We start from the raw sequence: 125,543 nt of genomic DNA on the forward strand, positions 1-125,543 counted from the left end.
AAATATTTGAGAGTGAAATTTTTAGCAAGGTACCTGTTGTATTACAAACTTTCAGCAAATGTTCCCTATAAACCAGTAAGTGTTATGACTTGCTGAAGATGTGCAATTTTTCAACTTTATTCATTTATTTTGAGAGAGAGAGAGAGAGAGAGAGAGAGAGAGAGAGAGAAAGTGAGAATTCCAAGCAGGCTCCATGCTGTCAGCAAAGAAGAGCCCACCATGGGGGTCAATCCCACGAACCATGAGATCCTGACCTGAGCCAAAACCAAGAGCTGGACACTCAACCGACTGAGCCACCCAGGCATCCCTGAAGATGTGCAATTAGACCTCAGCATTGCTCTGGGGGCAGAGGGGAACAGGGACATTCTGGGTGGGCGCGACTGCGTGGACCGACCTTGGCTGTCCAGGGGGCCAGCAGGGAGGCAGGCTGGTGGCAGCAGGGACGATGGGCTCCTCGGAAGTCAGATAGAGGAGCTGGATGTGGGAGGACCAGGACCCAGGGCTCTTCCGAGCATGAGGCTCGGTGGGCAGTGGCGGGCCCTCCACTGTCAGTGTCACCGAGCCATCACCACGAGCCTGGATGTGACCGTCCTGGCCAGCACACGGAGACAGTCTGGGCGCACGGACAGAAACAGGAGTGAATGCTCACTGCAGAGACGAAACGAAGCCCCTTTCTCCAGCTCTCTGCAGAATGTACCCCTGGCCGGCAGGTTTATGGAGCGCTCGCTCTGAGTCGGGCTGTGTCAGGCGGGGCCTTTGCACCTGCTGACCTACTGAGTTCTCTGACCCGCGAGGCCACCGTCGTCCCCCCTTGTACAGGAGGGGTGTGAGGCACAGAGGTTCGGGGCACATATCAACCTCCATGTTCGAATCAGCCATGGTGACCATTTAAACCGCCCGCCTGGCCATGCCAGCCCCCCGGTTCCCCATTACCCTCAACCACGTGTCCTAAGGCAAGAACTTAGAACTTTATTCCCGGGAGATGCTGTCTGCAAAAGTTCTTTCGAGCAAAAGTACTGCAGCTCAAATACATCTGGCGAGGGCAGCACACCGCCTGCTCCTCCCGGGACCCGCGGAGCAGGCGAGCGCGTTCAAGGCTCTGAAGCGGCCCGCTGCTCCCCCCTCACCTCCTTCCCCTTCTGTGTCCATACAACCCCTCCAAGCAACCCCTCACACCCCCTAACTCCACGAGATCTTCCTCCGATCCTGCCGACTGAGCCCAGCGCTTGGCCCGGGGGGATCAACAGCTTATCACGTACTCCCATCCAACCAGACGGGAGAGAGACTTTGACGCAAAACCAACGTTCATGCCCTTCATCCCGTTTCTCCTTTTCAGCCAGGCAGCAGCTGAAAACAAAACTGTGACCCTAAAAGTGTCTCCCTTCTCATGGGCATGACCTCTGTAGACTGACCTTCAGTCTAAGTTAAAATGCATGGACACCCTCCAAACTCATTCTAGAAGCATCACCAACTGTCACGACCATCAGCCTGCAAGTGTGATATGTTCCGTAGAATACTTTCAAGAAACAAGATCTCCATTTGATTTAAAAATACGTGGGGCGCCTGGGTGGCTCAGTCGGTTGAGCGTCCGACTTCGGCTCAGGTCATGAGCTCGCGGTCCGTGTGTCCGAGCCCCGCGTCGGGCTCTGGGCTGACAGCTGGGAGCCCAGAGCCTGCTTTGGATTCTGTGTCTCCCTCTCTCTCTCTCTGCCCCTCCCCTGCTTATGCTCTGTCTCTCTCTGTCTCTCAAACACAAATAAACATTAAAGAAAATTCAAAAATGCATGCTGTTTATCCCTTGGCTGTTTCCAAGGGTTTCAAAGGAACTATTTTCAAAAACATATCATCATAATCACCCTGAAGTGAAGGGCTGGGATTTTAGGGCCACCCCAGAGACAGAGCTGCCCGCCAGTCGCCTCACAGCCTTCTTGCGCTCCAGCCCGGGGGACACACGTGCTGCCCTTTCTTTTCCTGCAGGTCCTGGCTCAGGCGGGAGCCCACTCGGCCGTGAGCCCTGACTGACCAAGGACGACCGTGTCCCCAGCACAAGGCTCTGAGTCACAGGGACATGCCGGTCTGGACGAGGCGGGGGGAGGCTCGAGGAAGGGGAGCTGGCTGCAGAAGGACTGTTTGCACGAGACTTACACCGTGCGATCCAGCATGCCAGAGGTGGACGGGGCCACTTCTGCTCATGCTCCCCACCCGCGGCTGCTGGCAAGGTCAGCAGGACAACTATAGACAAGCCCTGGGACATTTACAAAGCTTCTGGTCTACAAATACAACACACGACATGAAGAGTTCCTTCTAGAATCGACTTTCCTTTCTGTGTCGGTTTTCTGTGGCTGCGTAACAGATGACAACACATTCCGTAACCTGGGAACTAGAGCACATTCTTGTCACCCTCGTTCACAGCGGTGTTATTCACGATGGCCAGAAGGTGGGTAAACACCAGGGGGTCCGTCTGTAAAATGCAATATCGTCCAACCATAAAAAGGAAGAAAAATCTGACACGTGCTCCAACATGGGGAGAACCTTGAAGACATTATGCTGAATTAAGCCAAAAGAGGCAAATACTCCATAGATTCCAGTTAGAGGAGGGACCTAGAATAGTCAATTTCCTAGAGGCCGAAAGTAGAAAGGAGGTTGCTGGGAAAACAGGGCGTTAGGGTTTACTGGGAACAGTGTTTCAGTTTGGGAAGGTGAAACACTTCTGGAAATAGCTGCACCGAACTGTGAATGAATTGAATGCCACTGAATCGTATGCTTAAAATTGATTTAAGTGATACATTATATACATACATATATATATATACATATACACATATATACATATACACATATATACATATACATATATATGTGTGTGTGTGTGTGTGTGTGTGTGTATATATATATATATAACACAAATAAACCTAAACCAACAAACAAAAACCCACAAATGTATTATCTCACTGGTTTCCATGGAGTCTGACATGCATTAGCTGGGTCCCCTGCTCAGGGTCTCAGCCAACGACGTCCTTATCCGGAAGCTCAGCTGGGAAAGGACCCACTGCCAGCGTCTGTCCCTCAGGTTGTTGGTAGGACGGATTTCCTTGTGGTCATAGTACTGAGGTCCCCGTCGTCTTGTGAGCTGTCTCTAGGTCACCCTCAGGTTCTTGCCACGTGGTCCTCCCTCCATAAGCCTTTCAAACTTCCAAGCTCTCCCTCCAGGAAGGGCCCAGTCCCTGGTGAGGCTCACCTGATTAGGCCAGGCCCGCCCACCAGGACTGGCTCCCTTTTGATTAATTCAAAGTCAACGGACTAGTAACCTACTCACAGGCATGATATATCCCATCATAGTTGTCAGTTCTGCCTGCAATCCAGGGAGAGGGGACGCTTAAAGGGCATACCCCCCAGGGGACAGGGATCATGGGGTCATCCCAGAATTGTGTCGTGGAAATCCCACTAAATCTGATTTAACCTACAATTACCAGGTGATGACAGGTGCCCGCTGAGGTTCTCTGCATGGCCTGTAGCACCTCTACTGAGGGACGCAGAAGGCATAAAAATGAGCCTTTACCTTTCTGAAGGGCCCAGCCTGCTTTGAAGTCGTCAGGAGCATCAAATACAAGACTCAGACGGTGGGGCGGGCCCGTCGGAGCTGCTCATCTCCCCGGGAAAGAGCCCCTCGTGGGTTTCAATTAGCTGTGCCGGCTGGCTTCACAGCCTGGCTCCAGCTGTTGCCTGGGCTTGAAAATAAAATCCGAGCCAAACCGATGATTTCAGGCATCCCGAGCAATATTTCTGCTGGTCGGCGGGTCTGCGGCCCGGACGCTGTCACTGCTTGGAGAATGCGGGGACAGCGGTCTCCACCCAGGCCGCCCGGTGGATCCACTGAGGACCCTTGTGAAACCCCCGGCCTCTGCTCCGCGTGCCCAGACCCACAGTATCCGATTCTCTAGGGCGGTCTCGCGGCCGCTCAGGTGATTCTAATGGGCGGCCAGGGTGGAGAACCAGTAGGTTGGATAATCATTTGGGGAACGAGTCCTAATAAGATAAAAATTGGAATGCCAGCTGATTCCACTGAAGGGTGTTCAGCTTATTAGAGCAGGGAGCGAAGTCCTGCAGGGAGCAGTAATGCGGTCTGGGGAGAAATCGGGGAGGAAACGGCTTATTTCGGGACGTCCACAGTCATCCGATGAGGGTTTCCGGAGCTCTCCCAAGTGCAGGTGACGGAGACACAGACGACTGTGCACGAGATCGACACGGCCCCTCACGGAGCTGACGGTCTCCTGGGAATGTGCAGTGACAACACGGTGAGCCCGGAAGGCCGCCGCGATCCTGGCTGGCTTTTTTTAACTGGGGCACGACAGGATTCGACTCTACCCACCTTGCACTTTTTAGGTGAGCAAACGGTATCAGGGTGTGGCAAGAAAAAAAATGCGTCTGTTTCTCCTGGAAATTTGTGAATGAAACGATAGACCGTCTTGGGTTTGCTTTAAAATCACCTGGGGCAGGTGTGTGTGTACATGTGTTCGTCTCAGGAAGGAGGGTCTGTGTGCGGACATAACACGATGAGGCGAAATGTCACTTGTTGGGTTGTTGCGTGGGGGGGTGGGGGAGGTCACGGTACCGTCCTCCCCGCGTATGTATGCTCGAAATTTTCCATCACAAAAAGTCAACAAAAATTGGTGAATCGAGAGACAAAAGGCTAACGTATCAATTAAAATTTCCAGGTAAATGAAAAAGCAAAAGCTGAGTTCAGAGGGGGGCAGAGGATGAGTGTTGGGGACAAGGCCCTCGGCAACATGGGATTTTTAAACCACGCGCATCATTACTTGATGCAAACGTGCGGTCGCCACGCGGGGCTGGGAGCCCTGCCTCTCCCGGCTCTCTAGGTCAGACCTGCGGGGAGCCAGCCTGTGTCCCTAGTGACAACCCAGGAAGCTAATGGACAGCACTTGGGTAATAACTGACAGCTTCCATAAGGTTTTGGTTTTTCTTTTTTTTTTTTTCTTTTCTTTTCTTTTCTCTTTTTTGCTGTTTCCTACTTAGGACCAGCCAGAGAAAGCCGAATGTGCTCCCTGCTGTCGGCACGGAGCCTGCTTCGGATCCTCTCTCCCTCCCTCTCTCTCTCTCTCTCTGCCTCTCCCCTGCTCATGCTCGCTCTCTCTCTCTCTCCCTCTCAAAAAATAAACGTTAAAAAAAACAACAGAAAAAGCGTGCTGGGGCAGGGGCACGGGCCAGTGGTGGCCAATGGAGCCTGCAAGCTGGCACCTAACCAGAAGCTTGTCCACCGTGGTTTCCAGACTGAGTGCCCCCCCTCCCCGCCCCCCGCAGGCTGATTAGGAACCTGTGCTTCCTGACCTGTGCTCCTGGTGTGGTGCTGCCTCCTGGTCTGGAAAGCAGAGGGGCCAGGGCTCTCCTGGGATCAGTATTATGTCCCCCTGGGGACAAGCCATCCCCCACTCCCTCCCTGAACAACGAGGCAGGTGGACCGGGGGCCCTAAGCCTCAGCTACGGGGAGAGGCTATTTCAAACCTCCCCAAAGCAGAGTTATGTTGTTCCTCACAAGCATCAGTCAAAATGAAGAGCCCAGTGCTAACCCCAAAAGGCACTGTTTTTTCATAGATCTCAGCCATCGGACGTTAGAAAAGAAAGCGTCTTCTCAAACTAATCTCTTTCGCCCCCTTGGCCTTCAAGGGTCTCCTGTCGGTTTCTTTCTCTCCATTCAGTTGCTCCTCAATCTGCTTCAGATTCACAGAACCGTGAAAAGGAAAAACATTCCCCTTCCCCCTACTTCTCACCTCTGAAGGGATTCCAAAAGCAATCTGGAGGGGAAAACCTATCAGAAATAAACAGGATGGATGCTGCATTACAAATGAAAATTGAATGGTCAGGGTTTGGGAGGGCAGCCTGTCACCCAGGCTTCCTGCAGACAGACAGGGGAAGAAAACCAGCAGAACATCGACAGAGGGGCAGAGGGAGGGGAGGGGGCGGGAGAGAAATTTAAAGGAACGGCTCCTGCGGTCGGTCGTGGGGCTGACACGTGTGGAAGCCGTGGGGCAGGCCGGCAGGAAGGGCGGGCTGGAGACCCTCGGCAGGGGCAGATGCAGCAGTCTTGAGACAGACTCTCTTCTTTCTCAGGGAAACCTCAGTTCTGCTCGTAAGGCCTTCAACTGATTGGATGAGACCCACCCACACCATGGAGGGCAATCTCCTTGACTACAAAACAGCGCCATGGCAATACCTAGATTTGGTGTGGTCCCTTGGCCAGGGTGTCACGTGAAACTGCCCATCGCAAACACAAATTGACGTTCCCAGCAGAGCAGACATCATTCCCGCCTTCGCGAGCTGCCTAGCATCAGGAGAGCTGGTGTGCAAGCTGCCCCCTGCACCGCAGACACACACAGCGGGCCCTCAGTCACCCTCTGAACGTGTGGGGGCAAGAGCCCCGTCTTCCAGCCTCCCGCCCTAAGTGCGAGACCACTGGGCGAGAAGTCACCGGAAGCTTTCAGCTCTCAGCCCCCGTAGCGCCGTGCGAGCCCTGCTGTTACAGACGAGAAACTGAGGCCGAGAGCCAGCCCGTATGACTGTCCGGGGCGCGCAGATACAGGACTGGACGCGATCCTAGCGAAGGAGTAACGGGGACCTCACACGCCGTCAGTTCCTCCTCATTCTGGGTGATGTGGAGGAGACAGGGCTGCCCAGGCAATTCCCCGCTTCCCCCACCGCAAATCCCGTCCACACCCAAGTGTAAGAAATACGATCAGCGAAGGGTTCCTCGTTTCGCGGAGCCGGGATATAGGTCTCAGGCAGGTGGGGATGTGTGATCCTAGGGGCGACGTTTCCATGTGTGGGGTGCACCGGCTGGTCGCCTGGGGGCCCCCTGACCTTGGGCACAGCACCCCCTCACTCAGAAGGCAGTGCTGCGTGGAAAGTGCCATTCCTGGGGGAGGACACCCGCATGTCCCCGGGCCCCTGCCCTGCTGTGTCCGGCTCTGTGACTTTGGATGAGAGCCCTTGTCTATCGGGAACACCATTTCCTTACCTACAGGCGGGGGCGGAGGGTGAAGCGGAGCTCTGAAATTCTGGGTCTTCGTGGATACGGATGTTCATTCCCTTCATTACTGACGTTTACTGTCGCCTCGCTTCTGTGTTCATGACACGTGTTTTGGTTTCAGCTATGATTGATTTGGTGCCGGGTCTTTGGTACAACAGGCACCCCCCAACCATTTCCTGCCGTATGTTATTCCTTTGGGAAAACACTGCCTGCCTTCCAAAGCAGTTTCTAGAAAGGCACTGCAGCAAAATGCGTGTGGTGGCTGTGCCTCGTCTCTCCTGGCCACCTGGGTGCTAGAGCGGCCACCGCGGCCAGCGGGGTCAGCCTGGGAGTTCTCTGCCATCAGTGACTCCAGGGGACTAGAAAAACACATTCCTGAAAGCTGGTCCTGGCCGTGGCTCTCCCCGGAAGAGTGAGACACGTAATGGTACAGGACGGAGAGCTCGGGAAGGAGGGGGCACACCTTGCACCCCCACCCGCAGCCCTCGGGGGGAGAGGGGGTGTGCAGAATGGAGGCACTGCAGCTCTTTTTGGCTCGTGAGGATTAATTGGTGCTTGTTTGCAGCTGAGTGGAATCCAGACCACCGGCCACCTAATTTGGTCTATGAGAAACCCCCGGGGGAGGCAGGTGGCTGGTGCCTGGTGTGCGACATGCCTTTGTCTAGAAGACGGAATCATTCGTTGTGCACCCCATGGCGACCATTCTCTTCCCAGTGCCCCTACATCACAGCAATGCTGTCGCAGCCTCTGCTGCCTGCCCTCAAATAGATCCGTGTGACCTTCTGCTTCACCCTGTAACTCACTGGGGCCAGGACTAGAGGGTGGGTCCAGGGCCCCCCTCTGGTTAAGGTAGCAAACCACCCCCCACACGCGGAGCTGGTTGCTATGAGCCAGGTCAGGGGACGTCAGGCGACGGAGGGAAGCCTGCTCAGCGCATCCCTGGTGCCGTTCCCACCAGGCAGAGTTGAAAATGGGATGGAAGGCTGGAGGTGAGGGGGTGGGGGGCACGCGGGGAAGGAGGACGGTCAGGGGCATTGTCACCCCCCCATTGGTCTGATCTTCGTATTCACGTTTATCGGGGGCCACACAAGAACATGTGGAAAGGCCACGTACCCGTGTGGCCTCCTAGGGCCGAGCTGGCCCCTACCAGCTCCCCATCCCCAGTGCCCAGGCCTTCCCCAGGGTGTCCCTGTGAGCGGAGCCCACGCTCCCAGGCTCCGGAGGCTCATCCCGCCCGGTCATCGGGAAGAAGCCACGGAATGCACCGCGATCCCGCGGCACAGGGACCCGGCCGGCTCCCACCACCCCCTCTGTCCTGGGCCAGCCGAGGGTCACCTGGCAGGTGAGTCCTTCCTCTGCCTCAGCCCACCCAGCCACCCTGCCGTCCCTCAGCTGACAGCCTAAGGGCCGCACACATGGGGACCAGAGCCAGACTGAAGTCCCGGCACGGGGTCCAGGGGCGCAGATGGTCTGCAGTCTACACTTCCTTCCGCAGCCGCTGGTATCGGTGCGTTTCTTCCTGATATTGGGGGTCTCTGGTCCCGCTGCACACGCACCCCGACTGAGGGCAGGCCAGTGAAGGTGGCAGTCCCAGCCACACCCCAGACCGCTCCACGGGACTCAGACGCCGGTGGCCGCAGTGCCCCCTCCAGATGACAAAGCGTGAGACAGGCATGGGTGCAGGAGCCCCCCACCCCAGGCCCAGCCCGGCCCCGCCGTCTGGCTCCAAGAACCCCTACTGTCCCTTTCAGAGGAGGCCTGGCCTGTGTCCCCTGCCCCAGCCCTGGAGGTTTGGCCCCTGAGGTTTGGAGGGGAGCCGCCCGGGGGTGGAAGGGGAATCATCTCCATCTCCTCCCCCTCTCCCTCCTCCTTTGCGACATTACCGGGAAAGAGACAGGTGTTCCCTGTCTGCTAGATTTGCAGCGGTTTTCTTTTAATAATTTATTTTTTAATTTACATCCAAGTTAGTATATAGTGCAACAATGATTCAGGAGTAGATTCCTTAATGCCCCTTACGCTTTTAGCCCATCCCCCCTCCCACACCCCTTCCAGTAACCCTCAGTTTGTTCTCCATGTTTATGAGTCTCTTCTGTTTTGTCCCCCTCCCTGTTTTTATATTATTTTTGTTTCCCTTGCCTTATGTTCATCTGTTTTGTCTCTTAAAGTCCTCATATGAGTGAAGTCACATGATTGTTGTCTTTCTCTGACTAATTTCAGTTAGCATAATACCCTCCGGTTCCATCCACGTAGTTGCAAATGGCAAGATTTCATTCTTTTTGATTGCCGAGTAATACTCCATTGTGTATATATACCACATCTTCTTTCTCCATTCATCCATCGATGGACATTTGGGCTCTTTCCGTACTTTGGCTACTGTTGATAGTGCTGCTGTAAACGTGGGGTTGCATGTGCCCCTTCAAAACAGCACACCTGTATCCCGTGGATAAATGCCTAGTAGTGCAATTGTTGGGTCGTAGGGTAGTTCTATTTTTAGTTCTTTGAGGAACCTCCATACTGTTTTCCAGAGTGGCTGTACCAGTTTGCATTCCCACCAACAATGGAAAAGAGATCCTCTCTCTCCACATCCTCGCCAACATCTGTTGTTGCCTGAGTTGTTAGTGTTAGACGTTCTGACAGGTGTGAGGTGTTATCTCATTGTGCTTTTGATTTATATTTGCCTGATGATGAGTGGTGTTGAGCAGTTTTTCATGTGTCGGTTGGCCATCTGGATGTCTTCTTTGGAAAAGTGTCTGTTCATGTCTTTTGTCCATTTCTCCACTGGATTGTTTGTTTTTGGGGTGTTGAGTTTGATAAGTTCTTTATAGGTTTTGGATACTAAGCCTTTATCTGGTATGTCATTTGCAAATATCTTTCCTATTCTGTCGGTTGCCTTTTAGTTTTGCTGATTGTTTCCTTCACTGTGTAGAAGATTTTATTTTGATGAGGTCCCAGTAGTTCATTTTTGCTTTTGTTTCCCTTGCCTCCAGAGACGTGTTAAGAAGTTGTTGCAGCCAAGATCAAAGAGGTTTTTGGCTGCTTTCTCCTCAAGGATTTCGATGGCTTCCTGTCTTACACTGAGGTCTTTCATCCATTTTGAGTTTATTTTTGGGTGTGGTGTAAGAAAGTGGTCCAAGTTCATTCTTCTGCATGTCACTGTCCAGTTTTCCCAGCACCACTTGCTGAAGAGACTGTCTTTATTCCATTGGATATTCTTTCCTGTCAAAGATGAGTTGGCCATACATTTGTGGGTCCATCTCTGGGTTCTCTATTCTGTTCCATTGATAGGAGTGTCTGTTCTTGTGCCAGTACCATACTGTCTTGATGATTACAGCTCTGTAGTATAGCTTAAAGCCCGGGATTGTGATGCCTCCAGCTTTGGTTTTCTTTTCCAAGATTGCTTTGGCTATTCGGGGTCTTTTCTGGTTCCACACACATTTTTGGATGCTTCTAGCTCTGTGAAGAATGCTGGTGTTACTTTGATAGGGATTGCATTAGAATATGTAGATTGCTTTGGGTAGTATCGACATTTTAACAATATTTGTTCTTCCTATCCAGGAGCATGGAATCTTTTTCCATTTTTTTGTGTCTTCTTCAGTTTCTTTCATCAGCTTTCTCTAGTTTTCAGTATATAGATTTTTCACCTCTTTGGTGAGATTTATTCCTAGGTATTTCATGGTTTTCGGTGCAAGAGGAAGTCTTCTACACAAGCCAAGAGGATTGTAATGAGCTTCATTTCCTGCAACTAATGTTTGTTTTTTTTAACATTTGGGTGTCATCTTCCAAATGTACGATTCATATTCATAAGCTGAATAAATAGGTTTTTTTCAACTACATGCCCAAAGGTCTCCAAAAGGAGTGTCTGTTCCCACTGTTGCCCTCGGGAGGCAGGAGACCACGCCCCTGGGGAGCTTCCTCATCCTGAACCGTGCCAGGTAACAGGGCCCACCTCCGAGCACGTTTCTCTGTTGAAATGAGGCGATGGGCACTCGGCACTTGCTGGCTAAGGAGACAAGCGGGGGATCCAGGTGGAGAATCACCGGCCAGGTACAAGCTTCACAAAGCACTGCCTGATTCAGGGCCAGCTCCTGCAGTGGAGGAGGACCTGGTGGCCCGGGGCAGGTGGCCTGGTGGCCTGAGACAAGCTCCGCCCCCTCCCTGAGTCTCGTGACAGGAGGCAGGCGAAGCAGAGACTGCCCCCACTTCCTCCCTTCCACACTGTACCCCTGAGGCTGAGACACCTCACCTGTCACCAGGACAGAGAACTCAGTGTCCCCCACGAGAGGCCGCCGTCGCACAGGGCACCTGCCGCTGGGTATTCATTCACCAACGTTCGCTCAGCAGAGGCTCGCAGACTGCCCCCTGGGCACCAGGCACTGTCTTCGTGGGGCTGGCTGTCTGGAGGGAGGGGGGCTGACGGGAAGCAAAACGAACTAGCCGATGGACAGCATGTCGACGAACAGGTGCAATGCTGCTCGCACAGGTCTGCAGTGAGCGGGCGCGGCCTCAGGAGTTCAGCTGGTCAAAGAGCGTGGGGACCTCTCCGCTCTCCGACTTTCGGGCGACACTGGAGAACAGCCATACGGCTTCTGCTTTGACCCTTTGCGTGTCTCACGCTAGTGAAGGACTCCACTGGGATTGTCACCTTCAAAGGTGTCACAGCCAGCAGGACGGAAACTAAATGAGCTCGGCCACAGATGAGCGAGCCCACAGATGAGCTCGGCCGCTGTTGGGCACTGTGAGAGGGACGAGGCTGCGGGGAGGAGGCTCCCCATCCATCCGACTCCTGGCTTTTGGCAGCTCCTGGGACCCAAGCCCCAGAGACAGCAACGGTGACCCACGTGCTCAGACGTTCACTTAACCCGACGGCACGACGGTGGCATCAGAAACGGCACCTCCCCTGAAGTGAAGCCAGGAGCACGGGGAAAGCCCACCTTCCAAACAGATGGTGATGAATGAAGCCGCCCACTTTCTCACACCATCATCATCACCGGATATTATTACTCCTTAAACTTTTGTCACTCTGATGAGTGAAAAGTGGAACCTATGCGCAGGGCTGTCTACTGTAGGTCTTCTGCAAATTACCTCTTCATATCCTTTGTCTGCTTGCAAACTGCTCATCTTATTGATTTGTGGAGGCTATTTACATATGGACACAATGTGTCATCTACTACGTGTATATACGTAGGTGGTGAATATTGTCTCCCCATGTGTCAATTTGTTAAAAACCTTGGTCTTTCATCTTCATTCAATTGCTAAACTAGTATGAGCTTGTATACCTTTCCTGTTTATTCTCTGGGGTTTTCACCCATGGGTAATGATCTGACCTGCACAGAACGGCAGCATTAGTCGCAGCTCTCTCCCTGCTACACCTGATCTCTTCTTGTAGTCCTCTTGCACTGACGGGCATTTCAGTGTGGACTAGCTGAGGTGAAGTGAGCAGTATGCGTTACCCGGTTCCTGTCTGTCGCTAATATTTTACTATTCGGTAGGTTGTATGACACAGGATTTCTGACAAATATCCTTCGTCGAGTTAAACAGGTTTCCCTTCCATTCTTAGCTTACTGTTGTTTTTCAAAATAAGGGATGAGTCTTGAATTTCATCAAACCGAGGTTTTAATTGTTCTCCTTTATCCTCTTAATATTTATAATTCCTATGTAATTGTGTTAAACCATGTAAGTTCATAGCTGATGCATTTTACAACATGGATGTATAATAAATACTATCTACGATATATGGAATAAGATAGGGCATCGTATAAAGTTTAGAAGTCCTCTTATTCCATGAATGATGAATCCATTTTGCAACTGCCTGCTCCTTCTGTTTAGCTAATATTCACTTAGTCTTACATGAGTGGTTTCGCAACAACGTTTCCTTTTCTGTATGGACCCTTGTCCGTGGGGGGCCTCCCAGGTATGCCAGCATGGAATAATGGGGGAAACGTTCTGACTTTTTCTATAAAATGAATTTAACATAGGAAAGAGGTGTTTTCCTGGAAATGTGGCAAAGCCGACCTCAAAAATCTCCCTGGGCCCGGTGTCCACGTTGGGGGTGGTGTGGATGTGGGCACATCTCCAGCTGACTGTTTCTTCTTTCTATGGTTATTATTCCTGCCGACATTTTTCTCTTCTTGAAATAATGCTGGTAACTTATGCTTTCCTGGGTGTTTTTATTTCAGCTGTTTTCAAACTGTTGGCACGAAAGGCAACGTGGTGTTCTTGTAAGCTTGAGAGTCTCTCCAGTGGTGTAATGGTCTTTTTCTTTCTTGAGTAGGTACCTGAGATTTGTCTATTTTATTGGTCTTTTCAAAAGCTTCCGAATTATTGATCACCTTAAGTATATTTTCTATTTCATTGCTTTGTGTTCACTCGCATTTGTTAACTGATACCCACATCCCTTTATCCTATTCTGTCAATTTCCGATTGATGCTGTTATTAAAATTTCTTGTTTTTAAAGAAAATTTTTAATGTTTATTTTTGAGAAAGAGACAGACAGAGAGTGAGCAGGGGAGGGGCAGAGAGAGGGAAACAGAATCGGAAGCAGGCTCCAGGCTCTGAGCTGTCAGCACAGAGCCTGACACGGGGCTCGAACCCACCAACCGTGAGATCATGACCTGAGCCAAGTCGGATGCTTAACCGAATGAACCACCCAGGCGCCCCCCAAATTTTCTTTTCCCCAAAATTTCTTAATATAAATGTAGACTTGCCAATTTCTTCTGTTGGTAACATTTGTTTTCAGTATTTTGCTTTAAGGTTAAAGTATGTCGTATGTTCTTACAAAATATGTTCTACAATTCATTGGTATAAAACCTATATTCGTGTTTTTCCCATTTAACATGTCTTGCTACAAACTCAATTTTATTTGATATTAATATTGATACACGTAATACCTATTACAATTAAAAACGCACATCCTCCTTGACCAACAAGTAGTACTTCCAGGAATTATCCTAGTCCACGTGCATGTGCAACATTGGAAATGAGACATACGGTTTATTCACTACAGATTTTTGGGTAGTAGCAAAACACTGGAACCACCCCCAGTGTCTGTTCACAGGGTCTGGTTAAAAGGACCCTCTGCACCTGGTAAAGGAATTGGAGCTCCTAGGGCATCTGAATGGCTCAGCAGGTTGAGCGTCCAACTCTTCATTTTGGCTCAGGTCATGATCCCCGGGTCCTGGGTTCAAGCCCCGTGGCGAACTCCTTGCTGACCACGGAGCCTGCTTAATATTCTTTCGGTCTCTCACTCTGCTCCTCCCCCACTCTTTCTCTCTCTCTCAAAATAAACTTTAAAAAATAGAAAAATAAGTTTTAAACAATGATTGGAGCTCCTGATGTACTGATAGGAAGTAATCTCCAAGCTCTATTATCAAATGAAAACAGATGGCAGCTGAACGTTCTGTACAGATGTCAGCATCTAATAGGGGGAACATTGACCCGTGTCTGTGCTGTGTGGGACACCTCCCTGGGAGGACAGTCTTCCTGCTGGTGGCCTCGGGGAGGAGGATAGGGCTGGAGGCGGCCCATTGACTGGAACCCCTCAAATACCAAGCCCTCTGCAAGTCGACCTCTTCAAAACACACAAAAAAACCAAAAAAACCTACCTGCACCTCTCATTAGTATAGTCAGTCCCGTTTCTGTTATTTTGAGCTATTTGCGTTTTGTTTATTATGTTTCCTCAATCTCTAACTTCTTCCCCTCCCCCCCACCTTAGTATAGTCAGTCCTGTTTCTGTTATTTTGATCTTTTTGCGTTTTCTGTTTATTATGTTTCCTCATCTCTAACTTCTTCCCCTCCCCCCCGTCCTTGGTTGGACTCATACAATTTTGTGACTCTTTCCTCCAGCCCTTGGGAAGGCACAGTGCCTCTGTCGGTCTTCCTGCCATGTTGGCAAGCGGGTCTCACTGGCGGAGCAGATGTGAGCCTGCACCTGTGTGTGTGTGACCCAACCCCAGGGGACGGAGCCAGACCTCCCGCATGCAACTCTCCAGCCCACGGTCTGTCTCCCAGGGAACCTGCGGAAACAAAAACACTGCTGAATCGGCCTTAATGCAAACTCCGGCCTCCCTCCCAGGCAGGCCGGTCCGGCTCACCTTGGCCTTCCCTCACCCACCCAGACTTGATGTCCCGGACATGCTGGGAGCAAAAGCCTGCATGGCCACGCATTGTATGTACTGTGTCTCTTCTGCACGGGTGGCTTGTCTAACAGTTCGAAGAGCCCCCCGCCCCAAAATGTAAATGGATCCAATGCTATCAGTGAGAGATGACTGATTATTAAAAAGCGTAGCCGTCCACAGGTACTGAACAGACCCCTCTGCTGTGCGCTCTGGCCTCTTGTGGTTGTCATTGTTTAAAACCGGTGGAACTACTTAGAAACTTTATTACCATTTTACTTTAAAAAGTGCAGTCCAGGAGCGCCTGGGTGGCTCAGTCGGTTGAGCGTCTGATTTCGGCTCAGGTCATGACCTCGCGGTCCATGAGTTCGTGTCGGGCTCATTGCTGACAGCTCGGAGCCTGGAGCCTCCTTCGGATTCTGTGTCTCCCTCTCTCTCTGCCCCTCCCCTGCTCATGCTCTGTCCACCCGCCCCCTTCAAACATAAACAAACATAAAAAGGTTTTTTTTTTAAAGTGCAGTCTTTCTCCAGACGCCAACAACGATCTTACAAAAAATCTAATCGGGACACAAATTTGCGTTATTTCCCAGGTGGTTGGATACTTTTAATGCGAGGCCAACGTTAACCAGTTTCTGCTAGTTTTTCATCCACTAGTTTAAAGCAATCTTCACTACTGCAGTTTGGCTCTGAGGGCGGGAGGGACAGGGACTGGGGCCGTATTTGCTGCTGCGGCCAGCTCCTGGGCTGTGCGTCCCTGGCCGTTTAGGAGATGCATCCTGAACGCCCCGCCCCCAAACCGAAGGAAGGAGAATGAGAGCACAGGAACCACGCACGGATGCTCGGTTGTAAGGGCCCCACCGTCGGGACCGACCGCACCACCGAGACTCAGCACCGTCCCAGGAGCAGACCGAGGGGGCAAAACCCACAATTTCAGCCGCTGCACACTTCACCCGCATGACCGGTCTCCCTTGATCAAAAGGTTTTACTCAATCCCAAAAGGAACCAAGGCCTGAGCCCAAAAGCCCAGGCTCCACCTTGAAAGGCTTGCTGGCCAGGGCTGTTTACACTCAGCATGTCTCACATGGTCACAAAGTCAGCGCTCAGCACCCCCGATCGGGAGGGTGCTATCGCTATGCTCATTTCACAGACGAGGAAATGGAGGTCTGGTGACATTAAGAAACTTGCCCAGGGTCACACAGTCAGTAACCTACTGTGTCTGTCGTCTACGGCCGCACGACGGTCACCCCAGCATCTGGGGGCTTGGGCCATCTCGTCTCAGATTCTGTGGGCCAGGAATCTGGGTGTGGCTCGCGTGGGGGGGGGGGGGGTCTGCAGCTTCAAGGCCTCTCCCGAGGCTGTGGGTCTCTCAAGGAGGGGCACAGACGGCGGTCACGCTTGCGGGGAGCATCGCACGACGAATAAACTTGTCACGTCACTACGTCATACACCTGAAACTAATGGAGAATTGCGTGTCAACTGTACTCAAATTTTTTAAAAAACTACAAAAAACAAAGACTCTGCTCGGGAAGGACCCACTTCCAAGCTCATGTACGTGGTTGTGGGCAGGATTCAGGCGCACAGGGCTGGAGGGACGGAAGGGCCTTCAGCGGTTCCTGTTCTCCACGTGGCGCTCACTCCATCGGTGACTGAGCCAGTGCGGGGAAGGGTCGGCACAGCAGGGCCGAAACCGCCATCCTCGGAAGGCGCCGGTACGAGGCCGGCCATTGGTCGGCATCTGGAAATGTGGATTTGGGGAGTGTCTCCCCACCCTAACGCATAAGGAGGGTTCGCTGTGCCTGAACCGCTCACGCTGAAGATACACAGGGCACCTGCTTTCCTGGTGGAGCTCTGGAGCTTTCCACGTGCCTGTGCGGCCCCGGTGTGGAGTCTCTCGTGAGCTTCCCCGGTAGACATTTCACACACGCCGTCCCGTCCTGCCGGGTGAGCCAAGAGTGTGCTGCGCGGCTCCCCTGGGCCGGGGCTCTAGCACCGTGGGGCCTGGTTTCTCCTGGAGGTCACCCCGCGCCCCCTTGCCTCTGAGTCTGCACTCCTTCCTGGTACGAATCAGGGCTGGGAGCCCAACCACAGTCTGAGTCCTGGGGAACCATGGAACCTAAGAATGGTCTTGGGACTCTGGACTCCGCCAGGGAGAGTTCTAGCAGGACAGAAGCCACCGCCTCTAAAACTCGATGTTAGAAGTACGTGTGCCATCTGTCCTGACTTGGAAGCCACTCACCAGGTCCAGCCTGAGCACACAGAGGGGGTGCCGGGGGCGGGATCACGGGGGGCAGTCTGGGAAGCGGTTACCCCCGGGGGTGGGCGGCGGAGACAGGATTCAATGTGAACGACTGCCTCCAGGGGCCCACCCTCCACGCCACGCCACTCACCACGTGCCACAGATACCCAGAAGGGCAGCTGGAGATGTGTTTCCCGAGAAGTGCTGACGACGTAATTGGATTTTCTGGTGTGAAACACGACCCACGGGGTCACAGGCGCCCTCTGGACTCATAGGCATGGCACCCTTTCTGCGCCACTTAAATTTATTGACAAAGAAACATTTTTAAATGTTTACTCTTGAAAGAGCGAGAGAGCGGGGAAGGGGCAGCGAGAGAGGGGGACACAGAATCCGAAGCAGGCTTCAGGCTCTGAGCTGTCAGCACAGAGCCTGACGCGGGGCTCGAACCGACAAACTGTGAGCTCATGACCTGAGCCGAACAAAGTCGGACACTCACTTAACTGAGCCACCCACTCGCCCCCTTAAATTCATTTTCTGAGTGTGTCCAACACTCCCATGGTTCAGTGTTCAAAATCTCCATCCTGACCTTGGGCCTCAGCCCACCTAGATCCCCTCCCACAAGGCAACCAGAACGGTCAACTTCTTCCGTACCCTTCCTGAGTCGGCTGACGCACTTTCCGAAGTTCGAGCGTGTGTAAGCATGTGTTTCTTCCTGCTCACACAAAGGGCGGCGGAGTAAACACACTTCGCGCACCCGGCCTTCGTCTCTTACGTTTCTTGGCGACCCCTTCATTTCTAGCACGTGCCCAGCGGTGGCTACGCCATGCTCATTTCACCAGAGCCCCTCGTGGAATCCAGGGTCTTCCTGGTTTTCTGCTACCGTAAACGACGTCGCAGCGAATGGCACTGGGGACGCATGTTGCACATCTGCCGCCCTTTTTTAGGAACTTTCTTTTATTCGTCTCAATAGGGATTCCAAAGTTCAAAGGGCACAGAAGGTCTTCAGTGAAAAATCTGTCCTCCGGCCCACCTGCAAGAACAGCGATCCCCTGGCCCGTGGGTCCATCCAGAGGCGTCCCAGGCCTGCGCAACCTGGCGGTCCATGGACGAGAGCCCTTCTTCAGCCACATCTGCCACCTGCCAATGCCTTCTTTCGGGAGAAGCCGTGCTGCCACATTGTCGATTAAAATTGGAGGAAAAACCTTCAGTGTAATTGTTCATGTCAGCAACACCTTTTTTTTTAAAGGGTCTCATCAGGCTTCGTCCAGCTTATTTTTCAGTAACAGGGATTTTAAATTAAAAAAAAAAATTTTTTAATGTTTATTTATATTAGAGAGAGTGAAAGAGAGAGAGAGCGAGAGAGAGAGAGAATGAGCAGGGGAGGGGCAGAGAGAGAGGGAGACACAGAATCCAGAGCAAGCTGCAGGCTCCAGGCTCCGAGCTGTCAGCACAGAGCCCGATGCGGGGCTTGAACTCATGAACCACGAGATCATAACCTGAGCTGAAGTCGGATGCTTAATTGACTGAGCCACCCAGGCGCCCCTAAGTAACAATGATTTTTAAAAACGTTCCTGCTCCCTGCACGTCTGTGCCTCTTCGTAGCTGCTTTTCCCTGTTTGCTCTGATCCCCGTATTCAGTGCCAGCAGCTGTTGCCAGGTGTCCCCGATCCCGGCCGTCTGGCCCTGATGAAGAGGGGGGCTCCGTGCCATCCGGGATGAGCAACACTGAGTTGGAACAACCCGTCCTCTCTGCGGGGATGTGACAGGCTGTACCTTGAGAGATGCGGCAGGGGGGCCACTATCTTTAGGTCTTTTCTCTGGAGCTGGACAGGTTCCAGAACAGCGTCTTCCAATGATGTCAGCTGGGAAAGCGAGGTTCTGGCTGCCCCAAGCATGCTGGGAGTCGAGGGAAGAGGGGCGTGCAGACAGCCGCTTGCCCCCAGGCCAGCAGCGCGGAGGAGGGACCCCCGGAACCGGCCGCTCGCAAACCCGGCCGGGTCTGACACTTAGAACTCTGTGGGACGCAGGGACCGCCTCTCCGGGGTTCTGCCCTTGCTTCTGCGGAACCACCTGCCCATCTGCTTGCCAGCTTCCCGAACCGCACTGTGCCGCACTCCCCTTCCCTGCGTTTAATTCCGTTCGTGTAGTTGTCCTCGGGTTTGGGAAGCAGCAAAATTGTACGTGTGGATTCAATTCACATCTGAACCCAGACAGACCCTAATTATTCTGTGCTTTGATGAAAGTGAAGTTTACATGCGACCCAAAAAAACTTAGAGATTTTAAATAGCCTTAATTAAAAAACAAAACAAAACCATACACATATAAATACGACACTTGTCCCTCTGCAGATTCCTTCATTTCTGGCAATTTCGAAAAGCGGCTAAAATCTTGAAAGTCACGACAGCGTGGCTGCTGCACTGCGGACGGCCCGTTAAAAGGGATGTAATTCAAGGCAGAGACCCCCACGTACAGACCCAACTGGCTCTACTTCTGCTGGTCAAGACTTCTTTAAAAATTGGACTCCTGTCTTTTGTCACTTCTCCTGTGACATTACTGCTTCAGTTTTCTTACCTGTAAGTAAGGTTAGTCACACCCCTCCACCTCTATTAGGTTGTTGGATTAAATGAGCCACGAATTAGTAATCACTTTGGGTCTCAGGGCTCTACGCCAGTCACTGCCCTCCATCCAAAGGTCTGCGCCCTTGAAATGCTCTTTGCCAGCTGGCTCCGCGCTGCAGTGGGTCTGTAGGGGGCACCAGAGAGATACCGCAGGAAGCTGGCCTTGTGTCTCTGGGCTGTGGTGCCCTGGGTCCCCGGGCGTCTCCACTGGGAGCGACACACTCAGACAGTAGAAGCCCGGGGGGGCGGGGAGGGGGGGGGCTGACATCTGCTGTACTGGTGTGACGTGTGTGTGTTTGTATGCGTGCAGGGCGTGTGTCCACAGACACATTTAATTCCTAGTTCTGTGTGGTTCGTAAGAAATGACCCCTCGTGGGGCACCTGGGAGGCTCTCCGTCGGTTGAGCATCTGACTCTGGCTCAGGTCACAGTCTGTGAGTTCAAGCCCCACATCAGGCTCTGTGCTGACGGCTCAGAACCTGGAGGCTGCTTCGGATTCCGTCTTCCCCTCTCTCTGCTCCTCTCCCTCTCGCTCTCTCTCAAAAACAAGTAAACATATAAAAAAAAAATTTTTTTTAAATAAAAAAGAAATGACGCCTCAGTAGCTATGCACACACCTACCTCCAGATCTTGGTTTCCAACCACCGTGCTCCATGAAAGCGGGGGCTCCCCAGGGGTGACTCCAGGACCTGGCATCTCACCGTATGAGAAAGCAGCATGACGGGTGCGTGTGCAAGGCCAGGGGGACCAAGTGGAAGCGGCTCCCAGCAGCCATTTCGGGGACAAGGTGGGCAACAACATCAGGGATATACATAAATGAACGTGAAGTGACCGGAGGAGGAGGAGGAGGAACAGGGAATGTTGAGGACAAACCAGTAACGTGGCAGAGCGGTGGGGGACGGACCGCCCGGAGACGCTGCAGCGGGAAGCCTGGTACGGAACAGGTGCACGCAGTCCTGCGGCGTCTCCCGGCAGAGTGCGGGACCTTCTCGTGGAGACACGAGGCCAGCACACGCCACGCGAACCACGGGAAACCACGGGAAACCACGTGAAACCCACCAGGAGGCGGACAAGTCCACGAGGGCCTCGTCCCACGTCCCAGTGAGCGAGCGGAGCTCCTCTGCAGTATTCTTGCCGAACACAGGACACAGACCAAAGCCGAAGCAGTCCACAAGGTAACTGACCTGTGACCCCCGAAAATGTCACCATCACGGAGGACAGACAGCCGCTCCGCATCGGAAGGGACCCGAAAGGCGGGACAGCTGGACCGGGCCGACAGGCGGGACGGGGGCCCAGGACTGAGGGTCATCTGACATCAACGTCAACGCGAACGTTTATGCTGCAACCACCTACCAGGTGCCGCAGGAGGACACGGGGTCATTTGCCACAAAGAAAAAAGGTCCTCGTCTTGGAGTTGTGATTCAAAGAGGTGGGTGGGGGAGGGGAATCAGCAGGGGCTCTGATAAACTAAGATGGTAACAACTGGGCCAGCGAGGGGGCAGGGACCTGACGGTTCTCCACACTGCACTCTCCTTTCTCACAACCATCACACTTCTGGAAAACCCTCGCCACCAGCCCCAGGACCTTGCCTGGCACGTGGCAGGAACTCAGGAAGCGACTGAGGGAAAGGGTCCCCTGCAGCGCCTGCCTGAAGTGTATCACCTGCAGGCTGGGAACCACGGTGCCCCAGGGGCCCAGGTGAGCCCCCGGCCAAGCCCACACCTCCTGTGACCCGACTGACTGGACCCTCTGGCACAAGGAGGGCGAAGCCCACAGGAACGCTTTGTGACACCTTCATGCTACAAGTCCTTTGACCAGCTAAGAGTGCGTGAATTCTACCATTTCCATTTGCCCAAAAGGAAGTTTACTCCTTCCGCCTCCTGAAGACTGAAATGGGTCATTCGCACATACACATCGTCATCAACGATTTATTTAAACGTTCCAAGGATCCCAACCCCATTTAAAGACTAAAACCACAACATGCCCCATTCAATAAAAGCACACAAAACTCTCATAGTACCACAGCCCACGAGACAGCTCTTCCTCTGAGAAAAGTTTATTTGACTTTTATTACGAAGGCACACAAGTCATCTGAGGCTTCAGATATTAGCCCACCGCATGTGAACGTCACACTGTTAACGTGCAACTTCACAGCTATTAAGGTTTACAAAACGGTCTTCCAACGATTCAGGAGTTAGATTCTTTCTATAAATAATAATTAAAACAATAATTAAGCCCAATAGAGGCGTAACAAAAGGGACCTGAAAATTCCTTCAAGGGCAGTTTTGTTTCTCGATAGAAGTTTAAGACCTTAACGGTGAGAGTCTACGACCGCCTGAAACACGCACCATGGACCAGCTTTGCCAAAGAAACCGTAAACGGGCTAAAAAAGTATCATGAAAGCAGCACTGAGGTCATTTACAGACTGTTCTATCATTTCCACCAGTTTTCAAAAGTATGCACTTTGTGGGTCAGAAGCTCCGGGTTTGGCTCTGGGCACCCAGGTGGAGGCCTCCTCACCGGGGCAGGGCGCCCTCGGCCGGGTCGGGGCCCAGGGCCGCGTCCACGCTGGCGCTGGCGGCCGGCTCCACGTCGTGTTCGGCCCCGGCCTCCTCGGCCTCCGGCGGCCCCGAGCCACCCGCGCTCTCAGGCGCCAGGACGGCCCCTTCCTTCTTCTTCTCCGCCAGCACCTCCAGCCCCATCATCCTGAGATAATGAAGCCGTTCGTTCTTGGGCACAAAAGTCCGAATGGAGGCCTTTCCCCGCCATCCACATAACACGATGGGACACTGGAGGGTGTCCGGTTTCCTACGAACAAGATGGCTGTGCGTGAGCGTTAAGCGTCCTACCTTCATCTAGAGAGGGGAACACGCAGCCTCTCCAGAAACAACATGCCTAAACCCCGGGGGGGCATTTTAGTCTGTGATCCTACGGAAGGTTTTCTCAAAGGCCGATCAGCAACTTCCTCACGTCCTAAATATCCTCGACATCCTCGCGTTGGCCGGTTTTTCTTTCTACAAGCTCCCAGTGGAGTAAGCCCCAAATCCAGAGTTCACACACACTTCCGATGCCAGAATCTCTAGATTCTTCCAGCTGCTCAAATGCGAACACGGGTCACACCTCACACCACCGACAACAGGCACGGCTCCCTGGGGCCTCCCCGACCATCGTCGGAGACGAGGCTCCTTGCAGGTTGCAGAGCCGGGCCTGGAGCCCACAGCCCTTCCTCGCCACCCTCAGCGCTTCCCCTACCTCGGTCCAGGTGACCCCGAGTCTCCTTGGCCCCCCAACCCCGCAGAGCAGCGTGGGGCCCCCATGCACCCGCTGGCCTTTCCTCGGCTGACGTGGCAGTGACTGTCCCGCCCCCGTGTCCCTGACGAGCACTACGCAATCATCACTGCCTTTCAAACGAGACTCTGGTCTGGTTTTGTGGCTCCTAAAGCCCCGCTCCATTAACCCCACGTCCCACCGCCGTGTGACGCCAGGCATCAGTGACGTGGGCAGAGAGAGAAACACACTCTAGGTTAAAAAAGCAAACAGGAAGGCTCCCGGGTGGCTCGATCAGTTGAGCATCCAACTTCGGCTCAGGTCACGATCTCACCGTCCGTGAGTTCGAGCCCCGCGTCGGGCTCTGGGCTGACAGCTCAGAGCATGGAGCCTGTTTCAGATTCTGTGTCTCCCTCTCTCTCTCCCCCTCCCCTGCTCGCTCACTCTCTCTCTCTCTCAAAAATAAATATTGGGGCGCCTGGGTGGCTTAGTCGATTAAGCGTCCGACTTCGGCTCAGGTCATGATCTGACGGGTCCGTGAGTTTGAGCCCCGCGTCGGGCTCTGCGCTGACAGCTCAGAGCCTGGAGCCTGCTTCGGATTCTGTGTCTCCCTCCCTCTCTGCCCCTCCCCTGCTCGTGCTCTGTCTCTCAAAAATTAACATCGAAAAATAAATAAAAACAAACAAACAGAAAAAGGGGCTGAACCAACACGAGACACAAGCCACTACCAAGAGAGGGAAGGACACCCGTGTCCGTCTCTCCAGGGGGGTGGTGGGGGGCGGGGAAACGTGGACAGCACGTTGGTAAGAAGGATGAGAGGAATCGACCGGAATTCCCAAACTCCCACCTGCTTTTTCTGTACTTTCTCCCCAGTAATCCCCGCAGCTGTCTTTCCGCTCTTACAACAGGTCAGTACGGGAGAAGCACCTGGCGTCACTACTGCTAAAGACCACATCCGGGTCCTTGTCTGAGCGGTTCTGCGAAACCGCCCCCTATTCCTGACACCGCTGGCCCGCCCTTTTTCCTTTCCGTGGACCTTCCGGGGGTCCGGGAGCGGGCGAGGCGTCCCCCACCTAAACCACCTCCTGGCCCGGCTGCGCCAGGAAAGCCCGTCTCCGTCGTGCACAGAAGACACCTGGCAAGTGAGGTCGACACGGGCGCTCCGCGGCTCGGCGTGTGCCTGGGTCTCCTCTGTCCTGCTTCGTGCCTCTCCCTTTTGTCCCCGTTTCACAGATGCGGACCTCGGATGCTGGCCCAAGAGCCCGCGAACCCTGGTTCCCGTCTACACCGCCCCCCGGAGCTCTGGCACCGTGCTTGTGGCGGACGCGGCATCGACACGCTCGGGCCCCGAAGGTCCACACCTGGGACTCTGAGTCCCCTCGCTTCCCAAAGTGTGTGAGCGGCGGCCTGCCAGCGTCTCCAGCACCTTCCGACCCAGCAGATGAGCTCTGCCCTCGCTTCCCCCTTCATCAGACAACACCTGCCCCGTCAAAAGCCAGAAGCCAACCCACGAGCTCCCACGCCTTGGCCCCCACAACCCACCTTGTCCGCACCAGCCCCAGACGCACCAACCCTTGGTCCCCGGCACCCGCCTCCCACCTCCCCTGCTGCCCGATGCCGCACATGCTTGGGCCACCGTCTTCACAGCAGCCGGAGGCCGTGGAGACCATGCAGGGTGCTGGGGCCTGCCCCACCTCTGCAAGCTCCACCCAGGCTGCCTTCCGGCCTGTTCCATCCCCAGGACGGGTGCTTCTCGGCCTCGTCACCACCCAGAGTCAGGCCAAACACCACCTCCCCGAACACGGCCCGTGGCCCCACCTAAGCTCTCCTGCAAACCCCTCTCCAGCCCCGTGTTCTTCCTCCTCCTGGAAGAGGGGTTTTACTTGAGAAAGCGGCCCTGGGTGCAAATCCTCACTCCCCTCTACCTAGCGAGGCGCGTTGGCCACGCCCCCTGGGCTCCTCGCCCCGCTTCCAGCAAGTGCTGCCCACGGGACCTAGTGTCCATGGGCACCCGAGGGCCGCCAAGGAACAGCAGTCAGTGAGTGAGCTGTCTGTCTGCTTCAGCGAAACCCCACACCCTGCCTTCAAACAACGCTGCCTGACGTGTGACAAGAAACCCGCAGACACTGGCCGACCCCTCGGTAGAGACAGGACTTCACGTCTCCTGACTGTTCAACCTGTATGCTCCTTCTGCGGGAGACAGAAATCAGAGCTAGATTTCCCAGGCACAGGGAGAAAGTTCTATACGTTTAATTCTCTAGGTAGAAGCTGAACGTTCTAGGAGAAGATGACGTACCGGAACACTTGTCCTCAAGTTCCCACAAGGCCATCTTCAGGAGCACGTTCCCGACAGGCCCCACGGCCACCCACAGACCCCCCCACCCTCCGCTGACAGGAGCTCCCGCACTTACGTGGGGTCCGGCTCGTACTTCAGGACGATGCTCCCCTTGGCTGGAAAAGAGACAGACAAGTGTGGGCCAGGCTGCCGGTCAACGGACGCCGTCTGTATGTCTGGCTCTGTGGACGGCCAGCAACACACAGCCTGCACTCCTGGCCTCGAGGACCTCCGTGCGGAGAAGGGGACTCTTTGTACCCGGACACGCAGAGCCTTTGGCAAGCCCGGCACCGAGTGGGCGGTCCACGCAGCCTGGTGGAGGACGGGTGGGACCCTCAGGCATTTCCGGGAAGCCTCTCCGTCACTCTCAGCAGCAGGGGGATGGGGAAAACTACGGGTTAATCCTCAAAATTTGAGACGAAACACGTAACTGCTCCAACTTCCAGAAACAGCATGACACACGCGTGAAAACCGTCAACAACGAGACTGCCACCACCCCCCTGCAGGATGAAGACGAAGAAGAAAACAAGACGGTGCCCTCGTCCCTGCGATCGCGTCAACTTCAGGTGCGGCTCTCGCCCGAGACCACGGGCCATCGCGTCCACCCAGCACGTTTTACGCCCTTCCGTTCCGAACAGAAAACACAGAACCCCAGAACCACAGTAACTTCGTGGGTGCAGTGTGTGTGCAAACTGAGCCAGAAACAGTGAACACGTAATAAACAACAAGAATGAAAAGAAAAGTTAGCACCTCTGGTGGGATTATTTTTATTCTTAGGTGAAAACATCACCACAATAACTTGAAGTGGAAAGTTTATGAAATACCCAAACAACATGACCAACAACCCTTTTTGGCGGGCTAGGAAAGCAGCCTGCTTCGAGCTGGCTGATTCAATGCCAAACGAACCTGATGGCCTGTGCTGGTGAGTGCCCTGTGCCTCCGCACAGGACGGCCAGGCCCCAGCACCCACAGAGCGCCCTCCCTCCCCCCATGAAGGCCTGGGGAAGCAGGGCGATGTAACGGATGCCTCTGACCCTCGGGTGCTAAGACACCAATCCCATTTCCACAGAGCCCTCTGGAAAATGACAGTGAAAAGAAAGCCACACTGTATTAAACGTAAGACGGAAGAAGATCTAAGCAGCTTGAACACCGACATCCTCACTGTCTTTATAAGAGCAAATTATGCTTCTATGCAAGTTAAACTGCTTACCCAAGTCCTTGGCTTGGCTGTAGGTCTCACTGCTAAGTTTTCTAAAAAATGGGTTTTCCTGGGTTAACAGAATTTTAACATCTTCCATTGACACCGTGATAATTCTTGAATTAATAAATGGATACAACGTGTATATTCCCTGTGGGGAATAAAGAGACGCCACCATTATGAACGGTAACAATCACCCACCGTCCCCAGGGCCTTTCCACATGCCACGCCCAACCCTCCCCTCACCACAGCCCCTGGAGAAGGTGTAAGCGAACGCGCCCAGGGGAGTCAAAGAAGCCGGCAGGGCTCTATTCGCCCGGACCCATCGGACTAGCTCAGCAACAGCCGTCTGCCACAGAGCACGGCAGCTCAGCTCACGGCTGCTGCTACCCAAGCCTCTTTCCCAAATTACCTCCTGCGCTAACCGAAAAGCACAGTCAAACTCTTCGCCACTGTTATTCCGACACCAGACTTTTATCCCAGTGTTTATAACCTGTCGGTCAAGACACAAGACGAAACACGTATGACCAAAAGCCAAAGAGTCGATTAAAATACTCCCTTCCAGCACAAGGCAGAGCCGCGAGGACGTGCTGACAGAGCACGGCAAAGCTGTGGAAGTCGTGGGGTCGGAGCAGGGGTTCTCCTAGCCTGACGCTCTCAAATGGTGTTGCTTTTAGGTGGCTTAGATTGACTAACAATCACAACAGACATGAAAACCAGGAAAAGCTCTGAAAACGCAGGGACACGCACACACACATTCCATGGGCCGTCAAGAGCAAGGAGGCCGTCGCCCTGGAAAACACTAGGGGACACCCAAGCGAGCAGAGTAGAAGGGGCGGAAATGAGGTCTCAGCATTGGTTCGGAAACAATTTAGATGTCATGCACCTCCAGACCACACCTGGAGATCTGCCAGGGAGGAAGCAGTTGGGAAAAGAGCAGAGCAATGAAGGCAGGGCCTAGGGGCAGAGAAATGAAGGAGAACAGAAGGGCCCGTAACAGCAAGAGCGCCCAGGAGCAGCAGCCGGAGCTGTGGACGCCCCGTTCCGTCCCGAGGACACACCCACCGAGCGCAGCCCGCACCTGCTGGGCCGGGCTCAGGGCCCCTGTGCGAGCCACCCCGGAAGCGGACCCAGCGGGGCCGTCCGGCAGTCCCACGCACGGCGTACCTTCACCCTCTCGCTGTTATTCAGCAGGACGTTCCTCAGCTCCTTGGAGACCATGTAGAGTTGCCTTTTCTTCCCTTCTGTGGTTCGAGTCAACAAATTCATCTTTGGGAACGAAGGATCCAATGCATAAAATTTCCTACGCACAAGACAGAGCTGCTGACGAGTTCGGTTCAAGTGTGACAGACGGTCTCCAAGCAGGATGCTCTTCCCCGACAGAATTCGGTTTCAAGACCGTGGCTTACGGCACTCGCTCTGCTGTGCGGTCCCGTCTCCTAAGCTCGATCGAGTTCACCCAAAACCCCAGGCAAGTTTTACTTGCGGCACAACTAGGCCAGGGACGTGGGCAGACAAGTGCGAGGCCTCTCCGTCACCTGCTGCTCCAGTGACCAGGACCTGAGAGAACACCTCTGCTACTGGAGAAACGCCCTAAGGGGCAGACCCAAGAGGAGGACCGATCACCCACATGCAGCACAAGTGCCCACCGTGGGAAATGTATACTGACGGGAAGATGAACGGCGGGAGCTGTTTACCCTCAACCTTTCCTCTCTGTTCCGCTTGGAGGTTTCCAATCAGGGTCCCCAACCTCCCACCCAGACCCACTCTTCTCCCCTTCCCACACGGGGGCCCAGGCAGGCAGCCCCCCCCATCTGGAAGCCTAGCTGGGTCACGGACATTCGGGGCCCACAGTGCCCCCCGACCCCCGGCCCCGGGCACTTCTCGGTCGCCAGCCGCTTACACTGAAGTGCGTAGTGAACACTCCCTAGGATTTCACCCGGCTCTAGCGTGCGGTTACGTGGAAGGAGATACTACACACGACTAAAGAAAAGGCACGATGAAATGCGATCAGTTACACATTTATGATGAGAATTTAGAAGCCTGAATTAATTCTTACTGGATCGGTGGAAATAACGGGTCATCTTCAGGAATAAACACGAACGGGTCTTCTTTAAACCCAAACAACTTCATCTTCTTGGACGGAGGAGGGCTGAAGACAGAGGCAGGAGAAACACCACCCAGGTCGGAGGGGAGCATCGGACGCCAGCCGCCCACTCTCCACCCCCCGCCCAGCCCTCCTCCTCGGCCTGCGCAGCACGGGCCCCCCGCACACAGGCTCTGCAGGGACCCGCACCCCGTCAAGCACAGCGGAGCCCACACTGCACCACCTCCAGGAGGCCACGTGAGCCAAGGGGCCGGGAAGACACGAGGACGTCAGGGACCAGACGGATGCCCTCTTTCTTACCCACACACTCCGTCTTTCTTACTTCCGTTGTTCTCTACGTTCTCAGCTCTTTCCGTGATCTCTGTGTCGTCAATTCCACCGACCGGTTTACTCTCCAGCTCGGCGGGGTCCGTGGGGCCCGACCGCACGGGCTCTCTGGGGTCGCCCTGCAGCTGCAACGGGAACAAGTGTGTTTACACTCCGAGGGCAAGCCACTCTGCACTGCCACAGGAAAACTAAGACTCGGCACCCGAGGTGCATCCTGTTTTTCTACAGCATTTTATATGTGAAAGACAAGAGAATTTTTTGCAACTATCTGAAATCTATTTGCTATGATGAACAGAATTCACGGGCATGGTTTCTTTCGAAGTTCTGACTTGGGCTCAGGTCGTGATCTCATGGTTTGTGGGTTCAAACCCTGCATCAGGCTCTGTGCTGACACTGGGGAGCCTGGAGCCTGCTTCGTATTGTGTCTCCCTCTCTCTGTCCCTCCTCTGCTCGCACTCTCTCTTGCTGTCTCTCAAAAATAAACAAAAACATTAAAAAAAATAAAATAATTTAAAAAACATGCCCCCCAAATTCACGAAGCTCTAAAGCAGACGAGCTGGTGGGACTCATGCTGTGCAACACTGCCTCCCAGAAAAATGTTTAATTTAAAAGTAAAAAACAAGGGTGCCCGGATAGCTCAGTCGGTTAAGCATCTGACTTCAGCTCAGGTCATTATCTCACAGTTCGTGGGTTCAAGCCCCGCGTCAGGTTCTGTGCTGACAGCCCAGAGCCTGGAGCCTGCTTCGGATTCTGTGTCTCCCTCTCTCTCTGCCCCTCCCCAACTCATGCTCTGTCTCTCTCTGTCAAAAATAAATAAACGTTAAAAAAAAATAAAAAATAAAGAAAGTAAAAAAACAGCCACCCAAACCCCCTGCCCAGGCTGCCTATGCCCTGCCCACCCCTGTTGGGCTCCTGGAAACGCGGCCCTGCCCTTCACAGCCTGTCTCAAGTGCCCCTTCCCCACGGGCCACCTCTGCATACTGTCAACGCTCGAGTCGAGCCTCACTTGGCCAGCACACCTGCCCTGGCTGGGATTCCAGCCGTGTTTACGGGCCTCACTTCTACACCGGGGCGCCTGAGGACGAGGCACCGGCGTCCTCAGCACGGCCCCAGCAGCGCTGAGCTGTGCTCGTGTGCAGGGCAGGTGAACGAAACACAGCGACTCAATGAAAAGGAAGAAGGAACTGAAAAAACAACAGAAAAGGAAAACAGCAGTAACGCTAAACGAGCAAGTGACGCCACGCCGGAGCAGGCGGAATGGAGGCGAGTTCGACGCCCATCCACGTAGGCTGCGCCGGCACAAGAGTGTCCACGCGGCACGTGGCGAGGCCACGTACCGTGTCACACGACAGGCCCTGCACCTGCACAGCGCCGTGGCCGTGGGCCACGCGCACTTTCGCACCACTTCAGAGGTGACCAGGGCAGGGAAGAGGCATCTCAGAGTGTAAGTTCACACGGTTTTAAAAACCGCACAAAAGCATGTAAAATAATTCATTCATAGTTTGTTGTATGATTACCACAGAATAAACCTTTACGCTGGGATAAATAAAATATTACTAAAATCAATTTCGCTTTGGTTTTTGCACGTCCCAAAGCGGCTGCAAGAATGTGGAAGTTACACGTGTAGCTGGCGCTCCAGGTCTGAGAGGGCAGTGCTCAGAGCTCCCGCCCCGGGACTCGGGGGGCCTGGAGTCCAGAAGACGAGCTCCACGAGCATTGCCCTCGAGCCTCTAACTCGGGCAGCACAGTGGTGCCCAGAGGTGCGGGCTCCCCGCTGTGCCGGGCTCTACGTGCACACGGTCATCTGGATCAGCCACGACCCAGGGACGGTCTCCTCTCCGCTTCTCCGAAGGCTAAGCATCATTTGTCCACGTCCGTAAGCTCTGATCTGAAGGAAATGCTGACCTTCAGACTGTGATTCCCGCTACATTCTGACACGACGCAGGCTGAGGTACGCACTAACAAAGAGAGGTCACGTCGATACAGAGAAGAGTGGACACCACGCAGCAAGACTCGAAAGGCCGCCCTCTCACCGACCTCCCTGTTTCGGGGCCTCCTACAGCATCTAGGAGGCAGGGGACTCAGGAAGACAGGCCGGGCCTACTCGATCTCCTTTTCAGCCAGGCCTGGACAAAGTCTCATGGCCACCGTTGAAGACAGGCCGCCTTGAGGCTGGCAGAGCTCTATCAACCTGCGACAGGCCGAATGGAAGCAACCTCTGGGGACACAGCACCGCAGCCAGCTCGGGGGGCTCGGATTCTCGGGGGACACTGCACCGCAGCCAGCTCGGGGGGCTCGCACTCTGAGCCACAGAGCAGTCATGGTGTCTTTTCGATCTGCATTTCAGATGCAGAAGGAGCGTATTTGCCCAACTCTGCCTCCTCCAGGGACCTATCCCTTTATGACGCTGCCGCTTTTTTGCAAAGTAAAAATTTAGATGAATCCCTGCGCCTGCCACACACACGCTCATGGACAGCTGCTCTCCACACCCAAAAACTATCCCAGTGACCATGGTCAGCGTCTGCCTTGAACACACGAAAAGAGCTCGTGATATGCTGCGTCACTTCAGAGGACACTTACCTTTGGTGGACGCTTATTCCATGGCATTGAAGACTTTTTCACCAATACTGCCACAAAGAACCCGCCAGTATTCTGATGATGTGGTAATATTCTAAGACTAAAAAAAAAAAAAAAAAAACACAGTGAAAACTTTTTAACTGAAAATACATTCTCTTAGGGGCACCTGAGTGGCTCAGTCGGTTGAGCGTCCGACTTCGGCTCAGGTCACAATCTCACAGTTTGTGAGTTCGAGCCCCACATCTGGCTCTGTGCTGACAGCTCGGAGCCTGAAGCCTGCTGCAGATTCTTTGTCTCCCTCTCTCTCTGCCCCTCCCCCACTCACGCTCTGTCTCTCAAAGACGAATAAATGTTAAAAAAAAAAAATTAAAAAAAGAAAATACATTCTTCTAGTACTAAGACAAAAGCTGCAAAGGTGATCTGTGACAGAGAAGTCACGTCTCCCTGCAAATATTCACACCCCCCTCACATGTGGAACGGCCAGCGTGTAACGTGTAGAAAGTTCGTGCGGTTTGTAGAGCACAACCGTGTAAGTTCTTTCCGCTTCCGTTATTTATAAATGCTCAATGCCAGCAGCCAACAGGAAATGAGAACTTCTCTCTTGCTGGGAAGTTCACATGCCTGGGGTCAGCCACGGGCACAGCCCAGGCCTCGCAGGAATGCCGGGGGCCCGAAGTCCCCCCCTCCCCAAGCCTCTGAGAGCCCCACAAACCCACCACCGCTCCAGATGCATCGCCTGTAACCTCTCCGGGTCCTTTGGTGGGAACATGGTGGGCCGGATCTGGGTGTGTCTGCCGTGAGGAACGGCCTCCCACTCTGAAAACCACTGTCCATCTTTTGTCATCACCTATGAACACGATGGCGGAATTCTGCATTACCAGCACTATCCAACAGTAAGAAATCACACGGTGCTGACGTAAATGCTGTCCACACGATAAATGGCGAGTCTCATTTCTCTCCGAGGCTGAGACTGTGTGTGCACGTAAAATTGTGATAATCTCGTCCGTAAAACACGATGATTTTATAAAACAGCATTTTCCGTGTAGATTTTTTTTTTTTTAACAAGCCTCAGAGTGTTTCTGGTTCAAAACTGAAAAGTGAATTGTTTCATATTGGAAATGAAGCTTGAACCCCAGCCAATGATAAAAATAAAGCACAGCTACACTTACAGGGATAAGAATAAATAGCTGATTTCTAACTGCAGAATAAAGACAGGGAAACTTTTCCACTGCCAGAGAAAAATACTTGTATAATCGTGTACCATTTGTCATTATATCTAGTTTTGAAGTTAATTCTACATCAAAACTGACCGCATAACTAAAAGCAGCGTTTATAGAAGTCACCCAAATACGGACGCTCTCAAAGCGCCTGCTTGCTCAGCGGTACGTGCTCCCACGACCAGGCTCCTCCCAGAAACATCACCTTCCACTGTGTGATTCCAGGCATCCATTTCAGTCCCGGCAGCTCGGAAGACACGTCAGCGAGCTCCAAGGCACCTGGGGACCAAAAATAAAACCTCTTCACCTTATACCCAAAGCAACCGGGTGCACGAGATCACACACCGTGTGATTTATTTCTACAAAATGCCCAGGGAGGGCAATTCCATACACACAGCACCTCAGTGCTCAGTGGGTCAGGGGTGTGGGCCGCACAGGCAGTGACCACACGCGGGCGGCTCTCCGTGGTGGGGGGGGGGCAGGGGACCGAAACGGCCGGGGACTGGACCGCGGGAGGACTATGCGCGTGTGAGGTCACTAGTCATACCCTTACAACGGGGGACGCTGAGGCGTGTGCGTCACAGCAAAACGGAGCTTCAGAAACGAGGCGGCGGCAGCGTCCCACCCGTGTCCCAGGGGAGCCCACGGCAACCGTGCCCGCTCCACCCCTGGCTTCTAGACACACACACGCCAGTTGGAGGACACGGTCTTCGTGCCCTCGTGTCTAACACACACCCCAGAACCAGAAAGCAACATATAAAGGGAACTGTGAACATCTGTAAACGTTCTGTGTCAGGCCCAAGCCAGTTTCCTAAAAATGCCCAGCAGGGCATCGGTCCAGCTTTGAGGACATCGTGTCTACGGTAACATTACAAGAGGCTGTAAGACGGGGCCATTCCGGGGATCCTTTCAAATAAACCTCCATCCACAGATCGTGGATACAGACTGGACAGCCTCACAGAAGGGGAACGTCCAACAAAGCTCCACGGAAGCTGTGAAAACGCACACGATCGTAAAAACGAAGCAAAAGAATCCTCAAGGCCGAGGTGGAACGGTACGGAACCCCCCACAAAAGCACGGCCCTGACTTCTACTACGCTATCTGAATATTCTCACTTTGTTAAAAGCAAACACTGAATTCTAGTGCAGGTTTGAGGAAACTAAACCCAACACAAAAATTCCAATCGAGAGGACTCCGAAGGGGTGAACAACTAAGGGCAGACCCCACGGCACGGGTCAACCAGGCACTGAGAACAAGGTAACTGGAAGCCTAGACAGTTGGCTTTCAGTCAGGTTTCAAGCTACTTCATACACGTGCATGTGGTAAGTTTGGAAGTGTCTTATTCTGGATCGTAGTTAGTTTGAAACTCCTCGTTATTTCCTTTAAGGACAAGATGACGGGAAAAGCTAACATTTCAGTAAAAGCTTACACAAAGGAAGAAATATTTTACGACAAAACGTTGTGAAAACTGGTTTAAAAACATTTTATGCACCTGTCCAGTTTGTCCGTATCCAGCAGTGTGGTAAGACCTCACACCCGTTAGGACGGCTACCGTCACAAACACAGAAAATAACAAGGGCTGGTGAGGACGTGGAGAAGTCGGGATCTGTGCACCGTCGGCGGGAATGCCCTCCAAAACTGAGCAGTGAACCACCATCATCCAGCAATTCCAGAAGATACTCACCAAGAAAACTGAAAGCAGGGTCCTGAGCGTGTACAGCCGGGGTCACAGACGCAGTGTTCCCAACAGCTAAACCGAGGAAGCAACTCGCGTCCATGGACAGATGAACGGGGTCAACAAAATGTGGTGTAGGCCTGACGTGGGAGATGTTCAGCCTTGAAGGCTGAAGGAAGGGAATTCTGTCACCTGCTACAGCGTGGATGAACCCTGAGGACAGTGTGCTGGGTGAGATACGCCAGTCACAGACACAGCATGATCCCACAGGGAGATCCCTAGCAATCCCTAGACAGACTCGAGACAGCAAACAGGAAAGTGGGGACTGGTCTCACGGGTCCATAATTCCAGTTTTGCAAGACCAAGAGCTCTGGAGACCGGCTACGCGACCACGTGTTCCTAATGCGACGGAAATGTAGGCTTTGAAACAGTTAAGGTGGTAAAACTTCAAGTTGCGAGCGTTTTACCACAACTACAATTCTTTCAAAAAAACCACCGTGGTAAGGACGGACATCATCTTTCAAACTCGAGAGGTAACGAAACACATGAACTGGACAATCCTCGAAATTCATTAACTACGACACATCCGCCACATAAGCGTGTTTTTAAGTCAGGGCACCTCACCGTAGGGTTTAGAGTGTAATTTAGCAAATGCCCACCCAGGGTACGGTCCACGAGAATATAGACTCTTACCTTCACTTTTCTCCAGCAAAGACGCTATGACCGCCTCGTCTTCGATGGGGTTCAGCGAGCACGTGGAGTATACCATGCGACCGCCCTCCACCAGCTGCTCAGCACCGCGCGTGGCGATCCGCAGCTGTAAGCTAAGGGTGGACACCAGGTCACCCTGGGACCGAACGTGTCCGTGCGGCCCACAGAGCACAGGCACCTACCACACCACGTGTTCGTTACACGTTGTCATGACAGACTTACGACAAATTACGAAACAACCCCCAGGAAAAGAACTCTTTAAGGCTGCAAATGAAGTTAGAGTAAACCCACAGGAGGTGGTTCGTGTTCACCAAATCAGCATGTGTCCGTATAAACAACACGTTTGCTATTCTGTTCACCTTTCCCAACATGCCAACGAGCAAAGCACGAAGCTAATGACTGAAAGCAACGTATCACGGGAGTTTCACTATGAAGAGGCCTCCGTACCTGTGCAGATATGCGACTTTTCTTTCTACGAACAACTCATGTCCCTTAGCACTTTCTAATCCTAATACCTACTTCAGAAAAGCGATAAAGTATTTAACAGAGAAAAACATCTCCCGCCGGCATTATTTACGGTGAATACTCATTAGGACACTGCACACCGCCCACAAGTCTACAATTACGAATGTGTAATTTTAATGTTAAAAGGAAAAAAAGACATAGTCCTGTAGACAATATAATCCAAACTGGTGTGGCTAACATCCCTACGCACAGAAAAACCACTGAAAGGCGTTAGACATTACAGAAGTTATCTTTGACTTATGAGATGTTCTTTTTCCTTCTACTTTTAAGGATTTTCCAAATTTTCTTTAAAGACAGTCAATGAACATTTGAGATCAGAATGTTAAGCAAAATAATTCAACACAAAAGAACAGAAAGCAGAGAGAAGATGAGTGAGACACTAAGGTAAAAGGTTATTTTGTGGAAAACAGAGGTTTGAAATGTTACAGGAAATGGTCCCAAAAAGCATTTTAAACAAATGTGTACCTGAAATGCATATGGTCTTCAGTTTACTACTCCGAAAATGTTCCAAAAACAACCGCTTCTGATACGTAAGCAAACTCTCTCAAAGATGACCATTAATTGGCCCTTAGAGTCCGGTGAACTCAAGATCCGGGCACCGAGTTACGAAACTGGGCGATAACCCTTCCCGACCCTGCCTGTGCGACGCCGGACTCACCCGTGCAGCTGCAAGCTGTTCAAGGTCGTCCACTTTTTCCAAACATCAATGTTTTTTCTCATAGTGCCATCCCCACTGGAAAGGAAGATATTTAAGAACTTACAGCTCTGTTCAGGTAGACGATTAGAATTTATCAATTATGTCCTACTCCAGCTAAATTACAAAACAGGTTATTGTTATTATAAACACCAACAGAACAGCTAAATAATATACAGTTATTATATATATAACTGTACATACATGTATATGCATATTTGTATATATATATGTACATGTATACATGTATGTATATGTATATCTATATAATAACAGCTAAATAATAAACAGTTATTATAAACACCAACAGAACAGCTCAACTCTCACAGACTACAATCAACTTTCTATTTCTGCTTTCGGGGCCACTCTAAATACATTAAACTTTTAAGTTATACTTGAATTTGCAATTAAGTTAGGAAACAACAGATATGAACAGAAAACCTCATTCAAAACTTAAAGAGGTAAACATACACTTCCGTGTGACAGAAATACTAGCAAAACTAATTTTGAGACCAGGACGTGGAACCGTGAATATACAGAAGACGTGTGGATCCTGTTACTTAACAATTCGGTGAATCAACGGTGGCATTTTAATCAGATTTACATGAGTAACAACAAACTTACACTCACAGGGATTTTCCACAGTGGATTCAATTAAGCCAATGGAACTTCTTTATTAAGAGCTTTCTGCGTAGCACTTAAATATTTTTGATTTTCTACTTTTATTTAATGGAAATTACTTCTATGTTAATTTTACAATACAGACCTGATGAATTAATCTTCCTGTCCACATCTAACTTTATCTACCCATTTTTTCCCAGGGTAATTCCTGGAGCTGCTGGCTTTCTGTGTAAAGTTGAATCTCCCTTGGACATCTAGGTATCTGTCTTGAGGGGAAGGGGCTGCGGGGAGAAAACATCCCGAGAGATCTAATGGCTTTCAAATGACATCCCTTGCCTGCACAGTGGTGGCTTCAAATTCTGCCGTAATGTTTAGAGATTTCTTCAACTTACGCCTCAGTGCTCAGGTTACCACGTTCTCCTAAGATGACATGAGACAGGAATTCTAGGTTTCTTTTCTTTCTTTCTTTTTTTAATGTTTATTATTAACAGACAGGGAGTGAACAGGGGAGGGGCAGAGAGAGAGGGAGACACAGAATCCGAAGCAGGCTCCAGGCTCCGTGCTGTCAGCACAGAGCCCGACGCGGGGCTCGAACTCAGAGACCGCAAGATCATGACCTGAGCCGAAGGTGGACGCTTAACTGACTGAGCCACCCAGGTGCCCCAAGGAATTCTAGGTGTCTGATCACAAGAGCACAGGGATGGGAAAACACTGACCCAAAGGAAAATCAGACAACTGTGGCTCGTGACCCATGTTAAATTTCCCTTCACAGGGGCATCCTTTCCGGGATTTGAAAGCGCACTCACACTCAGTATGTGCAACCACAGCTTTCACAACGAGCTCTGCCACAGGCAGGCAGTCTGCCGCGGTTTCAAGGAGAGAGTCTGAGATCGGCCATTGTACTCAAAACACTGTGTTCTGGGCCGACGGAGTTTTCCGACAGACAAATCCACGTGTTCAGAGTCTTAAACACCTACATCACTGCCTCTGGGAACTTAAAAGATGGCTTCAGTGCACAAACACAACTGTACACACGCAAAACAGTAGGTTCCTCCAAGGTGCCAACTCCCGAACTGCAGCGTGCCGAAGGACGTCACACTTGCCACGAAAACCCAACCTGATTAGGGGTGGCTCCTCAACGAACTGCTTTACGTAGTCACCGCTCGTGCGAAGAGGAGTGACGGGGTCAAACAAATCGTTCCTGACATCCACCACGGCGAGAGTTACCGCCGTCACTCTCTCGGGGAGTTTAACTCTTGCGGAGACGGTACAACCGTCCCGCCTTGTACCTCTTTGTTTGGGACCCTATCTCTGCTGTGCTTGTCCATCACTAAAACCGTGAGGATACGGTTCAGGGCCACAGAGTCTCCGTGCTCCTCCCAGCTGCCCCGAGAACGGCACCTACAGTTGTGTGTGTGTGCGCACGCGCGTGCAAGTTAATGTAGGCCACACCTCATGGGATCTCCTTAGTGGATTTCCGGCTTTCTGGCCTCTTAATAACACAAATACCTGCAAGGGACATCACACAGAATGCGATCATAGAAGAGAATCTCTTTCTTCCCGTTCACATCTATTGTGAGCCGAGGTATGCTGGACGCGTCGTGGTTCACCACCATGATGCAGGGGCTGCTCAGCCTTTTGGCCTGGTGCACGAGCAGATAGCAACGCTTGTTGTCCACATCATTCGCAATGACAAACCCCTCTGAGAACATGAAATGATAGCGTCAGGCGAAACGTAGCACCCGCAGGATAATTTTCTACAGTACTCAACCTCCTGGTTGGCCGGTGAGGAGCAGCAATCCACCAAAACGTAACACCCACGCTTAAGATTTGCCAGAATTATCTGAGCAGTCCAAAACGGTGGCTCAGCGTAGCTTTTTCCAGTCACCTTGGATTCCCAAACCGCAAGATTTATTTTTCCGCTTATTCAACAACTATTCGTTTTGTACCAGTTATCATGCCAAAAGCATCTTTTCCATTATCTTCGCTAACAACTAAAATGGAGGCTGAGGGGAGAGACAAAGCTGTGGAAAACAAAAGAATCACCTGACAACTGTTCAAAATACTGCACCTGTATGCTGGGTCCCCACTGCAGACCCTGTGAATCGGAAGCCCTTTTAGCAAAGCGATTAGTCAGAGAAGAGAACGCCTAGGACAAAGCTAAACAAGCAGGCCCACGAGAACAGAGCGGGAGCAGGGGGCTTGCACGAAAGGGGGAAGGCCGGGAGGGAGGGACGTAAAACGGCACGAGAGTAACAACAGCATTCTTCAGCCGCGGGGAAGGAGCCCCAGCAACGCTACAACGGCCTGAGCACTCCGAGGGCTCAGAACAGCCACGAGTCCGGGCCTGACGCCCACGTGACACGCGAGGGCTAACACTGTCACCTATGCCGCGGGGGGGCGGGAAGCTCGGGCAGCTGATAGCGGCTCCTAACTACGCCCTACGGCCTCTCGTGCGGCCGGGGAGTCATCACAAAACCCACCGAAACAAAAACCCAACGTGATAATGTTACCACCGGAAACTCAAACTGCAATCTACCTACTACTGAGTTATTGGAGAAACGCCACCTGCTTTCACAGAGGACACACAATTCTCAAGTGACGCCACCGTCCCACCCCCACATAAGAGCACGGTGGCTTGGGAACTGGTGCAAAATGTTTCAGAGACAGAAAGCCATCACCTTGTCACAGGAGGCTTCAGGACCCCACCCACAGGTGACGTCACCACTCTACCTCACCTACCCCAGCACAGGAGCACACTGACCCTGTGGGGCAGCCCAGCGCCTACCTGGGAAAGGGACGTTCATGTCGGCGTGTAACATCTCAATGAGCTGTGTGGTCTTTGATCCGGGCGCTGCACACATATCTAAGATCTATGAAAAAGCAAGAAATGGCTGACGTCTTTAAGATATCAAATACTCCACACTCATTTTAAAACCATCTTATGAGTCATTCTAGTATTTTAATTTCTAAGAGCTAAATATGTTTCTTTATCGAATGAATCTACAATGTGATATACTGAACCTCCGGGGATCACAGGCACAGAATAGCACTAGAAACCAGTGGGAGCAAAAAATTCAGGGGTGAACGGACAAGGCCACAAAGTGCAAGCAGCACTTCTGTTGACAGCCTGCTGAGGGACAGAACTACCCGGCCTCAAATCTCCGCCCGGCCCCTTCGGGCCCGGGACCCTGAGCTAATTGCTTCGGTTTTCCTTTGCCTCCTTCCCCTCATCTGGAAAAACAGGACAGTGACAGCATCTACCCTCACAGGGACGTGCAGATAACAAAATGAATTAATCCACAAGAAGAGCGCAGAGCAGCGCTTGGCCTGTAACAAGTTCTCAGTACGTGCGCATTACGATCTTCAAGCTGATGGACTCAGTCAAGGCCACTGAAGATAAACAGTGCAGTAAGTAAATGAGGGAGCAGATCTTAAAACAGGAGAAAAGTTATGGGTTGTAGATTTTAAATAAGACAAAAATGCAAAAACAGAACCTGAAACAAAATACACAGCATTCTCTATCAAAAGGAAACGGGAAAAAAGAATCTAAAGATTATATGAAGAAAAAAAAGCGTCAATAAACAAAGGCACTTTCTAACCCACAATACCTTATGGTGAGGGTGAGCATTAAGTAACAGCGGTGGAATCATGCTAACGGCTTCTTGACGACTGATATTTCCCTTAGAAAATTAAAAAAAAAAATCAGAATGTTTAAAAAGGCAGAAAAATTTCAATATTGGGCATTATTTCATACGCAACAGAAAAAGACCATTTATTCACCATACGTGAAACAAAACAGCTAATACTATGACACAGCACATGATGTAATTAGGACATATTTTCATACTAGTGGGTAAATGGTTGCTATTTCAAGGCCAAAGAAGGACCGTTTATGGCAAAACTTACCGTTAGGACATCAGAAAGGCAAGTGTAATACTCAATTTTATAAAGAATGAGGATTTAAGCTGACATGGTCCCAACACGCCATCAAGAATGGAAGCTGGGGGGAGCAACTCTCAAAGGTGGACAATGGCCCTAAGGCACCGGCAGCAACAGAGAGAGCGATCCCTGCGAGCACAGGACAGAGAGCCACCCAGCAGGGCCTTCCCTCTCAGCTAAACCTGCACCTTCCATTTTAGTCCTCATCTGGTTTTACGAACAGCCCGTGTCTACTTTCTACTCCTGAGAACTGCCCCTCAAAAACATGGACACACTGACCAGCACTCCCATCTCCCTGCCTCGAAGATACACAGGATGTACCATTCTCACGACGCCAACGGTCCTCTAGGTCTTTGCTGGTGGCTCAGGGGACCTGTGACGACCCCTCCACGTTCGGACAAACGTTCACGATGGAGTCCAGCCCTCGCCTCAATCACCACTCTATTTTAACAGCCTTAAGACTGAACGCCTCGAAGATAACAGTACTTTAAGAAGCCGTGAAACTTTGGCTGCCGGGAGACTTCGGCTCCATTACAACCTGGGTCTTCTGTACCGGAACAGCCATCCAGGCGGCCTTCACTTACCCCACACTTAGCATCTGTCCGAACCTCAATACAGACTCACATCCGAACCCGATCTTTTGGCCAGCAAGGGGTCTCTGAAGACGATCTGACTCCCCATCGACTCTCAAGACACGCGGACTCCTGGCTCCAGGTTATACGTACGATACTGATAAGCCTGCCCTGTCCTCATCCAAGTTTTCGTTCAAAGCATCTGAGTAGTATGGGGACACACAGTCCCCGACCAGACAGCCTGGCAGTCAGTCACTTCTTCCATACACGTTTGGAAGGGGTTTGCGGGCAGCTTTGAATACCCCAGCAGAATCTCACCCTACGGACTCCCGGCCCAAAATCTATACTGGGTCCGTACACGCCACCACACTCGACACCCACCTCCCCACAAACCCTCTGCTCTGCTGACGTTCACACTGGAACTGTTGAGTTTCTCCTCACCTGACATTCCACCTAGGTCAAAAGTAGAGCCAGAAGGTCCCTGCTTGTACCCACGCAAGGAAAGGGCCAACAGTGTGGCAGCACCCGTTTTTTTCCCTTACGGGGGTGGGGGGAAAGCCTGGCCAACACAAGCCTGGGCAGCGGGTTACCTCCTCGGACAGAGTGCCAGGGTGGCAGTTAAGAGCTACAGGTGGAGCAGAGGTCAGGACTGGGCAAGGTGAAGAGCTTCTAGACTGATCACGGCTTCAAGGGGAGACACGTGGGAAGCACAGGGGTCCTGCCAGTGTTCCCGGAAGCTCAGAATGAACAAAACTGAACATCATCTGGGGAAACACAGAGGGTTCCTTGGCTAGAGAAAGCAGACTAGAGGACAGGAAGGGGGGAACCCTGGTTTCAAACAGGAGAGTAAGGATTCCCAAAAACAAGATGGAAGCAGCTCGTCTTACAACAGCCAAACCCAGGGGTGTCTGTTTAATCACGTGGGGCAGGAGGGGCACAGCTACTTTGGGAGAGGAAGTCTGATGCTGAGGGTGAGTCCACACACTGACCCACAATCGAGGGACTCGGGATGGCAAAGAGACCGGGCGAGGGCACGGTATCACACAGGAGAACCTGAGTCGTCAAATTCAGGTCCTGTTTTTTGGGGCAAAGGTGGGGTACAGACAGGAGCAAGGAAGGAACAGAGACGATACACCGAGAGCAGACCGACAGCTGTCTCCAGAAGGACACCTTACTGCGCGGAGGGCCATGCTCCGTCCGCTTTGGTGGCAGCCAAAACCTTAGAGAGGCAGGAAGACAGGGCGCCCAGCGGACAAGCGTCCCTGACGTCCTCCCTAACGTCCTCCCTACGTTCCACCGTGACACGAGCCAAACCAGGGAGCAGCTGTGTGGATCACTGGAAACGAACGGCGACAAACACGCTTCTCCGTGTGCCCCATCTACCTCATCGCTCCCAGGAACGCGTGCGGAGAAAACATACCCGTGACAGTCACGTGCGGCTAAGGCTTTAAGGAAACCAACAGATGTAAAGAAATCTACTCACAGATTCGGTTTCGCTAACCAGGAACTGGTGAAACTTTTCCAACTGTGGAGACTTTCTCAAGATTTTTCGACTTAAGTTTGTGTGCCAGGCCAGTTCTTCTGGATACCTGACCAAACAAAAAGAAGGAAAAGCAAGCATTTACGGCTTAAATCTATCAAAGTGCTCTCTTGACAACCCCTTGCTCACACAGATCCTGCGACCAGAGACACCCAATTCTGCTCGGTTCCTCACTTCGGTGGTCTTCGCAGGCCGCCAGCGAGCACGGCACGGGGCCCCCTAGGCCATAGGGAGCCCGGCTCTAACCTTATCACGGCCCAGGCAGGAACAGCAGAGCTGACGGTTTTGAGAGAGACGTGTACAACATCACCATGGACCCATGATGACGAATGTGCAAGAGGAAACGACAAAGAGCTTCTCTGCTCTCTGTTGCCGACGTTAACGACGGTAGAGAGGCCGTCGGAAGAGACGTAACGAATTGAAGAAACGCACATCACACCGTTAAAGAATGCAGTTGAGGGGGGCGCCTGGGGGGCTCAGTCGGTTGGGCGTCCGACTTCAGCCAGGTCACGATCTCGCGGTCCGTGAGTTCGAGCCCCGCGTCAGGCTCTGGGCTGATGGCTCGGAGCCTGGAGCCCGCTTCCGATTCTGTGTCTCCCTCTCTCTCTGCCCCTCCCCCGCTCATGCTCTGCCTCTCTCTGTCTCAAAAATAAACATTAATAAAAAAATTAAAAAATAAATAAAAAATAAAATAAAAAATAAACAAAAGTCCTATGGGTCCTCAGTATTTAAAAGTGTAAAAGGAGGGGCGCCTGGGTGGTTCAGTCGGTTAAACGTAAGACTTCAGCTCAGGTCATGATCTCACAGTCCACGAGTTCCAGCCCCGCGTCGGGCTCTGGGCTGACGGCTCGGAGCCTGGAGCCCGCTTCCGATTCTGTGTCTCCCTCTCTCTCTGCCCCTCCCCCGTTCATGCTCTGTCTCTCTCTGTCTCAAAAATAAATAAACATTAAAAAAAATTAAAAAAAAAAAAAAAGAATGCAGGCCTGGCGAACACGTAATTGCAACCTTTCCCGCTGTATCTCTCGCCACGTCTAAAACAAAACAGCCCGATATCGTACTCAACTATCTTACACACCAGAAAACCTTAGCGCCACCGTGTTGACTAGCACGGCCAGCCTGTTATTTACACACACCTGAGAATGAAGAAACTTATCCTGCCGTTTCCATACACGCGTTTAAACTTTCTGTGATGATGACATCGCTGGTTAATAGGTCTCTTTTTTTTTTAACGTTTATTTTTTAGCGAGAGAGAGAGAGAGAGACACCGTGTGCGTGCATGCGATCGGGGGAGGGACAGAGAGGAGATATAGAATCCAAAGCAGACTCCAGGCTCTGAGCTGTCAGCACAGAGCCCAACGCGGGGCTTGAACCCACGAACTGAGAGATCACAACCTGAGCCGCAGTCAGACGCTTAACCGACTGGGCCACCCAGGCGCCCCAGGACACAGACCTCTTCAAACGTGGCTCAGCCCTGATCACTGAGCTCCAGCGGCTCCGGGAGGCACACTGCTGTGACACAGAGCCTTGCTCCAAGGACCCAGGCCCAAGCTATGCACAACATGGTACTCGGTGGTCTCACTGTGGTCTTAGTACATACAGCTCAGTCTCAAGGGAACAACCAGCTCAATTTAACAATCCAGGATGACAATATTTCCACGTGTCAGTTGCAGCTAAGGTGACAGCCATGAAAGTGAAATGAGAACACTGGCAAAACAATACATCTGACTCCCATGAAGCAGAGTGATTACTTGAAAGAAACTCAGGCCTTGAGATTTTAAGACACGACCCAACTGTCAGACTACGGGACGTGTCTTGAGAAGTACTTTCCACCAGGTAATGAAGATTAAGCTGGCTGAATCTCTCTGTGGCCACCCCCCAAATGTCTCAGCACCTTGTCTCTATTTCCTATGCCTGCTTCCTTCTTCAGGATTTAACCTGCTTCAAAAATCTAAAACCAAACACAATCATACTTACTCGGCAATTAAAGCGTTTAGTCTTAACTCTTCCCTTTGGCCTCCTTGGAGGTGAAGCGCGGAACACATTCAAATGTGCCTTCCCCTGCAGGGTCTGCAAAATCTGCTGTTCCAACGCAACCCTTCCAAAACTGGAGAGCCAGACACTTCGTTTCATATAATTCCTTGCAACCCTGAACTGCCTGCTATCAGCGACAGTGAATTTTGCAAGGGACCGCCGTAGCAAATCACCAACACATCATAAATTTGAATGCCACACGCCATAATTATTCGTCAATAGCTGAATTTTCATTTTCAAATATAGGTCAACAGTCCAGACATAGCCAGAGCAAACATTTCCTTACGTGCCTTTTAGACTGAATTTCTAATAGTTAAAAAACGTTAAGTTTACTAAGGTCAAAATTCTTCTCCAAGTGGTTAAGGTCGTGAAAGCTACTAATGTCACAAAAAAAATACTTAAGGGGCACCAGGGTGGCTCAGTCGGTTAAGCGTCTGACTTCGGCTCAGGTTATGATCTCACAGTTCATGGGTTCAAGCCCTGCATCCGGCTCTGTGCTGACAGCTTGGACCCTGGAGCTGCTTCGGATTCTCTGTCTCCCTCTCTCTCTGCAACCTCTCCCGCACACTATCAAAAACAAATAAAACCATTAAAAAAAAAACAAAAAACAAAAAACCTCTGTAGATTTTAACATAATAAAGTATCTTTAAAGAACTAATTAGTTTTTAGTTAACGCAATTTGACTGTAACTCCTCAGTCTTTAAAGTCCTATTTGGAAATTTGTTGTGTCTTCTGAAGATAAAGTAAAAGCAACACTGTCATCTTTATGCCTCGTGAATTCTTACGGGGGGAAAAGTAACATTTACGAGAAGTCATCTTCAATCCGGACACTGAAAAGGACACAAACAGAATGACAATAAGGTGTATTCTCAACAACTGATCATCAAAAAGAGGCTTTTATAAAAATACTTTGGGATAATTCCTTACAGTTCTGAGTCTACAAAAAGGTAAAAAAGATATCAGTCCGAGCTATGCGTCCTATACTTAATATTCCTTCAAGAAAAACATGGCTCCCTTGGGGTGCCTGGTGGTTCAGTTGGTCAAGCGTCCCGACTCTTGGGTTTCGGCTCAGGTCACGATCTCATGGTTTGTGAGTCCAAACCCTGAGTTGGGCTCTGCGCTGACGGTGTGGAGCCTGCTTGGGATTCTCTCCCTCCCTCTCTCTCTGACCCTCCTGTGTCTCTTTCTCTCTCAAATAAATTTGTTAATAAATCATTTAAAATATCATGGCTCCCCGGGGCACCTGGGTGGCTCAGTTGGTCGGGCGTCCGACTTCAGCTCAGGTCATGATCTCGTGGTCCATGACTTCGAGCCCTGCATCGGGCTCTGTGCTGACAGCTCAGAGCCTGGAGCCTGCTTCCGACTCTGTGTCTCCCTCTCTCTGACCCTCCCCTGCTCACTCTGTCTCACTCTTTGTCTCAAAAATAAATAAACATTAAAAAAATTTTTTTAATAAAAATAAAAAATAAAATATCATGACTCCCCAAAACGCTTTCCTAAATTTAATTCTACCATATACTGAAAAATTTAGAATATTTTACGACTTATTTGTTTTTCGAACCATACAGAAAACCACCAGAAGTGTCTTTGCTTGCTTGCTGAGAGATCTATGGGTAGCCTACACCTGACGAGTGACTGTGACTGAACGTCTGTACAGTACCACTTGTCATGTAACTGTCACAGATCATGGAAAAGCTGACCATAAAGAACCCAAATAGGGCAGTATTGGGGTTGTTTACACCCTTTAGCTGTGTGCTCAGATGAAAGTGGAGAATGACTGGTAGTTACTAGAGTCACGCCCATTCATCCTTCAACCAAACAACCCACAGGGCCTTTCTCAGATGTTGGAGAACTGCCTTTTCAGGTACCCATCGCCATTCTTCAACACTCAAGATGGAAAAGTGTCTGTCAAATGTTAAAAGGGCAGGGCGACTGGGGTGGCTCAGGACACGATCTCACGGTCTGTGAGTTTAAGCCTCGCATCGGGCTCTGTGCTGAGAGCTCAGAACCTGGGATCCTGTTTCAGATTCTGTGTCTCCCTCTCTCTCTGCCCCACTTCTGTTTGCACTCTGTCTCTCAAAAATGAGTATACGTTAAAAAAAAAAACGTTAAAAGGGCTAATCAAACAAAATTGTAACTGTAGTTTCCAGTGAACAATAAAAATAGCAAGACTAATTCTCATAGATCTTTTGGAACCTGCAGAAGAGAAGTCCCACAATGACCCACCCAGAAGCACTTCTTCCCTTACAGGATGCACGCTTTTCAGCTCCTCCTACGGGCCAGACTTGCTCTTCCAAAAAACTTCATTTCTAAATACAAGGCTGGGGGCGCCTGGGTGGCTCGGTGGGTTAAGCGTCAGACTTCGGCTCAGGTCATGATCTCGCGGTCCGTGAGTTCGAGCCCCGCATCGGGCTCTGTGCTGACAGCTCAGAGCCTGGAGCCTGTTTCAGATTCTGTGTCTCCCTCTCTCTGACCCTCCCGCGTTCACGCTCTGTCTCTGTCTCAAAAATAAATAACGTTAAAAAAAAAAAAAAAATTTAAATATAAGGCTGAAGGAACAAATGTTTTCAGGTGATTATGTGAAGCAGTCAACACATGCAGAACTATTAGAAACGTACACAAACACAACCTTAAACCCACTTCTGAAAGTATCAGATGGCCCCTGCTACAAACACCAGTAACATCAGTCCAATCTCCAAACCAAGGCACTGGGGGGAGTTAAGTCTGTAACCTGGTTACTAAGACAGCAGAGGAAGTTGGATTACGCGAAGGCGAGGTGACCTAGTAATGTCACAGGTACAGCAGTTGGAAAAACATTCCTTTTCTAATGACCTCCGTACAGGGGGCCATGCAACTCGTAACCACTCGAGTCATTTCCTGCATTAGAACATTTGAGCTTTTAAAATCTTCGTACACAATCCGTCACGGTATTTTTTTGGCTTAAAAGTGTAGATTTATTTTCATATCCGAGAAGTGCATTCTATAATGGCGTATGTGCTCTTGAGCCTGGCTGAATGCAGACTTAAACGTCTGGCCAGTCTGCATTCACTCCAGCTGTGTGTGCTGCACACATCTGGGATATGGCCACCGGAAAACCCGTATGACCCCTGCAAGAGAAAATTCAGCTTTTTACAGCAATCGTTTAAAATCGCTTTGGGAGGACTCACAATGCCTCAAGGTTGATAATCCGAAATGTGGAACTGTAACAATTCAATGACTTTTATGTTTACAGATTACCCTGGGCTTGGCACCTCTGGAGTCTGTGCGTGACTGCTCCAGGCGCCTTCCAAGACCTTTGGGACTGCCTTCACTTCACTGAGGCCTGAACTAGGCCATGAGGAGCAAATAACCCACAGGATACTTCCAGAACAAGTAAAGAAAGGGTCTGCACGGAGGGCAGGAGTCCCCACCAGCACTGGACACAGTGGAAATCCACAATCAGCTGGACTGGTCCGTGGCGACCCTGGTCAGATGGACCGTATCCTTCTGCTGAAGGTAGAAACCACACAGCAGCAGTTCTGACGTGAGAAAACAAGGGGTGCAGGTGAAAATAGGTAGAAGTGTCCATCATGGAAGGACAGAGGCTGATGCACTTGGAAAAATTAACTGAACTGAATGACTCCGGGACAGCTGCAAATCACGCGTGAAAAGCTATATACTCCAGTATAAAGTAACACGGATAAAAAGTACCGCGTAAAAAGAACATGAGGGTGTCTATAAAGTACATTCAGATTCTCGCACGCTCCTAACAAACACGTTGCCCAGAAAACACGCTGCCAAACGACAAAGACTAAAATCCCAAAGAAACATCCAACAGGATGAAGACTTGTTTCACCTACCAACTCAGGGGCTGGGGAACTTCAACTTTCTGACCGTCCACCTCCAGGTCCTCCAGTTCCTTGAAATACTTGTTCTTTAAGCAATGGAGAATCTCTTTTGCATGGCTATTTAAAAAAAAAAATAAAAAAATAAGTTTCAAACCCATCGGAAAGACTACTATGAATGAATCGAAGATGACAAGTGTTTTAAAACAAAAATCATCTTAGGTCCGAAGACATTCTTGCATCCTGCCCTTTTCCTCTTCCTTCAGAGTTTAAACAATCCGCGCTGCTCCTTGGCTAACCGATAAGCCAAAGGGACTATTACCTGCATTCCTTCCCTCCTAAACATTCCCACAGGTTCTCATTTGCTTGCAACTCCTCTCGGAAAGATGCAACGGACAGAGACGCGGAGTTTCACAGGAAACTCTGGAACGCCACTAACGTTCACGCGTTGCAAAGGGGGAGGCGTCCTCAGCTCGCGAATCCCTCTCGGATCGCACTTTCACGTCTGATCCTAGCCTCCCACCTTGCAACACCTCCTCGGCCTGCTCCGTCCGACCCTCGTGCTCCCTCCTCCGTGCTACGTTTGCAGACCCTCGGGTCCACAGCGCCGACGAGCAGCAGCTCTCCAGCACCGTAGCACTTATCGGGGTGACGGGGGCGCCCGCGTCTCTAGCCAGCCCCAACTCCCCCGGCACAGGAAGGCTGGGCGCGGCCCCTTACCTCTTGTAGCCAGTAATTCGTAGGGTGGCGGGGAGGGGCTCCCTGAGCGCTTCCATGAACTGGTCCCACTCTCCCTCGGGCACGATCTTGAGCTCCTGGTAGTAGTGCTCGAAGAGCTTGTTCTCCTTGACGATCTCGGGGTACCCGCCTTCCCAGCCCTGAGGAACGAAAGAGGGGTCTACCCAGGGCCGGAGGAACCGCCCCGCGCCGTCCCGCAGGCCTCGGGGGCCGGGCGGCGGACGGGGGACCCGGCCCGCCCTCGCCCCGACTCCTACCGCCTCACGGCGCTTCCCGCCGCCCTCGGCGCCGTCCTCCGCTCCCTGCGGCCGCTGCTGGAGCCGCCGGCCCCGCGCCCGCCGCCCCATGGCCCACGCGGCCGCGCACGCCGCCCGCACACAGCGCCCCGCCACCGTCGGCCGCGCGGACTTCCGGGCTGGCGCGCGAGGACCCCGGCTCCGCGCCTGCACCGCCCCCGGGCCTGCGGGGGCCTGCGGGGCCGAAGCGCAAAGCGCCGGGCCCCGGGTTCCCGGAGAGCCGCGAGCTAGGGGGAGGGGGAGGCGCCTCCGAACCGCAGCCCCCAGGGTGCCAGTCCCGGCTCCGGCAGCTCCGCGGACAGCCCGCGGTCGCGCGTGCGCAGAGCGGCGAGGGGCGGGGAGCCGGCCGCGGGGGCGGGGCCTTTCGGGCGCGGTGCGTCCAGTCCCACCTGCCGGAGCAGGGCGCCTGCCCTCCCGGCCGCGGGGCGCGGAGGTGGGGCTCGGCGCCCGGCGTCTGCGGCCCGCGCCGGCCTCAGGTAACCGCACCTCCCGCCCCCTCGCCGCCGCCCTATAAGTTGCCCGGCGCGGACGCCGGGCCATGGGGCGCGCCCGCTGTCCCCCGCGATGGAGCCGGCCGAGGGCTCCCACCTGGACGCGCTCGCCTACCTGGAGTGCGCGCTGGGCTTGCTGGGCTCCGTGCTGCTGAAGCTGGTGCGCTCGGCCTACGGGCGCTACGCGTCTCCGCGCCCCGCCTGCCGCGTGCCGGCGCGGGCCGCCTGGGCGCTGCAGGAGCTGCCCTCGCTGGCCGTGCCGCTCTGGGTGTGCGCCCGCACGGCTGCCGAGCGCCTCCGCCACGCGCCCAACCGCGTCCTCCTGGCCATGTTCCTCGTCCACTACGCGCAACGGTAACCGCCGGCCGGCCCGCGCCCCTCCGCCCGGCTCGCCGCCTGTGCCAGCCCCGGCGCCCTCTCCCGGGGTCCCCTCCTCACTGGTCCCCGTCCCTTCCTTCCTCCGCCCGGTGCCTCCTTCCCCGACCCTCCCTGCCGTACCTCTCCGCTCGCCCTCCCGTGCCGTCTCCCTGCTGTCCCCTCCCCGGTGTCCTCTCGGGCGCCTGGACCCCCTCTCCGTCCCTGCTGCCCTCGCCCTCTACCCCGCATCTTCCAGCTCCTTCCCCGGTGAGTGCGGACGGTTCCTTTAGCGCTGTTAGTCTGGGAGAGTGGGGGAGACGGGTAGAGAGGACTGGAAAGGGAAGAGGACTGGAAAGAAGAGAAGGGCTTTTTTGGTTTTGGTTTTGGTTTTGCAAAACTTTGGTCGAGAAATGGGTGTGTTACACGGTAAGACTGGTCCGTGTTCTCTTCTATGAAGACGAGATTCTCTGACCCAAAGGTGAACGCAGATGGCCTCAAATTATCTTAAGCAATGGTTTTTGGCTCCTTTTTGTGCTTTTTCCATTTTGGTCTCATTGTAGTGGGTGGAGCTGTTTTTATCTAGCCAAGTGATCACCTGCAAGCTGGAAGCCTAGTTTTCTAGAACTGCATGCTTGGTGATACCCCCTTTACCATACATGGACTGCATGCACTTGAAGCATCATGTGCAGAGACCTTCACCCCTACATTGTGCAAGGGGTCCCAAGACTGTGGGAGTAGCTTTCCAGCCAATGACCTTAAAGACATAAAATCTTTAAGGGGATTTCCAAATGTTTTGGTAATTTAAAATGGCTGTGCCTGAAATCTTCAGGTCTCCCAGTAAGTTGGGGCTCTTTCCAGCTCTTAAGTGTTGACTTTTACACAGCTAAAACAAATGGCTGAACAAAAGTTTCAACTCAAAATTTAAAATTTTTCATTCAGGGGCACCTGGGTGTCTCGGTTGAGCGTCCAACTTCGGCTCAGGTCATGATCACGGTCCATGAGTTCGAGCCCCACATTGGTGTCTGTGCTGACAGCTCAGAGCCTGGAGCCTGCTTCGGATTCCGTGTCTCCCCCTCTCCCTATCTGTCCCCTACTCGCGATCTCGCGATATCTCTCTCTCAAAAATAAACATTAATTTTTTTTTTTTTAATTTTCATTCAGACTTCAAACAGCTGCACAGTTTAAAAGGATGTTCTCGGCATCTGAGAGAGCTGGGTTCACTTACTCTGTAACTGGGGGCAGTTGACTTGACCTCTCTGATTTTGGGTCCCACCTCACAACACCCACTTGATAAATAGGAAAAAGGAAGCATCCGTATGTGCCCCTCTTCCGGACTATTCTCGCTTCAGGAGTCCCTGGTTCAGTGTGTTCCCCATCTGCGTTTATGCAGGTGCTTTAAACAGGCAGAGTCAAATGTTCAACAGAGGCTTTCTTAGTCCTGTGTTCCTGACTCTCCACGATTATTCCCGTAAGCAAAATTGTCGTCCGACTGCTAGTTTTCTTTTGTAACATGTTTGAGCATTATTGCAATTTGAACGTCGGTACAGTTCTCATGTCTGTCTACGTTTCTCCATAAACATGCTGGAACACGTGTCTGTCCATTTTTCTAATGGCCAAAAGCAAGTTCTGGGGTCAGACTGCTATGTGGTCGGGTCAAATCCCAACCACATCACCGGGGGACGTGGGATAAGTTACAAAGCTGTTCTGCACCAGGTTTCCCATCAATGAAATGGGCACCGTGATAGTGCCAGCCCGCGGGACCGGCGTGCATTTAAATAAAGACAACTCCATAAAATGCCTGCACAGTGCTGGCAAATCTAAATGCTCAGTAGACAGTTAGCAGCCCCGTTCCATATCCCTGTGCAGATGAGCACATGTACATATACTCCAGATATTGCTCGTGGATGCCTGCGGCCAGTCTCAAGTACCAACAAGAAGTTTCTGAAGACGTGACACTGAAAATGTGTAAAGGGAACACTTTACAGAACTTTGAAAGCCTGTGTTGAGCTTTTTAACTTAAAACGTTATGTTTAATTGTTTCTGAGCTCACTGTAGTGGGAGACTGGTTGAATGCAGCGTCCCCCGGGGCCAGAGTCACCTTGAGCATGACAGAGCTTGACTAGACCATTCAGATAGGGGAGGCCACTGAGACTCAGAATTCAGGTGTTTTACCGGAGGCTATTGGACAAGAGGGTGTTGAGACTAAGCCCTGATTCCAAAAACAGTGGTTTTAAAAACGACTCCAGAGAATTTGCTAGGTCAGGCATGGGTTTTTAACCGGCTGAGCTATTTCTTTTTCTTTTTTTTTTTCTTTTCTTTCTAAAGTTCATTTATTTTTGAGAGAAAGAGGCAGAGACAGAGCATGAACAGGGGAGGGGCAGAAAGAGAAGGAGACACGGAATCCTAAGCAGGCTCCAGGCTCTGAGCTGTCAGTAAAAGCCCAATGCGGGACTCGAACTCATGAGCAGTGAGATCATGACCTGAGCTGAAGTCAGATGCTTAACTGACTGAGCCTCCTGAGCACACCCCGACCCCCCGCCCCCAACTTTGTTTTTAAGTTTATTTGAGAGAGAGAGAGAGCACGAGAGAGAGCACGAGCCAGGGAAGGGCAGAGAGAGGGAGACACAGACTCTGAAGCAGGCTCCAGGCTCTGACCTGTCAGCACAGAGCCCATATTTTCAAGTCCTACATGTTATAGTACATCTATAACCTGTGGGTTTTGGGACATTTGTTTACAAATAGGGAAGATCAACATTTTCCATTCTACTCAAGCAACTAATTTATTAAACTGTCATTTGACCTAAGCGAGAGCTCCGAACAGAAACGCAAACAGCATTTAGCACTTGTTGTAAAGCATCCGGCCAACCCAGCCAGCATTTGTGCAACCCCGCCATTTGCACGGGGCCCTGCCCAGGACACAGGACTGAGGAAGACCAGACACTCTGTGAGCTGAGGAGGCCCTATGCTGAGCTCTGAGATCACCCAGGAGGGAGGCAGGGCCCTGCCCCAGGGAAGTTCTAGCCACTCGAAGGAGTGGGGAGGACCGAAGGCAGGTGCAGAGGCTTTCCCACTGTCAGTGGGAGAGGGGGTGTTTGCTTACAGGAGAGGGGCAGCCCATGTGTCTTCATGCATTTATTCGGCACACGTTTCTGAAGATTGATTAACATACCTGGCACTATACTCATTACTGGGGATGTAGAGACAAGATACTTCCTTAAGGAGTGCAGGAACGCAAGACAGAAGAATCTACAGGATCTTTTTGGCAGAAGAGTCAGAGAAGGAGGGGAAGAGGGGATAGGTGTGGGAAAGAACGTCCCGGGGCCCTGAGCACTTCCCCCATGGGCAGGAAAGGACATTTGTAGGCGCATTTTTAATCCATGGCAGACAGCACAGTCCCACAGCCCTGGATGGTTACAGTGTGCACCTGAATCCCGTCTGCACTGAGCTCCCACGCCGATCACAGGGCTTCTGGGTCCTTGAGGGCTTGGGTGGTATCTTCTCACACCACTGTGCGTGGAGCGGTGCCTGGGGTCCTGCAGGCAAGCACGTGCTGGCCATTGGCAGTGGTTCCCTGCGGTCACTCACCAAGCATCCGTGCGTCTGCAGAGTCCCTCGGTATGGCTCCCTAGACTGCCCTCGGCCCTCCTGTTCTGCTGCTCTCTCTCCTGCCAAGTAGGTTTTTTCAGTATTCACTGAGCTGAAGGCTGCCCTTGCTCATGAACTTCCGCTTCCCTTCTGCTTCCCACGAGGTAGTGAGTTAGTGAATGAGGGAGTTGCTGGATTCATTCATTCGCTTGCCCATTTAACTGTTGTCAGGAAGTCCCACTTGAGCACATGGCGCTGGTGACCACCGAGGCCCCAGTGACCACCTTTACCCTGAGGCAGAGGGAGAGAGCTGGATGGCCCCCGGAGGGCAGACTTCCAGATGCCCACAAGGCCCTCGTCATCCTAACACCCTCCCCCAAGGTCTGTGCCCAGCCAGACCTTGATTCTTTTGTTAACCCCTGATTGTGATCCCCAAAGAATCTCACCTACATCGACTCATCCTTTCTCCTGTTCTGTTCTGCTGGTGGCCCCTTGGGGAGAGCCAGGCCCTAGCCTCACTTTTAAATATGGCATATGGTGGGGCACCTGGGTGACTCAGTCGGTTAAGCATCCAGCTTTGGCTCAGGTCATGATCTTATGGTTTGTGGGTTCGAGCCCCGCGTCAGGCTCTGTGCTGACAGCTCAGAGCCTGGAGCCTGCTTCAGATTCTGTGTCTCTCTCTCTCCCTGCCCTCTCCAGCTGGCACTCTGTCTCTCTTTCTTTCTCAAAAATAAATACACATTTAAAAAATAAGTAAATAAATGTGGCATATGGTGTGTGTGATGTTAGAAGATGTCAGGAAACACTGGAGGTGGGGGAAACACCGAACCCCTGGCCCTTGCCTTGTGGACGCAAATAATTTGAGAGAAAAAAACCTTTTATACAAAAGTATAGAATTACAGGTAGTGAAATATTCATCGTGTCTGTAACCTTGCCTTAAAAGCGCACAGAGCTTAATTAAGTATGTGGCCTTATAGGGATCTGTGCAGTTTGTTGCAAAAGAGTGTTACAGAGGGGAGAAAAAAAAAAAAAAAAAACCCAAACAGGAACTGATCCACATCTTGGAGGTGCTGTAGAATTCAGTGACGTCAAATTGTTGAGAAAAAAAGTGGTGACAGCCTGTTATTAAAATTAACAACCATTCTCAGTCTAAAATGATTAAGTCGACCGTTACCTAAATGGCTGCCAAATCACCAAAAGGGGTGTTTTGTTGTACCTGGGACATGATGTCCAATTGCTTTTATTTCGAGTGTTAAATCAATCACTTGCTGGATGAACATGCTGTTTCTCTTTGCAAAAATAACTACATGTTGTTATTCCAGTTTGGTGGGAAAACATTTTAGGAGATAATTCTCATAGTTCAGTTTGTGAATTACGTGGTCCCACAGCTCATATCTGGATTCGGAAACCTGAAAATCAGGGGCATCCCGGTGGCTCCATCGGTTAAGCGTCTGACTCTTGATTTTGGCTCGGGTCATGCTCTCAAGTTTTGTGGGTTTGAGACCCCTGTCAGGCTCCCGGCTGGCAGCACGGAGTCTGCTTGGGATTCTCTCTCTCCAAATGAACAAATCAATAAAACTTTAAAACTATTAAAATAGTAAATAACTATGTCCTAAAAGAAACATTTAACATTTTAGAAACCTGAAAATCGTACCTTAAAAGTTTAAAGGATCGTGATTCCAAGTTGTTGCCCAAGTGTTGACGTCTGATGAGGGTGCTTCCCCTCAGGTATTTCTCCCTCCGAGCAGACCACACCTAGCACACGGGCGTGGAGTTACTGACCAGTGAGTTGGGTTTCGTACGGCCTCAGTCTCTCTGGCTCGTAGCCCAAGAAAACACTCCATGCAGCACAGGGCTTGAGAGGGCGAGGAGCACGGAGCTCTGGTCACCACTGTGCAGCAAGCACAGTGACACGGGCTAGCTTTGGTGACCTTTGTTCTTGTTGGTAATCCATTTCCCTTCCCAGGTGTTTACAGAATACTTTCTGTTTTCCTTAACATCCGGGAACTTGCCTGCAGACACCCTGCGTGTCTACTTGTAGTTAATTTTGCCCGATCCTCCCTGAGCTCTTCCGATGGCAATCACAGACCTTCAGCCTGGGAAGCCTTCTCTCCCTCTTACTCTTCTGGTCTGTTCCATACGTATGAGGGGCCGGGACTTGCAATCCATGCTGGTATCACATGCAAATAAACCTGTAGTCGAAGTATGTGCTCCTTGTAGAAGACTTAGAATCGAAGGAAGCGATTAAAAACCACGTGAAATTGCATCACTTAAAACGCTGACAGAATTCTAGTGTATCCTTTTCCCCCATCTGCCATTGTCTTTAGGAGGTTTGGGGTTGTCTTTTCAAAGCAGTAAGGATGTATACAGGCATAAACACACAATCTTGTTACCCCCTCCCTTTGTCAATCAGTATAATAACGGCAGTGTCCTTCTGGCTCAGTAGAAACACTTAATGAAAACAACCATGTCATGTGCCGCGGGGTGGCCAGGCAAGGACGGCCCTGGCACCCCAGTCCTGCTTCTCAGTGTGTCCTGTGGATGCAGCAGATAGAACACCTGGGAAGGTGACATTGCCTGAGTGGGTCTGTCACCGAAGTCACCGTGCTCCTCTGAGCCCCCCGGGTCCCGATCTGTTAAATAGGGTAATAGTAACAGGTTTGAAAAGTTAAAAAAAAAAAAAAGCACGTTGTATAGGTTGAGGAGTTACTAGGAACGTTTCACTGGGAACATTGAGAAACACGTACATCATGCTCTGTGCCCAAGCCTGTAAACTTGCCCAAGTGGGAGACAGACAGGAGCCCCACAGATTCTGAAAGCTCCCTGTCCAACCCCCTCGTCAGACGTGTCCCACAGCCCTGGTGGCCCGACAGCCACAGAGATGTGCACGTTTCCGGGGCTAAACACAACTTGATGGAAAGTAAGTACTGTTTTTTTACACGGGACAGAAAGAAAGAAGATAAATAGGATATTGTAACATGGTGGAGAACAAAGCATCAGATTCAGTCCCACACTCCATCTGACGAGTTGGAAAACAGAATCTCTTTGTAGCTCCCTGGGACCTTACCGTTTCATATCCTTTAGCTCATTATCAGAACCGAACGTGGATTTGTGTAACACATTACCGAAATAAAGTATTTTTAAGTCTGAGCACGTCACAGTTTGTCTTGCAGATGATTTCGGTGTTCGGGGATTTTCAATTTCTGACTTCACACCTCTTCTCGAAGAGGGGTAGTGTTCATTCCCCACGGTTCCTTGCGGAAGGGTGCTTGTGCGCGCAGATGAGACACCACGTGAGAAGGGCTATTGACGCGCGGGCCTGTCATCACCGAGGCGGCCTGGGCTCCAGAGCACCGGCTCGCGACAAGTGCCTCGGGTCCACTGCAACCCTTGGTTTGCCCTTGTCCCTCTAGAGACTAGATGAAGGTTCGGATAAAATTCATGCCCAGAAGCCCCCGCACCCACCCACCATTTTGGTTCCTAGTGGGCCCAGTTCAAAGAAACCCTTTAGGGGCCCCTGGGTGGCTCAGTCGGCTAAGGGTCTGACTTTGGCTCAGGTCATGATCTTGAGGTTCATGAGTTCGAGTCCCACATCGGACCCTGTGCTGACAGTGCAGAGCCTGCTTCAGATCCTCTGCTCCCCACTTCAAAAATGAATAAACGTTTATTTAAAACAAAAACTAAAACAAAGGAAACCCTTTCTGACATGCTGCATGGACTTCCAAGGCAAAAGAAGTAAAGCTGAAAGGAATAGCCTAAAAGGAGAAAGACAATCCAAAAACTACCAAGATTGAGCAGAGTGGTTCGCCTGGGAAGGTGTGTTGCATCTGAAGACCTCGGGGCCAGGAGCACTTGACCCACGCTGGTGCACGGAGCCTTTTGGAAGGTGGGGGGAGGGGGGAAGGAAGATGTTATCTCCCCGCCTGAGGTCTGAAAGCATAGGCCGCATCGCCTGAGCCAACGTGTTCTCCTGACCTCGGTGGTTTTATGGCCAGGCCTGTGGACGTCCGGGTCACTGCTGTTCCCTCAAGGGCAGAGATAAGAGAGAAACAGGAGAGGTCTGTGTCGACCTTTCTGAGGCCCTATTTCCAGTCCTTGCCACTTTTCTGAAATTCACCTTCTTTGAGACTAGAGAGAAGTGAATCCTCTCCCCGGGTCCTTTACGCACGTCCTTTCTGGGCTCCCCCAGGACACTCTCTGGAGCAGATCAGTGTGACTCTCTCTCCCATTGCGTAGCTGAGGACACAGGCGTGCTGTCCCCACCTCGTGGCCCAGACGGACCCCAGACCCAAGGGGCTGGCTGCCTGCAACCTGAGTCCTGGGGTGTGGAGGAAGCGAGCTTTCTGAGGAAGGCAAAGTGACGTTTCCAGAGTGTAACTCCTATTTTCATTTCAGTTGGAAGTCAAAACTGCTTTTGTGGAAAGGGCCAGATAGTGCTTTTTCTAAGCTTTATGGACCAAGGGACAAAGTAAGGGGTATTGAGAAAGAGATATTTCACAAGACGTATACTTATAAAATTCACGCTCTGTTACCTTAGTGTAATTTTTGTAACACAGGTGTGATGGGAAGCATGGAATTCTTTATTTGGTGGGGGGGGAGGGGTCACATTCCCTTTTTTGGCCTCAGAGTCAGTGTGCATGCTTCCCAATACCCACAGTAAGCATTCACCCCTTACTGCTGATGGGCAATGAGACTTTAGCTTTGAAAATGTCTTCACGTGTGTGGGTTCTACCAAATATTAATTTCAGTCCACAAGTTTCTCACTTTATTTATGTATTTATTTATTTAGAGAGTGAGTGCACACGAGCAGGGGGGAGAGGGGCATAGAGAGAGGGAGGGGGAGAATCTTAAGCAGGTTCCACGCTCAGCATGGAGCCCGACACGGGACTCGATCCCATGACCATGAGATCCTGACCTGAGACAAAATCAAGAGGTGAAATCACACTTACCTGACTGAGCCACCCAGGCGCCCCGACAAGTTTCTGATTTTAATTTAATGTATTCAGATTGCTTGAAAGGCATCTCCGGAATTCTAGACTCTTCTGCCGAGGGTTGTCCTTCCGAATTCTAGACTCTTCTGCCGAGGGTTGTCCTTCCGAATTCTAGACTCTTCTGCCGAGGGTTGTCCTTCCGAATTCTAGACTCTTCTGCCGAGGGTTGTTCTTCCGAATTCTAGACTCTTCTGCCGAGGGTTGTCCTTCCGAATTCTAGACTCTTCTGCCGAGGGTTGTCCTTCCGAATTCTAGATTCTTCTGCCGAGGTTTGCCCTTCCATGCGTCATTACATGGTAGATGAGTCTCTTCCACTTGGCTGGTGGCAGCTCCTCAATTATACAGTGAAATACGTTTTGAAATGTTCAAAACACACTGGATTTCTAAGCTCTGGTTTGAGCTGAGAAATCACATCCATTTCAAGTCTCTGTGAGAATGGAGATCTCACTGCCGGTTTTGATTCCAACGGCACAGAAAGTAGTCTGGCATGACCTGTGGTTCAGACAACGTCCGTGTTTGCTGAAGTGACTAACATAGCATAGGTTTTGCACAAAAGTGGTATTTTGCCTTATAATTTTAGGTCGAATTCCCTGAGGAACACTATCAACTCTGCAGCAAAAAAGGCTCATTTCCAGAGCCCTTCGAAACGCAGTAATAGTGGTCGAGGGCCATTTTTCTCATAAAGAAAACGTTCAGTCTTGGCTCTGAACTGAAAATGGTGGTTAGGTCCAGGGAGGGACCATCAGGTTCACTGCTGGCACTGTTAATTCAGTCACACGCAATAGATTTTGCCGGGAGGCAGGGGGGAGGCAAAGTACCTGCTGATCCAGAGGGTGGCTTTCAACACCTGACCTTGGCACGGGCTGTGTAAGTCTGCCAAGTTCATTTCCACCCCCAGCAGCTACAACACCCTAGCAGATCCCACCACGGGTTGTACCGAGTCAGTGTTTCCTCAATGGCGGAGGCACTGTCACCATCAGTCGCTGCTGAAGGACCATTTAGAGTCAACTCGGCCTCGGCCCCCACCGCTCAGCGGTGTGGGCGACACCCGGGACCAGGAAGACGGCTCGCTCAAACGTTGGCCTTGATTTTGGACAGTTTGCTGAACTTCACTCCTGGCGTCCAGACTCCTGGAGCAGCCGTCCTCACCGAAGGGCGATCCCACGCTGCACGCCGTTCTGCCATCTGAACGTGCTTCTTGGCCGCAGGCGGTGAGCTCGGGGCTGGCACGCGGCTTTCCTTGGCTAACCGAAGGGGCACCGGGCAGCTTCGGTGCTTCCGGCCTCATTTGCATTTCTTCTGTAAAATTGTGTCACGCGTTTCTGTTTCCAATTCTCCGTTTTTTTCTGACCGTCACTTTCCCGTGTGTCGGGGACAACGCGGCGGTGACCTCTTAGTCCCGTCGTGCCAACATCTGGTGTGGTCTCCCGGAGGAGCCCAGGTGTCATCGCGAACCACACACCGCTTTGCTGTCCAGAGCAGTAATAAACTTGGCCACCCTCCACCGTGCGTCCCGAGCACGAAGGGCCCGCTTCCCTGTCTGTGTGGGACACGTGCGCGCTGGTAAGAGAATAAGGTGTGCGGTACAGGGACACAGGCGGCACTCAGAATGCCGCCACACGGGGGTTTGCGGCGCTCCGGGCAGGGACACGGACAGGTGAGGCTCGAGACGCCGCACCACAGACCGCGTGCCCCCCCAGCCCCTCCCCCCGTCCCCGGGTCTGCAGGCCTAGCTGGTGAGCAGCCCCAGGCAGGACCCAAGCAAGTGACCATGGCCATGTTGTGGTTTGGTCAATTTTGAGGATTGTACACCGCGTGTAATCACCGCCACATTCAAGATACAGAACGGCTGCCTTCCCGTCAATGTCCCTGTGCCTTTCCGAAGCCATCCCCCTCCCCTGACTCCAGTTGTGCCTGTTAGAACTTCCTAACTCTGCTTCCGTTTCTTTCCTTAGAGATGGCTATTCAGCCTGTCGATTTCTCCTTGGGTCAGCTTTGGTCGCCTGTGCCTTTTAAGGATTTTGTGTACGCTGTCCAGATAGTCACATTTATTGGCATAAAGTTGTAGATGACAGTTCTTTACTATCCTCTTAAGGCCCGTGGGATGTGTAGTGACGGCCCCTTTCGGTGTATTACGTGTTGATGTTACAGAAGGAATTCACACTCCAGCATCGCCTCCTCTTTTCTTCACAAGGGTCACTTTCTTGTCCTTACGTTTTCTCTCCCTAAACTTTCAGTAGTGTGCTGGAACAGAGGAATGTGGCCTTTGAGTTACCTGGGTTTACACTTGAGCTCTGTGACCTTGGACCGATTGCTTAACCGCTGTGAGTCCGTTCTATCTCCCTACCCTCCCCCCCGCCCCCACCAAGAAGGTGTAATGGTGTTTCCTGTGCGGGTGTCTCTGAGTGCTGTGAGTGAGGTGGTGAGTGCTCAGTGAATACAGCCACTGTGCTGACTGATGACATGATGGTGTCCCCACACCCCACTGCTCAGACTAGAGCAAGGGAGGATCGTGCACATTCCGAGAGCCTCTGGAAGCCTTCGGTTCTCTCTCAGCGTGTCTGTTTCCCATCCTGTATCATTAGAATCCTGAGTTTGCACACCATGATGAGCATTACTGGAACATGGTGAATTCTTGATTGAGCAATTCTGCTTTGAACACAGTAAACGAGGACCAGTAGTACTGACGATGACTTGTGTACAAGGAAGGAAGCAAGATGAAAAACCCAAGACTTTAAAGAGTATTGCGGAAATGATGTTCTGGACCATCGGTCTGTGTTTTATTTAAATTTGTTTCTGTTTCATGTTTCCTAAGGTCCTTGATTTTCCCGCTTCTGATCCGAGGAGGAAAGCCGATGCCCCTGTACACGTGTACGTTGGCGTTCATGTTCTGTGTCTATAACGGCTACTTGCAGAGCAGATATTTGAGTCAGTATGCGGTGTATGCGGATGACTGGGTCACTGATCCCCGATTTCTACTAGGTGAGTGTCACCCCGGTGATGCACTCCGTGGTTCGAGTCATAACTCGGATTATAACGTCCCAGTGGTTCCTAGATAGAAAGCCCACACTTGTTGAGTGAGAGAAAAGTCTGTGACGGTCCATGACCTGGCGGCAGGAAGGCCGAGCGCCGGAGGGAGAGTCAGGCGGTCCCAGCAGCAGCATGTGACACAAATGCCTGGTACCATCGCCCTCTTGGCACTAAAAGCACAGATACCTGTCCCTAAAGTGAGCCTGAAAATAGCAGCGGGCAACAGGCTCCAGCAGAGAGAACAGCAGACTACGACTGTGGGGCGTGGACGCTAACTGGCCATGTCATCCAACAGAGTCGTCAAATCAAGCCTCCCACGGTTTCCTCCAGAACACGAGAAGTCAGACCGGGTCGCCTTCCAACGAGGCAGGAAGAGTTTTCTGATTATACTAACTTGAATAAACTCGTAGGTTTTCGAAGTTTTCAATTTTTTACCGTCCTTATCGGTGAATGTAAATTACCGTACGTTTTCAAGTCCTAATTATAACCTCATAAGTTCTGAGCCAAAAGGAAAATAGAACAGCAGCAGTCAAAAAGATTTGCAAGCGTGTGAAAGAATACGCCCTCTCGAGGCTCTTGTGTATAAGGAGATTGCTTCTAAGTTTCAGAGCGCCCCGTGGCTCCCGGCTCCAGCCCCGTGACACGGCCTTCCCCTGTCCGCTGGCCTCTGTCTGCGTGAATGTCTGATCATGGAGAGCCTCACGCTGGGGCGCTGCTTTGTTGATGACGAGGCCTGTTTATGTTTCTCGATCGTATTTTTTTCTGTGAGTTGAAATTCTCGCTCATCATGCCTGGGCATCATGGCCGTGGGCATGTGCCCACCCCCCCCACCCCCCCCCCCCAGATGAAGGATGGGCAAGAGAGTCCCCAAGGGGCTCGGCAGCTCCACAAGCCTGTGCCTCCACGAAATGCCAGACCCACGTTATGTTGTGGGTGCAGTGCCCCCAGATGCTTCCTTGCCTCACCTGCCATTTGACTACCTGATTTCCGTCTGCCCCAACCAGCAAGAGAAGGAGGAAGAATGGGGTGTGGTCGCTGTGGTCGCCCTGTGGAGAAGATCCTGCTCTCTGCCAGGGGCCACACACATGCTTCCTGCCACCCCACATTCCTGAAAGGGCAGAGATTAGGGTCCTTTCACACGCACAGGGACGATCCGATGGCTAAACACCTGCTCAAGATCTAAACTGAGTAAATAGCGGAGCCCGGGGTTCAACCATTTCACTGTCCTGGTGCCCCCAGAGCAGGCGGTGAGGGACAAGGGAAGGGAAGTTTTAACGAAGGGATACGGGCTTTAAACGTTTATTTGAGTTTTTCCCGCAAATCATTTCTGTGATGAGTTGTTTGGCTACTTTTGATGAACCACGGCAAAGCAAAGAATCCTCTTGGTATGTGAATTTCAGTGTCGTTTGCAATAGCAGGGCAGACAGACCCCATCACCTGCAGGTGTCGCCGAAGCTGGTCTAAAATTAAAGACTCCACTAAATTGTATGCAAACCTCTCAGCTTCTCTACCGTTGAACAGAAGGAATCAGAAATGAAAAAAATATATACCGGTTGGGAAACACAGGGCTACTTTTTTGGTGTTATATTTATTTCATAGAGTTTATAGTTTTTGTAAGGAGATAAACATGAAATGACGTGAATATTTAGCAGCATTTATGATTCTTACCATGAAGAACTAAGCAAATAGCAATAATAGTAATATCCTAACAGAAAGTTTTTCAGAGCAGTGAAAGTGGTTAACGTAAAAGATTACATACGAAGACTTCATGATTCCTAAAAGCAGAGTTAAATGTGTAGCTTAGATGAGCGCAAATACTAGCTTTCTTTACCAACCTGGGTGATAAAGGGAGCTTATCTCCGAGAAGAGAAATAAAGTCAAACATGGAATTGTGAGAACATAATTCTTTCTGGAACCACAGACTGCGGGACAGGTTACCTGGAGGTGACATACTGAAATGCAAGACAGGTATCGAATCGACTACAAATTTATGGATCTAGTAAGTGACTTATGATACATACTGCAAAATTTGGTATGAACTCTGTAGAAAAACCTGCCTACAATTGGTGAAATTGGAAGGAAGAAATTTTCCAGAAAATTCCAGAAATGTTCTGGTCCTGGCTGTGGACCAGAATGTGTCACGTGTCCCTGTTGTAACTGACAGATGATTCCATGCCACTGGGATGACTGGGGACTCATTACTGACCAGGCTACTCCAGTCGTATGTTTCCTTGACAATGACTTGAACTCCACCAATAAGCACCGTCCCACCTTTGCATTTCTCTAGTGTCAGAGGGTGATCAAACTAAGTCAAGTTATTCCTTTTCTAAAATTTTTTTTAACGTTTATTTTTGAGACAGAGAGAAACAGAGCATGAATGGGGGAGGGTCAGAGAGAGGGAGACACAGAATCCGAAGCAGGCTCCAGGCTCTGAGCTGTCAGCACAGAGCCCGACGCGGGGCTCGAACTCACGGACCGCAAGATCGTGACCTGAGCCGAAGTTGGCCGCTTAACCGACTGAGCCACCCAGGCGCCCCAAGTTATTCCTTTTCTAAAACACTATTGGGCATTTTACCTCTTCTTGTTGGAATGAAGACACGTGATACTAATAAATCTCCTTTTTTTTTAATTGTTTTTAATGTTTTTATTTTATTTTTGAGAGATAGAGAGAGACAGCATGAGTCAGGGAGGAGCAGAGAGAGAGGGACACGCAGAATCCAAAGCAGGCTCCGGGCTCCTAGCTGTCAGCACAGAGCCCGACGTGGGGCTTGAACCCACAGACCGCGAGATCATGACCTGAGCCGAACTCAGATGCCTAACCGACTGAGCCACCCAGGCGCCCCAATAAATCTCCTTTTTAAGTGATGAACAACCTCTGAAGGCTTTTCAGAGCCAGCGAGGAAACACCCAGGACGCTACTGGATGTCCAGGGAGAGCCGTGGAGGCAGCAGCAGAGGATGGTGTGGGGAGCTGGGGCACGTGAGGAGACCTGGGGGTGTGACTGGCGAGTGGGCAGGGGGGTGGCAGGCGAGGCCGTGGATGTGCAGGAACCTGTTCCAACAGGGCTATAGAGAAAGAAAAGCAGAGTGCTGGAAACGAGCTACAGGGAACCACCACCCCGGGAGCCCGTGTGCAGCTAGCCTGTCGGGGGGCAGGGGCAGCGTGTGCCACACGAGGAGGCCGGCCACACCGCGCGTGTTTTCCGCGAGGACCGAGTGAATCTTGTGGGCCGCCCCACAGATGGTGACGCTACCTCTCCCTGGAAAGGAGCCCTGTGCCGGGGTCCTAGGTCATGTCCAAGCATGCCAGCCCTTAGACGTGGGTCACGAGGTCCACGTGTTTAGGGCAGGTTCGATTACACAGTAGTGGTATTAGAAAAACAGAGCTCTAGGGGCACCTGGGTGGCTCCGTCGGTTGAGGGTCCGACCTCGGCTCAGGTCATGATCTCACAGTTCCTGAGTTCGAGCCCCGCGTCGGGCTCTGTGCTGGCAGCTCAGAGCCCGGAGTCTGCTTTGGATTCTGTGTCTCCCTCTCTCTCTGCCCCTTCCCAACTCTTGCTCTCTCTCTGTCTCTCACAAATAAATAAATGTTAAAAAAAAATTTTTAATGAAAAACGGAACTCTATTTAGCAGACCTAACAACAGTGCTGTATAAATTATTTTTCTAAATGAAACATCATATTAATTATAATGATTTTTACTGTCCTTTGTGGCTAACATGGTTTGCTAATAATGAATAGAACAGATTATAGTAACACCGTTCATTCAGGCTTGGGTTTGTGAATTTTGTAGTTTATTGGTCATAATACTCTTATGTATTTTCTTATCTTTAGGTTTCTGCTTATGGTTAATAGGCATGCTGATAAACATCCATTCCGACCATATCCTGAGGAATCTCCGGAAACCAGGGGAGACTGGATATAAAATACCAAGGGGTACGTACTGAAAAATGGAGAACTGATTCTCAAGTCATTTCACACAATGCCTTGCTGTTGCAGTTTTGTCAGGATCCAATAACTAAAGCATAGTATTGGCCGCAGGTTTTTGACATGAGTCACAATTATTGATAGCAATCACTGTGACCGTTGTTTTATCAGATTCCGGCTAACTGAATGGTTATTAAGGAAAAAGGAAACTAGTCCTATCTGTGCAACAGCATAGACTAGACAACCAGTCCTCTCTCCGCAAACAATTAAAATCATTGGGTAAAGGTGTTTTTTTTTCCATCTTTTAAAATGCATCCACGTGGTAGGATGATGGAAAGGAAGTAATAATCATCGAGAAGGTGAAACCTGGGTGAATGTTGGAGGCCAGGGCACGTCTCGTGAGAGTCCATAACCACCAGCGGCCCTCACGTAGGTTTGTGGCCCAAACGTGCACCTCAAGCCGTGAATTAGGACCCATGTGACCCTAGGGAGGTGGTGCCTCATGCACGTAGCCTGTACAAGCCCAGATCCCTGAGGGGACCTGCCTTTAACCCAGGCCTCAGGGAGCCCGATGGACCACATGCCACACAGTAAGGGCCACACTCAAAAGTGGCAGAACCCACGAGAACATGTGCTACCACGAGATCTTAGAGTTAATAGAAAAAGATCATAAAGTGATTACTTAATTGTTTAATAACTAAGAGGGATTGAAATTATGAGGAAAGGACTAATATACGATAGAACGAACTAAGTAGATACAAGACAGAAAGCAAGACAGCTTCTGAAACTGAGAAACGTTAAATACTCAGGAAGTAAAACTAAAATGCCAAGGGCCCATGACCAGGACTGTCTCCACCCCCAGTCTGACTTCTGGCCCCTCTCACCTGCTCTGGTCCTCCTCACGGCCCACCTCCCGCTGTATGCCACGCTTTCCTTGTGCATCACGTTGGGGTTTACTGTTCTAGAACAGGAGGCAGGGTCTTGTCCCGGTTCGCCCCGAGCACCTAGAGCAGGGCCTGGTCTGTGATGTAGACTGAAGGGTCTGTGAACATTGAGGAGGGAATGAACGAAGGACGGAAGGAAGGAATCTGCCCTTGAAAATTATTATTTTCTTCCACTTTTGGTCCAGGGCCCTGTACAGGTCCGTCTTCTTAAGCTTGTTCGTTAATTGTTATCCTATGTTCTCTGTGTTTACTTGGGTGTTACCAGTGTGATTCATGAACTAGTGAAGGGATTTTAAAAGGGTAGTTTTTTATATTCAGATAAATGCATAGCTATTCATACAGGTTTATGCCACCAGAAAGTGTGATATGAGACAGTAAAACTAGTAATGTTGGGTGTTTCATTCACTCAAATTCTCTGAGTTGTTTTTCCCAGAGTTGGATTTATGTTCTCCAGGTACGTATCCACTGCTGCCTCGTAGGTCAGTAACGTATCACGTTGTCGGAAACGCCCCACTTGCCTGTGTGTCTTTGCAGGAGGCTTATTTGAATACGTAACAGCAGCCAACTACTTTGGGGAGGTGGTCGAGTGGTGTGGCTACGCCCTGGCCAGCTGGTCCGTTCAAGGCGGGGCCTTCGCGGCCTTTACCTTCTGTATTTTAGTCTCCCGAGCACAGCAGCATCACCAGTAAGTTCTAAAACACTCTTGGCACATTGCGTCTGTTCTCGGGTCTCATTCTAACAATTTTCAGGTTCCATCTTTGAAATGTTAATGTGCATTTGAATTGCCAAAGCCTAGCGTATACCGTGGGTTAGCCGACCAAGCACAAAACCAGGCACACGTCCCAAGAGTAACCTGTTCCGAGGGACCGACAGGTACACGTCAGCATCATTATTTGCTCCACCCCTACTCTGAGCCTCCTTGAATTTTTGCCACTGGGCCTGATAGTCAAGTGAAATGTCAGGCAGGGGACCCGCGGTCTGACTGGGAACCCGCGGTTTACGGTGGAGAATGCTGACCGCCAGGGACAGGGCGCAGAGGAGTGCCGTGCTCAGGAAGCCTGACTTGGCCATGCACCCGGCTCCTTCACACAAGCGTCCTGTGCCCTGCAGCCCCATGGTCCCTGTCAGGCTCCCGGGCTCTGTGCACCCTCGAAATCACGTTGTTTTCCAAAGTGCAGGGCCATAACCTCTATCCAGTCCCCAGAAGGGCCTGTCACCATTTGACCAACAGGAACGCATATAAAACGGTCCAAGGCTGTTAAAGCTGACGTGGACTTAGGGAGCACCTTGTCCGTCCAACACGTGAAGAGATGAGGCTCCGTGAACGAAGCCTCAGGCTTCTTGGAAGGGAGACATCTCGGGGGGCGCCTGGTTGGCTCAGTTGGTTGAGCATCCGACTCTTGATGTCAGGTCAGGATCCCAGGGTCATGGGATTGAGCCCCATGTCCGGCTCTCCACTGAGTGTGGAGCCTGCTTGAGGTTCTTTCTCTCTCTCCCTCTCTCTCTCTCAACAAAACAAAACAAAAGATTAGAAGGGAGAGATCTCGGGCCTTCCCCTGATGCCACAGCGATGATGGAAATAGGCACAGGCACTCACCCTGGTGCCCACGTCGATCGCTCGTGCCCTCCGAGCTAGACAGGGCACTGCCCTGCTTCCCTGGCTTCATTCACCCAAAAACATTTCCTGGAGGCCTTTGATGCTGGCAGGCATCCGTAGAGATGCAATGTTGTCTTCCTTCATGGCGTTTGTCACCGCTTGGGAATGAGGAAGAAGGAAAAAGCCAACAGAAGAATAGATTGGTATCATGGCATAGTGGAAAACACACAGACTTTTTAGAGTCAGAATTCCCAGGTTTCTTTCCAGGCTCACCACGTATTTAAAGATGCAGAGGATTATTACCGGAGACACTGATGAGAACGGGCAGAACCGGACTGTCGGTTTAGCTAATATTTGTGGACATTACCCCAGAAGCATGCGAGTTGAGATCGTAGGAGCACTACCCCACGTGGCCAGGTGCTCCGTTGTGCCCCATACCGTCAGCAGGGACCTGGGCCCAGGACCCGTCTTCATCCAGAGCTGCTGAGAAGGACGAGGGCAGAGAAGAGCCCCCACCATGGAGGGCTCAGGAGGGGGACACACTGTGAAAAGTGGCCGAAAACAGGATGATTTTCTATGATGGCTTGAGCTGTGTGTCTCCCTCCCCAAAATAGGTTGCCATCCTAACCCCACGAGAGAGTGACCTTATTTGGCAATAGGGGTCGTCACAGATGTAATTCGTTAAGGGGAGGTGACACTGGAGTAGGACTGGTGACTTTACCAGGAGGGAAGTCAGGACACGCACACAAAGAGGTCACGTGAAGACACACGTGGACGGCCGTGGGAGGGTGCAGGCAGGGGATGCGCTGACTCCACGAACTGAGGCTGCCAGAAGCCGGAAGCTGGAAGAGGCAGAGCTTGGGAGGGAGGACAGTCCTGCCCACCGCTCCACCTCAGACTTCTGGCCTCCAGACCTGGGAGAGAATACATTCCTGTTGCTTGAAGCCCCCCCAGGGTGTGGTCCTTTGTTACAGAAGCCCCAGGAAATGGGACACCAGCCTTTCAGCCATTTAAAATCAATTGGGCCAGAACTGAAGGCAACACGTATGAGTTTTGAAGCCCTCCTTCCTCCTCTGCCGATGATGCCACACCAGGATACCTTCAGATCTCGTGCTGATGCAGAATGCGTCTTTCGTAGAAAAGCATCTCGTAGAAAAATAACAGTGACCACAACACTCAGTGGATCTTGGCCCAGCCTGATGGTCCTGTGTTGCTGGGGACCCCTCCTCCCCTCCTCCCCTCCTCCCCTCCTCCCCTCCTTGTTCCTCCTCTTCCCCCCTCCCCTCCTCCTTCCTCCTCCTCCCCTTCCTCCTCTTCCCTTCCTCCTCCTTTCCCTTCCTCCTCCTCTCCCTCCTTCTCTTCCTCCCCCCTCCTCCCCCCTCCTCCCCCCTCCTCCCCCCTCCTCCTCCCTCCTCCCCCCTCCTCCTCCCTCCTCCCCCCTCCTCCTCCCTCCTCCCAACCTTGCTCCCCCTCCCCTTCTCCTCCCCCTCCTCCTCCTCCCCCTCCCCTTCCTCCCCCTCCTCCTCCTCCCCCCCTCCTCCCCCTCCTCCCCTCCCTCCTTCTCCTCTGGCAGGGGCCCGAGACCACCTTCTCATGAGTAGCATCACCTCTGGAGGAAGATGCTATTCTCGAACGTTTGTTACATTAGACAGTAAGAAGCAAACATTGGCTAGTTTCTAATAGTAGAAGCACATGAGATAATACTGATATTTTAAGAAATTGGATCAGAGGAAGATTGAACAAAGAGCATGCCAAGTCAGTTGTAAAGATGTTTTCTCAAATGAAAACAGGAAAATCTCTCTTCAACATTTGAATAGGAAACATATAGAAACAGAAATAAATCATTTCATTTTCCAAATGAAAGTCTAGGGTACTAAAAACCCAAATGTATTCTTGGCGGAAAGCTTCATGAGTTGAAAGGGCTCTTTTTCATTCATTCGCTACTTACATTGATGTCAGTGCAAACCCGATTTTAATTGCTGAAAAACTAATGAATTCAGCTTAGTGGCAGTATGTTCAGAAATGTTGGATTTATAAGCTGAGGACAAAATAAAAGCTATCCTTTTTTTTTCCTTTAATAATCCAATGAACCCAGCTAATTAAACTAAAAGAAAACAATCCATGGGGCCCTTCCTAGCACTGTATTTGATTTATTATAATGTTCTCAAGGCAGTATTTTACTAAACGAATTTATTTCTATAATTAGATGTGAGGGATTTAAATTCACAGATAATTTACCGATAATTAAGCTCTAGGTCGGAAGCATCGGGTCAGCTGTGCCGAGTTGCTAGCAAACTGTTTTGAGGGCAGAATGTCAAGGAATTAGGAAGACGGCTGTTTTCATACCGTTCTCTTCCCCGCCAGCCCCTAGCAGCCGTGCTCATTAGTGGAGCGACGTTCTTGGTGCCCAAGCTTCTGCCGTGTCCCGCCAAGTGTGATAGCCTGTGTGCAGATGTTTGCTTGTTCACACCAAAGTCCTGCAAGTTGGAGGCCAGCCGTCGAGGGCAGCCTTGGAGAAGGGACTCTGTTGAAATAAAATAAGGAAATATGCAGTATTTCCCCAGTAAGTTTTTTTTTTTTTTTTAATGTTTATTTATTTTTGAGAGAGAGAGAGAGAGACTGCAAACAGGGGAGGGACAGAGAGAGAGGGAGGCACAGAATCCAAAGCAGGCTCCAGGCTCCGAGCTGTCAGCACAGAGCCCAACTCGGGGCTCGAACCCACGAGCTGTGAGATCATGACTGACCTGAGTCGAAGTTGGACTTTGAGCCGCCCAGGTGCCCTCATGCCATTAAATTTAATGTCACTTAGAAAAATGAAGTCAGCACGTCTTCAAGACACTATGACAGATGGCATAATGACCTAAACTTACAAGGACACACCAGAATATGTTTATGAAAGACTTCCTCCCTCTCACAGCTCCCATCACCAGACTTTAACAGAAGACATGACTTGTGAGCACTTGCAGGACGCTTGCTGTCTTGTCAGTGGCCTGTGTCCACCAGGGGAAGACTTCTTCGAGAGGAGCTTGGGGACACTTTGGCTGTTTGTGAGCCGGAAAAACAGTCAATGCTTTAAAGAATAACTTAGTAGACGCCAAATGTGATGCAGTGGGCATCCCTTCGTCAGGGGCACCTCACTTTTCACCCTAGTTCAGGCTCAGCGAGAATAAAATCAAGACAAAAAATTCATGTCAGTGTCACCTAAGCGACACCTTCGATTCTAGGGACAGAACAACAAGGGAGAAAAAGAGTAGAAATGGTGCTGCCCTCCCTTTAAAAAGACTGATACGTACGCACGTCTATATATCTTAAGATACAGTCTCTCGAGGTGGATTTAAGATCCCAGGGATGAACGCTGGGAGAGAAGCTGAATCATTTTAACAAAGTAAATTTTATTTCTATATGATGGTTTCTGTGAGATGAATTTAACACATTTGACAAACCCGTCCGTCCTCATCGGGGGAGAAAAGTCTGACGCAGTCCGACGTCCTACGGAGCTCAGCCGCTCATGCGACAATCCCGTGGGCGCGCGTGGGCCTCGCTGCCCTGGTTTCGCGGATTTTGAACGGCCCTTTGCTCCCGTGCGCAGCGCGTGGCGCTGCTGGAGGTCCCGGGTCCTGGCAGGCCTGGTCCATTCGGCTTCTAAATAACGTAGATTTCTCGCAGATCTAGAGGCCAGAGGCCTGGGGTCAGGGGCCAGGATGGTGCAGTTCTGGGTTGGCCACTCTGAGTGGCCTGGGAAGGCCACTCTGGGTTGCGGAGGGTACCGTCTCTCTGCGCCCTCACGTGATGGGGGTGGGGGGTGGGGGGGCTTTTTTATCCGACCGGAGCACAGGATCCCATTCCTGAAGGCTCCACCTCCCAAAGGCCCCACCCCCTAATACTGCCACGTATTAGGCACTAGGTGTTTAACATATGAATTTGAGGGGGCGGGGGACATGTGCAAACGGTGGCACAGGCCCGCATGAACCTCTGTAACCAGAGAGCATGTGGCACCTTTCCTCGTACTTGGCGTTGCAGTCGTGAGCGTCCCACGCTGAGAGGCAGGCGCCCTTGCCTCCAGGCAGGTCACTGATGTGGAAGAGAAGGGCTGTGACCGTGGCCTCACGACAGAAGTGACGCTTGCTCCAGAGTCCACCCACCAGCTTCCCATTCGGTGGCTTTCCGGCCGTTGAAAGCAAGCGCACCCAGCAGGCAGACACGCTGGGGCTCCCGTTTGCAGACGGAGTGTGAAACTTACCTGAAACGGGCAGATTGTGCCGATTCCCTGGCTGCTGGCTGTTGCCACCTGTTTCTGCCCTGTAAACAAATAGTCGCTTTCCACCGTGAGTTAATCTGCTGTGCTTACGGAAACTCCTTCTCTTCTGCCCATTTCTCCATCTCCTCAAGTTACTTGAAGTTTTCACTCCATCCACTTAGCCGCCACCCTCCCCAGCCAGCCAGTACCGCGGAACCAACGGGCGTCAGCCTGGCTGGTGTCATTCATATCAAAACTGAAAATACCTGTTTGTTCCGAGAGCAGGGTCCCGTTTCGTTCTCCCAGCTTTGTCTGAGAGCCCCCGGGCGCGTGGCTGGGTGCACATCTCCCCCACCCCGGTCTGGAGGAGGCACCGTCCTCTCCTGGGGAGACTTCCTGCGGGAAGCTGAGTCACCACAAGTGCCGGTCCTCTGCCCCAGTCTGCATGCTTCCGGGGTCTGCAGACCTTGCCCCCCCGCTGCGTTGATCGGCACCCTCACACGCCAGTAACCTTCGTGGCCAGCAAGAATCCTGCTTTCGTGACACAGGCAGAATCAAACTGTGTACCTGAAATGCCGAACTTTTTATTACTACTTTTAGAAATCTCTGTACTCCTGCATAATGAAAAGTGACAAAATCATTTCCTTTTCTTAGTGTGTTTTTTTTTTTTGTGTGTGTCTGATTTTAGGTGGTACCTTGAGAAATTTGAAGATTATCCAAAGTTCAGGAAAATTATAATCCCGTTTTTGTTGTAAATTTGTTGTCAGTGGATGGTCTCCGACTTGCCGCATCTCAGTGATGTTTCTCTAGGGATCGTGTAAATGAATTGCTTTCTGTCATTTTCCTGTTCCTTCATCTGTTTCAAGATTTGCTCTAGGAATGTGTTCCTGGTAAGTGCGTAAGCTGCCTAACACCAAGCTAATGAGACTGAAATGCAGGCTGGAGTAGTGGGCTGCATGCCGGCTCGAGAATCTGCAGCTCTGGGTCATTCCAGCTGACCATTTCTCGGATTTTGGAGTCTCCTCTTTTGGCTGCATACAGCTAAGTGGGCATAAGACCAGGATTACGAGCCATTTCTGACGGCCTCCGTGGACTGAAACATGTCACTGCCCCTGTACTACCCATTCCAACCATCAGTTCAAGGCCGGAGGTGATGTTGCCCCCTCCCCTGATAAAGGCAGAACTGTCTCCATGGTCCTGCTCACCCCGCTGGGTCAGCGAGGCCAGGGGGCAGACAGAGGAGACACGGGGCCAGCTGAGGCCTGGACAAGAGGCCTCTGGCACCTGCAGCATCCTGGCTCCCCGGGCAACTAGACTACAGGGCAGGGGACTGTGTGCACTCATGTAAGGGGTAAGGCGCTCTGTCCCCCACCGAGAGGACTTTTGGAGGCCCTGGTGGGAGCAGGGAGCCCCTTGTGCTGATCACCACAGGCACCAGCAGTCTCTGGTTTAAGATGATTTTTCTTCCTTCCAGGTAGAACTAGCAAGTTTTAAAGCACTTTTTTCTCAGTACCCTCAGTATCCCCAAAACAGTATCTTGAAACAGAATGTCTTACTCTAGATGCCCTTGAGAGGTCCGCGGAGGTAAATCATAGGAATAAAATGGACCACATACTGCCTGATATGTAAAAGATATCTCAGGAGGCTGAGAATCTGTAAAAGAAATCTAACAGAAGGCTACTAAATCTCTGGGCCACTCTGTGAAGCTCTGGTGGGACACGTGGCGGAGGTCCCCTCCTGGCTGTGGCAGCAGTGCCTCAGTGGCCACCGCGTCTGTGGAGCCAGAATCTGCAGGAGCAGGGGAGGAAAGGAGGAGACTGTTCACTCCGATCCGTTGACCTGCTAGGTGGGTGGCTGGGGGCGTCCAGAGCATGCGCGGCCCCAGAGCCCCCCACGGGCTCCCCGACCCCTCTCCTGGCTGACCTTCCCAGCCACGGTCTCGCCCCTCTCGAGGTTTTATGTAGAAGCCATGTTCTCGGTGTTAGTGATTTGCGGAGTCTTCGTTTGATTTCAGAATTACGCAGCCAACGTCTCCGATAGAACTATGCTTCATTGTAACTGGCGACAGAACGTTTTTGAAGAGAAATTTCGGTATTCACTGCACTTCGTTCCTTTTTCTGAGCCTTTTCCAATTACTTGAGAACACGAAGCAATAAATATTTTGGATCGCCTCGGGAAAACTCAAAAGTCCAAGCAAGTCACAATGGATTTGGGCCGCTGTGCTCTGGCAGGCGCACGCGGCCGGGAGGAGGATGCTAGTCTGAGAGCCAGAGAAGCTCGCTGTGATGTTTTCCTCCTTTTGTGAACGGCCCGAGGGAAGGAATGCTTGGGCTGACTCGGGCTTTGGTGTGTGGTTCATGCTTTCACCCGCCCGCACTGGGTGGACGGTTGATAGGAACAAACCTTCCATCGTGTCTCTCCGCCCTCCCTCCATTTCCTAAAAACTGCCACTTAGCAAATTGTCATCAACTTCTGTGTTAATCATAACAAGGAGATTCATAAAATTACTTCAAGCCCAGTCGTTTTGTGTTCAGGGTGACTCCAGTGTATCGGCACGCCTTCACTCCACAAACTCACGCCGTACCGTTGTGCTGAGCCCGGACACCTGCTTGTCCTCGATGTCCCCATTCCATCGTGTCAGACACGAAGACGCGTCTCCGGTCCTCGGCGGAGCTGAGGGACACTCTGTAAATGCCGTGCCTGCCTGTTCAGGTAGTTCTTCGGTATCTGACGGTTTGCTCGTTGTGGATGACAGTGCGTCCCCAAGCACGTTTTGTAACGAGGGTAAATGAGCACCATCGGTGTTCACGTGTTTGTCCTGCCAGCCCAGCCTCTGGGGGCATTTTGTGCATCCCTGCCATTCTGTCCGGTTAAGCTCCGGTTCTGGAGCGTCACCGTCCCACCATCCGCAAACCTGTCACGTTCTTGTTTAGGGGTACTTGAGGCTGCTGTTTCTGCTGTCGCTTGCTTCCTATAGTAACAAGAAATTCGAGAACAATGCTGAATAATAAAGGGGGTCGTCAGGATTCTTGTGCGATTTTAACAGCAGTGCCTTTCTGTGAGATTACGGTTTGGAACGTTTCTTTTATTTTCTTACTTGGTCATTGGTCTGTTTTCTACTGGAGCCAATGGAATTGTTTCTTTGCTTTAAAAAAAATCTGCAATATTTCTCTTGAGATTTTCAAGGGGACTGCATACACATCAGAAATGAGAAAGAGGGCTTTCCGTCAGGTGCAGAGGGGGAAGGCGAACTGAGAACACACCCACATGGGATGCTGATCTTGTGGGTTTTCTTCATTAAATGTTCTCTGCGTGTCCTTTATGATGGTGATTTCCTCTGTGTCTCCTGACTTCCTATTTGCTTATCTTCACTGCTCTAATTTAGGGGAAATCTTTTCATCGTGCTCGTAACTGCTCTGGAGGACTACCTCAGTCATCTGTTTGCCTAGCAGGTGTATTTGTAGCTTTTAAGGCTGTGTGTTTCTGCTACGTGACACTTCCTAAGGTTTTGCAGGGTTTTTTTTTTAACACATTAAATTACTTTTGAGAGAGAGAGACACACACACACAGAATCTGAAGCAGGCTCCACGTTCCGAGCTGTCAGCATAGAACCTGAGACGGGGCTCGAACTCACAAACGTGAGATCATGACTTGAGCCAAAGTGGTTTGCTTAACCCACTGAGCCCCCCAGGCGCCCCTGCACTTCCTAGAGTTTAATGACCTTCCTACAATTATGACCCTAAATAGTCTCCAGCTGTACTTGTTAGGTTTGTCTCAATCTCACTATTTCTAGGAAATTCATTTTGGTTTGAAAGGGTGCTTTTTTTCTTCTCAACCGTTTGAGAGATTTCATTGAAAGGTTTTTCTTCTTTTTGACACATGTGGACACAGTAGAGATCATTTTCTGTGAAATCTCTCCCGCGCAGATTTTGAGTTTTCCTTCTGTGGCCTCAAGCTCTTGATAACAAGGCCGTTCTCCAAAGCTGATGCTGTTTGTTCTGTCGTGTGTAAATTCAGAGATATTGACCCCATTGTTAAACTTGTCTGCAACCTTATTTCTCTCCCGTGTCAGATTTCCCTTGTGTGTCTAATAGTTTTTGCTTTGTGTTTTGCTGCCGGCATTCTGCAAAACTTTTCATCCACCCTGTTATCAATGTGAGATAATCTTCCCACTGAGTGCTGCTCTCCTGGGATCCGGCTTTGCTCCGAATACTGCCATGCTACGGCTTTCGTTGGCACATTCACCCGGCGTTTCCCGGCCCTTCTAAGCACTCAGATTTGTTTCATTTTCTTTAACAACACGAGAAACAGACTTGGCCGTGGAATAAGCTGGCTCAGATTCTCTCATTAACTGCGATACTGAAATGTCCTTTTATCGTGTTTTCTATTTTTAGTATTTGTAACTTCCTTTTTTAAAAAATTTTCTATAGTGACTTAGAGAAATATTTCCTTTAAAGAGGCACCCGTGTCTGACTCTTGATTTCGGCTCAGGTCACCATCTCACGGTTAACAAGTTCAAGTCTCGCATCAGGCTCCGCGCTGACAGTTCTGAGCCTGCTTGGGATTCTGTCTCTCTCCCTCACTCTCTGCCCCTCCCCCTGCTTGTGTGTGCACGTGCATTCTCTCTCTCTCTCTCTCTCTCTCTCAAATAAACTTTAAAAAAGGCAACATTAGGAATGGTTTTTATATTTTCAGGAGTACATTTAAACTCTCTCAATTCAAAATGATGAACTGAACACGTGCCTTTCCTCCCCCTCCCGGTCCTGAGCCGTTACAATCGCTGTGAAGGAATCTAAGGGCCCACGGCTGGGAGGGATAAAGCAGGGCAGGGGGCCGTGGCGCTGGAGAGCCCACGGTGTGCCCTGCTGAGATGGCAGGTCCTCTTGCCACGGCTGACAGAGGGGGAGGTGAGGTGTGCCCCTGGAAGTGAGGCCGTGCACCTGTGCATCTGGGCTCTGGACTCAGAGCCGACAACAGTGCCCTCTCCATTCTTGCTCCCCACAAACAGCACATAAGCCCCAGGAGCTCTGCACCCATTTCTGGGGCAAATGCAGTGGGAGCAGGGTCGGGGAAGGAGCTAAGTAAAAACTAGCTCTCTGGGTACAGCCAGAGTAAGCAGACGTTGGCATCCCAGAAAAAAATAAATCCACATTGTAGTTCTTAGGGACCCACCAGTGTGGTAGCCGGCCACCTTCTGCCTCAGGAGGCGTGGTCCCCGCAGTCACAGGCTCCCACTCAGCTCTTCTGGAACTTTTTCAGAAATGTGCACTGATGGTCAGGGATCGCCAGATACTTAGAAAAGGTTACATCGTGGAAGAAAAGCAAATGCCTCTGAAGAAAACATCATTCCAGAAGCAAAAGGGAAATGTTCTAGAAACAAGTTGTAACATCAGGGGAGACTGGGCCTCGGCAGGTGAGTGGCCAGAGGACGCGGTGCCCTGGAATGTGACCCAGCAATGTTCAGGAATGGACTGCTAGCGTGAGTGACAAATCGCGTGTCCGGTGAGAGTTCTGCATCCAAATACACAAAGAACTCTCAAATGTCAACAATAGAAACTTCAGAACAATCTTTACCGCAGGCAAAAGATTTGAACAGACTCTTCATCAAAGAATACATACAGACGGCGGGCCAGTAAGTAGGTGCAAAGACGCTTACCACCTCTAGTCATTAGGGAAACGCCAATCACACCACGCCCCCCGTCCCTTAGAATAACTGAAATCGAAGAAAACGACCAACGAAGGCTTGGTGAGGAAGCAGAGACTCTGAAACTGACACACACTCGCTGGTGGGAATGTGAGATGGTGAAAACACTCTGGCAGTTCCTTTAAAAGTTAGACATACACTTGCTATATGACCCAAATATTTCACTCCTAGGTAATTGCCCAAGAGAAATGAAAGCGTATAATGTATACAGAGACATTTACGTGAATGATCATAGCGGCTTTATTTGCAACAGCCCCAAACTGGAAACAGCCCAATTGTCCGTAGGCAGATGAATGACTGTCTTGTGGTATATCCATACGATGGAATACTACTGCGCAGGAAGAGAGGAAGAAACTATGAACAGTAGCAGGAAAATAACATCTCAGCGTCACCATGCTGACGGAAAAGGGCGAGACAAAAAAGAACACACCCTGTATTGGGTACGGGAAGCGTTTGCCTGCGGGTGGGGGCTCGGGTGGGGGCTTTACAAAAGGACCAGAGGACACATTCGGGGTTGATGCTCCTTATCTTGCTTGTGCGATGGTTTCACATCTGTATGCATCACGTTATACGCTTTATAAATACATGCGGTTCATTGAATGTCCATTACACCTCAATGAAGCTGTTTTTAAAAATCTAAGTTTATTATACCCACATTAACAACAGGCCGCCATGAAAGCAAAATTATCCAAGGACAGTGACTCTCGGAAATGAGAGAACAAAAATGTGGTAGAAGAGATAGAAGGTGAAATCAAGTCTATCCTAGAAAATAATCACAAAAGTCCAAGAAGCAAGAAACACGAGATGGTGTGGGAGCCCGACATGAGACCGGTGGGTGTCACAGAACAGCACCCTTCCCAGCATTTCTTTGGCCTGGTGATTTCGGACACGTCTCTCCACAAAAGCTCATCAGAGGTTTGCTTCGAGGTGACCCTCAAGACAGGGTGGGCTCACCAGAACCGAAGACCTTCAGTTGAAGGTCTGAAGTTGACCTTCAGGTGAAGGAAGGAAGGAAGCAAGAGGGAGAACAGTTCACTGGAGAATAATATAGGGTTTGCCATCGTGAGGAAACCCAAAGCAACACTACCAACACCACATGCAGAGAGCGAGTGTCGTAAAAGTATGAAAATATGGATTGGAGACTCATTAAGCCCATGACTGTGGTTGTCCTTGAAGATGAGGGGACTGAAGAGGGAATCTAGGCGATTGTCACGTTCTGTGATGGGCATTTCTTCTTGTTTGAGAAAACTGAAGCAAATAGATCAGATCTGGTTTTTTGGATGTTACTATTTATACTGGGTGGTTATGTTATACCTTGTAGTTTTATGTATTGTTTATTTCTTAACGAAAATAAAAAGAATATAGAGAAGGCCGTGGAGCCTAGACTGTGAGGAAAGTATGTAAATCGGAAGGGAGAAAATGTGTCGTGCATCAGGGTGGGGCCCTGGAGTGCCCCACGCAGGCACCTGTGGCTGCCACTGTGTCCTTAGGACCGAGAGTCTTACCATGTTCTCTCCTGTCATCAGCTGTTATTCTGGGGCTGGGGGTCACATAGGGAGTTCAGTCCAATGACAGTTCCTGCAGACTGGGTGGGGCAGTTTAACAGGATCGACACTATATCCCCCGAGCCCTGGTACCCAGGGGAGTAGCACAGGGGCAGGTCACCCGATACGTGGCCCACTGTGATCAGGCTCGCATCAGATGACAGAGGTCAAAGGCAGAACGCAGTTTTGTCCTCAGGAGACCTGCGGTCTAGTGTGGAGACAGACGTACCATGAGAATACAATGGGATGTTTGCGTTATGGAAAATTACGAGGGCAGAGGGACCTCCAGTCTGCTCAGAGAGTGTGGCTCCAGTATGACTCGAGGAGAAACAGTCTGGGTGGAAGTCATACCTGTAGGGGCCGAAAGTGTGGGAGAGCCCCTGCTCTTCCAAGGAGGCTTTCCCGGGGCTGCATTTAGGCTGATGTTGGTGAAAATAAAGTGAGAAGGGGGTAGGGGATGGGCGCCAGGGTGAAACGGACAGGGGAGCAGCAGATCGAGAAGGTGCCCACGTGGCAGCTGAAGGACGATGGAAAGACCCTGTCGCTCGGCACCCTCTGGCGATGCCTGCACGGGAGGACGTGAGCCCCACGCGTGGACGTGCTTCTTCTGGTAGCGTGGCGGGGGCGCAGTGCAGGTGGCCGGGCCGTGGCTGGGAGATGGGCAGGGAGTCTCCATAAGAGAAAATGAGGATCGGAACTAGAGAGTGTGGGAGGGGGTGAATATGAACCCCATTTGGGAGCTGGCAGTTGAAGGCTGTATTTTTAAATGAGCGTAACATTCGAACAGACGTTTCACTAAAGAAGATACACCTGCGACTGAGAAGTTCTGGAAACGACGTTTAACCTCTTTACTCACTAGGAAAACGCAAGTTAAAACCGTTACCATGTACCACACAGGTGGCAGAAGGGCTGAGATGAAGGGGCCAAGTGCTGGCGGGGGGGCCCCAGCCGCCCAAACCGTCACCTTGCATCACGGGGGGACGTGAGAGAGTGAGGCCACTCGAGGGAACTTCCAAATTCCGATTTCCTTCCCTTCTTTCCTCTTCTCTTGCCCTTCCTTTCATTTTTTCATTCTCTCTCCCTCTCACCTTTTTTTTTTTTTTTAATTTTCAGAATTTTAATGCTAATCAAAAGCCCAGTAATTCATGGCCTTACTTTTTACCACTATTTGGTCACAAACGGCAAACGCTATTGGTCTACAACATTATCATCTATCCATACACAAGAGCAGAACATTTTCTTAATGTTTTAACTCTGAGTTTCAAAGTTTAGCTGGATTTCTGTTGAAACTTAGGTTTTAGTCATAAACAATAATTGGATTAAAAAACATTTTTTTTGCATGTTCTTTGAAGGACATTCACGGTGTGAATTGAATTTAATAAACGCACCACTACCAATTTTAGAAATTACGTTTCTGACATTCATCATCCCTGGACTTAAAATTCCTGAAAGTTTTCTCCTTCAGTGTCAAAGATCTGCATGCAGTATTTATCCCGTGGCATACTGAATTAGAAGCCTGTCATTAGAGGATTTGGAAACGGTTTGTCACATGCTGAGCGTAGACTGTAATACGGTCAGATATTCCAGTTCCAGTCGACAGGCAAAACATCATTGAGACTTAGAGTTCTGTATTTAACAAGAAAGTAAAATTTCAGTTCGGATAAATAAAACTAATTTCACTTTCAAAGGCCCGACACTGTAAAGAATGCAATGTGCACACAAGAGTCATTACCACACCCTTGCCCCACTTCACTCTTTCGAGAAACTTGCAGCTGGTCAAGCAGGGAAGACGTTTGATGAGTCATAACCCGAGAGTTCACAGGCTCTTACAGTAGCTGGCTTTACATAGAGCTCTCAGATGGTAAAAGTTGAAATCTATAAAAATTTATTCTAAATATGCCAGTTACCAAAGTATGAACATTTTCCCAGTAACACAGGAACTATACTATGGATATAGCATGTATACGCTGTGTATATACTATAACTCATACTACTATACTCTGTGTGTATACTATAGTTATATATGCTATACTAAGTTACAATACTTCATTAAATATTTTTACATTTACATCACATAGTTTAAAAACTACAGGTTTGCTCAAAGTGAACCTTCACTGGTTGGACCAGAAAAAAAGGGAAATATTGTTGACAAAAAATATCAATTTTGATTAACAAAAATTTAAGCCTTTTTTTAAATTGAAAAAAAAAAAAACTAGTCCAGAAGTGGCCTCATCCCATAAAGATGGACCTTTGCCCAATCACGGTGAAAGAGACCTGAATAATTTCCTATCCTAGTTTCCACTCTGTGCCTTAGAATCCCTCACTCCGTCACCCTCTGACACACAGCACAGCATCTGCAGAAGATGTGACGGTAACGGGAGTGTATGGACCGTCAGACACACATTCAGCAGAACCAATAGGTCGATTGTCAACATGCTAAATTGTCCAGACGTTGAATGGTTGGTTCTACGCTAATTACTTACCTCGAACGTTGGCATTTTCTCAAGTTATTGCCTGAAGAGCGTGCTAGCGGCCATCCTAAGCAGTAAACCACCCAGAGTGTTCCCTTCACACGAGCTGGTCAGGGCCCCGGAGGCCGGCCGCCAAGGATCCGAGGCGAGCACTGCACGGCCTCCTCCGCGGTTACACCCACTGTCCGCCACCGACCACGAGAAGACCCGGTAGGGAACCTGGAATGATGGTCCGGGCTCAAAATTGTTAAACGAAGAGAACGACTTCCAGTTTGCCTCTCAGCTGGACGAGAGGGCCAAGGTCGAATAGCTCCACGCTTCAGGGAGAGCGGGGACATGGCAACAAAGCCTGAGACTCTGGGTCCCGAAGCGTCCCTCGGGGAGCTGGTGGCTTTCAGGAGGACAGTCTGCAACACTGTGCCGCTCTCTGCCTCTGGCTAAAGGCCATTCACGTCTGCTGCCACACACAACGGCCTGTGTATTTTCAGACCTATGACAGTCGTGGATGCCTATGGGGGTGGCTGTGGAAGTGTCCCGTCAGGGGGCCCTGTGGGGCAAAAGCAACTTCTAGAAGCTAAAGCCTCTCCCTAGGCCAGTTTGAGCCCCTACATCTGCCTCTCTCCTGTTACTTGACCTCCTTCTCAAAGCCCTCCCTCAGCCCCAACTGGCTTTGCCAAGGATGACATTTGCAGTTTCCTTGGGCTATAATGAAGTCCAAGATCACCAAAGAAATCATGACTTTAGAAGCTGTACTAAGTACGATTCAGTGGTTCCTGGCCCTGCGGCCTCCCACTCCCCCCGGGGAGGACCCACTGCCTCGTCAGTTCCCGTGTGGGAACACAGGTCCGCCACCCCACCGTGGGCCCCGCGCCCTGTCCCCCAGGGCCGGCTGGGCAGGAGGCTGCTCCGTAGGAAGACGGCCCTGCTGCTGGGGCTGCAGCCTCTCCTCAGGGACCTGTGTCCCAGCCTTACTTGTCAGGGTGGTGGCCCCCAGGCCTCCCTCTGGGAAGTGGGTGCATCCAAGAGCCCCACCCATCGCTCTGCTCCCTTTGGAGACACCCCCCTGAGTCTGGAGGCCCCTCTGAGCTCCTGTGTCCCCACACCTGCCTTCCTCTGCCAAAATTACTCTGCTGTGGCAGCACCTGGGGCTGGGGCGGAGGCAAAAGCACTTTCCCACCCGTTCTGACCCTCTTCCTGCTTCCGGCCGAGGTCTGGAGAGCCCCTCCTTCCACCCTTCGGTGTCCCCGGGGTTGGAGGAGGCAGGTTCCCCTGCTTGTCCTCTGCAACCCAGCTTCTCCGTGACGTCAGCCTTGTAGTTGGGATGTTGCACGGGCTGCAGGGCGGGGGGAGGGACTGGCCTGGCAGGAAGGGGTGGAAGTTGGAGGACATCCCAAGGTCGTCACCATCTACCAGTCACCAGTAGCATCTGCCTCCAGTGCCCTGAGGGCTCCGTTGCGAAGCTTCTCCCCACTGGGCTTTGCAGCATCTGGCGGGGACCGCCCTCCCACCTTTTACCTGCTTTTCACCCAAACCACGTGTCCTCGCTCCTCGCTCCTCGCTCAGCAAGGCCGCTGGGCAAGGTCACCTGCTCTCTGGGGATGTGCCGTGGGCTGCCTTCTAGGGAGGACTTCACCCACTGGCCATGTTGGTTGAAGTTGAACTGCAACGAGGCAGGGGACTCATTGGACCCGTGTCCTCCTCACGGGACGCTTCTCCAGGGCCAGGACTGCACTCAGCACTATTTACTGAACACAGACTACGTGCCAAGCGCCGTCAGAGATGCTCCGACGGATGGGCAGCTGAAGCAGTCCCCGCCCAGGTGCTATGAAACGCAAGAAACTAGTAAGTAGCTAAAATAATGACCGGTAGGAAAAAGTGACAGAAATAAACACGAGGCCAAGTGAGGGGCTTACGGTCCATCCCAGGCCATTGTGGTGGCCAAACCCTGATCAGTGCACTCCAGACCTCTCCCACTGTCGCCCTCCTGGGGACACACTTCCCTGTGTCCTGCTTGTAGCAAGCACAGGCTTCATCCCGGTGCATTCTTCCTCAAACCCTTCTAGGTCCTTCCATACTGACTGGATCCAGGGGCATCTCCTGCTCTGGGTTCTGGGACGCTGTCCCACGATTCCATCTCGAGAATCGCTGATCCTGGTGGGTAGGACCCTACATTACAGGAAGGGAAGTGCAGGAGGGGCCGCACGTCAGGGGCCAGCTCCTGAGGGGAAGCCTCGCCCTCCCCTAGCCAGCCTGGAGGGGAGCAGGAGGGGGTCCTGTGGACCAAGCCCACCCCCGAGGCACATTTGCACCCTGCGCTCTGAGATTTGCAGTCGCTGCTGGGAGTCAGGGAAAGCACTTTAGCTCTAAAAAACTCATTTGAGTCAAGGTGCCTGGGTGGTTAAGCGTCTGACTTCCGGCTCAGGTCATGATGTCACAGTTTGTGGGTTCGATCCCCACATTGGGCTCTGTGCCGTCAGCTTGGAGCCTGGAGCCTACTTTGGATTCTTTGTCTCTCTCTGCCCCTCCCCACTTGTACTCCGTGTCTGTCTTTCTCTGTCTCTCTCAAAAATAAATAAACATAAAAAAACCCACCTCCTTTGAATCAAGATTTTACAAAACTTAGATTCGAATCCCTTGTTCAGAAATCCATTGTTCAGAAACTGTTTAGAACAGTTGGGGGAAAAAAGACATCAGATACGATGCCACTAGATGGAGAATTCACAAGAGGGAAAGTCACATCTTGCTTCTTTTCTGGAGACGTGTGGTGGCTGCTTTGAGGACCCAGCTGTGCTGGCCGTCTGAGGCCTCACTCCTTGGAGACTTTCACCAAATTCGTCACAAGGGATGGTGCCAGGCCAGCCCACCCCGGCCACGAGTCGCTGCCCCCGCTGTGCCAGGCAGGCAGCACGAGGCCGCACACTGAATGCACCACCTGGTGTCCAGGTGTCTCGGGCCACCTGGTGCACTGTGGGTCCCAGCTTCTAGCACTGGTAGGACCTCGCTCAGGCTCAGCTGCCTCTCTCCCGGCCCTGATGCCAGGCCTCTTCCTCCCCCGGATCCCTGCCTCTTCCTTCCATCATGTCCCAACCTGCCCCGTGAGTGTGAGTTTTAGGGGCACGGATAACCTGTTCACTAGAGGACACGTGTCCCCGGGCCACGGGCTACCTCCACCTTAGTGTAGACCAGTTAGGACATGCAGAGCAGTTGAAAACACCGGGCTGAACCCTGGCTCCACAGTCTCCTACCCATGTGACCTGGAACAAATCATCCAAATCCTCTGCCTCCGTTTCCTTGTTTGCAAAAAAGGGTAATAGCATTGGCCACCTGGCACAGGCGTGAGCATTATGTAAAATAACACTTGGAAAGGGGCGCCTGGGGGGCTCAGTCGGTTGAGTGTCTGACTTCAGGTCAGGTCATGATCTCGCAGTTCGTGAGTTCGAGCCCCGCGTCGGGCTCTGTGCTGACAGCTCGGAGCCTGGAGCCTGCTTCGGATTCTGTCTCCCTCTCTCTCTCTGCCCCTCCCCTGCTCACACACTCTCTCTCTCTCTCAAAAATAAATAAACATTAAAAACTTAAAAAAAATAACATTTGGAAAGCTCTCAGACACTGTTGGGCACATGGACGTATTTAATAAATACTAAAAAAATAACGTCTGCATTGTTGGAGAATACCAATATGGAGCCTCCGACTCTGCACCCATATGCTGTTGAAATCACCCATTCGGGAGAAGGATCCTGTCCGCCTCTTGGTCTCAGCTAGATTCCTTCTTAGGACAGTGAGCACCTTCACCTCCTTGTCTCGTGCTCTGAAAATGACATTTCTCCCTGCAGAAGTACAGTATTTAATAGCTCTGTAAGATGTGTGGTTGTAGGATGCACCTACAGTCCCGCGGTCCCTCCCTCCTGCTAGGCTCATGTGACCAGGCTAGGCTAGGCTCACAGACGACTAGGATCATATGTATAGAACTTAGTATATGGAATTGGCTTACGCAATTACGAAGGCCGAGAAGTCATTCGCAGCCGACCAGCCATTCGCAGACCGGGACACAGGAAAGTCAGCGGTGGGTGTGGTTCCAAGTAGTTTGAATCCAAAGGCCTAAGAACCAGGAATGCCAACAGCATGAGGGCCAATGTCCCAGCTCGAAAAAGGCAGAGAGAAAGACATTCTCACTCTGTCTTTTGTTCTGCACAGGCCTCCACGGGACTGGATGAGGCCCCCCCCGCACTGGGGAGGACCGCCTGCTTTGCTCAGTCTATCAAAGCAAATACTGTCTCATCCAGACACACCTTCACAGACATGCCCAGAATCAAGCTGAACCAAATATCTGGGTACCCCTGTCCTCCTTGTCAAGATAACAGGGAACTAACTGTTACGTCTCCTCATGCAGTGGTGCTAGGAGGATTGTAATTACACATATGTGATTATGATACACAAGACTGTAACACCCGTCTTGTGAGGAGATGCCCCCCCCCCCAGCTGGCTTCTTCAAAGTCACTTTGGAAGCTGCCCCCCAGAGAAGGCCACACGGCCAGCAGACACCCAGCGGGAAACAGAAGCCCTCAGTCCCACAGCCACCGGCCTGGAAGTAGATCCTTTCCCAGACGAGTCTCTGATGAGACCCCAGCCCCACTGACACCTTGTCTACAGCCTGGAGAGGCCCTGGGCAGAGGACCCGGCTAAGCTGTGCCTAGACTCCCAAGCCTCAGATACTCTGAGGTCATGAATGTGTGTGGTTTGACCCCTCTACGTTTGTGGTGCCATCATTATGCCACAATAGACAACTAATACAATTACAACGCCCACGAACATAAGGGTTTGCTTTTTTTGAAAACCACAATTGTCCAGGGACGGGAAACTCAAAATGGCTGAGACGAATATCCATGTGTCAAGATATCAGTTTTCCCTTGCAAAGAACAGACCTTGATGGCCTTTGGTCTGTCTGTCTGTCCCAACCCCGCTGGCAGTAGAACATTCTGGTCATACTGTTCTGGCTGCTTTGGGTCATTTCAACACCCAGTTCGTAGAAAGAGAAAAAACGGAACTGCTAGGTAAGCAAACCAGTTTTCCTGGACTTTCAGGACCTCACCGTGGAGGAATGGGGTCTAAGTAACACTACCAATCGACTGAGAACCAGTTTGGAAACTGTTGGAAGGAGACGGCTTTCCCGGGCTTTATTTTTTAAATGACATTCTCCCCTTTCCCTGAAGACAATGGGGCCGGAAAGTCACATTTCTGTCACTGCTGACTAACGGAATCCAACGATAATATTTCAGAATGCTCACCTGTCATTTATAAAAAACCCCCACATCTCTGTCAAAGATGATACAAATGAACTATTACGTTGTCATTTCTTCAATGCCTGGTTCCACTAAGGCAATCAGTTTTTACTTAAAATGAATAGCTATCCGATAGGCAATATAAAAATCCCTCTGCATTTAGTGGTCTGTCTAGATATCTACTGGCAGATGGACAGTTATCTGTGGGGCGGAACATGAGGAGTTAGACACCTGCATTCTGAAAGAATGATGATCTCTTTCTCCCACTAAGCAGGAAACAAGACCTGGGCTGGAGCATAGATGGTTGAGGGAGGGTCTCAGAGGGACTGGGTGTCTTCACCTTTCGTGCAGCTAGTCCTGTGATGAGTGTTGTTTCTGCCTTGACTGGGAAGGGAACATGGAATTTATGTCCCCAGAAGGCAGATGCTGGCCTCCTGGTAGGACAGCCTTGTCCACAGTGTCCCTTTGCCAGGGGACCTCTCCAACTTTACACTTCCTTTAAGAAGATGCTGGAAACCAGGTGGCTTTATGGATTACACTGGAAAGATGGGTTCTTCGGCATCTACAGAAGAGCTGGTTAAGAAAGAATGACCAAGGGCCGCCTGGGTGGCTCAGTTGGTTAAGCGTCCGACTTCGGCTCAGGTCATGATCTCGCGGTTTGTGGGTTTGAGCCCCACATCAGGCTCTGTGCTGACAGCCCAGAGCCTGGAGCCTGCTTTGGACTCTGTGTCTCCCCCTCTCTCTCTCTCTGCCCCTCCTCCAATCACACTCCATCTCTTTCTCTCTCTCTCTGTCTCTCAAAAATAAATAACATTTAAAAAAAAGAAGAAGAAGAAGAAGAAAGAATGACCGGGATTGTTAAAACTCTGTGTGCTGGAGAGAATATGTGGGAAGGCTTTGTGTGATGCTCAGAGCTGACTGAAAACCACACTCAGTGAAGGGGCCTTGGCCCAGACCACAAACCCCAGATGATGTTACAAGACACGTCACTTCCCATCTTGCTCAGAGCGACGCTCCTCGGAGCGCGGCCAGGACGGGAACGAGCAGTTGGAAGCTCGTGGTCAGGCTGCACAAGTGTGGGTGAGTTTAGGAAGAGTCTGGCCTGGATACCCGGGAACAATGAATTAAAGAGACATTTCAGAAAGCGAAACGTTCATCAATTCCCAATGCTTAGGGAGAAAAAGCATCGAAGCCTCTAAGACCAGTGCTGCGTGCCCGCTGACTGTTGCAGGGTCCCGTTAAGTGTCATGGCCCACAGCCACCCAGCTGTCATGCAGCCCCACCTCCAGAGGTGGACCCGAGAGCAGACAGTGTCCAACTGGAGATTGCAATAGCTCAAGGGTCATGGTCAAACTGGACACCGAAACTCCTGGCCATCATATTCTTTTTTTTTTTTTTTAATTTATTTATTTAGACTGAAACAGAGAACGAGAGTTGGGGAGGGGCAGGGAGAGAGGGAGAGAGAATCCCAACCACACAGAGCCCAACGTGGAGCTTGAACTCACGAACCGTGAGATCATGACCGAGCCGAAACCAAGAGTCTGACGCTTAAGCGACTGAGCCCCCCTGGTGTCCTGGGCCGTCACGTTCTTATGTGTAGATGTTTGCTATCCCTGCTGATGACTGTATATTAATACTGTCTGCCCACGGCGCTGAAGACAGAGCCACCACTCTGTGCATCTCTCGCTGTCCTTGACTCGGTGGTCCTCGGTGTTACCGTCCTAACAATTAGTGGCTTAGGGAGAATTTGCTGGAGCAAGCACAGACACTGAACTTCTTCAGTTTGACAGCATTAAAAGCAAGCTGGTTCTGTCAGTGAGATGGTGATTTTCTTTCTCTCTTCAAATCCAGCTGGCCTGGCCTAACATACACATGTGAGAGGCAGGATTGTGGAAACACCTCGCATCTCTTAGTGTCTTACTCTTTGCAAAGCAGTCAGCAGTCTGGATTGGTTGCTTTCGCTCCATTGCAAAGCGGCAAAATCTGTTCTCAAAGGCTCCACGTGGCTGGGAAAACTTCATTCCCAGCTGGGACCCCCTAAGGAGGGGGTCTTATTTAGAGAGAGAGAGGCATATTTATTTTGAAAGAGAGAGAGAGAGAACGAGAGCAAGAGTATGAGTGGGGGAGGGGCAAAGAGAGAGGCAGAATCCCAAGCTGGCTCCACCCTCAGAGTAGAGCTTGACACTGGGCTCGATCTCAAGACCATGAGATCATGACCTGAGCTGATAATCAAGAGTCAGAAGCGTGACTGACTGAGCCACCCAGGGGCCCCTCTCCATCACTTTCGAAAGATGTGTTAAGAGAAGGTTTGGCCCAATTAGTCTAGAAACATATTTCTCTCATAATGATAAGCCAATTTATTCTGCTTACAAGAAGGAATATCTACATTAGGCCCATGAAGAAGAAGAAGAAGAAGAAAAAAACAATACCTGGGTAACAGGCATACGAACAAACACTCAATATCAAATTAAAACCACCCCAAGGTACCACTACATGCCTATTAGAATAGTCCACATCCAAGACCCTGACAACCCCAAATGCTGACGGGGTGTGGAGCACAAGGAACTCTCGCACATTACTGACGGGAATGGGGCACCCACTTCGGAAGACAGAACTGACCCCATTCTTACCAAATGATCCAGCGTGTCAACTCACCTGGTTGAGATGAGCTGAACATTTACATCCACCCCAAACCCTGCACATGAACGCTTCTAGCCGCTTTACTTACAACTGTCAAAGTTTAGATGCCTTCCAATAGGTGAGTGGATAAAGACACTGGTCCATCCAGATAGTGTGATATTTACAGAGATCAAAAGAAATGAGCTATGAAGCCACAAACAGGCAAGGAAGAAACTTGACCCATTTGCCGTGTGAAAGAAGCCAATATGGAAAGAGTTTATGCTGTATGACCCCAACTACATGACATCCTGGACGAGGCGGAACCACGGAGACGATAAAAAGACCAGTGGTTGCCAGGGGTTGGGGGTGGGGAGAGGGATGACGCGACAGAGCCCAGAGGATTGTTAGGACAGTGAAACTACTCTGTATGATACACTCCATTATGCATTTGTCCAAACCCACAGGGTGGACATCACCAAGGAGGCACGCTAACGGAGACCACAGACTTCGGTTCCTAATGATGATTATCATAATGTTATTTCATTATAGTTAGGTTTATCGCTTAAATTTTAATCTACTTTAGTTATTAAGTTTAAATGCTATTTATGTTTTCCTCCATTTGAGGAAATCACTACACTATTAATATCTCCAGCTGTTACAAATGTGCCACGCTAACGGAAGATGTCACTAACGAGGGAATCTGTGTCCAGGGAGAGCACAGTAAGAACGGTAAACGGGAACCCCGCTTCCCACCCAATTTCTGAGGCTCGGATTTTCACGGGGCTCTGCTCCAGCGCCCTCCTGCTCAAGGCGGCCAGGAAAGTGGACACTTGACTCTGAGCCGCTTCACAGAGCCCTTGTGCCAGACGGATTTCTCACAGGCAGGTGTGTGAACTCCCAACAGGGGCTGCCCTCCCAGGAGTCGATCCCAGGACCCACTGGCACAGCTGGTCCCTTCTGCAAACCAGAGCATCTGGAGGGACAGCTAAGGTGGGATGGGCCTGCCCCACGTGGTTGTATCTCAGGTGGCACTCTGGGGCACGTTATAAAAGGATGCCCTTCTTGGGGCGCCGGGCTGGCTCAGTCGATTAAGCATCTGACTTCGGCTCAGGTCATGATCTCTGGCTCGGTGAGTTTCGAGTGCCGTGTTGGGCTCTGTGCTGACAGCTCAGAGCCTGGAGCCTGCTTGGGATTCTGTGTCTCCCTCTCTCTCTGCCCTTCCCCGGCTCACACTCTGTCTCTCTCTCTCTCTCTCTCAAAAATAAATAAACATTAAAAAAATTAAAAAAAAAAAAAGTTACAAAAAATAAAAAGGTGCCCTTCCTCAAGACCCTTCACATCTATCTGTCAGAAAATTGTTGCAATGTTCTGATTATTTCAGAAGCAGACACTTCCATCCTGCTGTATTTCTGTTTAGAGAAACATAAACCTGTGCTGTTCACACCTCTGAGGGCGTGCCCGAGATGTGGTACCCCAATTCAGCCACCACCCATCAGCTCCTGGCACATCCCCAGCTCGTGATGGACTCCCTGGACGACAGACCAGGACCCAGAGAAGCTCCACACTCACACAGCCCAGCTTAGGACCCAGAGACATTTCAGATGATGGTCAGAATCCCTTTGTGCAACCTCATCAGGAGTCCTTTGTTTCTTAGATTAACAGGAAACAAACGGGCTATTGTTCCACATGTCTATGTGTTTCAATCGGTTGATTGGACTCAGTTCTGCCTGACCAGAAAGGGTTTCTATCTTGAGCCCTTTGGACAGAGAAGTCTTGGGACACAGTCCTAAATCTCCAGGGGACAGACTCCCCACACATCTCCCTCTGGTACTAAGTGGCAACTTGGGTCCTGAGAATGTCCGATGCCCACATCTTTGGGCTTTTTTTTTTTTCTATTATACGTAACAATTTAATATAGGAGAAGAGGTACTATTCAAAGAAATAGAAATAATAGCCCGTACTGAGAGCTTTCATTGCATGGAGACTAATCCATTGGGAAATGCAAAATTACCAAGTAGATGCCAAGAATGAGAAGGGGAAACAGTTTGCCCACTTGAATAAATTAAAGAGAGAAGGACGTTCCTTTCATTTTTATTAGAAAATATGTCTGATAACGACCCTTGATTTCCCCCTTCCTGATGGAGAAAACCCATCCTGCTCTACACAGAGGATAGCCTCTCAATATTTACTCCTAGCCTGGCCTCCCTCCCGTCTCGACCTTCTCTTGACAAACGCTCTCTCAGCACCCGCGTGTGCCAGGCCCGGCCAGAGCACCAGGCTCACGGGCTAGGAGACGTGTTCGGGACAGTTCCTAACCCCAAGGCCCTCATTACCCGGCGGGTCTACAGACAATAAAATAATTTGTTGCCATGTTGCAAGTTACGTACGAGACACAGCATACGTGGAGGGGAACTGCCTGATTCTGCAGAGAAATCAGGTGACTCTTCAGATTGGTCTTTGCAGCAGAAAGAATTCTAATTATTGTCAACCATTTAACTACCTTCCTGGTCACCCCAGAGGATGACATTTACCAGCCCCCGTGTACCTGATGGGGCCGTAAAACTAAGTCCGACTGATGGAGTGCAGGTAGATGTGACATCTGATACGTCCGGCCCCATAAACTGCCTCGTACCCCCGATCCTTTCCCTCCTTCTCCTGTGGCAAAACGGGAGCCACTTTTTGGAAATGGCAGCATCCCAGGATAGAAAGAGCCTGGATCACTGAGATGTTGTCTGAAGGAGGTGCCCTCACTGGAAAATCTTCAAAGGACATGGGGAAGACAGGAAGCACATTTATTTTGCTGTGCCTCTGCAACTTGGGAGCTGTTTCCAGCAACTAGCACGATTTATTTAATAGCATGGAGACTGGTATCTTGCAGGGGGTTGCTGCTAAGACAAAAAGATGTGGCCATTTTCGTAGCAATCGGGCAAGAGGTGAGGAAGACCTAGGCAAGCTGGAGGGCTGGACATCTATGGTACGTATTGACAAGACACGGCAAAACGGTTGTCCGCAGGGACTTGGAAGGCAGACCCATCACTGTAGGCTCCTGGGAGGAGTCACTGGAAAATGGAACATTGGAAATCTCTTTTAACTGGAAGTTGGCTCTGTTTGGAGAGGCAATGCCAGAAAGAGATGAGCTCAGGAAGTAACTGGCTGTTTTTAAGCAGAAAATGACAGGTAATAGATGGAGTCCAGAAATCCTTGGCCGTGTAGGGTTGCCAAAGGTAACCTGCTTCTAGTCCCCAAATGGTAAGTATGGGAAGGAAGAATAGTTTGAACTGATTGAGTGCCAGGGAACCGTCTCAGCTACATGAAGTGACGCGGAGCAGAGGTGTGGGTAAGCGCGTGGACGTCCCGCTCAGCCCTGGGGCCTCAGAGAGGCTGCCGTCGTGTTGAGGGACAGATTCAGAGGAGTGGAATCGATTCCAGAAGGACATCCAAGAAAGGACGTGGAGTTGTGGTACTGATACAAACAGATCAGAAGTCACTAAGTTTTTGAGATGATCACACCGCCAAGAAGACCACGCGTGTCTGGACCAAAAGAAAAAGAAAAAATCCTTTGATTGTTTGGGACTCGAAAACAATCTTTGAGTCCCCAGCCTCTCTTAAGCAGGAGGCGAGCTCCCAAAGCTGTATTGCCACAAGGGGACAAGGGGAGGACACCACCCGAAGTCCATGTGGCCCTGCAGAGAGTAAGGAGCACCAAGGAGCCCCCAGAGGGTGAAGTCGGGGGCCGGGACCATGGGGGGCCCGGCATCCCGAGCAGAGGAACTTCGGCACACCCGTCCTGCAGGACTGAAGCACGTCTCTGGGCCAGTGCTGGGGGGAGACGCCCCTACTTCCTCTCTCCAAGGGGGGAGGCCTCCATGCGGGTCCCCTGCCCTGATCCATCACTGCTGATTAGAAATCAGGGAAGCCAGGGGCAGATCAGTGATCTCTCAGGTCACAGGAGACCGGACCTCAGGGCTGTTCCTGCTTTTCACCAAGAGGCCGAATCCATTCAGAGATCCTGGATGGGTGTCTGCGTTCTCTGCCTTGGGCAGAGGGGGGCAAGTTGTATTATTATGTGAGAAGAAGAAGAAAGCAATTTGGTGACTCGACGGGTCCAGCGGCAGAGACGATTCTAGCTAGCACTTGATTAGGCTGCTTCACTTTCCTCCTGGGATCCAGTAAACGACGTTGCCCTTTCTCCTGACTGTGGGTATGACCTAGGATTCGTTCTGACCAGAACTGATGGGCAGAAATGATGCGAGCCTGTGTCGGCTTGTGCTATTTAAATAAACAACAGGGGCGCCTGGGTGGCTCCAGTCGGTTACACATCCGATTTTGGCTCAGGTCGTGATCTTGCGGTTTGTGGGTTCGAGTCCCACATCGGGCTCTGTGCTGACGGCTCGGAGCCTGGAGCCTGCTTCGGGTTCTGTGTCTCCCTCTCTCTCTGCTCTGCTCCTCCCTCACTCACACTCTGTCTCTCTCTCTCTCTCTCAAAAATAAATAAACATTAAAAAAATAAATAAAGAAACAACAAATGCTTCTGCACATCTTTCTGCTGCAGTGAGGACAGATGCTGAAGTGAGTTCACTGGAGGGGACCAGGATGGACGTCACCGAAGACAAGGACAGCCTGAGGATCTGTCACGGGCTGGAAGAGACTAAGGACACAACAAATTAGACCTGATGTGGAATCCTGGGCAATAAAAGGACATTTCTGGTAAAATTTCACAAGATCCTCAGGCACGTGGGTGGCTTAGTTGGTTAAGCGTCTGGCTCTTGGTTTTGGCTCAGGTCATGACCCCAAGGTCATGGGATCGAACATTGCTGTCAGTGCAGAGCCTGCTTGGGATTCTCCCTCCCCTCCCCCCACCTCTCCCCTGCTTATGCTCTCCCTCTCTCTCTCTCTCTTAAAAATAAATAAATAAACTTTAAAAAAAAAAGTCACGAGACCTGTAATTTAGTGTTGTTTTCCCAGTGCGATGACTGCATGAAGGGTGTAGTAGGTACTCTCTACCATTTTGCAACTTCTCTGTGTTCATCTAAGCCCATGACAAAGTGAAAGAATTAAAAAACACATTGCAGGACATGGTATCAGATTGAACAACGGAAGCAGGTATTCAGGAATTCTGTCAAAAAGGCCTCTGGCAAGAGGTGGGTGGGGGGAGGGGTGGGAAGGCCGGTAGGATAGCAAAGGTGGACAGAGGGGCAGGTGGAACCCTCTAGCCATCAAAGCCACGTACAGGTTATTCAGTCAAGGCCTCAGACTTGGACCCCAGCTGCCCGTGAACGTGGATGGGGCATGAGTCCTGACTCAAATGGATGTCAAGGGTGACTCAGTCTCAGAGATTGGACAGGTGCTTCTGCAGTCCTTTTTGTGTTCAGCCAAGATTTATCCTTGGAGCTGAGGCATGGGTAAGCCTGGACGTGGAGAGCGGCGAGGTGAGTTGGGAAAAGAGGCCGTCTCCAGCCAAAACAAGAGCCTATCTCCGGTTGAGAGATGGTCAAGATTCGGTATTCTACCGGCAAAACCCGAACTTTCCATTACGGACTAGATGCTACCTGACCCAGCCGGCTGGGCTGAGTGTGGCAACATTCACCATCAGGCGGGTGTTGGCGTCCACGTAACTGGCCTCCAGCAGGTACAGAAGGCCCCAGCGAGTTGCATGATCACGAGGTTCAGGGTCTGACACCTGTCCCTGCTACGCTGCCTCCTTTTCCTTGTGGGGAGCTCTGTATTCCAGTTGACCGGGGGAGGCCGTCCTGCGTGCGTTATGGATGGTCCTGCACGACGCAGAGGAGCCGACTGGAAGCGGTCTCCTGAAGCATGTCAACTGACTTTCCAGTCAGGAAAGTCCCAGGAAGACCATGCTGGAGGGAGAGCTCCCGAAAGGCGGGGCGTGAAGCAGTTCATCCGCTCGTCCACTTTGCCCGGACCGAGAACGACCGGGACGGATCTACACTCGTTTATGCGTGACTACTGATCTGTGTGGTCGCTCGGAGACTCAAAAGGCGAAGGATTGGGAGACTGGTAACGAGGAGACGGGAGGAGCAGGTATGTGCATGATTCTCTCGGAATTTTATGTGAAATCTCTGGAGTTTTTAGATGTAACTAATTCAGACATTTCAAAAACACTGCACAGGCCCAAAAATCCATGTCCTTGAGACACTTGTAAATTGTAAAAACACAATTAAACAAGCGCTGGAGACCTGACATGTGCCTGCACTTCTGGGACAAATTGGGACAAACAAAAAATCGAGACAAAAGGAGAAATGTGTAAGCTTCTTCATTTGGGGCTCTGAGGGTTGAGGTCGGGGATTCAGGTGAGCAGGGGCGCTGTGCAGTGGCCTCAGTTATCGTGGGAGAACGGCTACCACAGCTGACGACACCTAGGCCATGCTGCGCGTCGTATTTCTGCGACATTAGATACAGCCGGTTCCCGCCACCCTCTTTCCTTATGCCTGCGAAGCTGCCCCAAATGTCAAGTTGGCAAATCCTGAGCCACCGCTCCTTGAGAAGGTGCAGGGTTAGCGTCCCGTGAGCCTCCCGTCATGACATTTTCACCGACCAATCAATACAATATTTTGTTTCATTATTGATTAATTAATGAATTATTGAAGACGCCTTACCTGATACATATAATTGATCATTTCACATTGGATTCACTGTCAATAGTACACCAGCATATGCGTGAACCCGGGTTATCGGACGTGCAGATCTCCTCCGTGAGGTGCATCACAGCCCTCTTGCCCTTAGGGTCACTAGACAGCGCGGCAGCATGTGCCGGGGCCACTTTACACGGGGAAATCCACAAAAGGCCCCAAAGTGAGGAAAACGGGGTCCTACATACGCCACCTAAAGGACTCTCATTTACAGTGTGCAGTTGGGGGCAGGGAGACCAAGAAGGCAGAGTGTTGTTCTGTTCTCTCTCGGCAGGAGACGTGCACGTTGGGTGATTCTTTTTATCCTCGCTCTGTGCATGTCTGTGAATGGCCGCGGCAGTGCTGCAGGTGGTTGGCGGGGAGGGACTATCAATGTTAGCAAGTAGGTGAATTCATGGATATGGAATCCATGAGTACTGAGGGTTGACCCCATATGTGTGTGTCCACATATGTGAACATTACGTTTGTGTGTGTGTGTGTGTGATGGGGAGGGGTCAGGAGGCCAGCACAGACAGGTGCCAAGACAGCGGGGAGAGCTCCACAGCATCCGGGCCCCCGCCCACCCCCACGCCAGCTGCAGCACACCCATTACTGGGGCGTAGACTGCGGACAGGGCCGGGAGGGCACAGGGTGTCGCAGAAGTCGGGGAGAACGAATCTCGGAAGCTTCCATCCGGTGACGGATCTCAGGGGCTTCGTGTCCTGCGTAGAGCCCTCCCAGAGCACCCAGCCCCGGGGGAGCAGTGCCGGGGGACTGGAGAGTCTGCGGGCTGGAGGGCGGGGGCAGCAGGTGCACAGCCCTGCCAGCTCCCGCTCAGCGGTCCTACCACCTTTGCAACATTCCGGCGGGTTCCTACCACCAGATCTCCGGCTGCGAGGATTTTATTTCAAAGGTCAGATGGTGTTTTCATTTGTCAGTGGTCACTAAGACAGATGCTTTTACGCATAAAAGAAAATAACTAAGGAAGTTTTTTTTTTATCTCGTTTCAATTTTTTGAAAAGAACAAATCGATACCTTAAATTGATACAAAGCAGCGGAAAACAACCCCCACTCCCACCCGAGGGGAACAATTCAGAAAAAGTACAAATGTTCATGCAGCACACGTTTCTATTCATCATGACCAAAAATGAAAGTCCTCCGGGAATAAAATGCAGATTCTTGCCATTATATTGCCTGTTCGGTGAGTATAAGAAGATCGCTGACAAAACAGCCCGTGCATTTTAAGTACAATGTTCCTCGTTTAAGCCCAATTGAGAAGTCACCAGGAAGAAGCCGGGCTCCAGTTTTCTTTTGCCCTCCTGTTTGCCCCGCGTTTTATACGCTCTCTGGCGTGTGTGCTATGCTTGGAAGTCTGCCTTCAGCTTGTTCTTGAACATGTGCCTCTATATTTTGAACATAGAAACCTACCAGAACGGACACCTTAAGTAAATTTTCTTCTCTAGTCAAAACTCAGCAATATTTATATAACTGAGAACACTGTGTTTTAGATGTGATAATTAAATATTAAAATATGATGCATAATATTAAGACTATCTTAGGATGAGTCATTCATAATAATAGTGAGGGCTTTCTATGAAAACTAAATAAAAAGAGATGTTTGGAGTCATTACGATGAAAGAGGAAGATAAAGTAGAGGGAAAAGGCAAACCCTCTGACCGCCCGTGGCAGGGTTGGGCAAGCTTTATCTGAACGGCAAGACGGAAAATATTTTTGGCTTTGTGGGCCATAGCGTCTCAGTCACAATGAGTCAACTCTAATGTGAAAACACAAAAGCAGCCAGAAACTATATGGGCCAAACGGGCATGACTGTGTCCCAATAAAACTTTACTTATAAAGACAGAAGTCTAGAGCGGGCAAGGGCCATAGTTTTCGACCCGTGATCTATGGGAGACAGACTACGAAATTAATGATGAGTAAGATGAATCAGCGACCATCACAGACCCTCCGTAACTACACAGAGAATATTAAAAACCACTCGGGATTTGATAATATGCCCGGGGCATCCATCTGCTGTGAATTATTTCATACCTGCCCTTAAAGGGAAAGCTTACATTTACTTTTCATTTCTAGAAGGATTTTAAAGTACGCGGAAGATGTATTTTGTAACGAGATAAACTAGCATGGCACATACTCACAATAAATTAAACAGTGATTGTTCTCAGGGAGTAAGTGATTCTGTGTTTTCCAAAAGAAGTTGCTTTTGAATTTCTTTAATATGCATAGCCCATGTTGAATTTACTGCGTGGGATCTAGACTCCGGGATTTTCAATATGGGTAATTGGGGGGTAAGTGGGGGCGGGGGAAATTTCTAACCTGATGAAATATTGTAGCTAATTCATTTCAAAATAGTGAGAGGCCCGATCAGTGGGACGGGCTTGTGTGGCCCTTGAGTTGCTGTGTGTGCTTGTGTGCCTGGTTGCATGCAGGTCCTGTCTTTCTCCCTCTGGCACATGTACAGCTACCCTCCAAATGGCCACAGGCCACACCTGTCCTGCAGCAGGCCGCATGGTGGGCAAGGATGGCTGAGACAAAGACCCTTCGGGAGGGGCGGCCACCAGGTATAGGGTCTCTCCTCCAGGCCAGCTTCGAATCCCTGTCTCACTCTCCTGTCCTCCCCCCGGGGGCCTGCGTCGTGCTCCAGAAAGAGCTGGAGCTCTGGACGGGCCCCCAGCACCCCCCTCACCAACTGTGTGATTCTTCATGTCCCTAACTGCTCTAAGCCTCAGTTTGCCCATCTGCAAAGTGGGAACAATCGAACTTCCCTGGCAGAGTTCCTCTGATTAAATAAGACAGCGTTTGAGCTCCCAAGACGGGGACCCCAGGTGAGGCTGGCTCTTAGCCCAGTTCAAGGTCTGCTTAGCCCAGTTCAAGGTCTGCTTCCTGTATTCATTCAGCCTTCAGTGAACATGAGCTCTGGTCCGCGTGCCTTCTTTAACAGAACATCACAGACATACAGGCATGCTTGTTTCAATACCTACATTACGTTTAAATATGTACCTTTTCAGGGGCGCCTGGGTGGTTCAGTTGGTTAAACGTCAGACTTTGGCTCAGGTCACGATCTCAAAGTTCATTCTCTCTCTCTCTCTCTTGGGATTCTTTCTCTCTCTCACACACACACGTTCAATCTCTCTAAAAAAAAAAAAAAAACAGAAACAAAAACACTTTTAATACGTATCTTATGAATCAGAGTTTTCTAGAGAAATGGAACCAATTGAATGGATGGATGGATGATCAATTGATCAATCAATAGATAGAAATAGAGGGATCTATTTCAAGTAATTAGCTCGCATTTTTGTGGAGCTGGCAAGTCTAAAATCTGTAGGGCAGACCAGCAGGAAGGCAGGCTAGAGATTCAGGCAGGTTGATGTTTCCATCTTGAGGCAGAATTCCTTATTCTCTGAGAGACTCCAGTGTTTGCTCTAAGGTCTCCATCTGATTAGATGAGGCCCACCCATGGTATTACTTGTTCTCTCTGACTTAAAGTTGGTCGATTATAAATGTTAATAATACCTACAAAACATCTTTACAAGAACGCCCGCATTAGTGTTTGCCCAAACAACCGGGCACCGTGGCCTAGCCAGGTTAACACATAAAGCTAACCATCCCAGTAACATTTACAAGCCCATAGCCTATTCCTAAATTTTAATCAAGAGGGATCCCACTTAGGGGCGCCTGGGTGGCACAGTCCAGTAAGTGTCCGACTCTTGATTTCAGCTCAGGTCATGATCTCGTGGTTCGTGAGATCAAGCCCCGAGCTGGGCTCCATGCTGACAGCACAGAGCTTGCTTGGGGTTCTCTCTCTCTCTCTCTCTCTCTCTCTCTCTCTCCCTCTTTGTCCCTTCCTTGCTCTCTCTCACTCTCCCAAATAAATAAACTTAAAAAAAAAAAAGAGGGATCCACTGTAAGAGTTTATAACGCTGCGGGGCAGGCCTCGGCTGTTGGAAGCTGCCTGGGGAGGCAGGCACGCCTCCTCAAGCAGAGGGAAGTACAGAAGGCACACAGCCTGCTGCTCTGGGATCACCCCACAGCCCCCAGGGCTGCCATGAAGTCACACAGGCCTTCCTGGGCTCCCGCCTGCTGTGTGCTTGGGGTCAGATCCCTGGGGAGGTCCCAGGCTGGCAGGTTCCTGCCCTCAACCCTCCCCCCCACCACCTATGTTTACCCTTCCTTTCACAGTGGATTTATTCCCACCTTCATATTCATTGAGTATCTGCTGGCCCTGGAATGTGAGACCAGGAAGCCAGAAACCCAGAAGTCAGAAGGGGGTGGCCTCTAGGCTGACTGTGGGAGGGATAGGTTAGCTGTGGGTGGTCATGGGAGCTTGGGGTGAGGGGAGAGGGGAGGAAGGGGGGAGGGACATTCCTACATTTTGAGAAGGTCAGGGAAGGCTTCCTGGAAGAGGTGACCCCCAGCAGTCTTGAAAATCCTTTAGCCCTTTTGTAAAAACAAATAACCTGAGGCCATTTGTTAAGGTTCCAAATGATGGTGGGGAAATACGACATGTTAGGAAAGACTTCAGACTTTCTCTGTGACATGAATTATATAAACGGTCCGAGCTGAGTGTCACAAACTCCCATCTGCCTACTCTTCTCCTATTCCCCGTGCATCTGAATCAGGGTTCTCAGAAGTTATCTCTGGGAAATCTCATAAAAGTCTCTTCAAGACAACTTAGACTCATTTACACGCCATCTATAAGGCACCTCAAAACCCAGCAAGCTGGGGGGGAAATGACTAAAAACCCAACAAGCAACTCGAGCCTTTCCAAAAAGGTTGAAAATCCAGTATGGGCGTGAAGCAGGTTGGAGGCCACCTAAATTAGCCAAGTGCCTTTGAAAGATCCATCAAGGCAAGTTTAGGACCCAGCAAACTGACAAACCCAGGGGGACACCCGAGTGTACATTTACGGTGTGAGCCTTTCCGCTTGAGGGGGAGTTAATGAGTCATTACTACACCACAGTTCTTTATTGAAGGCCTTCTTCGCCGCAGTGGCCCCTATTCAGTGGCATTCTTGGAGGGGAAAGTGAGCGCAGAAACGAATGTGTGCTCAGAAGTTTAATTTATACGTGAATGAAACTCGGGGACTCAGCAAGAGGAACAGCATGGATGCCCGTGTGGCCGCCACACAGACAGGGCACAGAGATGTTAATCCACGTGGGGTCGGTGAGCGAACGGTCCAGAAAGAATTCTTGAGACGTCTTTGGTGCAAAAAAAGCTGTCTTTATTACAGCACGGGGACGGGACCCTGGGCAGGAAGAGCTGCTCTGGGATCACGGGACTGGCTGCTTCTATGCTTTTTAGTCGGTGGGGGTCAGGGGTAGCATGTCTCTAAGGAATTTGTGTCTGCTGAAAGTGAGGTTTACAGGACCTTAGAGGGCTGGCTATCATCAAGATAAGGTTACCGTTTATTATCTAGTAAAACATTACTCATGAGACCGCCTACGGATGCCATGTTCTATCTGTCTCAGACGTGCATCAGTGAGCCACGTGTAAGATGATTTTTTTTTTTTTTGGTTACATTTCCCTTGCTTTTCTTCTCCTCTGCATTCCCCTCCTGAACATTTTTGACTCTTCAATCTTTAAGGTTGCCGAGGGTGATAGGTCTCATCTTCTGTAACTTCTTTGTCTTGAACGAGGGGTGTAGAGACATCCCTTCCTAGAGGCCAACATTGGTCAGTATGTAGGGATTTCGAAAGGCAGGGGCTGCCGAATCCAAGGTGGACAACATGTAGGAGTCTCCTTGAGTAGAAAGGATCATCCGTCGGCTTCAAGTCACGGCAGTGAGAGAGACGTTGGAAAAAAAGATCAAAAGGTGATTAAAATCATTTTGAGAAAAAGAAGCCCGACTAAGAAATCTTTGATGATCACAATCCCCCTCCAGTCCAGGAGTTTAATTTTTTAAGAAGAGGAAGGGATCATTTCAAGCACCAATTTGAATATTCATATATTTTTTAGCCACGCCGTTACATTTTTGCAATCATCTGGAATATATACACAACATTCCATTTTAATAAAGGGTGCAAATACCTCCTTGTGCTCCTGTCAGAACCTCCAGTGCCGTTCTGTTTTATAGAATTTCTTTATGCAGGTGTGTGACTTCAGTATCTAATAGGGTCATGCTATTTTGGGAGTCATGTAGGGCTCTGACTGTGCGCTTACTAAGGATTTCCATGTGCCAAATGACATCTTCTAGTCCTAAATAGGGATCAAAGATGCATGTTAGGTGGTCATACCAATGAAACGTAGAACATGTCCACGGTTGTTTTGAACTTGGAAGGCTGGCTGCGTTGGGATGGTTTTAACAGCGTGTCCATTTTTTCACACAAAACCCAGAGTGCAGTGACCTCTGCAGCCTGGAAGAAGCCATGCCCATAGCTTAGAGTTGCACAGCCATTGGGTTCTATTAGGAACCAGCCACCTAATTCTGGGCCTCCTTCTCCAGTCAGTAGCAAACCCATCAGTGGCCTGAAGAATAATAATTTATGAACATATTTCTTAACCGTCGTGTGCTGTTTGCCCATGTATCATAAGTATGGTTTCTCTGTTCCCAGCATAGAATTGCTTTTTGACTTAACTGTCCAATTGTGGGGATGAGCCATATGCATTTGTCCCAGATTTGATACATGCCTTCCTGTGTATACCGATTAGTTGGGGTCTGTAATTTAGGCACTCTCTTGTGCCCATTCATTTGTGGACAACTGAAGTCAGTCAGAACCTTAAGGTTTGAGGGTATGAAGAGATCTGATTGGGGCCTGGGAGATTCCAGGTGGTACTGACGGTAGGCCAGAGGGCAACATTTTGTTTTGTGATAGAGCTATCACGAAATACAGTGGTCCTCGAGCCACGCGTCACATCTGAGACACAGGCATACAAGGAACGCCAATCTGTGTGCGGTAACGAGGAGACCCACCAAGGCTGACCGAATGTGCTCGATGCAGGCAGAATTCCACATATCTAGCCAACTGTTCGACTTTGAAGTTCGGCATAATGTTGTGTCCATTGTAAGAGGGAATCGTCAGTATAAACGGGGGGAAAGAGAATGAGAAAGACGAGCGCAACCTTTCTTGTCGTTTGAAGAGAAGTTCGAGGTCTTCTAGGCTTCGTGTGGCTTGCCTGGCTGCACGGTCTACTTGGTTATTTCCTCTAGATTCCATAGACATGTCCTTATGATGTCCCCTGGGGTGAACTACAGCCACCTTCTTAGGCATGTGTACCGCCTCTAAAAGGGCTATTAGTTCAGGTCCGTATTTAATGGGAGAGTTATGACGTGATAATAACCCTCTCTCTTTCCAAATTGCCCCGTGTGTGTGTAGGGCTAGGAAGGCATATTTACAGTCAGTATAGATATTAATCCTGAGGCCTTTTGCCAGTTGTAAAGCACGAACGAGGGATTTTCGCTCCGCTTTCTGGGCCGACGTATTTGCTGGGAGGGCTTTGACCTCAATAGTCTGGGTTAGACTGACTACAGCCTACCCTTCACCGTGAAACTGCTGCCATCAGTAAAGCAATTGTCATCTGCATCATCAATAGGAGAATCTTTTCAGGTCTGATCTGCTGGAATGAACAAGATCAAAAGCGTCTGGACAGTTATGTTCTGTCGACGTACTATGGTCAGGTCCCAGCATAAGGGAAGCCGGGTTTAAAGCCTGACAGGTCTTGAGGACCACTTCAGGTGTGTCTAAAAGCACAGCCTTCTTTTACAGTCTTGCCGCGAAGCAGTGGGTCATTTAGCACGTGGGTCATCCATTGGTGGCCTTGAGTTTCTAAAACACTTTGGACCAGACGTGACGTCATCACGGTCAGGGACCGTCCCATGGTCACTTTCGAGGCTTCCTCTTTCAGGAGGGCTGTGGCAGCCACCGCGCAAAGACAAGCCCGTCACCCTTGGGCTACACTGTCGAGGGACTTTGAGAAATAGTCCGCTGGTCTTTTTTCATTTCCTAATTTTTGGGTAAGAACTCCCAAAGCTTGACCCTGTTTCTCTGCTACATACAAAGTAAAAGGTTTTTTCTAAGTTTGGTAGGGCCACATCTGGTGTTGATAAAAGCTTAGCTTTTAATGTTTTGAAGGCTGTCTGATGGGCGTTAGTCCAGAATAAAGGCTCTTTATCAGGGCCTTTCACTGAATCATACAATGGCTTGGCTAAGAGCCCAAATCCAAAAATCCACAGGCGGCAAACGCCTGCCATGCCCAGGAAAGTGCGGAGTTGTGTCTTTGTAGTTGGGAGCTCAAGATCTAATATAGCTTTTTTCCGATTAGTCGATAGAGTATGGTGACCTGGTGTTAGTTTATATCCCAAATATTGTACTTTCTGTTTAGATATTTGAGCTTTTTTTTGGGGAGGGGGGACATGATACCTTCTGTCTGCCAAGAAATTAAGTAAGGTTAGAAAATTGTTACCAGACGCTTCCTTTGTGGGACTACACATTAAAATATTATCCACAAATTCAATTATATAGTCGCTCAAGGCAAGGCCACATCACGGAGGTCTTCACTAAGTGCAGCCCCGAATAAGTGAAGACTGTGTCTAAATCCCTGCCACGAGACTGTCCAAGTTCATTGAGCAGCCCGTGGACTTGAAGGTGAGGTCCATTCAAAGGCAAATAGTGGCTGCCTTCTCTCACTTAGAGGGCTGCAAAAGAAGGCATCTTTTAAATCAAGTACTGTGAACCAGTTAGCCTCCCCACGGACCTGGGCGAGAATGGTACACGGATTTGGCACTGTGGGATGGGGAGACCCTGGTGCTTCATTTACGGTTCTTAAATCTGGGACCAGTCGATAGTCCCCATTTGGGAATGGTAAAATGGCAGGGTTCTAAGAAAACTGACGAGGCCTCAAAATACCAAGTTGGAGAAACCTGTCAATAAGCGATTGGAACCCAGCTTTTGCCTCTGGTTTTAAGGGATACTGTCTCTTATGAAGTATAGTGGTTGGGCCCTTTAAGGTCACTTGAACTGGTTGGGCTTTTAGAGCCTGTCCTGGGACCCTGCAATCCCAGACGTGCAGATTTACTTCCTTCCAGATATTAGAAGGGATATCAGGGTAAGGTTTCAATTCTCCAGGTGTTAAAGGGAATAAGCCGTCCCCTTCTTTAGTAACAGCAAACCTGCTTCCTAGACTGTACATTAACTCTTATCCAAGGAATGGAGTGGGACAAGATGGAAGGACTCAAAGAACATGAGTAACCAACTGACTTCTGTATTTACAAGTCAAAGGCATTGTCTGAGGGCACGTTTTAGTCCCCTCCCTCTATGCCAACAGTCTTATGGTGAGAAAGACAAATACCGGAGTGCAGAATAAGAAAAGACTAACCATTCCTGCATCAGTAAGAAAATTGATAAAGAAATTGTGGTTGACATACACAATGGAATACTACGTGGCAATGAGAAAGAATGAGATATGGCCTTCTGTGGCAATGTGGCTGGAACTGGAGAGGGTTATGCTAAGTGAAATAAGTCATCCAGAGAAAGACAGGTACCATATGTTTTCACTCCTATGTGGATCCTGAGAAACTTAACAGAAGACCGTGGGGGAGGGGAAGGGGGAAAAAAAAGTTAGGGAGGAAGGCAAACCATAAGAGACTCTTAAAAACAGAATAAATTGAGGGTTGATGGGAGGTGGGAGGGAGGGGAGGGTGGGTGATGAGCATTGAGGAGGGCACCTGTTGGGACGAGCACTGGGTGTTGTATGGAAAGCAGTTTGACAATAAATTTCATATATAAAACAAAAAAAGAAGAGGAAATTGATGAACTTGCCTCCCACATCCAGGGTAACCCGGGGCTCAGACATCTTGATGTCAAAGGAAGCCAGACCAGCCTCAGGGCCGCGTCATGCCAGATCCCCCAGTTCCTGCCTTCAGGCAGGGAAGTGATTGCCTGACCCCCTCTCTCTCTCTGGAGACGAGGGCAGTCTCTCTTCCAAGGCCCAGGGACATCCTCTGCTCCAATGCCAGTCTGGTCACATCTGAAACATGGGCTCTCACCTGACTTCTAATGCGGAGCCGGCCCTTTCTCTGGCCCCTGGCTAGCCTGGTGTTATACAGAGTCCACAATAGCGGCAGCCAATACTCGGACGTGTATCTTACCCTGTAACTTAGCCCTTTGATTCTTTTCCTGTTTTAATAGCACGTATCTATTATTAAAAACTCCTGTAGTCACCTCCAGGAGGTGTTGAGTGGGAGTTTGAGGGCCCAAAGCCATTTTAGTTCATTTTCACCAGATGTAAGGTGCCTACTGATTTATAAAGTGCATGTTTAAAATAGTTACTCCCTCAGGTGTAGTCGGGTCCAGGTTTGTGTATTTACAGACAGCTTCTGTTAAGCGACCCTGAGACAGAGCTGGATTTTGATCAGCAATTTAAAGGACTTTCTGAATTTTGTTGAATTTCACAGGTTTGAAGAATCCTTTTTTTTTTTTTTTTTTTTTTTTTCATTCCTTCTATCAGACCAGTGATCATAGGAGCCCATCTCCTTCAACCCTTTTCCTGGTAGGTCCAACGTGGCTCTGCAATTGGGACAGCAGCGCCCCCTACCGGGTAACGTCCCCTGTCTCTTGTCACCTGTTGGTCAGCAGACCCTGGAGCCCCTACCCAGATATGGTTCTCTTCCTCAGGGGTGCAGCGGTGAGTTAGTCAGGTCCAATCAAACATGATGGATACTTGTTGAAAACCCTCGATAAATTAAGGGATAGTGACAGAATCAACGTCCTCTCTCTTTGGAGAGACTTGTGATCCCTCTGGTAGCCTGGGCTTATTAGGAGGAATGGGCCCATTTAGACAATCATCATCCGATATGTCGGGAGGGGTTTATGAGCCTGGTTAGTGGCCAATCACATTCCGCAAGAAGCCCTCAGGTCGGGGTCCTGATCTAGAGCCACCAAGGCCTGGACATAGGTACCTCAGCCCATTTGCCCTGTTTCCTGCAGAAGAGATCTAACTGATAGATCATACTGAAGTTTAATGTCCCATTAAGGGCCATTTTTCCTCATCTCCTAAGAAGTACCAAGGCCATACGGTGTTACATAAGAAGATCAGGCTTTTCTTTCTTAAATATTGCAATCCGAATTGATTCCAGTGGGTTAAAACGCATCCCAAGGGAGCATCCCTGGGGACTAAAGAAGAAGATCTCATGTTCCTGGAAAAATAGGGAAGGCTTATTACCAAAAATCCACCCTCCCCCCGCCAACTCTCAGGTGGCACCCTATACAGGGTATGTCAGAGGTTCCTAGTGTCAAAGTGATTGGAGGCGTTCCTCAAACAAAATCACTATGAACACAACCTTGCCCTCTGGGAGGGATCATGGCATCCCTCCAGTACCCCATGGCCCCCTAGGCTACAAATGGGTGCCAGTGAACAGACATAAATAACATGCTGTTTTTAACCCATGGAAAACACTAGAAAAGTTTTACAAGTGGAAACTACCCAATGTTGTAATTTAAGTAGTCAGTAGGGGACACTGATGAAAACCAGTGGAGACGGAAATCTGCCGTATTCTAAGTGACATCCCAACACACGCAGTCGTCACAGCTGACTTCCCTAGGAAATGCCCCTGGTTGGGTTTTAATTCGGTCGGGTCCTAGTTTCAGCTGGCTCTGGGTGGAGGTCTTGTGGCCCAAAGTGACTAGACCAAGGATGTGGAGTGGATCACATTAGACCCATGAGGAGGACACCTCACATCTAAGTCTTTTTTTTTTTTTATGTTTATTTATTTTTGAGAGAGAGAGAGAGAGAGACAGAGCATGAACAGGGGAGACAGAGAGAGGGAAACACGGAATCTGAAACAGACTCCAGGCTCTGAGCTGTCAGCACAGAGCCTGACGTGGGGCTCGAACTCACGGACCGCGAGATCATGACCCGAGCCGAAGTCGGACGCTTAACCAACTGAGCCACCAAGGCGCTCCTCACACCTAAGTCTTAACTGGAAGCCGTGCTAGTCACTTAGGTGGCTGTCTCCTGCCCAACACAGGCAGCTTTTTACAAGGACAGAAATAAAGAGAAGGCATCATGTTTCTGGGTCTCACTACCATTCTGGCCAGGGTACTAACTTCTGGTCAAAAGGGAGGTTTTTGTGCCCCCTGTAGAGTAGCCACGGGCTACAGGATTGCAGCCCGAGCAATCGATTTGAAAGTGTTCCAGTAAGACCACACTCTCTGAAAAGGCCCTGGTATGAAAGTAAAAAGAGAAAGTACTCACCGGGTTTGCACTAAGACTCAGAGTCCCGATGAGAAGACAGACCCCATGTTGGGCACCAAAATATGACGTATTGTCAGTGAGCGGACAGTCAAGAAAGAATTCTTGAGATGTTTTTGGTGCAAAAAGGTGCTTTCGTTATAGCACAGGGACAGGACCCTGGGCAGGAAGAGCTGCCCGGGGATTGTGGGACTGACCAATTCTATACTTTTTAGTTAGTGGGGGTTAGGGATAGCATAAGTCTCTAAGGAATTTGTGTCTGCTGAAAGTGAGGTTTACAGGATCTTAGAGGGCTGGCCATTGTCAAGATAAGATTACCCTTTGTTATCTAGTAAAACATTAATCATAAGACCCTTTAGGGATGCCATGATCTGTCTGTCTCAGACGTGCATCAGTGAGCCACATGTAAGACGATTCTTTTTTTGTTACTTGTGTTCTCCTCCTCATTTATGTTCTACCAGTTCTGGAGACTGGAAGTCCAAGAACAAGGCGTTTCTCCTGAGGCTTCTCTCCTCGGTGTGCGGATGGCTGCCTTTGCACTGTGGCCACATGTGGTCTTTCCTTTGTGATGATATCCATGGTGTCTCTCTGTGCGTCCAGGACACCAGTTCTGGGGGGCCTGGGTGGCTCAGTCAGTTACGCATCCGACTTTCACTCAGGTCATGATCTCCTCATTCATGAGTTCGAGCCCCGCGTCGGGCTCTGTGCTGACAGCTCAGAGCCTGGAGCCTGCTTCCGATTCTGTGTCTCCCTCTCTCTGCCCCTCTCCCACTCATGCTCTTTCTCTCTCAAATAAAGTGTTTAAAAATTAAAAAAATATAAGGATACCAGTTCTGTTTGGTTAGAGCCCACTCCAATGGCCTCATTTTAACTGAATCCCCTCTTTAAAGGTCCTACTTCCAAAGACAGTCACATTCTGAGGTCCTGGGGTTAGGGTTCACATAGGAATTTGGAGGGACACCATTCAGCCCATAGCACTTCTTTAGATGTTGGGGAAATGAGGAGGGGCGTCTGTGACCGCCTCTCCAAGAAGGTGACACTAAGGTGAAGGTGGGACAGGTGGGGAGTCAGACACGGCAGGGGGTGGAGGGCCTTCCAGATGAAGGAAGTGGCCAGGGGCTCCGGGCATTGCCAGGAGGCCAAAGCGGCTGCAGTTGGGTACAGTGGGGTCCGAGGGACTAGATGGGCTGGGGGGAGACCTGGGTCAGATCTGTAGGACCCAGGAAGGGGTTGGGCTTGATAGAAATATAGGGACTATCTGGTATAGTTTTAACCCCAGAAGTTGCCTTTGCCTTCCTGGTAGCTGGCTGCTATTATATCTGACAGTGCTAGAGACCTGGAATGTTTTCTCGGTCGGGTAGTTTTTATAGGAATTCCTTTCTGTCCTCAAGACCAGCCTCTTATGCCCTCCCCCCATTACCCCCAAGGCCAGATCAGCCCGACAAGCGCTTCCAACTCCTTGGCCCAATTATTCCCACCAAATTAAATTTCTAGTGCGCAAAGGCCTCACTCTGTCTTTCTGGCCATTCTGTCTCTTGCTGTCAGCCAGCGGGGTGTCAGGCCCGTGCCTTGATGGAGGGAGGAAGGCTGGTATGAGGGCTCGGGTGTTCCTGACGGTGGTTAGGGGTCAGAATCCCAGCGGACAGAAAGAGGTTGGTATAAAGGGCCAGGGCCACACCCAAACCTCCTTTCTGGGCTGTCCTGTCCCCAGCTGCCCCGCCCAAGCCCTGGCGTGTATAAAGAGAAGAGCCAAGGTCAACCAACATTGCATTCCAATACATGCCAGATCTCTTGTAGGATACCGGACATTTGTTTTTCTCAGGGAGTCCCAAATTTAAGCCGGACGCTGTTCCCTGCTGCTCTCACAAGGCCGTTCTGAAAAGCAGAAGTGTCTCAGGCATCCCGTGAGGTGTTCCGGCGCAAGGTCAGTGAGGCTGAGTCCGTGAGCGGCAAAGCCCGCCCCGTAGAGCCGCCATCCAGGCTCCACAAAGCATTCGGCGAGACAGGATCAGAAAAACCAAGTTCGAGAGAATTGCCATCCCCTGTGGCCACACTTGAGAGGAGAGCGCACAGTCTGATGACTGGAGGCAAGAGATGAACAGTGTGGCCTTGACCTTTAAGTACCGTCCCCTGCGGCATCCCGCGGCACGGGTGAGCAGCGCAGGGCGAGTGAGGGCCACGCCTGGGGCAGGGGGGGCGGATGGCTCACGGGGGCAGGGAAATACACCAGCAACACGGAGGCCACGCTGCCGTGGGCAAGAAGCGGGCCCTGGGCCCGGACAGCCCGAGGCTGGACTCCTGGGAAGAGTGGCCCACGAACCTCGCTTGCTTTCTTACCTGGGAACGGGGACGCTCCCATCGTGGAGTTGGAGGCCCTCGGGGATGCCGTTTTCCTTGCGGAAAACCGTCAGGACCACCTGCCTCACCCGATCACTTCCCTCTACTGTTGCCGTTTCCGCTTTATAAAAATCAGATGCTCCTGAGACGGAGCCGTTTCCCACCTCCCACACACAACCGCGCCCCAACACACACCCACACACCACACACTCCCTCGCACGCACACCGCACACTCGCTCACACGTATGCATTCCCACGCACACTCACTCGCACTACGCACACTCACACACATTCGCCCACATACACACACTCTTGCGCGGGAACCCACACCACAACAGGCTCGGAAAAGTGTCAGTCATTTCGCTAATGCACCAGCCTCTCAGGGACCCAACACGGGGCTGCCTGCATCGATGTTTATGAAATTTGACAACTGTCTGCTTCCGAGCCACGTTACCTTTTTTTCTTTTCTAGGAGAAGCCAGTGCCTGACCTTCTCCTCAAGTGTTTGAGACACCACATCTTTTCATCCACTAGATCTTACCTCCACTGGGGTCTGTTTGGGTGTTCCCTGTTTTGCTTATTAGTGCCCCAAACACAAGAGTCGCAGAATACCCTATTGTTGGAGCGTATTCAACTACCCAATACACCCAATGGGTTGGAATCTGATCCTTTTACACTATTGTTTGATGCCCGGAAGGACACGTTTCCTCTCGTTAGTTTTCTTTCAAAATGTTTCTCGTTTAAAACCTTTTTTAATGCTTTCAGACATTTTCCATTATTGCACGTCAGTTTTACTTTATCCCACTTGCAACTTTAGCCAGTGGAAGGGGGCTAAATGACCCATAGTACGCTTTGCTGAGGGATTTGTTCAAGTTTTCCTGGCTCGAAGCACCAGAGTGAGTTAGATGAGGATGTGCGCCTCTCGGCTGAGACGTAAAGCAAAAGCTGGAGCCTGGAAAGAAAGTTAGACGCAGGGCTGGCAGTGAATGTAGGACTCTCGGAATGTAAATAATGCATTTGTTCTTAAAAGAGAGGATTGAGAATGCAAAAACCAGTGAAATTAAATGAGTGGATACAAGATGCCAGATCATATTTAAAATGTGCAAAAGTGGGTAGAAGATAGCGTTAAAATCAGCGTAGGGGGCATGTGTGCACTTGTGTGTACTTGGGGGGTCGGGTGACATCCAGAAATGGATGATAAATCATAAAGTAACATGTAAACCTTCACTCTGAATTCGGGAAGGCTAGCTCATAAGCGTATATTAAAAGTAATCCGTATAGTCATTGCCAGAATCAAAAGCCAGGATATAAAACTTTTAAAGACCAGAGCTTCTAAAGCACCTCCTCCAAACCAGCAAACAAATAAATGAAACAAATAAAAACTAACAAATAAATAAACAGATAAGGGATATCAAGGAAGTGGAAGACAAATCCAAAGACCAAGAGAAATAAGTAATAGAATAAAAAAATATAAATGGGGTAATACCCTAGAGTAAGAAAGAAAACTTCCAGAAAGTTCCTTAAGACAAAATACAAGCATGTGCTCTTTATGAGTCATGCCTACAAAAAAAGCCGATGTTCATAGGTTAGAAGTCGAAGGAAGTGTCTAACGGCAGAAGGAAGCCAACTCTGTTCTAATTTAAGATTCTCTTGGCTATTTTAGCATTTTGCATTTCCATATACATTATGGAATCAGCTTGCCAAGCTTCACGATGCTGGAATTTTGCTTAGGATTGGGTTCAACCCACAGATCAATCCAAGAGAGTTGGCATCCTTACAACGCTGGCTTTCCAATCTATGGAGATGGAATGTCCTCCGCTCACAGAATCCTCCTTTCTTTCTCCCAAGAATGCCTCGTACCTTTCAGTGTAAAGATCCTACACGTATTTAAAAAAAAGATTTTTTTTTTTTACATTTATTTATTTTTGAGAGACAGAGAGAGACAGAGCGTGAGTAGGGAAGGGCAGAGGGAGAGGGAGACACAGAATCTGAAGCAGGCTCCAGGCTCCGAGCTGTCAGCACAGAGCCCGATATGGGGCTCGAACCCACGAACTGTGACATCATGACCTGAGCCAAAGTCGGACGCTCAACCGACTGAGCCACCCAGGCGCCCCAATCCTGCACGTATTTTGATAAATCTTTATTTGTAGGTATTTTATTTTTATACTATTGTAAACGACGCAGTTTTGAAATTTCATGTTCTCCTTGTTTACTGCTGATATTTAGAAATACAATTGATTTTTTTTTTTTTTTTGGTGTATTGGCCTTGTGTTCAGTAACCTGAATTTCCAAATAGAAATTGTTTCTTTTTCCTTTTTCTTCATCAATTTTATTGAGGATAAGAATATGCTTTTTGCTTTTTCTCTATTGTAAATTTGCTTTCTATTTCATGAATCTCTGCCCTTGTTTTTATTCATTCCTTCTTATACATTGTAGATTTGCTATTCTTTTTCCAGTTTCTTGAGATGAAAGCTTAGATGGCTGACTTTTAGCCTGTCTTCTCTGTAATATATGAATTTCAGGCTGTGAAATTTGCTTTCAGCTTTAGCTTTCTAGTACAGTTTTAATATGTCATATCCTCATCATCACCTACTTCCAAATATTCTCTAATGTCTTTTCTGATTTTTCCTTTTACCTGTGGATTATTTAAAACTGTATAGTTTAATTTTCAAACAGTTGGAGATTTTCTAGTTTTTTTCTCCCGCTATGATACTTCCATTGTGGGAAGAATATTCTCTTTATTATTTTCATTTTTGAAAAGTTTTTGGAGGCTTGTTTTATTGCCCAGCCATGATCAATTCTGGCAAATGCTTCACATGCGATTTAAAAGAATGTGCATGTCGTGGGTTTAGAATGCAGGATTCTACATATGTCAATTAAGCCAAATTTGCTATTTGTGTTATTCAAGTTTTGTTTTTTTTTCTTTTTATAACACATTTGAAAGTGTTAAAATCTACCATTATGATTGTGAATTCCTCTATCCTCTATATCTTGTCAATTTTGCTTTACATATATTTTGAAGCTCTGTTATTAGTTGCATAGATTAAGATTTGTGATATCTTCTTTGTAGACTGACCCCTTTATCATGTTCAGATGTTTATCTCTAGCAACTCTTGCCTTAGAGTTGGCCCTGTCTGATGTCACTGTACGTATATCAACTTTGTTTGCTTTACCTGCCATATCATTTTCCATCCTAATACATTCAGCCTTTCTGTGTCTTGATATTTAGTCTGATTTTGTAAACAGCATACAGTTGGCTTTTAAAAGCTTTGAGTTGCAGACTTCATCTTTTCCACGGAATATCTAGACTGTTTCTGTTTAATGTAGTTAGTGACGAGAGTTGTGTTAAACTTGCCTTTTATTCCATTCCCCTGCTTTAGGTTCTTTTTTTCTCTTTCACACCTTCTTTTGTGCTAATTAGATATTTGCATCATTTTATTTTCCCCACATTAATATTGGTTACACATTGGGGTGCCTCAGTGGCTCAGTCGATTAAGTGTCTGACTCTTGATTTTGGCTCAGGTCATGATCTCATGGTTCGTGGGATCAAGCCTTGTGTCGGGCTCTGTGCCGCTCTCTTTCTGCCCCTCCCCCATGCACATGCTCTCTTGTGCTCTCTTGCTCTCCCTCAAAAATAAATAAACATTTAAAATAATATACCAGTTACACATTCTTGCAATACTCTTAAACTGGTTAGAGAACTTTGTATTTTAAAATCAGAGAAAAAAAAAATCTAGTTAAACAAGTATCAAAGCGTCCTCCAGAGCATGTTGGGAAAATATATCAAAACGAAAATACCAATGACAAACTATAACTCAGTGTATGTTGGTTTGTATTATATAAACTGAGTGCAGGCCTGATGAAACTACATTTCCCAGAACCCCCTTTTCTCTATGGTTCTGTTTAGAGTTGAAAGGAGAAATGCGCAAAATTTGGAAGGTGGGATTCCTAAGCCTTAGAGGCAGAAGTCATTAGACCTAACAGGTTGTCGTGGTTGGCTACAATGACAGGCAAACGCAGAGACGAGTGGCAGACCCCAGCTCTCTTCACTCCCCCCTGCTCTGGGTCCAAGGCATCCTCCTAACTGCTGGCCCTGCTAACCAACCCTGTCTGCAGGCCACCACCAGGCACCTGGTGTGGACCTGCACAGGTGGCGGTTACTCAGAGGCAGGCTCTCCCTTGAGGCAGAAGTTTCCGTAGGTTTCACCACAGACGCCACCCTCTGTGATCCCACTCTGGAGGCTAGACTTGCAAACTCCCTTATGTCCACCAGCTCTGGCACCTGAGGGGAGCTGGTGCGTAGCTTCTCTGATCCTCCCCTTCCCTTTCTAGACCTCTACTCAACTGAGCTCCGCCCGCGCCTGTAAGCCTTAATTCCTAGGAGAAGTTCCTTATTCTCTTGGTGCTAACAGTGGCTCTGTTCTTCTGATAGAACGCTGACTTACATACAAGACAAAAAGGATTGAATGGAGCACAGGAAGTCATTTTACACTGTTAGATTATACAGTTCAGAATGGATATATGACTTTAACGAATCTTCGATTACCAAACAACGGTGCCTAAAAACAAAAGGCGAAACTGTTCGGAAATACAAACAAGAAATGGATAGAAATGCCGCTTCTTGCTCTCTCACGTTGAAAACACTGATGTTTTGCTAGAAAGACGCAAATAACTCAAGAGGATTTGATAAGAAATAGGAAACCAGGAAAGAGCTCTTGCAATTTTAGAAGTTATCAAAAATCTGTCTTCAATAATATTGTTGTAGCCACATAATTTTACAAATCATTATCATGAAATCTTTAGGGAACAAATGCCACTCTTTAAACTATACAAGCATCTCACAGATGCAAAAACTTTAATACAACATTAATGTATATCATCTAGTAGTCTATTCCAGTAATAATCCACCCAAAGTATGTCTTATTGCTGGAATGTAAAAATAATTTTAACCTAAATGAAGCCATTCTATAATTCTTTTTTTTACGGAGATGTTTATTCATTTTTGAGAGACAGAGAGCAAGTGTGAATGGAGGAGGGGGAAAGGGGAGGAGGACAGAGGAACCAAAGCGGGCTCTGCGTTGATAGCAATGAGCCTGATGTGGGGCTTGAACCCACGGACTGTGAGATCATAACCTGAGTTGAAGTCGGATGCTCAACCAACAGAGCCACCCAGGTGCTCCAGACATTCTATAATTCTTGAATGAATAAATAGGTCAAAGGGAAAAGGCTCTATGCTCTTTTGATAAATATAAGAAAGGTATTTGATAATATTCATTGCTAAAATTTAAAAAAAGCTTCTAGAACTAGGAATATAATGCTATTTTCTTAGTAATCTAATAACCTACAGGAAACTATCAATTAAAGTATATTTAGCAATTAAAAAATATGAGCACTCCCATTAAAATCAAGACTAAGGAAAACGCCTGCATCACTGGTGTGGTTCATCATTGATCTGAAATTTTAGAAAATGAAATAAGATGAGAAAAACATGAAGCCGCATATACTGCAAAGTAGTAAACGGTGTTGTCTGTCTTTACAGACAGATTGTCTACCTGAAGAGCCCAAGGGATTCAACCTATTAAAACTACTTTAATTAATCACAAACTCAAATGGAAGGGCCAGTTAGCAATCCAATGTACAGAAATCAATATCCTTCTGACATGCAACAATAAAGTCATCTATATATTTTTAATAAAAAGAATAAAGATAGTAGCAATAAACTTAAAAAGAATGCGCAGTCTCTGTGAAGTCGCTAATCGTATTCTACTAAGAGACATTAAATTCCCGAATAAGGGAAGAGAGAAAATTCTTCTGGGTTGGAAGACTTATATTTATTTTTATATATACCTAATATGATTTAATAGAACTAATTTATAGAATCTAAAAACATAATAGTTAATGTGTTCACATTTATAGAATTCTATTAGTTTTTTTTAACCTTGAAAAATTATTCCAAGATTTACCTAGAACAATAATACATTTACTGAAATTAACATGATAATTTGTTTCTTATAAAATAACATTCAATTTTGGAGGACGGGAGCTCCCCCTTCCTTACCAGACATTAAACATCTCAATTTACAATCTAATAATTAAAATGGCATTTTTCTGGTCAAGGAACAGACAAACTAATAATGATCAGAGCAGAGAGAAACTTCAGAAACACGCTCAAGCGTTTGTAAGAATTTAGTATGTCATTATCTCAATAATCATAGAAATAGTATATTGGATGGAATGACTAATTACTTGAAAAAAGTAAATTAGATTTCCTATCTCACATCATATAGGAAAATCAATTCAAAATGCACTGAAGATTTAAATGTAAAATACAAAGGCAGATGGTGGAAATATATGTATTTGACTGGGGGAGGAAATGCTAAGCATGACTCACAGAAAAAGTATCCCATAAATAGCTCTTCTCTTTGCTTTGGTTGATCATTAGCCTTCAAGTTTAGGCTTTGTTTTATTTTTTTTATTCTTTAAATTTTTTTAACGGAATCTCTACACCCAACGTGGGGCTCAAACCCGATGACCCCGATATCGAGAGCTGCACGTTCTACCAACTAAGCCAGGGAGGCACCCTGGACCACCATTCTTAAAATATTATGCTAACCCATCAAACTGTTGTTTTATGTTTCATGACCTACTAGTTGAAAACAGTGGACAGGCTTTTCTCTCAAATTATTCAATCATACAAGGAAAAAAAAAAACCTCACAAATGTAGAACGTATTTTCCAGTGCTGGGCTTACATTTACTATAAATATTTTTTTTCTTCCCATGATATTATGCATCACATTTTAAACATCAGGAGACTGGGTCCTCAGCTGTCCCAGGTTGAATTTCAACTTTTCTACCTTTTAAAAACCAACCGTGGAGAATGTGCCTGTGTTGGCAATAATTGTTCACAGCTATTTTCGAATCTCGAATTCTGGAAATGCCTTTGCCTGGCTGGCATGTTTTGTTTGCTTTGGGCATTCTGCAAATAAGATGCTTTTGGAACAGCACTTTCTGTCTTCCCCCAAGATAATTTGAAAAACACTCCCATGGTTTGTCATTTCGTTGTTTGGACATGAGGTGGATTCATCTGTCCATCACCAATCAAGCCTTTATTAACTACTAACATAATCACAGCATTTATGCGTATATTTCCCAAGACACTTCAAGTTTCACTGACTTGTTCTTAGAAATCAGTGGTAAAGAACAAGGGCAAGCTTCCCCCATCTCCCTCCAGCAGCTGTGTGCCCTGTGGAAAACATGTACTATGTTCTGTGTCTCTAAAATAGGCTGAGAGCATTGTCCTAAAAAGAGCCAGCTTCTTTGGAGGAGAAAAAAAAAAAAACTTCGCCAACTCAAACTGTATGATAAAATGTAGTGTTCCAATGAGAAAGCACGAATTCCATCACAAAAGGAACGGAAGTGAATTTTGGAAATATTGCTTGAGCCAAAGGTGAAGACTAAATAAATTGAATATTTCCCTTTACTGTAACTGACATTTTCTCTGAAAGTTTTAGCACCCAGATAATCCAACGGATTAGCGATTCTGTTGAGTTCATAAATATTACTTGACTAATTAAGCAACCCACTCCAGTCGTTTAGTTTTTACTTAATAAGTACTTCTTTTTCCAAACCAGTGTGAAAACCTCTCTCTTATCAAGGACTTGTAGACGGTGGCTGGTTCAGAGGCCGACAGGCACCCTGGGCCTGGAGGGGATACTCCTGAAATGTTCACAGATTCAGATACATTTTTGTCCTCAGACTCCTTTGTTCTGTCTTCCGTCCGGAGTGTTTGGAGGTGAACAGTATCCATCACCTGCTAGTTTGGGATTTTTTAAAGTTTTTTTTTTTTTTTTTTTAATTTTTAGTTAACATACAGTGCAGTATTGGTTTCAGGAATAGAATTCAGTGATTCATCACTTACAGACAACACCCAGTACTCATCCGAGCAAGTGCCCTCCTCAGTGCTCACCCCCCATCTAGCCCACCTCCCTCCGTCAACCCTCAGTTTGTTCTCCATCATTAAGAGTCTCTTGTGGTTTGTTTCCCTCTCTCTTCTTCCTCCTCCCCCTTCATATGTTTGCTTCTCAAGTGCTTCCAAAAGACCTACACGCAATCGCTGCTTGCCTGTGCGATGCAGGGGTCTCAGGACACCCCTGTCCCTCCGTGACTCATAGGGGAGGGTGCCAGAGGCTCTAAGTCGCCCATGCGTACCGGGCGCCTCCCGCCGGCAGGTGTGGGGCTGGGGCTGAAGGGCTCCGTCCGATTCCCAAGGAGGTCAGGCTGAAACTGAACACTCCTCCAATTCAAGGATGTACTTGAATGGACAACGGCAGAGAATGGCGTCCTGGCCTCTATCGTTTTCTTAAACATTGGTATGTGCCCTTTCTCTGCTGGTGGGGAAACTCCTGCCTTTTTCACAAGTACTGATCTGTTAAGGAAGCACTGTAGCATCCCCGACTGACTCACAGCCTCGGAAATGCATTCCCCCGATCGCACACGCGTTTTCTGGGGTGTTGCCCTGTGTTTCTTACAGACGGGGTCCATCTTCTGCCTCTCCCACCTGCCACGTGGCCCCCCTTTGCCGGGGCGGGGATCTGGCCAACGTCCTGCTGTGCCTCACATTCAGAAGGAAGGAGACATTACGATGAGCACTTTTTCTCAACCAACAGCCGATTGGTGGGCTGGAGACAGCCCAGTCATCGCCTCCATCTGTTTTTCTGGTGGCACGGAATTCACTGGAAAGCTCTCTGCCAGCACGTCTCTGTGTCCAGCCTCCGACTGTGCCTCTAAGGGGGCCCTGCGCCACCCCCCCCCACCCCCCCACTTCCTGGCTGGGCCCCGGAGGCCTCGCTGTCATGAGAAAAGAATCCACAGGTCCGCAAACTCGCTATTTTTAGGTCTTGGTGGACCTGAGCCAGTTTCCCGAGTGTAGTAATTATCCAAATATTTTATTGAATAGGGCCTTGAAAAATAACAACACACATCTTGAAGCTGCTCGGAAATTTAAACAGGTTTAAAATGCCATGCAGCTAATTCACAAAGACAAACGGCAGGCACCTTGGCCCTGCGCTCTGGGGCCGGCCGCACCCCGCTCCTGGGTTCACGCCACACCCACCCCTCACAGGCCAGCAGTGCCTGGTTCGTGCCCAGGCACGCCTTTGCAGACCAGCTTCTCTTCTAAATGCAGCACTTGTGTGCCCCGCTGCCTCCGGGACCTGTCCTCAAACCTGACCTTTCCAAAAGGGAACGCCTCCTGCTCCCCGAAAGGCGCTGCATCTGGGGAGAAGATGACTTCTTCAACTGCTCAGGCCACCAAACTGGGTCCGATGCTTTGCCCTTCCCTCTGCCTCACTCCCCAGTTGAGCCTGATGACTCTCCCCTCAGACTCTCCGCTGAATCTGCCTCCTCCGACCAGTGCCCTTGCCTTTTCCCAAGGAACTTGTTCCCTGCCTCCAGACTGGCGCCCCTCCCCCCCCCACGCCAGCCCAGGTACCTTTTCACAGACACACAGATTGATCTGTTAGAGAACGTAAACCCCATTTCGACTGCCTGGCACAGACTCCCAGGTGGTTCCCACCTCTTGTCCTGGCCTGTGACGGAGGGGTGGCGTATCTGTGGGTTTTGAGGCCCCTCTTATCTCTGGTTGTTAAATGTCAGCTACAGAAGCTCCTGAGTCAAACGGTGGTTTAGCAATGAGAGGTGCCTTCAGCCTACCCCCCTCTTCACCCCCAAGTCCCAGTTTGCACAACAGAACAAAACACTCACCCCAAGGGTTTGGCTGGGAACGGAGAACAGTTAGAGAAATAGAAAAATTAATGAGTTCATTAGGGTGGGGAGCAGTGAGCTGTTCCCTTCCATCAACGGGCAGTTGGGGCCTGCCCAAGAGCCGTGTGCCCTCGGCCCCGTCTCCCCCTCATTAGAGGACAGACCGGCAGGAGACTAAATTGCAAGGGAAATTCCAGCTTCTCTAAGAATCTCGGAGGCATAACATCCTGAGCACAGGTCTGGCAGGTGCCGTGTATGGGTGACTCTGGCAAGCACCTGAGGTGCACTGATCCTTTTAACCTTCACACGATCCAAAGCTTAACTTACAACTATTGTCCCATTCTGCAGATGAGGAAACTGAGGCCACCGAGGTTCATGAGCTTGCCCGAGACCTCGCAGTCAGGAAACAGTACGGCCATTGCAAAGAAAACTCGCTCCACAGTCCCTGCTCCTAACCAAAGAGACAGATCTGAGTTTGGCAATGGGCTGTACGCCCTGACTCAAGTCCAAAAACAGGAATTTCGGCAAACTCCCTAAGCTGGACCATCGGGTTCATTTACCCACAACGGCGTCCCCGCACAGAGTCACAGCTCACGGCGCTTTGGGTTATGAAGACAAGGTTTGGACAAGGCTGCTGATGAGCTCAGTGCGAGAGGGACATGGCAGCCTGGGGGCGACTCAGCTGCAGGTGTCGGGATGGAGGAGGGCAGGGGATCTGGGGCATCACACGCTCCACGTACGTATAACAGTAAGTGCTTCTTGGAAAGAGTAAAGGCAGGGAGCAAGGAGCATAATGAAGTGAAGGGGCCTTCGGCACGGAAGAATGAAACGGTGAAAAACAAACATTCCTGCTCCACATTCAGGTTGTTTTTTTACTTCCCAGATTCATCTTCGTCTCTATCTATGTGTCTATATACGCATACTGGGAGACACTGGTGTAAGTGGAACACAGGTCACACAGTAAAACACGTGCCACATGTCAAGTGTCCTGTGGTGCTTTCAGAATGGACCCATTGCGTCACCCGCTGAGGCAGGGGCTCCTGCGTGCACCCCCAAGGCATCCACCCCAAGCCCCTTGGTGGGAACCCGGAGGCTCTCCGCTCCGCCACGTGGAATCAATTACGCGGCCCGATGATGATTTTACCCCTGAAACATTCTGTGGCAGTCAGGGCTGTCTGTTGGCCAGACCCGTTTCCTTTCTGCTCTGGGCTCCCCGCTCCACTCCATTTTCGAGACTCCCTCACAGGATATGGGGCCACGGCCCCGGTTCTGACAGCCGGGATGCGGGCAGGAGTTACGGGTGGGCTCCCCAGGCCTGGGCCCTCAGCCTCCCGCAGGATCTCTCATGCTATTTCGTCCCTCTCCCGCTGGCACTGTGTCGAGGACCGCAAGGCCCCGGGAACGGCAGAACTTCTGGATGGAGGAGGCTGGGTCCCCGAGTGACTGCGTGGCGTGGGCCCCCCCTGCCACAGCCGGGCCCCATCACAGACTCACACTGGGCTCGCATGCGAGTGAGAAGGAACTCGGCCGGCCTCGGGCAGGCCCTGAGATGTGAGCTTGTTTCCTCTGCCAACCGCGGCTGCTTGACCAATCTCTTCCCCTTGGAAATCCCTCCGAAGTTAATGCTGTGCCCGTCACTGCCTCTCTGCTTCTCTCCGAGTCTAGGAGACACCTCTCCTCCACCTCCAACCTCTGCCTCACAATGCCAGCCGCTAAGGCAGACTCAGCCTCTTAGGCCACAAGTCAGTCCATCGGCTCCTCAGTGTAAATCTTTCAATGGCGCCTCCAGACACAGCCTTCCAGGGGCTCTGATGCGGCGAATGGACTTCCTGTGACTGTCGGGTCTACAGCACCGCCCACGGGGGCCCGGCCGCGGGACCGCTGGGCATTTCTGCCCTGGGGGCTGTTTCTCTCACCAGCCTCATCCTGGAACATCCTTCCATCTCTCTGCCTTCTACTTCCCTCGGCCAGCTTAACCCCTCCGCATCTTGTAGGATCAGTCTGGCAACGTCCACCGGGTGGTTTCCCACCCCCCACCCCCACCCCCCAACCCCGCCCTGGCCAAGAACCTACACACTGTGCACGTCACCATGTCTTCTGCACCAAGAACACTTAGGACAGAAACTCTGCCTTGGTTGTCTGCGTGCCTGACACACAGAAGGGCCTCAACAGCTACTTCTCAGTCGTGACAACGAAAAATGTCTCCTGTTGGGGCATCTGGGTGGCTCAGTTGGTTAAGCATCTAAATTTAAAAAAAAAAAAAAAATTTTTATTTTTGAGAAAGAGAAAGACAGGGTGTGAGTGGGGGAGGGGCAGGGAGAGAGGGAGACAGAGAATCAGAAGCAGGCTCCAGGCTCCGAGCTGTCAGCACAGAGCCTGAAGTAGGGCTTGAACTCACAGACTGTGAGATCATGACCTGAGCTGAAGTAGGACACCCAACCCCACTGAGCCACCCAGGCGCCCCAAGCATCCAGCTTCTGCTCAGGTCGTGATCTCATGGTTTGTGAGTTCAAGCCCCAGGTCGGGCTCTGTGCTGATAGTGCAGAGCCTGCTTGGGATTCTCCCTCTCTCTCTCTCTCTGTCCTTCCCCCACTCATGCTTTCTCTCTCTCTCTCTCAAAATAAATAAACTTTAAAAAATGGGCTCCAAGTATTTACCACTAATTTAGTCTTTATTTTTTATCACTGAGATGTTTAAAATAGACACCATACATAATACATCATTTATCTTACACTCTGAGGGAACAGGACTTTCCACACCAACTGATACTACAGAGGACGTTCTGTGTTGACAAACTTCTAATATTCTCTACTCTATACCTACTTAATATTAATCCTGAAGCATTTTGAAATATGCATTTTCTGCTTTCCCAAACCAATCTTTTAAAAATACGCTTTAATTTATGAGAATTAAAAACAATTCAATCTCCTTCATATTAGTTTAATAGATTGTGTGTATTTAAGGTATACAACATGGTGATGTGATACACACAGTAACACGATTACTACAGTGAAGCTAATTAACGTATCCACCTTCTCACAGAGTTACTCCCCGCCTTTTCTTTAGGTGGGGCCCTTTGACACCTTCCCCCTCCTACAGAGCCCACCTTCTGCTGTGCCCACCACGGTCAGGGAGTGTCTTCTTGGTCCAAGAGAGTCAAGGCATGATTTGGGGCTCCCTGTTTCTAGATTCCCTAACAGACTATTTCCCCAATCCTTGCACATTCGATTATGTCATACTCCGCGTGACATGACAAAGTTAATTTTTATGGGGTCTAATTAGTACAACTTGCTCTGCCGAGCCCCCAACTCTAATCGTCCCTATTGGGCCTTTTGTGCAGGCAAGCCTCAGACTCCTCATCTGGAAAGACAGGAGACTGACCTGACCATCTGCAGGGCATCGGTTTCTCAAATCCCGGGAGAGTGGCAGTCCTGGGATCCCATGCTGTTGAAAGGGGATGGTTCCTACTGCAGAGACAGAGGAGCAGGGCTTGGGGCAGTGCTCAGCAAAGGGGCTCATGCTCACATCACCAAAGACAGCACCAGATGCCGTAGGCCTCCAGGTGAGACACAGCATCACTTCTGCAGTTGTCTTGCCGATAAAAGACAGAACCCGAATTCGATCAAGACCTTAGATT

The 125,543-nt window shown here is 50.1% G+C and overlaps 2 protein-coding genes and 2 long non-coding RNA genes across 4 annotated transcripts; 1 reads left to right on the forward strand and 3 right to left on the reverse strand.

The window, feature by feature from the left end:
• Positions 1–15,726: 15,726 nt before the first annotated feature.
• On the reverse strand, positions 15,727–18,722 carry LOC144615894 (uncharacterized). Its single transcript, XR_013554581.2, has 2 exons — positions 16,706–18,722; positions 15,727–16,607 (listed from the first exon to the last, which is right to left on the reverse strand). It is a non-coding gene; the product is annotated as an uncharacterized LOC144615894 (long non-coding RNA).
• A 3,324-nt stretch (positions 18,723–22,046) lies between these two features.
• On the reverse strand, positions 22,047–50,499 carry NSUN2 (NOP2/Sun RNA methyltransferase 2). The gene is made up of 19 exons (XM_060634335.3): positions 50,165–50,499; positions 49,890–50,047; positions 49,185–49,289; positions 43,258–43,363; positions 40,872–40,943; positions 40,049–40,133; positions 38,770–38,962; positions 36,604–36,678; positions 35,403–35,533; positions 33,240–33,313; positions 32,534–32,664; positions 31,821–31,917; positions 29,214–29,365; positions 28,866–28,958; positions 27,974–28,109; positions 27,219–27,299; positions 26,819–26,957; positions 25,685–25,724; positions 22,047–22,814 (listed from the first exon to the last, which is right to left on the reverse strand). The coding sequence occupies exons 1-19, from the start codon at positions 50,252–50,254 to the stop codon at positions 22,523–22,525; spliced, it is 2,250 nt and encodes a 749-aa protein (XP_060490318.3). The 5' UTR covers positions 50,255–50,499; the 3' UTR covers positions 22,047–22,522.
• A 186-nt stretch (positions 50,500–50,685) lies between these two features.
• SRD5A1 (steroid 5 alpha-reductase 1) lies at positions 50,686–75,878 on the forward strand. Its single transcript, XM_060634342.3, has 5 exons — positions 50,686–51,048; positions 62,443–62,609; positions 66,490–66,591; positions 68,061–68,211; positions 74,049–75,878. The coding sequence occupies exons 1-5, from the start codon at positions 50,768–50,770 to the stop codon at positions 74,113–74,115; spliced, it is 768 nt and encodes a 255-aa protein (XP_060490325.1). The 5' UTR covers positions 50,686–50,767; the 3' UTR covers positions 74,116–75,878.
• Positions 75,879–79,341: 3,463 nt separating this feature from the next.
• LOC132680660 (uncharacterized) lies at positions 79,342–91,248 on the reverse strand. Its single transcript, XR_009610650.3, has 5 exons — positions 91,011–91,248; positions 87,068–87,174; positions 83,092–83,298; positions 80,834–82,234; positions 79,342–80,031 (listed from the first exon to the last, which is right to left on the reverse strand). It is a non-coding gene; the product is annotated as an uncharacterized LOC132680660 (long non-coding RNA).
• Between the last annotated feature and the right edge of the window lie 34,295 nt (positions 91,249–125,543).

The sequence above is a fragment of the Panthera onca genome, chromosome A1 (genome assembly GCF_046562875.1).
Source record: "Panthera onca isolate mPanOnc1 chromosome A1, mPanOnc1 haplotype 2, whole genome shotgun sequence".
Lineage (NCBI taxonomy): Eukaryota > Metazoa > Chordata > Mammalia > Carnivora > Felidae > Panthera > Panthera onca.

Coding starts and splice junctions, on each gene's coding strand:
- SRD5A1 (XM_060634342.3), top strand. CDS start 50,768: ATGGAGCCGGCCGAGGGCTCCCACCTGGACGCGCTCGCCTACCTGGAG. Junction 51,049..62,442: donor CTCGTCCACTACGCGCAACG/GTAACCGCCGGC, acceptor ATGTTTCCTAAG/GTCCTTGATTTTCCCGCTTC. Junction 62,610..66,489: donor TGATCCCCGATTTCTACTAG/GTGAGTGTCACC, acceptor TCTTATCTTTAG/GTTTCTGCTTATGGTTAATA.
- NSUN2 (XM_060634335.3), bottom strand. CDS start 50,254: ATGGGGCGGCGGGCGCGGGGCCGGCGGCTCCAGCAGCGGCCGCAGGGA. Junction 50,048..50,164: donor GCGGGAAGCGCCGTGAGGCG/GTAGGAGTCGGG, acceptor TTCGTTCCTCAG/GGCTGGGAAGGCGGGTACCC. Junction 35,534..36,603: donor AACAGCTTGCAGCTGCACGG/GTGAGTCCGGCG, acceptor GTCCACCCTTAG/CTTACAGCTGCGGATCGCCA.